Source organism: Acartia tonsa, chromosome 12 (genome assembly GCF_053477335.1).
Source record: "Acartia tonsa isolate MP-2025a chromosome 12, ASM5347733v1, whole genome shotgun sequence".
NCBI classification, from domain to species: Eukaryota; Metazoa; Arthropoda; class Copepoda; order Calanoida; family Acartiidae; genus Acartia; species Acartia tonsa.
In genome coordinates this window covers 1,763,127-1,907,305 of record NC_137271.1, presented here as the reverse complement: position 1 = coordinate 1,907,305, position 144,179 = coordinate 1,763,127, and the positions used below count along the sequence as shown (strand labels likewise).

The window sequence follows — 144,179 nt, the reverse complement described above, 5'->3', positions numbered from 1 at the left end:
TCTGTTATAATTTCAATTTTAAAATGAAAGTTTCGTGATTTTAAATATTTTCCATAAATTCTATTTCCAACAATTTAAAGCAGTAAGGTTTTTTTGTCCCGGGGTGGTTTAAGGCTATTTTATCTTTTAGATTTTCTGCAACTTCTTTCCCTCTGAATGAAACTCCCCTACAGGGCGCAACCACTAGGGCATTTTAAAAAGCTGCAAATCGTAGTAGTAATGCTGTTTGAGATAGAAAACATTAAAAGAGAGAGAGCCTCTGGGGGCACTGGCAGGAGGGAGAAAAGTCGATAGCATCCCATTTTAAATTTGAGTTTTAAAAGAGTTAAAAAACTATTTTTTGTGGGGGGGAAACTTAGAGGTGAAGACTTCCTCTCCAAAAATAGTTTAAAACCTTCCCAGGACCTATAAGAAGCTTCACTGTAATGGAGAACAATATCGGGTTAGCAGTTAGTGAGATCCTTCGCGACGGACAAAAAAGCTTACTACTTTATATAATAGGATATGCATATATTGAATATTGTCATCCTTGTTTAATGTATTTTTTCCAATTATTTGAAGAGCTTTTACAACAAAATCTTTGAAATAATTTGTATCTATTTGTGTTACAACATCCTAGTAATCTCCAGAGGGATTTATAGGAGCGAAGCAACTCTACAAGTTTTATGTGTTCTTCAGTTTTTTTTATATATGGAATGCTATACATGATTTTTCAGTATGACTGAGAACTGGCTCGGATATTAATTGGTTTCGGAGTCTTTCTGGAAAAAAATATTTTTAAGACATCCTTGAATATATTCATTCTTGATCCTAAAACAGCAAAAGTTTTGGATCAGAGGGGGGCTTATCTGCAGGGATCTAAAGGGATAAGACAATGGCCGATAAATTGATGTACATCCCTAATGATGTTACACAAAATTACTCCTTCTGTAATTTACAATTAGGAATAGAAATGTTTGGACGCTCAACTTCAAGAACCAACCAATCAGATCCAATAAAAATAAGAAAACATTATTATAAAACTTTGAGGACTAATATAATAACCAGCCCAATGTTCCCTCCCTCCCTGGGGGGCTTACACTAAATAAACTAAATAACAAAAGGGAATATCAAATTATAGGACAAAAAATTACATAGATATTCCCCAAGAATAGAAGCCTCTAGGGGCACTTTTAATTGAGGTGAAGTCGACCTACCCCAATTTAAACCAATTATTTATTTAAACCAACTGATCAATTATTAAAATTAAAAAATGAAACACTGTGTTTTGGACTTAATTATAAACAAATAAAAATGGCATGTTTGAATAAACTGTGTTGATCACTATATGTGAATTAGAATAGGTTTAATGGTATGAGGTATAAATTTTAGCATTAGAGTAAAACACTAGAGGTAGAAGGGATTATATAACTGTACCTCCCCATCGCAATCGCCTTGTGCTACCTTTCCCTTGGGTCATTGAAAATCAACCAATGGTGTCGCTTATATTAACACAGCCAAGTAGCAGAAAATAATTTAGAAGCAGACGAAAGAAGTCTTTGAAAAAGGAAGTGAGGTAGTTGACTGTATATATATCTATACTATAGATCTGTTGTATTAGGTATAAATTTTAGCACTAAAATATTCCAAATTGGTACATTTTCTATGGGTTTTGTACTGAATTACTTCAAATGACAAATTTTTCTATGGGATTTTGTCCAATACATTGAAGATAATATATTTAGTAAAGAGTAATGGTTTTCTAAGTGCAAAATAGAGGAGGGATACATGCAGAAGTTCCTAGAATACAGGGAGGGAGGGAGGGAGGGGACAATGGGCTCTTTATCACACTAGTCCCCAAAGATTTATCATTATTCGTTGGCTTAGCCACTTTGGTAACTTATTGATTGGTTGGTTTTTAAGTTGAGTGTCTAAATGTTTCAACCAATAATTTAATTTACAGATGGGGTAATTTTGTGTATCATTGGATAGAATCATCATTTAAAAATCAGTTTGTCTATCAAAATCTTGAAATCGGAATGCTCTTTAATGTCAATATAAAAGCCATAAAAAAGAAAATTATTTCCTAAACATCTTAAATTGAGTTTTAACCTGGAATCTTATGTAATAAATAGATAAATAAAATTATGTTTAACAAAATAAACCCTCAAGTAGATCAAAATTATTGGTTTAAAAGTTATGCAACTAAAAATACGCAAAGTTTTTTCCCAAAAATATAATATAATGTTTTTTTTTAAATTTTGGTACCATTTCATTTACAGTCCAATGTTCCCCCTCAATTCTTGTTTCACAGTCTACGTAATTCTATTTATAAGAATCAAGGGTCGAACAAGATTTGTGTAATTTTTGAAATAACAAGAGATAACATAAAAGATAGATAAAATAAAGAATATAATTATGTTAGGTAGGGAACATTGCACTTAAAATTATTCTGATACCAAATATTTTATAAACACGTACTCTCATTTGTTATCTTAAAAATTTTAGGAACGAACTTTTAATCTAAAATTTTAATCTAATAATAGTTAATTTTTTTGACCATTATTAGAGATTTAGATTTATTATAATATCAAAATTTTTAATCAATTTATATGAAATTAATGCATTTTTACTTAAATCTTGCATGTTTCACTGTATGTGGTCTTTAGAGGAGCGAAGATTTTATACATATAGGGTCTGTCTGTAACACGTACTAAGTTCTGTTTAGCATCAATTTTATGGATGTTGTCATCCTTGGTCATCTTAAATATTTCATGTAATAAACAATTTAGCTTGGGGGAGATTTGTTTTATAATGTATGAATCATACTAGCAAATTATCTTAAAACATTAAAACATGAATCTATAAACTGTTTTGTTGGGGAGGGGGGGGGGGGTAAATAAACCTATAAACAAGGATAAGAATAAAGGGGGAGGTAGGTTTGCTAAAATTCCGTAAAGGTGTGAGTTTTAATGCTTAAAACAGTAGTAGAACAATGCCAGGGATAAGGGATGGGAAACGTAAGAAAATATTATTCCAGGCCTATTTTCCAACTAGGCCTAAAAAACTAGTTTCGGGATGACGCAGTAGTTAGATTTGAAAACTATGAACAATGATGAAATAGCTATTATATGAATGCAAAGAAAAAAAGTATAGAATAGAATTCAGGTAGTTGATTTCACCAATCATAAAATATAATAAAAACTTTCCAAAGAACCAATATGTTAGTGGCTTTAAGTAGAATCCCGTTATTACTTCGCCAACCCCCCCCCCCCCCCCCTCCCATTTAAAAAAAGTTTTTTTGAGATGGTTACATCTGATATATTTTCAAACATTCTAAGGGGGTATCTACTTCACCCCAAAATTTGTATTTAGAAATAAACAACGCTTTAGCCCCCCAGCTTTAATAAATAAATTAAGTAGATTTGAATAAGTACATGGGTAACATTCTATCAACTAATTGTTCCATAGCATACATATAAATTAAGAATTAAAAAAAAATAATTTTACGTTAAATATTTACAGAAAAGTTCAATTAAGTGTGCAATAATTTTTACCAAAATTAATGAAAATTTTTTTTTAACAAAACACAGTACACTTTTATTTACATATTGAACTAGTTTTGTATTTGTAATCATTTAGGTGGGTTATCAATTCCACATGAAATGTAACTTTTAAATTGTCTAAAGACAATGAGTTTTTCACATTGTTCTAAAGTATAAAATGTTGAATCCTACTCAGTCTTCAAAAAACGATCTCTCAATTTATGTTTTGCTATATGGACATTTATTAATGTGTAGATTTAATAATAAGTTGATGTGATTGAACGTCATATATATTGTTGTCCTTCTGCTAGCAGAAACTTTCCATTGTTGTCTTTCTAATAGCAGAAATTTATGTTTGCTTGAATTAATTTAGCCAATAATGAACTGGGGGACGCGTTTGTTATTAATAATTGGTTAATGCTAAAAGCAAGTTTCAGGCTATTGGATATTAGCCTACAGCCAATAATGAACTGGCGAAAATGAGTTGATTTTATAGGCAAAAAAGAAAAGTTGCCCCATCACTTTTAAAAGGAGGCTGAGACCTAATTTTCGGCCAGGTTTCCCATCCCTTATCCCTGAACAATGCTAACTTAAAAAAAATTTGTATATAGTTCTTTTCAATAAGGAATACACATATTTAGTGAATATTATCGTTCTACTACTGTTTTTAAGCCTTACAACTCTCATCTTTACGGAATTTTAGCACAACCTACCTCCCCCATTGTTGTAAAAATGTGTAAATACAGGATACAGTAAAAGGATATACTTTCATTTTTGGGATTTTATTATAAAGTTGCCTTACTTATAATATAGTACCTTGTTGTCCTAGGAGTCATTATTATAAAACTTAGATGAATATGACAATTATAACTTACAAAAACTTATGTGTCAAAAAAGTTTTAAAAACAATATGCTTTGAAAAGACATACGGACTTTCCTGTAACGATTAAAGAGTTGCTACGCTTCTAAAATCGCAACTAATTATTATAAGAATCATCATGCAAATTTTGAAATTGATAGGACAAATCTAACATGTCTAAATTAACGTATAGAGTCAACCGTTGCATACCTACGGAGTGACCCTAATTAATAAATCTTCGCTTTTTAAAATCAAGGAAGGGCCTAGATCAGCCAATTAATTCCAATTGAAATTGCCTTAAAATTTATTATTTTGTTGGGTTAAAGTTGGCGTTTAACTTGTTTTTTTTATGTAATTAAAGGGGAGTGGGTAAGAAGGGGGATAAAAAAGGGAAGGGGGTTTTGGGGAAATTTTCCTTTATAATTGGTTGTCAGAATTACATTCCATTTTCCCTGATAAACTTTTTTATCATAAAGGTTTCGTGATTTTTTAAAAATATTATCTCATTTCTTGCTCTGTAAACCACTATGTCTGTTTGTCCTTCCATATCTTTTTGTGCTTCGCTACTTATGGATTTGTTTTCCTTTTTTTTTCTTCAACTTGCCATTTTTTTAAATGAAAGAATATGTTAGTGATAATATTTCAGAGAGGATTAAAAAGTCAATACATTTGAATTAACAAGGATGACAACATCCATAAAAGCGAAGCACTGAAACGGTAGGACAAATTAACACTTGTATAGTGTCAGGACTGATAAATCAGAATATAAATGTATAAGAGTCGAAGCAAAATTGTAAGTAAATTTGTTGAAAAACTGCTTAATACAGGATAATGTATATAGATACTTACATTTTTAGGACTTGATTACAGAGTTGCTTCGCTTATAACATTATACTTTGTTGTCCCAGGAATTAATATACCAAAAATCAGATCAATCGGATGATTAGATCACATAAAAACTTGTTGTTAAAAAAGTAAAAAAATCAACGTGTTTAAAATGGACGTACGGAAATGCTTGTATTGATTAAAGAGTTGCTACGCTTTATAAATCGTACCTAACTACTAAAGGAATCACCATGCAAAGTTTGAAATCCATAGAACAATTCTAACATGCCTAAATTGACGGGAAAAACTATCCGTTTGTGACGGACGGACGTACGGACCGACCCTAATTATAGAAAAGCTTTGCTTTTTAAAATGTAAATATGAATTGTTGTAATGTCAATTTTAAAAATAGAATATAATTAAATGTTCACCATTACAATGCCTATAAAATATATTTATGTATAAACTGTGTAAATATTATTGTTTAACTTAAGACTATATTGAAGTTAAAAATATGATATATATTAATATTATTAACAAGATGTATTTATGTTTTCTGTATGTTTGATAATAAATTTATCTAATGTTGTTCAAAATTGGGTATTTTTCAAGAAAGTTTATCTATTCTATAATTTTTTACGATTTCCCGTTAGCCTAGAATTTAGATGTCTTAATCCTTATATTAAAGTAACAGGATGTTTGTCTGTCTGTTTGTACCAAAGAATCTCGCTACCCGTTGAACTGGCCAGGTTCTCCTTCACAGGGTAGCTTATCATAGATCCTGGGAAGGTTTATAACTATTTTTGGGGAGGGTTCTCCCAGGAGAAATCGCCCATAGAAAAAAATACCCCTTAATTTTTTTTTTAATTTTATATTTTAACTAAAATCTAAGTGCCCCTAGTTTTACATATACAATTATAATCCTTCCCCTCTTTGGGATTGGGTCTAATCTATTTGGATATGTTAATAGTATGTCAGCCATGACTATTTTTGCAATGCTTTATAGTCCAAACAGATAATTGAAATCAATATAAACAAAGTTTTAAATCGATAGGAAAATTCTTAAGTTTGGACCGTTCCTAATTATAGAAAAGCTTCGCTGTTAAAAAGGGATGAGACATAAAAATTGACATATAGATAATAATTTTAGAGTTCCTACGTTTCCTCTCATTTGATGGGTTAAAAACTTTGCATACAATCGTAATTGGAGGTTAATGATAGCCTAAATGACATAAAGACAGGTTGAAATAAACTTTAAATAATGTGATACATGGACGGACTGATGGATGCACGGACATACATTAGCTTAAGAATAAGGTTGCTAGTTCGATTCCTAGATTATTAGGTTTTTGTGAATTTATCTATTCCTATTCAGAATTGGCGGCTGAAATTTTCAGGGATTGAATATGCTCATTACTCACATTCTACATATTTCCATCAAAATTTGTCTAATAATTGCGTTGATAGATTGAATCCTAGATCTTTAAGCTTTCGTAATTTAAAGGTTTTGTGATTTCTCTATTTTATCAAGTTTAATGATTTTTGTATAATACATTTTTACCGATATACATTCATACTTTATGAGCTTCGCTACTTATGTTTGTTGTCATCATTGTTTTTGTTTAAATAATTACGCTAACTCACTCTAATTAAGTTACGTAAAAAAATAAAGTTATTTAAAAAAAACACTTGTTTCCTCTTACATTTTAAATTTTGCTTTTTAAATTTAAATATTCTTTTTCAAAATATGTTATGAATGTGTTAAAATTATTTATCTGAATTCTTAAAAAGCTGCCAACCCTAACTATACCGACAAACTCGAGTCCCCCAAACTGCGGCAAACTGGAGACTTAATCTATAATACAAAGTGTAATGATGTCCGTCCGCCTGTCCCTTAAGATCTCGGTATCCACTCGTCGTCGGGAAGAGATAGGTTAGAATCTCGGCCTGACACCATGTTATAAATAAGTATGTTAAAAATGATTTCTACTGCTGCTATGTTAGGTGCGTGACATAAATAGTTAGAGTAGTGGATATGTCTTGGCCAACAAACAGACGCAACTCATTAACATGCAAAGTAAGGACTTCTCAGACAAAAGTCGTTCAATCAAAGGAATGATTGCCTGTTACTTAACTTAATATCCACCAGCGGGCGTTAGAGTATTGCATCCCATTACAAGTGGACGATGCCCTTGGATTATCTATATGATCACTTGAAATCAAAGAAGAATCCTGTCCTAATTAGGTAATGGGTAAAAATAATATTATCAGCATTGGTATATAATTTCTTATGATCTTTTTTCTTTATTACCACAATCTCCACTTTAAAAAATCGATGCTGAGCCATACTGAAAAAGCGTGTGTAGCATCGTATCACAGACAAGTTTCCACGAATATTAAAATAAAAATCATAGAATTAATACCAGTTTTGTTACCTGGGCCTTCTAATTGTTCATTTTAATATCTGCGGAAAGCTTTTCATAATTCGATAAAAAACTATTCTAGGCCATTTAGAGGTAGTACTAATAACAAACACCCTCTCAAACCTCCACAAATTAGCATTAAACCTGCCCTCGGTCCAATGCTAAGCTTCTTTTAAAGTTGTGGGCCATTCAGTTTAGCTGTTCATATGATCTTGTTGGACATATTTTAATAAAGATAATTCTTTAGAATACATGATTCATTTTTGTTTTTCAATTTCTTGTACAGTTTACAAGTGTAGAATAGTGAAAAAATTGCTTACGTAAATTGTTATATAATCATGTAAAAAGATAACAATAGACTTTTCTTTATAAATGCATTTCCAGTATGGCTCCGAAACCGATTGATATCCGCTGGATTAGAACCAGTTCTCAGTTTAACTTGCGTTGTACCGAAAGTACCATTTCCAGCCTATCAGAAGGCTGTATCAGCTTAAGAACCAATCACAGCTGAGCTTGCATTTTTCTCCGCTATGATTTTACGCTAAAAATCGCAAAGTAAACCGAATTTTTTTTTAGAGATTTTGACTCTTAACCCTTTACAGTCGGGCCCCTTGTAAGTCCCCTGTGTTATGATGAATTTCCGACCTTAAGTAAGTCAAGGTCAATTTTCGCTTCCTTCACCCTTTTATTTAACAACCTTTGTTTTTAGGTCCTTTTTTACTTAAAAATTTCAAACGGCTGTAATTTTTTTATTTTTGAAGCTAGAATAAAAATCTTTTTGCAGAAAATGTTAATCTTTATGTAAATTTTATATTTCAAATATCAAAATATAAATTTCAGCGGCCGCAGCTGTACTTGGCAGCTGCTAGCCGTCGCAGTCGGCGGTCGGCGGGAAAACGGCGGCGGATCTTTATGAAATTTTAATATGTTATGTAGACATGTAAGAAAAGCTTAAGTTTAAAATTTGAAGTCTCTAAGTCAAAAATTGCGGCCACAGGAGCCATTTAAAGATTTCGGAGACCTGGAGGATCAGGACCTGCAGGATCATACCTGGAACCTGAAATTGACTTGAACACCTGTATTTAATATGAGGATGTACTACTAGAGGATATTTTAGTATTTTGGTAAGATAATATGTTTTTTTTAAGTCAAAAAAATATTTTTGCTCTTTACCTGGATGACCCTGCCAGGTTTGCTGGCATCCTGTGCCCGCCAGGATGGAGATATTCAAAAAATTCCAACTCTCGGTTATGTGTCATACCCAATCTTAAAAAGTCACGCAGTTTGGGCCTTTTATCTTTCACACACAGAAAATGAGATAGAAAAAACCGGATGGGGGGCGTTCAACGCCCCCCCCCCCCCCCCCGACCGTTAAGGGTTAAATGTTGTGTTTTTATTGTAAAAATGTAATCAGTTACCGGCAAGTTTCTGATAAAGATAAGGTTATAATTTTGTTTCTAGGCGACATTGTTTAATATTCTAATTTCTATTATAAGTAATGGAATCTTTTAAAATTTTCATTTTACATAAAATGTCATTTTAAAATGCCTAGAACTGTTGTTTGGGGTATTGGGTCTACTTGTTGAAGTCTTTCAGCAGTTAAAGCGTTATATTTCCTTCCTAGTATATAAAGAAAAGAATTAAAATAAAATTTGTAATACTTTTTTTTTAAATATGACTCAAAATATAAAACAATGAACAGTTGGTTTTAAACATTAAACATTTTTTGTTATAATAAACATTTCATTTCATTTTACATTCTATTCATTTTACTATATTTTAGTATGCTTAATTACACTTCTGAGCACTTCTTACTTCCTTATACAAAAATATCAAGCATGAATGGAAAAAGCCTAAAAACTATCCTAAATTATAAAAAATACATTAAGAAATGATGGTCTGTTGAAATTTTTTTTCTTCCAACAATTGAAATAGATTTTTATATTTTTCGAATACACCTAGGTGAAGCCATGGCTGCCAACACAAGAATGTTAAAATCGTAATTTTGTTCTCATTTGAACAATTTCCAGAGTTAACATGAGTTTTATACCTTAAACTTTTCCTTTAAACTTGCTTGACAATCGTAAACCTTTAAATCAACAAATTTATTAATGTGTAGGAACACAGCTAGTCAGAAGTCATTTTTACCTGGAGGTTGATTGTGAAAAAACCCATGGCGTAATATAAATTTTTTTTTCATTTTAACAAATAGTCTTACATATATTAGGTAATATTAATAGAAAAGGATATCCAGGGAGGTTGGCTAAATCTTCCCTTATTACCTCTTGGCAGATAAACTATCCCATCCTGTTAAACCTACATAAATGGGAAACAAAAAGAAGTACATTCTACATGAAAACAACTCTGACGCACATTTTTAATTGAGTGTTTTTTTTAGTTTATTATGAGAAAATATATCAACATTAACAAAAAACTGTTGAGCTGCAAAATTGTTGTAATATTTATTAATAGCCACCGCCAGCGGCTGGTAGTTTGCAGCTTAACAGTTTTTTGTTACTGTTGATAAATTTTCTCATAATTGTACCCCCTTGATTAAAAGTCATTCTAAATGTTTTTAAATACAAATTTACTTATGAACACTGAATTTTGACGCTATTTAATAAGAAAATTTATTACATACTGTTAACAGTTAAAAAACAAGGTTCAAAACATCCATAAGTAGCGAAGCACAAAATCTACTGTAAAATAGAAAAACGGACAAAGTGAGTTATAGAGCTGATTATCTGTTATAAAAAGAAAGAAAAAAAAGAGCAGTCTGACCGCTACAGATGTTTTTTACTTAATTATGATCCATATTGATGGGAATGTTTACAATAAGTTTAGCCTTCTATCTTTTATATGAGTTGAAAAAAATCATGTTTCCCCCTGTGTTTCTAACAGACGGACGGACATTTTTAATTATGGAGTAGCTTTGCTACTAAAAAAAAATAATATACTGTTAAATTTTATTTAATAAGGATGAAAACATCCATTAAAGTGAAGCTCCTAAAGTTAAAAAGAAATTGATGTGAATTCATGGTTGCTGTTTAAGATTAGTATTATTTACTATACCTTATATTAAACATATAGAGCTGTGAAGCAAAATATTCATCACAATTATTGGATCTTCTTTTAAGAAGGCTTAAACAGCTATTTGTTAAATCATTTTATCATTTTGACAAGAAAAACAAGTACAAAGAAGTGCAAAGAAAGAAAGCTAGCTTTTTGGAAAAAGATTAATCAGTTATAGAACTAGTTAGAATAACGTCGCCTATCTAGAATTGATATCATATTTTACCCAGGTATAGACTATTTCATTTATGAAAAAAAATTATATTAGGCCATGGGTTTTTTCACAATCAACCTCCAGTTAAAAATTACTTTTGACCAGCTGTACTTCTACACATTAATAAATTTGTTGATTTAAAGGTTTTCGATTGTCAAGCAAGTTTAAAGGAAGAGATTAAGGTATTAATCATGTCTTAACTCTGAAAATTGCGCATTTTAGAACAAAATTAGTATATCATTTTGAATGTGTCAAAGTTGATGGCGTTGCTAAAGTCAAAATGAAAAAAAAATAATTTTGTATTATTTAAGGACTAAAAAAAAACTTTTCTTTGATACATTATCAATTGTTTATGTATGTTTAACAATTTAGGATGGGTTTTAGGCATAAAAAAATATTTCGTGAGTTTAACCATATTTCAGATAGTTTTGTCTCTTCTTTGTTAAATTCTTTTATCTGTGATACCTAAAAATGTAAATCACACAACTTTGCTAGTAACTAAGTTCCTTCAAAGAGCTTTCCAAAAAGCGCTCTAAAATTCATGTAGCTTAAATCACATGATCAATCATGTGTTTGTCCATCCGTCAGTCTGTAATGCTATTAGGCAATAAAATTTATTTGGCTCCTATTTGAGATAGATTGCGGATTTTTTTGTGAAGATATTCTTTTTTAAAAAGCATCCAATATACAATTTACTTTCTCTAATGGTACATAGGTCAGGCAAAAAATTCTAAAAACAATTTTTCTTTTTACTTCCTATATTTTTTAACTATTTTACATTTGCTATATAATTCACTTTTCTGTTTGTGAACTATGATTTTTTGTGCTTCGCTGATTTTGGTTGTTGTTAACCTTATTTTAAAACTAACTAAAAATTTCTATTAGTTTGATTTTCAACATTGTTCTTAAGTTACCCAGAAAAAGCAATAAAAGCCAACTTCCAAGTCATCAGTGGGGAAGGGTTTTTAATCACAATCCCCTCAAGGTATATGCTCTACAGGTCTTTTTTTCCTTACTAGTTAAAATACCAGAGAAAAAAATATGTATGTATAAAGACTCTTTCTGTCTCAGGGAGTAAGGGAGGGGACAATTGGCAATTAGTTCAAATTAAGAGTTTTGGCTGAAAGGCAATCAAAACCAGATTTATCAAGAAAATTTGAAGTAAATACTAAAGTGTTAATGGTAATCTAATAAGAAAATTTCAAAATGAGAAAAAGTTCTAAGAGAAAAAGCATTTACTAGAAAATTAGTTTACCAGTACATCACAATGTAGTAAATATTTTGTAATTAATCACTAAAAAAATTGCCCTTAGAACTTGTTCAACCCTTAAAATCCTTATAATAAAGTAACAGGATGTCTGTCTTTTTGTACCAAAGGTTTTCACTAATTGCAAAACTGATATGTTACTGGGAAGGTTTATAGCTATTTTTGGTGAGGGTACTACAACCCTCCTGATAGAAATTGAAAAAAACTAACCACATCTAGCACAAAAAAAATAAATTTTTGGTAAACAGCTGATCTTCACATAGATTGATAGATAGGGTATTAGATTGTTTATTACATAAGTATCACAGTAGAGCTTCTATCTATAAAAATATATTTTTCTGAAAACAAAATAATTGTTAAAACCAGCTGAAATAATTTTATTCCGTAAAAATGTTTTGTCTGTTAGAAATAGTGTTAATTATTTTGATTGATTTTATATGTTAGGATTATAACAAATTCAGCAACAAATTTACGCTACTACCCAAAGTCAGTCAGAACTTGCTAAATCCTTCACAAACACTGTAGACAGGTCCCCAAGGTTTGAGACCCCTAAAATATTGAATATTCTCTCCATTGTCTCCTCCCTTACTCCCTGGTTAATAGAATTTTATTTAAAACACTTGTTATTGCAATAAAACTGGAGTGAAATTTTGAAAAAGTGTCAGTTTTGTTGGTTACTTCTGAACAAAGGTAATAACTTAATATTCTATAACTTATACCATAGTTTTGCTAAATTACAAAATTTTTTGTGTAGCTACTCTATATCTAGAGTAGTCTTTTTGGCATTTCATATATAATTTCACTTACGATAATTTTTTTTTTATAAAAATAGGCATAATTTAGACTGCCTTTTAGCTTCTAAATTATACTTTCTCAGAATCTAGTGGCTATGCCTCTATCATATAAATTTTAAGCCCCCTACACTGATTTTTTGGAAATTAGAAGAACAATTTGTTTGGGGTTAAGGATTTGGATTCTAATGTCCAAATTAATCCTAATTTTATAGGACAGTAATCTTTTTATAAATTCTAAAAGGCATCAGTTTTTATAAAAAAATAATCTTGTGTAGATTTCATATTACGTCTGTTTTTGCTGTTTTGATTTTGAATTATAAAATCCAGATTATGTAATGTAACATCCAATTATTAAAAATTGAATCTGTTTTAGTTTTCATGTTCCATGGGGTTGTTTATTATTTCATTTAAAATTTCATATTTTTTTGTTCAAATTTTGCTGCTAGGTGATAAACTATTATTTTAACTTGCAATTGTATTGTAGTAAATGTAAGTGTGGGTGTTTCAAAATTTAAAATGTACTGTAAACTGCATATTTTTTGATTGCTTATTAGGTATTTTTAAAACATTTGAATTTGGGTAGTTATGATGATTTTACTAATGAGATTAGTATTCAATTTCTTTTATTCCCAGCCTTAAGAGGGCTAGTCACTATAAGGTGAAAAGGGATTCCTCTTGTCCTCTAAATTTTTTCATAAAAAAGAAATTTCTTGTAATAAAAACCCTTGCAATGCAACTTCCCTTCTATTTTTTTAAACAGTTTCAATTTGTTTCTGTTCTATCAGCTAATGTCATATCATTACCAAAAAAGCTTCATCAGAAAAATTTTGGTTCTAATAGGAAAAAATGTTTAGACCCAACAATATAAAAATTCTAATTCGAAAACTTTTTTGTTCCATTTTTAATGGACAGTCTTTATTTTATTTGTTTTTAATTTCAGTTAAACAATGAATCTAACATTATTCCTCTGTCTTATTGCCATTGGGTGTACACTTAGTGTGACTAATGCACAAGGTAAATATAATTTTGTTTTGGTTATTTTAACCTACAATAGTGAAATGCAGGGTTCAATGGGTATCAGTAGTAACATGATATACATGATTGAGAGAATTTGTGTTCAATTCAGAGTAAGATAATATGGATCTTCTAGTGTCTATGGAGAAGCTTTAGCTTATCTCCATAATCATATTCATTTACATTTTTGTAATCAAGTAACTTTTTTATGAAAATTACTATGAATAATTTTTTGCACCCATATTTCCATATTTATAGGAGATATATTTTTAATATTGCTTTTTTTACTTTGGTTATATATTTATGGCCCTGCATACATGCTTTGAAATAAAATTTTCTTACTACAGGGAAAAAAACTTCACCCAAACCTAATTAAACATGCAGACTTTAGTATTCCTTATTATAAAAAGTTTACCTTTTAAACTTTCATTAAAAAACTTTTAATATATATTTCGTTTGATGTATGATTATGTTAATTTTATATGCTAGAACAATCATCTTAGATAAAAATATTTTTTGCCTTTTAAAAGGTAAACTTAAAAAAAGTAAATAAAAGTACAATTATACAATTTTGTTTTAAACACAAGAAACAATAATGTATTTTTAACTGCATTGTTTTGAAATTTATAAACTGCCTGAAACATATTTGTTCATAAATTTTCATTCTTTGCATGTTATGTAAGTAATATTATTCTATTCTTATATCTATCTATAATACAAAGTAGAACGATGTCTGTCTGTTTGTGTGTGTTTGTTTGTCTGTCTGTTTGTTTGTAGCGAAGGATCTCGCTAACCGCTGAACCGATCGGGTTCTCCTTTACAGGGAAGCTTCTCTTAGGTCCCGGGAAGGTTTATAACTATTTTCTCGGGGGGTGGGACACCCCCAACCCCCCCAAAAATTAAAAATACCCCCCCCAAAAAAAAATTTTTTTTTCTTTTTAGCACTAAAATTAAATTAGTTGGGTCGACAAACCCCCCCCCCAAAAAAAAAAATTTTTTTTTCTTTTTTATTTTAAATCTAAAATACGAAAAATTGGTTTGACCAAACCTCTTGGGGCAAAGCCCCTAGAGGATAGGGGCGAAGCCGCTAGTTGAATATATTGTGTGAACAAAGAGATCTTAAATCAAATTTTCAGAATGCATTTTTATTTATCTTTTTTTCATTTTTTAAGTAAATTTCATAGAATAATGCAGGGTGCACTTTTACCACTGGCAAAAATACAGCCACTGTGATTTTGACAAAAAGTGGGTGTGTTTTTGTCAATTTCGTTTTTCGCTGCATTTTTGGCAATATTTTTTATCTTTTTTTCATTTTTTAAGTAATTTTCATAGAATAATGCAGGGTGCTGCCACTTTTACCACTGGCAAAAATACAGCCACTGTGATTTTGACAAAAAGTGGGTGTGTTTTTGTCAATTTCGTTTTTAGCTGCATTTTTAGCAATATTTTTTATCCACCGTCAAAATTTCACCTTAACTACTGTCATAAACACAAGTTCACACCCATGAAATTCAATTAGGCTGTCAAATTCAAATGCCTATAAAGTTTCACTAAGTTAGAAAAAAATTAGTTAAATGCCAAGATCAATTCCACACAAAGTTGATGTTAAAAACAAAAATATTCATACTGAACAAAAATTATTGTAATAAACATCTTTAAATATTTGTCTTCAAACTTTCTTTAAATGTAATGAAAAAATTGCATTTAATTTATAGAATGATTAACCAAATTTTGATTTGTTTATGCAGGTATAATGACAAAAGAAAATTGTTTAAATCTCTAGAAACAATAATATTTAAGAATTTAAATGTGCAAAATGAAAAAAAATATATTAGATTTGCTATACAAGTTCAGCAAAAAGTTGAGTCATTTTAGTATTTTCATAAACAAAAGAATTTTTGCCATTCAAAAGTAAAGCTTAAATATCACACATGCACACACACTCACTTACCTACATAGTCAAAACACACACACACACTCACTATCTAAGTATTGGACATGAATTTTAATTTGATTAATTGACTCTCTTTCTTTCTGCATTTTTACCATCAAATCTACAGCATGACCCTCGAAAAAGTATTTTTAAGCATCTGCAGCCCTTATTTCTCAATGAATTATTAAAAAATGCATATGTCCTTGTTCTCCATAGTATTCCACGTAAGTAGATATAAAAATATTTTTTTTACCTCCATTAACACCGGAGATTTTTAGAGCTAAAGTTTTGAAAAAGTGACTGAGAAAAAGAATTTTTTTTTGTTTCTCTTATTTTTTGGATGGTTATATTATGTTTTTCTATCAACTGAATAATGAGACACAAAGAAAAACAAGTTAACTAAATATTTCTTTTTTATTCCACCAAAAAATATAAATTTTTAATGGTAAAAAATACTACTGAATGAATTGATTATTTGCAAATTTTAGGTTATTTATTAACCCTTATTTATAGAAAAGGATTAATTATGACAGTTGCTCCGCCTACTTTTCTGACATCTCAATAATTTAATAGGGGGTAAATTAAGCTTTTTAGACTAAAAAATCATTATGTTTATTTTTATTTTCTTTATAACTTTTTTGTTATTAAAGTTAGGATTGTGAAACAAAAACAATTTTCCTGCTATATTCATAGAGATTTATTTGGTTTTTTAATCTTAAACAATTTTGCCTAATAAGTAAGTTTTTCAAATTATCATTAAACTAAAAAGACTCAAAAAATATGTGTAAAAAAATGCTTTTTACTCAAAAACTAAATTTTTTATTTCATTTTTGTATAAATTTCTGCTAGTAACAAAAATAAAAGGATTTCTAGCTTAATTTTGCTAAAAAAGTCGTTTCATGTTAAAAGTTACTTTTTCCTCAGTCACTTTTTCAAAACTTTAGCACTAAAAATCTCCAGTGTTAATGGAGGTAAAAAAAATATTTTTATATCTACTTACGTGGAATACTATAGAGAACAAGGATATATGCATTTTTTAATAATTCATTGAGAAATAAGGGCTGCAGATGCTTAAAAATACTTTTTCGAGGGTCATGCTGTATTTCAAGCGAGTTTCCATATATGCACCTGTCTAAATGGCAGCCAATTTTAAATGGGAGGGGTAAAATGAAGAATATTTTGGGGGGTGCCTATGGCACCCCCAAATTCGTTTGAGGGGGGGTAATGACCCCTTTACCCCCCCCCCCCCCTTTGACGTATATGATAATTATATAGACTTTTTTTACTTAATAACACCATTATTAAAACATGAATTTGCAAGTCATAAAATTATTCTAGAACAGTGCATAATTTGTTTCAACTATATATGACAAGTTGAATATCCCTAAAAACATTATAATAAACAAAAAAGTTTTTAATTCTTAAACCCATTAAAGGCTCTGGCTGTGGTCCAGGATGGTCAAAAAGTGGAGGTAAGATATAAATACAAACAAATTATATATTCTGTATATCAAAACAAAAATATGTCTAATGAAAGGAGACCTACTATATTTCAAATTTAAATTTCTGATATGATATTACAAAAAAGTATATTTCCCAGTATGGCCTAAAGACTGATTTATATCCACTAGATTAGATTCAGTTCCAAGAATAATTATAATTAGACAGCTTTCCACAAATAATAAAATAAAAACCATAAAATTTATACCATTTTGTTAGCCCAGGCCTTTAGCCCCTCATGGCAACTAAAACTGCATGGTTTAATCTTAAAGATATGCTTTAAATTTTTACAGACCCTCTATTTAAGCTTAAATGTATAATAGGATACTGTTATAAAATTTTGACTGAAAATATGAACTGGGCAACAGCTAAGAAGAAATGTTCTGATTTGGGAGTAGGTGCAGAACTTGCATCTATAAGATCAAGTAATGAAAATACTTTCATGAAAGGTAAATCTGTTTAAATTTTTGTTGCTTGAATCTGTTATTAATTATAAAAAAAATTGAAATTAATCATCTCCCAAAGCTGATATGGGGTCCTTCCAATTAAATTTTTAGTGTGCTAAAAATTTAAGCCTGAGAAGAAACTTTATTTTAAGTGTTGCTGCATCACACCACCACTTTCCTAATACCCTCTCTGCCTTGTAGCCTTAAACCTTTAATTAGCCATTTTTAGAAAAAGTTCTTCATTTGTTTATTTTGTTACACAACAATAATTTTTAATTACTGAATGTGTTTTATGTAGGTTTCTTAATGGAAAGTGGAAAAAATCAGTATTGGTTAGGGGCAAATGATATAGATCAGGAAGATTCCTGGAAGTGGGTAGATGGATCACCAGGTAATCTGGTTGAGATATACTAATATTTAGAGAAACAAAGATATTATGAATTCTAAATCAACTTTTGTCAGTGACTTTTTCTGATTGGAGTGGCAGTGGACCAAGTAACAGTGGAGGCAATGAACACTGTGCTTCTTGGGTAAAATATTGATATTAATATTCATTATTAGTAAAAATATGTTTGTTCTAGTTCTGAAAGTCCTAGACTACAAAATTGATTAATTTTATCAATTGGAAAAGGGGTTTTACATGAATTTCTTGAAAATGGGAAATATACCTATACTATTAATTAAAATAAAGTTTTTTAGCTCTTTTTTTTAGGGGGGGGGGGAAGGGCTTACTTTAGATTTAAAATATATAAATGGCATAAAAAGCAAGCATTTTATTTTTGATTTCATAACTTTACATGTTAAAGTGGAGGGAAAGTAGACAATGGAATGATATGAATTGTGAAAGTTGGTCTGTTCCAGCATTGTGCAAAAAACCAGGTAAAACGAAATTTAGATTTAAATCTTTCAAATAATTAAACGGCTTATGATTTAAATTTATAAGAACATGAACATAACAATATATGTTTGGGATCCAATATAACAATGGATGTTGTCATCCTTGTTTTTAAGTGATTACTTTTAAGGTATAATACAATGCTAGAAAAAGAATTTCTTACTTTTTTATATGTTCAAGTATAAAAATGTTAAACTTAACTGGCGAAAAATTGGGTTTATATTGGTTATGATTTTTTGTTTGTTCATGGTTGTTTTTCATCCTGTTATATAAAGTAGTAAGATTTCTTTGTTTGTAATGAAGGATCTTGAACACCGCTTTACCAATATGGTCCTCCTTTACAGTGAAGCTTTTTATAGGTTCCAGGTTTAATGCTATTTTTCAGCCCTTCCATATACATTCAATTGATGCTAGGATCGCATCTGCTTGTAAATTTTATAAAGTAGCATACTATAATTCAATACTAAGCTTCATAATTGCACCAAATGAGTAACTATTTTAAATGATATTTATTTAGTTAAACAATGTCCTAATGGGTGGACGGAGTACCAACAAACAGGCAAATTATTTTTTATAATGCTACATAAAATTTATTAATAGTATGTCAAACAGACACTATAAAATGAAACGTTTTGAGAAATACTTCTGATCAATGTATAGTTTACTGCTAAATTTGTCTTATTTGTTATTATTTTAAAATGTCTTGATTGCGTGTTTTGAGAATGTAAAACTGCATGGTTTTAATCTTAAAGATATGTTTTAAAATTTTTTACAGACCCTCTATTTAAGCTTAAATGTATAATAGGATACTGTTATACAATTTTGACTGAAAATATGAACTGGGCAACAGCTAAGAAGAAATGTTCTGATTTGGGAGTAGGTGCAGAACTTGCATCTATAAGATCAAGTAATGAAAATACTTTCATAAAAGGTAAATCTGTTTAAATTTTTGTTGCTTGAATCTGTTATTAATTATAAAAAAAATTGAAATTAATCATCTCCCAAAGCTGATATGGGGTCCTTCCAATTAAATTTTTAGTGTGCTAAAAATTTAAGCCAGAGAAGAAACTTTATTTTAAGTGTTGCTGCATCACACCACCACTTTCCTAATACCCTCTCTGCCTTGTAGCCTTAAACCTTTAATTAGCCATTTTTAGAAAAAGTTCTTCATTTGTTTATTTTGTTACACAACAATAATTTTTAATTACTGAATGTGTTTTATGTAGGTTTCTTAATGGAAAGTGGAAAAAATCAGTATTGGTTAGGGGCAAATGATATAGATCAGGAAGATTCCTGGAAGTGGGTAGATGGATCACCAGGTAATCTGGTTGAGATATACTAATATTTAGAGAAACAAAGATATTATGAATTCTAAATCAACTTTTGTCAGTGACTTTTTCTGATTGGAGTGGTAGTGGACCAAGTAACAGTGGAGGCAATGAACACTGTGCTTCTTGGGTAAAATATTGATATTAATATTCATTATTAGTAAAAATATGTTTGTTCTAGTTCTGAAAGTCCTAGACTACAAAATTGATTAATTTTATCAATTGGAAAAGAGGTTTTACATGAATTTCTTGAAAATGGGAAAATACCTATACTATTAATTAAAATAAAGTTTTTTAGCTCTTTTTTTTAGGGGGGGGAGAGGGCTTACTTTAGATTTAAAATATATAAATGGCATAAAAAAGCAAGCATTTTATTTTTGATTTCATAACTTTACATGTTAAAGTGGAGGGAAAGTAGACAATGGAATGATATGAATTGTGAAAGTTGGTCTGTTCCAGCATTGTGCAAAAAACCAGGTAAAACGAAATTTAGATTTAAATCTTTAAAATAATTAAACTGATTATGATTTAAACTTAAATTTTAAATTTATAAGAACATGAATATAACAATATATGTTTGGGATCCAATATAACTATGGATGTTGTCATCCTTGTTTTTAAGTGATTACTTTTAAGGTATAATACAATGCTAGAAAAAGAATTTCTTACTTTTTTATATGTTCAAGTATAAAAATGTTAAACTTAACTGGCGAAAAATTGGGTTTATATTGGTTATGATTTTTTGTTTGTTCATGGTTGTTTTTCATCCTGTTATATAAAGTAGTAAGATTTCTTTGTTTGTAATGAAGGATCTTGAACACCGCTTTACCAATATGGTCTTCCTTTACACTGAAGCTTTTTATAGGTTCCAGGTTTAATGCTATTTTTCAGCCCTTCCATATACATTCAATTGATGCTAGGATTGCATCTGCTTGTAAATTTTATAAAGTAGCATACTATAATTCAATACTAAGCTTCATAATTGCACCAAATGAGTAACTATTTTAAATGATATTTATTTAGTTAAACAATGTCCTAATGGGTGGACAGAGTACCAACAAACAGGCAAATTATTTTTTATAATGCTACATAAAATTTATTAATAGTATGTCAAACAGACACTATAAAATGAAAAGTTTTGAGAGATACTTCCGATCAATGTATAGTTTACTGCTAAATTTGTCTTATTTGTTATTATTTTAAAATGTCTTGATTGCGTGTTTTGAGAATGTGATTAGTTTTCAATACTTATCTAACTTATTACAGGAGCATGTTTCTTCATACAGACCTCATCTTATAACTGGTATGATGCAAAAAAATACTGTGAACGTGCAGCTGTAGGTTCACAACTTGCTTCTATTTGGTCATATGACGAAAATCAATTTGTCAGAGGTTTGTTCTAATAATATTTATAGAAAAACTATAGAAAAATGATTTAAATATTTATTGCAAGATATTTGATATATTTTTATATGTTTTATTTTTGTCATCTTTTATATTTTCATTTTAGAAACTGGTTAAAAAGTTATAAAAATTTTTTAATGTTATAATTTAGATTTGCTAAATTCAAGAGGAATTACCTCAAGTGTGTGGTTAGGAGGAAATGATATGGAAACAGAGGGTTACTGGGTGTGGTCTGATAATAGCAGGGGTAATTTTTATCTCTTTAATCCCTCCCAAACTCACTGACTGTCTAACTAAGATAAAAAAAGATAAAAAAAACAATCAGTTATTTTTTTTAAAAGAAACCCTACAGTTTTATTAAAAACCTATGAAAAAATAACACAACCCATGCTCTAGCAATAACAATAAGAAAACAATATTGAATTTCAAACCTACTCACCTCTCCAGAGTACTACAGCTCGAGACCTAGCCCTAGAGAATTTTTATAGATATATGGAGATAAAAAATGAAAAAAAACATCTTAAGTACATGAAATCTTGTAGATAGACCCCATAATGTTTGGAGTTTTCTATAGACACCTTAACCAGGCAATTCTAGCTAATTTGCATAAAAAAGAAAGACGACCTGTCAAACCTGTCTTAATTTGTAAAAGTAGTTTATTACTGCAATGAAGGTCATTTCAATGTAGTTATATAAAATCTGATTGTTTTTTTGTTCTATTACAGTGACTTTTTTTGATTGGGCTATTGGTGATCCAAACAATGCTGGTGGAACACAAGACTGTCTTTCGGTAATTATAATTAATTATAATCCATTTTAAGTTTTCAAGTAAAATGAACCTAGAAACAAAAATTGCTAGATAAAGGAACACAGTAAGCAAAATATTATAAAATTTATTAATTACAGCCCCCTCCCCTTTTCACCATAAAAGGTACAAATGTAAATGAAACTTTGGGAAAGATTAAAACAGACTTTTTCTCAAATTTCTGTACAAACGTTGAAATTCAAATGTATTTGTTAATGTATTATATTAACTTTGTTAATTTTAAGTGGAAGAGCTATGATGGTTGGAAGTGGGATGATAACTGGTGTACAACAAAACAACTTGCTGTATGTAAAATTCCAGGTAATCATATTGTCAAGTGGTGATGTAGAATGGTGTTGACACTTTGGGGGTTTAAGGGGACTGGAAATCATTCCTAAGATTTGTCTATCACAACCCAAAGTTCATTTTTAAATTCTTATTCTTCAAATGGGGGGGGGGGGTCAAAGGTGTGTTCCCCTCCATCTAAACAAATTTTGTGGTGCTGCAATTAATAAATTTTAAAAAAAATACTGTTGGTAAAGGATAAATCTTATGCAATCCTTATCTTATGGTTAAAAACCATTGTTCAGTTCTCACTAATAATAACTCATTTATTGTCAATTGGGAAATTTTAAGGTAGAGAAAAATCTCCAAATTGTAATTATTAATATATGAATGAGGGCCAAGACAAACTAATTTTTTTAAAACCTAAATTTACTGAATTTGATGACCTAACCCCATTTTCATATAAATAAAGTTTAAACCATATAACAAAAATGTTGTTCATTAAATACAAGTTCAAGTGCATTCACTCTTTTGCTTAGATTTATATTTCTCAAGTAGTTTATTCTATTTATTTATATCTTTCTAAACACATTTTACAAAAATGATGCTAATATGTAAGATATGTCTGTTTCAGCTGTTACTATTGGTAAAATTATATAGGAATATTGGTTTTCCTAAATGCATGTCATTGATTAAAGTGATCGCGAATTTAATTTTTCAAAATGCATTTTCGTTTACCTTTTTTTATATTTTAAGTAATTTTCAAAGAATTATGCCTTAAAAGTTCAGTTAAGTTAGAAAAAAATCAGTTTAAAATGCGGAGAGTGTTTCCACATGAAAATAATGTTAAAATCTGAGCATCAATTAAACTAAGAGAAAATAAGTTATTTCTTCGCTTGCAGATAAAAACAAAAAAATTGATACTTAGAAAATATTTTTGTAATATATCTCTATTAATATTTATCTTTGAACTTTCTCTAAAATGTAATGAAAAAGTTTGGTTTATTTTATAAAATCATTAACCAAATACCGCTTTGTTTATGCAGGTATAGTGACAAAAGAAAAATTGTTTAAATCTGTAGAAAGCATGATATTTAAGAATTAAAATGTTTAAATAGAATAAACAAATATCATTTGCTGCACATATTCAGCATAAAATATAGCAGTCTTTCTATAGTATTTACATAAAAAAAAGCATTTTATCATCGTAAAATAATCTCGTAATGTGTCGAATTTAATTAAATATCTGTCATTATACACACACACACACACACACTCATTCACTTACCTTGGGCATTCATGTTTCCCTTTTCCATTCTCCGTCCCCCTCCTTATCTTTTGTGGTACAAATGGTACCAACGGATTTTGTTAAGTTGAAGTATAGAAACCAAACATTACTAAATATTGTAAAAGTCGCAGTCCCTTCAGTGTATTTTAAGTTGTAAGTTTGGACCAGTACAGGAAAATTTCAATAGCTATAAAAAGTAAATAATTTTATTCCCATAACTGAAAAAACATGTTATTTTATTTCAATTTTTGTATAGGTTTATTGGTAACTGACTTGATTTATTACCTCAGGAACCATCTTTACATTGTGTTTAGGATTAAGATAAAAGCCTTGCTTTAATTAATGTACATCCATGAATAACAGATTAATATTAAAAGAATATAATTTGTGTTGTCTCCTTATCTTATTCCATGTTTTGAAGTATTAAACAATCAAGTTCTATGGAGTCCTATGTATGTTTGTGTGTGTGTGTATTTGATTTAACCTGGCTGTGCTGTACTCAGAAAACGCTTATAGCAAATTAATTCATGTTTCAAAGATTGTTTCTTTTAAATATCTTTTATAGATTTTAGTTAATTAATCAAATATAATCTAAGCAAGAATTTTACCCCAAAATAAAAAAAACATAATAGCTAAAAACTTTCTCAATCTATAGTAAAATCCCCCAATTATGTGGGGGCCTAATCGTATTTTTAGCTCTGCAGTATGTTGAAGCTTTTTTAGCAAGTAGTAAATATTGAGATAGGATGAGGGTGCTATGTTACACAATCGACAACTATAAATCAGCTGACCTTATACCCATATTTGGTAATATCTTTTCGATTTTCGGTAAAAATCATTTAATCTCCCCGTAAAAAGAAATTACAAACTTTTTTGGTTAGTTTAATATGTATGTAACAAAAGAATTTATTCTACTCTAAATTTGCAAGTAAACTTCAACAAAAAGATTGTTATTTGTCGATTTTGATAGGTTTTAAGATATGTATAATAAAACTCAAAATACAACGATGTTTTCAAGGGAATAAATTCGTTTTTTTAAAGTTTGATTTATTTATAAATGGGAAGTATTTAAGACTTAATTCTCAAAATAGTACTCTTAAAAAACATTAATCAGTGACATATATCAACTTTTTCCCAGCTTCTTGAACACTTTAATATTAAAGATTTTTAGTGGTTATTATAAGTCTAGATTTTATAGTTCAAGTCATATGATTTATTTGAGATATAAAAGTACCTAATAAGAAGTACCTTAGTAGATTAAAACCATTAATCATAATTTGGTGAAAAACAGCAATTGCTATTCAAACAGAAATATGGAATGTCAGCTGTATATAAGGTAAAGTAAATTAAAACCAATAATCACAAATTTGTGAAGAGCAGATATTTCATAACAAACTGAAATGTACAAAAGACAGAAAATTTGGGTTGTAATTTTGAAGATTTATTTATTTGTTTCACCAAAACTATGCCCTGAAGAATAGGTTTATTTTTCTAGAATCTTCAGTTTCTTCCAATTTTTATAATTTTATTTGGCAAAAAAACAGAAAAACCTCATGTTACTTTGCCCAGTCATTTAGGTCTTTGCATTTTATTTGCCAAAATTCCTAACACCATGTTTTGTTTGAATTTAGTTTCTTTATTTAGAACAAATCAAACTACCAACTTTTTGTTTCATTTTTTGTGTTAAAACTTAAAATGACCGATATTTTATCTTTAAAATTACAAATCTGTTTTTATTTTAAGGGGTATCAACAAGCATCACAACTTTAACTACAACTACTACTACAGCTACAACTACAACTACATCTACTATTACTACTACTACTACTACATTTACAACCACAACTACAACTGCAAGTAAGATATATTATATAGTTGAATTTTCATAACAAGTATCAATTGAAACAGCATAAACAACCATAGATTTTATTTGAGAGTAAAATGTACCTAAGAAGCTAAATACATGATAAAGATGAAAATTACCCTCAAAAGTATACAAAATATTTTTTGATGTGTTAAAAAATCCTTTTAAAATCTTGATTTTAAGAATGATGGCCTTAAAGATGGTGGTGGAAATGGTAAGCCAAATGTTATCAAAGTGCATGCACATGATGGCAACTTATATATTGAACTATGGTCCAATTTTTGTATTTATAGCAATCTCCAATAGAGACTCACATCAAGAAATATAAACATCTTCTAAAAACTACAGTAATTACCTTATGAATTGGAGTAATATTAATTGCAATTTTTTTTTCTTTTTTAATACTGCTTGGCTGGAGGCTGCTATGAATACAAAAATTGGACCATAGTTCAATATATAAGTTGTCATCATGGGCATGCACTTTGATAACATTTGGCTCACCATCACTACCTGTAGGAGCATCTTAAAGGCCATAATCCTTAAAATAAAGATTTTAAAATGGATTTTTTAACACATCAAAAACTATTTTGTATACTTTTGAGGGTAATTTTCATCTTTAACATGTATTCAGCTTCATCCATAAGACTGGAGGTCAGCAGCTCTCCTCTAAAGTGATCTGGGTTGAAGTTCTTTTTTCTAATATTTCTAATAAGGAAAAAATCATTAAATTCTACCTTTAAGTTTTAAGTTAAGAAGTTTTTAAGACTTAATTCTTGAAAAATACTCTTAAAAAACAATAATCTGTAACATATATCAGCATTTTTCCAGCTTCATGGTCACTTTAGAATCATATATATTTATAAAATTCTTATTGAATATTATTTTTATTATAAGCAGTGATACCCTGGGTAGCAATATTTCTAATAAAATATTAAAATCGCCTGTCCAACTAAATTTTGGACTAAAATTTTAATATATTTGATGTGTTTAAATATAAAATTTTTCAAACGGGAAGTGGTAATTAACACCTCTATATTTTAATTTGTCCAGCCGAGAAGGATTCAACTGTTTATATTAAATGTATTTATATTTTTGTCCACAAAATGGGTTTAATTAATAAATAATTATATGAATATATTCGTTTGTCCAACGTTTGTCTGTGGGGGGAAGAAGGGGTATTTACAACCTCAAGAGAATTTTATTACTTTCAATTTTCAAAGGATTTATAACATTTATTTTTAAAATATTCACCCAATATATACCAAATTTTCATTTTTCTAAGGATTATTTTATTCATTAATATTTATGGAAAAGTCCAAACTTTTTTGAATCCATGGAAAAATATCTATAATATGATGCGATAAATATCTATTTCAAACTATTGATGGAAAAATTCAAATATTATCATACCCCTGGAAAAATGTCTATAATACGATGTATGTGTGTGTGTGAAAGGGGGTGGGGGTTAAAATATAAACCTAAAATTTTCCACCTTCTTATAAATTTCTTTTCTTTGTTATTACATCTGAATATGCGCTTTATAACTTACTTTTTCTGTTTGTCACTACTAATAGATGTTATCCTTGTTTTTTTACTTACATATATTACATATTTTTAACTTACTAAGTATTGTCAATTTAATTTTTATATTATTTATTTCCTGCAAACAAATTGATTTTCATTTTATCTCATTGAATTGTTTAATTTCTTTAAAGACAATTTTATCTTTTTCATGTGAAAGCTAAACAATTTAAAAATTCACCCCATTTAGGGAATTGTCCACAAGGATGGGTTGTAAGTGAAAAGACAGGTAAAATATAACTATATTTATACTGAAATATACTGCATACTGTAATTATCTAAATAAAGTTTCCTTATTACTTCATTTGGCCCCTGAAGTTTTCTTTATATACAGTCTAAACAAAGCGTATCAAAATAGAATTTGATTAATTCAGAATCCTGCTATAAAATTATTGAAGAAAGAACTGACTGGAAGACAGCTAACAAGACATGTGAATCTTTGAATGCTGAACTTGCATCAATCCGAACTCAACAAGAGTTTGATTTTGTCAATGGTTAATAATTTTTATACTATTCTACTTTATTTTAAAATCTGGTAAAAAAATTCAACAGTTATTTTGTGAAATAACTCATGATCATATGCATTTAATTTTAATTGTGTGAAAGGTAAAACTACAAAATTTCCTATTTTTTCAATTGGCTTAAATATGTAACTTTTTAATAGTTTTGTTATTTAGAAGGGCAGAAACAAAAGTTTATGCTTTTTTCTTTGTTCCAAATTATAAATCTGTGTTTCATATAGGTTCTAAGACATTTATAAAAATGTCTGTTACATTTTTTACAATAGTTTACTAGTTAGTTTTTAATTATGCTTCATAATCAGATTTTCTAAGAAAAACTGGAGAAAATGAATTCTGGCTTGGTGGCAATGATCTGAAACAGGAGGGCACATTTAAATGGGCAGATGGTTCTGATGGTAATGTTTTATTTTCTTCATGTTAGATTAATTTAATTGAAAATGAAGTAATCTATAATACAAAGTAGAACAATGTACGTCTGTCTGTCTGTCGGTCTGTCTGTCTGTCCGTCCGTCTGTCCCTTCTGTAACTAATACCGATTGGATTTTACTCTTCAGAGAATATATCTACTGGTCATGTGGTGGTTTTAAGCTCTTTTCGTGGGGGTTGGGACACTTTTTTTTCTTTCTAAATGGAAGCTGGCACATCCAATTTTTTACTTATTTTCTTTTATATATTTTTAAAAATTACCTGTTGGGGTAAAGCCCCTTGAGGCAAGGGTGAAGCCGCTAGTTATCTAAATTTTAAAAACTTTCAGTAACTTTCAATGGATGGAATATAAATGAACCAAATGATTTCAATAACAATGAACACTGCATGGTGGTAATAATAATAAATTTAAGCTCTAAGAATAAAGACAGAATAGAAAACAAGAAATCTAAATGATTATTTTTTTAATTTTGTAGTGGTGGGGCTATGCTAATGGAAAATGGAACGATGCAGCATGCAAAGGATGGGCTAACCTAAAATCTTTGTGTAAAATTCAAGGTTATAGCTCTATTTAAATGCAAGTGATTGCTAGTTTTAAGTGTTAGAGATTAAGCCCCTCATGATCATATTTTGACATACAGGGATCTCAATAGATAAGACAATGGAGATAAATTGAGATAAATTTATTTACAGTGGTTGAAAGAAAGTTCAGGCTATAGATAGAATGATCAAAATTGTAATATACCCGGGGGGATGTCCTACCTATGGAAATCAATGTTGATATTCGATAAGTTGAGAAGAGTAGTAGGTTTTAGTTTATACTTCAAGACTATAAATTTTACTAAAGTCAATTTTATTTCTTTCAGCAAAATTATGTCCTGAAGGATGGTCTTATTATGCTCCAACAGGTGTAGTTCAACCTCGTATCACCAAAATCATAAAATTAAAATTATTTTGATTTAAATTTGAGCATATATTCTTATTATATTTTTACTCCAACAGGTTCTTGCTTCCAAACTTTGACTAAGAAGATGAGCTGGCAAGAAGCAAAAGTAGAATGTGCTTCTTTGGCCGGAGGGTCAAGCCTTGCCAAAATAACCACAGAAGATGAAAACAATTTTGTTTTAGGTTAGTTTTTTTAATACTAAAGCAACAAACCACAAACATATAAACAAATATCACAAAAGATGAATCAGAGGAATCACTTTTAATAATTTCAACAGCAAATTTGATTCAGAAAGAAGTCTAACTGCACCTTCATCCATATACTAGCCTGAAAAGGACAACCATAACAGTTCAGTGGTTAGCAAGATCCTTTAGTACATTCAGATAGACAGACATAGATACTTTTACTTTATTACAAGGATTTACAACCCTTAAAACAACTAAAAATATAATTATAATTTTAAAGACATTGCCACAAATATTTAAGAAATTAGACAAAAAATCTTTTTTTACTTAAAAATCTAAAACAGCTTTCATGCCTATTTTTTATTTTGTTTTGTACTACTAATGGGTAATTTAGTATTTTGGTTATAAATGCTGTGTTAAAGTAAAAAAAAATATTTTATGCTCTTTATATGTTTGCTGGCATCCTAACCTGTCAGGATGAAGATATTAAAATAGCCTAAACCCCTCCAATTATTAAGGGTTCAATATGAAAATGTGTATATTGACTTTAACTGTGTATCTTGAATAGGAGCCAAGAAAATCACATTTCCTCTAGACAGACATTAATTCATATTTAGATCTTATGAAAAAAGTTGATGAGAATGAGGCAACGGGATTTTGGATGGGAGCCAACGACATAGAAAGAGAGGGAGTATATGTTTGGCTTGATGGATCTGAAGGTAAATTTACCAATAAATATAAATAAATATGTGTATACTCATTGTTTTGGTTTTAAGCTATTCTAGTTAAGTAGTTTAAACCAAGGACGTCCAAGGGGGGGGGGGGATAAATGGGTGATTAACCCCCCCCCCTAAACAAATTTTTTCATTCCCATCCCCCCTGTATAAAATGTACCCTCAACCTTTTAGAGGGGGGATTTAACCCCCCCACCACAACACTTTTAGGGGATAAATACCCCCCCCCCCCTCTTTTAATTAAACAATGCACTGCACTGGATGTGTCTAAACGATTTCTATTCAAAGAGGTAGTGGTACCCTCCCCAAATCTAGTTAAAAACCTTACCAGGACCTATTTGAAGTTACACTTTAAAGGAGAATCATATTGGTTCATCAGTTAGCAAGAATTGTGAGATTGATTATTGTATTTTCATTTATAGGAATGATATACTACTAAATATTTATTAGTAATTCATTATTAGGTAGGTACTTTTCTCATTATTCAATTGCCAACAAATTTTACCCTGGGGGTAAATTTTTTAGGGGGGGGTAATTACTCCTCCCAACAGATTTCAGGGGGGGATAATTCCCCCTTCCAAGCAAATTTTACCCCCGGGTAAAAATTTTAGGGGGGGTTTAAAATAAATTTCATGGTATTTTGATATCTTGATTGAAATAAGGATGACATAAAAATCCATAAAAGCAAAGCTCTGATCCACAAGGACATAAAAAACATTAACACTTGTAGAGTGTCAGAACTGAAAAAGAGGAATATTAAAGGAAGCCTGCAAGGAATACCACGCTTTAACTGCTGAAAGACTGCCACAAGTAGACCCAATACCCCAAATTTGAAGCCTTCAGCTTCTATAACAAAAAAGTTCTGGGCATTTTAAAATGACATTTTATATATAATGAAAATTTTAAAAGAATTTGAATGCTAATGTTAGAAATTTTGAAATTAAACTACGTGGCCTAGAAACAAAATTATAAGCTTATTTTTGTCATAAATTTAGATTGCCAGTAACTAATTATATATTTACAATAAAAATACCCATTTTTATAGTCAAAATCATTAAAAAAAATTAAGTTTAACTTGCGTTGTACCGAGTGTAATGTAGCCAATCAGAAGGCACTAAGCAACCAATCACAGCAAAGCTTGCAGAAGTTTCCCCCTTTGTTTCCGCTATGATTTTGAGTATGAAATGTGGTGTTTTTATTGTAAAAATGTAATCAGTTACCGGCAATCTAAATTTCTGACAAAGATAAGGTTATAATTTTGTGTCTAGGCGACGTAATTTAATATTGTTTTTTCTTTTATGAGCATCGGAAATCTTTCAAAATTTCCATTGTATATAAAAGATTTTTTTGAAATGCCTAGAACTTTTTTGTTATTGAAGCTGAAGGCTTTAAATTTGGGGTATTTGGTCTACTTGTGGCAATAATTCAGCAGTTAAAGCATGGTGTTTCTTGCAGGCGTCCTTTAATGCATAAGCCTACATAAAATTTTAAGCTAATTTGTTGCAAAACTGTTTAAGGATTTACTTACAAAAATCAAAGTAAAAAATCAACATGTTTTAAATGGACGTATGGACTTCCTGGAAATGATTATAGAGTTGCTGATTCCTAAATTTTACCTCATTGTAATAGGAATCAGCATGCAATAGTTGAATTGAATTTTTTTTCAGTTACATTTACAGCTTGGCTTAATGGTCAACCAGATAATAGGAATGAAGACTGTATCCACGTAAGACTCTTCTTTTTTAAAAATTCTTGAATATTGCTTTGAAACCAGTTCTCATCCATACTAAAAAAAATCATTGAAATACGGACAATTTTCTACCAATATTAAAATAAAAATCATAAAATGAATCCCAGTTTATGGTTTCAATCTTAATTTTTCATTTTAATTTCAATGGAATGCTGTCTATTATGCAATGCAAAAAAACTACAACATTTTATTTACTTTTATATAATTTTTGTATTATCTACATTAACATATCTAAAATTTAAAAACAAAATTGAAAATTGAAAAAGTAATACTTTCAATAATACCCAAAATTTCTTTTTAAATTTACAGTGGTGGAAAAAAGCGGACTATAGATGGAATGATGTACCTTGTAACTGGAAAGGGATGTCAGCTGTATGTGAGATGCCAGGTATTTTACTATGCTGTAGTTTCTAGAAAAATGTATCTATTGATTTTGATAGATAAAAATTCTAGACTAGCAGCCCCAGCCTAAATACATTAGCCTAAAATTTTATTATTTCAGAGGGTTTTTTCTTCAATTTTCAAAATTTTATTTGGCAAAAATAAATAGAATGATGATCCTCATGTTACTTTGCCTAGTCATTTGGACTTTGCATCTTTTTTAATTTAATTACAGATTTCTTTTTTTAAAAACTAAATAAAATGGACAAGCAATTCATTCACATGATTTGTTTCTTCTGATTTTAGAGTACCTCATGCTTTTTTTCCATACTGAAGCTTTAAAATATATTTAGACTATATTTTATTGTTTTACAATACCACTATTAAAAAATTTTAATTGGATATCTATGTTATTATTTATTAAATGATACACCCACCACCAGTTTCTTCCTGTTCTAAGGATCATTTTATTAAGGCACTTTGACACAACTTGATAACAAAAATTATACTGAATTTAACTGTGCGATACTAATACTACATCTCTCTAAAACCATTTAAGAGCCCCTTAAATTGTGTTTCCATAATACATTATTCTACACTAGTTCTGATTGCCTGATATGTTAGTTGCACTAAAATAAGCTGAAAAATATCTTTTTAGTCATTTGGTCAAACATTTTGAAATTGCAACTTTTTCACTTATCAATAAGCAAAATTGATAACATTAGTATAAAAAGCAGAAATTTGTCTCTATTTTGTAAGTATGTATTTTATTAACTCCATACTTATTAAGAGAAATGCCAACAAATCTAAAAGTTTGTTTAGCACACAATTGTGTCAATGAATTTTTGTGGTACTGTAGCAAATTTCAAAATAAAGTTTTCAGGCACTTTCAATATCAAATATAGCAAATTTTTTGTCATAATTCTAAATAACTAAGTAATTCCAAATATATATCAAATTTTATAAAATTTTTATAACTTGCTTCGTGATCACTTTAATTTTATTTTGCGGAAACATACAAACAGACACACGTCATGACACTTTGTCCAGTCTTTTGGTACGTTTGATTTGACAAAAATTTTTAAGTATCTGTGTGAATATTTAGTTCTATATTTCAAATTTGAAGCATTATACAGCTATTCTTGCAAAGAGTAGAAGGTTTGTGCAGAAGCAAAATCACTAAAACCATTTTTAAATGATGACAACACAGTTTTGAATTTTAAATTTTACTGTACTTTTAAAATGAACTTAAAAAGCGAAGAAAATAAGCCATTAATCATTAAATTCTGTAAGTGGGGTAAAATTGCTTTTAAAAAATTCTCAAAAAAAACATACTGTATAACCCAATATATCCAAAAATTACTCTTTTATCTGTGGTATTGAGGAGCTTTACGAAAGTATCAATCAAGTCATATACCTCCCTTACTTTTTTCCAGTTTAATCTTGAATGTGGCTTGATATTTCTTATAATTTACAAGAATGGATGGTGGGTGTTTTAAGCCCCCCACTGAATAGAGATTATTTGGAGCCTCCAGGAATGGGGTTAAAAACTTAAAGTGATAAACATTTATATTGAGAAATTGTAAATCTCAATCATTTTAAGGTGTATCAACAAACAGCACAACTACAACAACTACTACTACAACAACAACAACTACTACTACAACCATAACCACTACTACTAAAACAACTACAATCACAACCACAACTTTAACTACAGCAACTACTCCTACAACAACAACACCACTAACATATTGTCCAAGTAAGTGATATTTATTTTTCTAAATCTTTTTCTTAACAAATTATTGTCCTTTATATTATAAACTTAGGGAATCAAACAGTTCTCTAGATAATTTAATAAAAGCAATAATAACAAAATTTTTTTTAGGTGGTTGGATAAGAAATCCAGATGCAGGTAATAATATTTGAATCTCAGTCAGACACTGCATCATAACTAAAGATGTTAAAAATGGATTCAACTGCTGTGAATCAGCTATGTCAGGAAGGTGACATAGAGAGTTAGATAAGGGGGAATCCCTTGGCCTAAAAACATGCACAACTTACTACACAGTTGAGACTTCTCAGACAAACGTTGTGCCTTTAAAAGGTTGGTTGTCTGTTGGATGCTACTTAACATAATATCCATTGGTTGGCATTAGAGTATTGCATCATATTACAAGAAGTTGATGCCCTTAGGTTCTCTAGATGGTTTTAATCAAAGAAGCATCCCACCCCAATTAGAAAATAGGTAAATCTGACCAAAATCTTTTTTAGGTGATCCAATAAATAGCCCCAAATGATAGAATATTCTTTGTAGGACTTTGTTATGCAATAATTGAGCAAGACTTAACATGGGATGAAGCTAGGAGTGCTTGCAGGTTATTCTTTTTTTTCTGTATTTACAGCAGCTTATACCAATAACGAAATTAATTCAAAAAAAAATCACGAAACGTATACGTAGTTTTCCACTGTCATTGGGGGGGGGGGGGGGGGAACATATTGTAAAAATATTGACGACCTCTTCATTTGCCCCCCAAATATTATTTATGATATATTTTACTTGTTGGTTATACCTTAAAACTGATTTTACATGTCTCTATAAAGTTTTTAAATTTTTCATGCTCAAAATCCCTAAAGATATAGAAGCTTCGATTATTACATTGATTGTTTTCTTTTCATATTCTTAAAAATTCAACATTAGCATCAGTAAAAGCTAATGATAAAACCCATGATTGTTGCATAACATGGGGCCCATTTGCTTGTCATCATGTTTAAAACTTTGGAAAAACTGTGACTCATAGATATGGGTCAATGTTTTTATTAACTTTAGCATTAGAGTTTGAGCTTTGTAGTTTTATTACAATTTACAATTATTTTGTTAAAACAATTTTCTTGTACTTAAGCTTCTCATTATATTACATGAAGAAATAAGGAGGAGGGAGCTGATTTGGCTTACGTCACAAACCAACAAGAACAAGAATTCATCGTAACAAGTAAGTATAATTTGATACACAACGATATACTTGTTTTAATACCTCAAAACTTCAGTGTTTGCCCTATAACAACATATTCAAATCATATTATCCTTATACCAAAGTAACAGGATGTTTGTGTATCTGTGTGTCTGTACTGAAGGATCTCGCTAACCATGTGCACTGGACCGACCGGGTTCTCCTTAACAGGGTAGCTTCTCATAGGTCCCGGGAAGGTTTATAACTATTTTCTGGGGGGATGGGACACCCCCAACCCCCCCCCCCAAAAAAAAGTACCCCTCCAAAAAATTTTTTTTTAAAATTTGTTAACTATAAGTAAAAATGATGGGGGGGGCACCCTAGATATACCACACTTTTCTGGCATCTTGCTGTGTCAAGTATCAACTGTTGGGAATATCAAAGGATGACTCCATGCAAAATTTGAGCCAGATCCGGCCAAAACCGGCCGTGAATTTTATGAAAAACCGTTTTTTTCCGGTTTTTAGGGGGTATCTGTAAATCAATTCAGCTGGAGAAAAACCGGTTAGAGGTACAAAAAATTTTACTTCACATGAAATTTAGCCAATGCAATTGCCTACAAATGTACTTCATCATCAACTTGATTGGACAACTCTATTTCCTCCTAAATGTCCATTAAAACCTCGGAAACGGCAAAAATCGCCAAAAATCAAGCCTTCGGCGGCAAATAACGGCTAAACGACGAGACCTCACAAATAACCAGACTTAGGTTGGGCAAAAGGTCCCGTGAGATTATCTCAAACCGTTTGGGCGTGACAGCCCAAAAACCGCAAAAAATGGCCTAAAAATTGACAGGCCTGTCATTTCATCAAAGAAATCCTTAAAAAAATCACAATTTGAAATTTTAATTAATTAATAACTTTTTTCTCATAAGAGATAATGACACAAAACTTTCACTTGGTGAAAATTCAGCATTGTGGGTCGCCTAGACTTTATATTTGGTGACCCTTGGGTGACGGGTTCAGTGCCCCCCACACCCACGAAGTGAGCATACTTTTGAAAATCACATTTTTTCAGCTTTTCCCCTTAAAGGAGGGGAAGGAGTCGTTTTAGAGACTTCAAGCATCTCGTTGATGTTGAACAACTTGTTAAGGCGGACATTTCTTTATTTATGTTTTATTTGCCTCCGGCTGACCGTTTAGCCGTTATTTGCCGCCGAAGGCGTGATTTTTGGCGATTTTTGCCGTTTCCGAGGTTTTAATGGACATTTAGGAGGGGAAAGAGTTGTCCAATCAAGTTGATGATGAAGTACATTTTAGTAGGCAATTGCATTGGCTAAATTTCATGTGAAGTAAAATTTTTTGTACCTCCAACCGGTTTTGCTCCAGCTGAATCGATTTACAGATACCTCCTAAAAACCGAAAAAAATTCATAAAATTCACGGCCGGTTTTGGCCGGATCCGGCTCAAATTTGGCATGGAGTCATCCTTTGATATTCCCAACAGTTGATACTTGACACAGCAAGATCCCAGAAAAGTGTGGTATATCTAGGGCACCCGTCCCCCCCCCCCCAAAAAAAAAAAAAATTCCACCTTTCAAAATTTTTTTTTTACTTTTTCTTATAAAATTTATAGTAAGAAATTGGGTTATCAAATTCGACTCCCCCCTCCTCAAGTGCTCCTAGGGGGCGTAGCCGCTAGTTGTTTATATAAAGTAGTAAGTTACACTATAATTTACTATGATATTTACTAAGCTACTATTAAAACTATGTGTCTTATTTTTTTTGTCCCTATTCCTATTATGTTGCAGAGTAAAGAATATATTATCTTTTAAGTCTTCTTTTCAGCAGATTTTTTTTCTGCTATTGTCTATTTGTCTAATTTCACATATTTTTGTGCTTTTGGTACTATTTTCAAATTTAGTGTGGGTAATAGTAACGTAATTAACAAGATGTTTTGGATTTCTATGCTTCTATTTAAGATATATTGCGTTTTTCTTTGGGTGAACATTGGACATACCTTTTTCAAGAGAGCACTCATTATACAATTATCAGTCAGTTCATCGGTCATTGATATGAAAATATATGTTTATAATGGTTTCGTAATTTTCTATTTTCATTCTTACATCTCCTTCTTTTTCTTCCTCTCCTTGATTGATATTTGATTTTGTCTGTTTGTCAATTCGATGGATGTTGTCAACCTAATTTTCCTTTAAGATTGTGCTAACCACTTAAATGATTGTGTTCTTTGGAAAGATTACTATGGGTCCTAAATAGTAATAGGCTATCCTAACTTTAAATTTACGCCTTTAAGACTATTCATATGCTCTTACAAGTTCTTATATGCTAGAGGTGTGGCCGCCAGTTATATTATCTATTTGTTTTTTTTTAGATTTTCTGCAGTCCAGATCTTGTCCTGGTTTGTTCTGGCATAATGGTTGTGGGATTTGGATTGGACTAATAGATACTGTGGGAGATAATCAAAATTATGAATGGTCTGCTAAGTTTCCAGGTAAAATAATGAACAACAAGAAAGAAGATTAATAATCTTCAAAATTTAAACCAGGTGTATTTGAAATTTTATTTCATATTGTTAAATTTTTTTGTCAATTTCAAGTTCAAGGTTTGATTATCTTGCAAATAGCACAGCTACTTAAAAGGACTCTCCACAGAAAAATCAACTTTAGATTTTTGAAAATCTAACCTGAAATTATTATTCTCTGTTCAATTTTAGGCATTTTTTGTTTTTGTGGCATCGCGATCGAAGCCCTTTGAAATTTTTTACCTCCTTTAAGTGAATCCTCCCGCCATTTAATTTGTGCTGCTTTAGTGATTTTTAGCTTCTATTTTTGCCGCCGTTGCCGCATTCATCGCCCTTCTCCGCCGCTACTCCGCTGTACGTCGCTTTTTAATACATGCTCCCCTCTCCCTTGTTCAGAAATTAAATGGAGGCTGGGGGTGTTGTGTATAGCTACGTACGCAATGTATAGCGGAGTAGCGGCGGAGAAGGGCGATGAATGCGGCAACTGCGGCAAAAGATGGTTATATTTGGCGGAGGCGAACACAAAATGGAGGCGGCAGGATTGTCCAGTCAGGGAAGAGGATAAATCGTAGAGCGGCCGGTTGCAATGGAGCAAATGTTCTTTAGCGGCGAACACATATTGAGTGGAGGAAAGTGTAGTATATATTGTTATAGCGGCAGTACAAATAGGCGGCGGACAAAATTTTCAAAGGGCTTCGATCGCGATGCCACAAAAACAAAAAATGCCCAAAATTGAACAGAGAATAATAGTTTCAGGTTAGATTTTCAAAAATCCAAAGTTGATTTTTCTGTGGAGAGTCCTTTTAATGTAAATGTTTGTCAACAAGACATAATAACATATTATTCTATATAAGTTACCTATACAAATTGGTTGCCTGGACAACCTAGTCAAGATGTGGAAAGATGTGGAGCCCAACAAGTAAGAAATTTTATTTATGTTTGTTGATAAACCATCAGTCATTTTGTCTGTCTCATATCTGTTTTTCTCTAAGAAACCTATTTAGAGTTGAATCTTCCTTTTATGCCTTATATATTGCAGACATTGCTAGTTATGCCAAGTTAATTGTTTAAACCTACTTGTTAAGAATAATTCAAATACAAACTCTACTGTCTGTAAATCTTAGCTAAATTTATTATTGCATTGTACACCAATTTTACATGGTTATCAATCAAATACAAATAGAGCTTGTTTTATGTTGCATTATTTGACTATTTCTATTTGAAATAACAATTTTAGAGATGAAAAATTTATATACCTCCCAAAAAAATTACCACTTCTGTAGATTGAATTTATTTGTTTTAAACAATCAAAATTCAATAAAATGAGAGAATGTTATTATTTAATTTTGGATATCAATATAATCTATAGTCTATTGTCCCATTCCTCCCTGAAAAATAATGCATAATTTAGATTATGAAAAAGAAACAAGGTAGCAGGTTTCGTCATAGCTTTTCACAGTAGCTTTTCTCCTATTCCTATCTCATTAGGGGGCTCTAACCCTGCAGGGCAATCATTAACATTTACCTAACCGAAAATAACCTATCAGAAGGTAATGTGAAAATATAACAAAACCCACTACTTTGTTTGCTTTCCACGATTCGTTTTTATTTTAGACTTTAAGCCCTTATAAATGGTGGGATGCCCCATGTTCTGCTATCAGACCAGCACTGTGTATTAAAAATGGTAATATATGATCAAGAATGCCAACATCTACAAGTAATAAAGTACAATAAACCAAACTATCCTGAAACACAGCAAGAATATCGTTTTTTCACCTTAGCTTCACAAAATTATAGACAAACAGACAAAGATAACTATAAAGTTTATGATAAAAATAGGTTCACCATTCAACAAATTATTGCTAGCATAAGTTACAAGAATATAGTTCAAGATATAGAATTTTTATTATTATAAGTAACACACAGTTGGGCATCACTTAAATATTGTCACAATAATGTTTTTTTTTTTTTAAGATAAGCCAGACTTATAAGTTGCATATATAACAAGAGTATGATTTTCAAGTCTTGATATTTTTAAAATTACTTGGTAGAAAATTTAAATATTTCATATAAATAAAGTTTAATCTATTGAACAAATATGTTGTTCATTAATTACAAGTTCAAGTGCATTTACTTTTTTTCTTAGATTTAGATTTCTCATCTTTATTTTTCTCAAGTAGTTTATTCTATTTATTTATATCTTTCTAAACACATTTTACAAAAATGATGCTAATATGTAAGATATGCCTGTTTCAGCTATTACTATTGGTTAAATTATATAGGAATACTGGTTTTCCTAAATGCGTGTCATTGATTAATATTAAAGATTTTAGTGGTTATTATAAGTCTAGATTTTATAGTTCAAGTCATATAATTAAATTTGAGATATAAAAGTACCTAATAAGAAGTTCCTTAGTAGATTAAAACCATTAATCATAATTTGGTGAACAACAGTAATTGCTATTCAAACTGCAGTGTACACAAGACAGATAATTGGGGTTTAAAATCCTTAAAATCTATTTTATATTTTTCAGAAAATTCCTGTCTTGAAGGATGGTCTTATTATCCTGCAACAGGTATAGTTAGTTATACCTCCTACCATAAAGTCATAATTGAAACTATTTAATTTGAATTGAAATACATGTTCTTAATATTCATTACCCCCTTAGGTTCCTGCTTCAAAACTCTAAATGGGAATATGCTTTGGGAAGAAGCAAAAACAGCATGTGCTTCTTTGGCCATAGGTTCTAGCCTTGCCAAAATAACCACAAGTGAAGAAAACAATTTTGTAATAGGTTAGTGTTTTAAAAATACTGTAGCAAAGCACAAAAATAAAAATAAAATATCACTAAGAAACATAAAGATGAATTAGAGTAATCACTTTAAATAATTTCAACTGCAAATTTGATTCAGAAATAAGTCTAACTGCACATTTAGAACAACTAGAAATATAATTATATTGTTAAACTTGCCACAAATATTTATTAAATAAGACAAAAATCTGTTAAGATTTGTAAGAAAAGAATCTTCTTGTCCTTATCTTTAATATGATTTGAAAATTGGATCAAAAATACTGAAGAAATATAAAAATAAAACATGAGTTTGCAAATAACATTATAAATATAGGTAGATAACTGACAATTGAAGATAAATCTTTAAAAGTATTGCCTTAAAAAATGACAAATATTTAATTAGATGAAAAAGAATTTTCAAATTTTCTGAACAATTAAATACTGTGCCAATCCTTTTTATCAAAACTGAATAATAAATGCATTAAATACGAACAATTGCAGTGTTTTATAGAGAATTGCATTCAAAATATATAGATAAAACATTGTGTGTTTTTTTAAAATGTTATAAAACATACATGTCAATCATTTTAATGATAAAAAATGAAAAAAATAAAAATAGCCAATAGTTCAAATTTTAAAATCTATTTTACTGTCAAGGGATTTCATTACCTCTCTCTCCCTCTCTCTCTCTCTCTCTCTCTCTCTCTCTCTCTCTCTCTCTCTCTCTCTCTCTCTCTCTCTCTCTCTCTCTCTCTCTCTCTCTCTCTCTCTCTCTCTCTCTTTCATATGGTTTCATGATAAATATATCATCCCCACATAAAAAAAATATTATAGATAACAGACTTTCCAAAATGGCTTTGAAACCGATTAATATCTGCTAGATAAAAACCGGTTCTCGGCCTTACTGAAAAAAATGTATAGCATCAAATTACAGACAATTTTGTTTGAATATTATAATAAAATTATAAAATTAATACCTGTTTTGTTAGCTCGATCCTACGACCTCTCAGGGCTATCAAAACTGCCTTTAATCTTAAATTTGTCTACTTTAATATCTTCAGAAAGCTGTCTATCATACTAGCTATAATTGGTTTTGGTTGAGAATATAATTTTTATCTTATATTAACTTATCCCTTATGATTGGAATAGATAGATATTAAAACATTTTAATCTCTCTATCTATCTATCTATCCATCTCTCCTCTCTCTCTCTCTCTCTCTCTCTCTCTCTCTCTCTCTCTCTCTCTCTCTCTCTCTCTCTCTCTCTCTCTCTCTCTCTCTCTCTCTCTCTCTCTCTCTTCTCTCTCTCTCTCTCCTCAATTGCTCTCTCCATAACTCTACCTACCTTGGTAGCTTAGTGAGTGTGTGAGTAGTGTGTATTAGTGTGACTACGTGGTGTGTGTGTGCGTATAATGGGAGGTATTTAACAAAACTTATTTCAGATGATTTGTAAAAAAATAAAATGAATATTTTTATGTAAATATTATGGACTGCTAAATTTTTTGCTGGATATGTCCAGCAAATAATATTTATTCTATTTAAACAATTTAATTCTTAAATATCATTCTTTCTAGGGATTTAAACAATTTTTCTATTGTCTTTATACCGACTCAAACATACCAAAATTTGGTTAGTGATTTTATAAAATAAACCAAACTTTTTCATAACATTTTAAAGAAAGTTCAAAGACAAATATTAATAGAGATGTATTACAAAAATATTTCCTAAGTATTGATTTTTTTATTTTTATCTGTGAGTGAAGAAATGGCTTATTTTCTCATAGTTTAATTGTTGCTCAAATTTTAATGTTTAATATGTGGAAATAATCTCGGCATTTTAAACTGATTTTTTTCTAATTTTGTTGAACTATTAAGGCATTTTTCTATGAAAATTACTTAAAAAATAAGAAAAGGTAAACGAAAATGCATTTTGAAAAAATAAATTCACAATCACTTTAACCCATAACAGTCAAGTGCATATCGTATGTTTGAAAAAGAATTTTCAACTATAAGTAAGTCAGAGTAAAATTTAGCTTACTTCACCCTTTTCTCTAACATCTTTAGTTTTTAGTAGCGAAGCTACTCTATAATTCACTTTGTCCGTCCGTCAGTCCGTCCGTCAGTCCGTAACGCTATGGGGGAAATGGGATTTACTCAGCTCCTATAAAAGATAGAAAGCTGAAATTTTTTGACAACATTCCCATCATTAAGGAGCACAATTAACTATAAAACATCAATGGCGGTCGGACGGCTTTTTAGCAGGTTTTAGGCTATTTTTTTATTTTCCACATTTTTCCTCATATCTTTGGTGTTTATGGTCCGATTTTCAAAATTTTTTCAGTTAGATATATCAAAATTAAATTTTTCGTCGTTTGAAGAAAACAACAATGACTGTCAGACTGCCTTTTTGCAGGTTTTTGGCTATTTTTATATCTTTTACATTTTCCCCCATATCTTTGGTGTTTATGGTCCGATTTTCAAACTTTTTTCAGTTAAAGATATCAAAATTAAATTTCTTTTTGTTTGAAGAAAACAACAATGACGGTCAGACTGCCTTTTTGCAGGTTTTTGGCTATTTTTATATTTTTTTACATTTTCCCCCATATCTTTGGTGTTTATGGACCGATTTTCAAAATTTTTTCAGTTAAAGATATCAAAATTAAATTTCCGCTTATTTGAAGAAATCAACAATGACGGTCAGACTGCCTTTTTGCAGGTTTTTGGCTATTTTTTTATTTTTTACATTTTCCCCCATATCTTTGGTGTTTATTAATCGATTTTCAAATTTTTTTCAGTTAAAGATATCAAAATTAAATTTCCCGTCGTTTGAAGAAAACAACAATGACCGTCAGTCCCATCCACGAAATTTGTGCTTCGCTACTTATGGATGTTGTCATACTTGTTAGGTCTTTTTTTAATTAAAAATCTAAAACAGCTTTAATGCCTATTTTTATTTTGTTTTTTACTACTATAGGATATTTTAGTACTTTGGCCTAAAAAATTCTGTGTTAAGGTAAAAAAATATTTTATGCTCTTTATCTGTATAACCCTGTCAGGTTTGCTGGCATCCTTACCTGTCAGGATGAACATATTAAAATAGCCTAAACCCCTCCAATTATTAAGGGTTCAATATAAAAATGTGTATGTTGACTTCAGCTGTGTATCTTGAATAGGAGCCAAGAAAATCACATTTCCTCTAGACAGACATTAATTCATATTTAGATCTCATAAAAAAAGTTGATGAGAATGAGGAAACGGGATTTTGGATGGGAGCGAACGACGTAGAAAGAGAGGATTTCTTTGTTTGGCTTGATGGATCTGAAGGTAAATTTACCAATAAATATAAATAAATATGTGTATACTATTTGTTTGGGTTTTAAGCTATTCTACTAGCAGTTAAAACCAAGGACGTCCAAGGGGGGGGATAAATGGGTTATTAACCCCCCTCCCCAAACGATTTTTTTTATTTCTCCCCCCCTATATAAAATTTACCCTTCCCCTACCTTTAACCCTTCCCCCACAACTTTTTTTGGGGTAAAATTAAAAAAAAAAATTTCATGGCATTTTGAGATCTGGATTAAAATAAGGATGACATAAAAATCCAAAAAGCAAAGCTCTGAAACGCAAGGACAAAAAAAACATTATCACTTGTAGACTGTCAGAACTGAATAAGCAGGATAATAATGCATAAGTCTGAACAAAATTTTAAGCTAATTTGTTGCAAAACTAATTGTTATAGGAATCAGCATGCAATAGTTAAATTGAATTTCTTTTCAGTTACATTTACAGCTTGGCTTAATGGTCAACCAGATAATTACAATGGGAATGAAGACTGTATCCACGTAAGACTCTTCTTTTGTAAAAATTTTTGAATATTGCTTTGAAACTGAAACATTATTGTAATACAGACAATTTTCTACCAATATGAAAATAAAAATCATAAAATTAATCCCAGTTTCTGGTTTCAATCTTATAATTTTTCATTTTGATTTCCATGGAATGTTGTCTATTATGCAATGCAGAAAAAACTACAAAATTTTATTTACTTTTATATGATTTTTATATCAACATATCTAAAATTTGAAATTTTTTTAAAATTGAAAAATTAATACTTTCAATATTACCCAAAATTTCATTTTAAATTTACAGTGGTGGAAAAAAACGGGCTATAGATGGAATGATGCACCTTGTAACTGGAAACCAGGGATGTCAGCTGTATGTGAGATGCCAGGTATTTTACTATGCTGTAGTTTCTAGAAAAATGTATCTATTGATTTTGGATAAAAGATAAAAATTCTAGACTAGCAGCTCCAGCCTAAATACATTAGCCTAAGATTTTTATTATTTTAGAGGGTTTTTTCTCGTTTCTAAAATTTTATTTGGCAAAAATAAATAGACTGATGATCCTCATGTTACTTTGCCTAGTCATTTGGGACTTTGCATCTGCTTTAATTTAATTACAGATTTCTTTATTAAAAGACTAAATAAAAGGAACAAGGAAGCAAAAACCATTTGTTTCATTTCAATAATACATTAAATGAATTAATTTTTAGAAAATTAAAATTTCTGCTCAGTACTTTTGCTTTCTCTTACTTTCTTGTTGGTGTTATCCTCTCACAATTACAAACCTGTTTTTATTTTAAGGTGTATCAACAAGCATGACAACTTTGATTACAACTACAACTACAACAACTACAACTACAACTGCGAGTAAGATATATTATATATAATATCAGTTGAATTTTAATATCTTGTATCAATTAAAACAGCATACACAACTGTTTCTGTAATTTTTAATTGTCATAATCTGGTTAAAAACAGTAATTGCAATTTAAACCAAAGTGTACACAAGACATAAAATTGAGGTTAAGATTCTTTTTTTTTCATTTGTTTTGGAAATTCATTTCTTGAAGGATGGTCTAATTATGATGCAACAGGTATACAGAGCTCGCTACCAAAATATTGTCCAAATCTCACACCTTTGGGATCATATCGCAAATATTAATTCTAATTCAACTAGCGATATGACTGATTAAAAATTTGTTTACACATAATCATATCTATCCAATGCCTAATATATTCTACTAAGACATATTAAAGTTCACTACTTAAAGTACCTTAACTCTTTAAATGCACTTCGTGCAACTATCCCTTTAAAATTAAAAAATGATTTGTTGTTAAAAACTATATAAGATTGATTTAGCTTTTCAACATATTAAAAATATTAATTACAAGTGTTTTTTTAGATTCTAATTGTGAGGTTTATGGTTATATTAAACCAAAAATTATAAAGCAGAAATTAGCCAAAAATTGTTCTGAAGCCTGCGAAGCAGAGACACAGTGTTTACTGTGGCAATACAATGATAAATCTCAGAAATGCACACTAATTGTCTTCAAAAAAGGTAAATTTTTCAATGTGAAAAATACTAGACATATGTGCAAATTTTTTATTATAATTTAACCAATGAAACTAAAAAAACTTCCTTTTTTATAGCAAACGGACGTAAGCATTCAAGATTTGGTATAAAAAACTGTAATTCACCGACAATGATGACTCCAACCACATGTCCTCCACCAGTAACATGTCCACCTCCTTCTACAGTAACACCTCCCACTACAGATACTACAGTAACAACTCCTACTACAGATACTACAGTAACAACTCCTACTACAGATACTACAGTAACAACTCCTACTACAGATACTACAGTAACAACTCCTACTACAGATACTACAGTAACAACTCCTACTACAGATACTACAGTAACAACTCCTACTACAGATACTACAGTAACAACTCCTACTACAGATACTACAGTAACAACTCCTACTACAGATACTACAGTAACAACTCCTACTACAGATACTACAGTAACAACTCCTACTACAGATACTACAGTAACAACTCCTACTACAGATACTACAGTAACAACTCCTACTACAGATACTACAGTAACAACTCCTACTACAGATACTACAGTAACAACTACAGTACCAGTTTGTCCTAACATAGTTTGTCCAGCAATTAGTTGCTCAAACTGCAAAGGTAATATATTTTCTTATACTTTTGATTATTTTTTTATTCTAATTTTAGAAGTATTTTGAAACATTTTTGCTTTTTCTTTAACTCTTCAAAATAATTTTGAATCAAGATTTCATTAATTACAATATCTTTATAATTTAATTTTAACCTGTGATTTTTCTTGTTTTAGCTTGTAAAATTGGATGGTCTAGTTACAATGGTAAAGTAATATGTTAATTTTGTTCCTAATAATATTTTCTTATGTAGCTATGTTAAGTATTTGCTAAAAACCAGGGAAAAGGGAATGATATTCTGACAAACAATTCTAAAGGAAAATTTCCCCACAACCCCCTTCCCCTTTTCCTCCCCTTTTTACCCACCCCTCTTCAGTTACATGAGAGAAAAAAATATACCCCCACCATACTTTCAAAGGTTTCGTGATTTTTTGTAGAATTGATTGTTAGAATAGCTAGGCCTGACTAAAAACTTTAATGCTTTCACCTACTTTATGCGTTTATGATGCAAAATAACTTCAAATAAAAATTTTAAATAACACTAATATGCTTTAAGATTAACTCTAAACATACTAAATCAACTACATTTATTTAGGAAATTGCTTCTAGGTGTTAACAGAGTCATTCAAAGACTGGTTTCATGACTAAATTTATTTAGGGTTTTGCTACAAAGTATTTACAGATTCATTCAAAGACCAGTTTCATGCCAAGGCAACATGTGAATCTGAAGGAGCTGAATTGGCCATAATACATACAAGCCAAGAAATGAATTTTGTCAAAGGTATAAAAATCTAGCCATGTATAAAATAATTAGTCTGTTTAAATTCGAACCTAAGAAGTTAGTTTAGATATTTCTAAGAATGTTGGGGGCTCAGCAAGGAAGTAGTTTTAATCTTTATTATTTGATTAATTTTTTAAATAGAATCCAAGAACAATCTATCTTTCATCAAATTCTTTATTACATTATTTCTAAAGATTAAAATGTGCTTCTGCTAGATAATAAAGATATATATATAATCCTTATATTAAGTAACACGATGTGTGTTTGTCTTTGTGTATGTTTGTACCAAAGGATCTCACTAACCGCTGAACCAATCAGGTTCTCCTTAACAGGGTTGCTTCTCATAGGTCCCAGGAAGGTTTATAACTATTTTGGGGGAGGGTACCACCACCCTCCCAAGAGAAATCACAATAAATCGAAATAGAGACTCCTACGTAACATTGCAAAGTATCGTAGAAATTTGATAGAGACTCTTTCGCAACATTGCAAGGTATCATATTTTTTGTTTTAAAACACCAAACATTTAAAGTGCCACTAGAGGCCTCTAGGGGTGTAGCCGCTAGTACATTACATAAAAGAGAACAAACAGCTTCTATTCTATACTATTATTAGATCTGCTAGATAGAAGTAGAGTTCACCATTTTTAAGATTGAAATGTATTTCTGATTAATATTAAAGTCCTTTTATAATACTTTATCAAAGGCAAACAAAACTTTAACTATATTCTAAACTATTATTAGATCTGCTTACTAAAAGTAGTGTTCAATGGGAAGCATGGATTGCTGGAACTGATGCTGATTCTGAAGGGAGTTGGAAATGGTCAAATGGATGTCCTGGTATATTTTCTATGAGTTCTTGTTGGGTCTTTTTTGCAAAATAACAGAAAACCAGCATTGAAACTAGCAATCTTTAGCAGTTCACGGTAAAATGTTACTGGGATTGAATATTTCCAACAGTAAAAATTTTCATCACATTTGTAACCTACAAGAAAAAGGCCTACAAATCAACAGGAATAGCCAATATTCAATAATCTAGTTTGCATTGTTTATGTTAAAAGAATATATATATATACTAGCGGCTTCGCCCCTAGCCTCAAGGGGCTTTGCCCCAAGAGGAAATTCATAAAAGAATCTTCAGCAAAAAAAAGGACCTAGGAAATCTCCAGTAAAAAAAAGAAAAAAAAATGGGGGTTGGGGGGTTGGGGGTGTCCCATCCCCCAAGAAAATAGCTTAAAACCCTGAAGAGTAAAATCCAATCGGTTCCGTGGTTACCAATATCTTAAGGGCCGGACAGACAGACGGCCGGACAGACAGACAGATGGATGACCTAACCTATTACTAAAAATCAAAAATGAAAACCTGATTAATAAGGAATTACTTTATAAAAAGTGTTAACCTTTAAATTAATAGGCTGCAAAATAAAAAACAGATTTAATAATCATTAAACATAATAAACATTCAAATACAAAATATATAAAAGAAATAGTTTATGAAATTTCAACTTTATAAAGACGCTTTGCTCTTTTCGTGTATTTAAAAAGCACGGCATTGCTATAAGTGTATGTGTTTGCAACAACATAAATAAATAAATTTTAATTGTCACTATGATCCAAAATACTAATTCAACAAAAATATATAAGATTAAACAAGTAAGCTCAGGTTCAAAACAGACTACGATTTTATTTGCAATAATATTTATAACTTTACATATACCACAAATAATTCCATAAGAGATTTTAAACAAAGCCCTTTTGCTTGTCAATACATTTTCACTTCAATTTTATTTATCTTTAACTTAAAGTTTCATGCTTTCACAATCTTCAGAAACATACTAATGATTTTTATAACAAAATTAGGCGATTTTTTCAAAAAAAAATTTAGGAGATTTTTCAACATTTAATTTGGTTTAGAAAAAATACTAATTTTGAACAGCTACTTTATTTATTTTCTTAAGAAGGTGATATTTTCTGTGGATATATAATATGTACATAGTTTTTTTTTCAGTAACCTATTTCAATTGGTGTCCTGGTGAAGCAAATAATCACGATGATGAACACTGCTTGGTGGTAAGAATTGTTCTATTAGAAAATTTATTTTGTTGTAATATAAAAAACTAGCGGCTTCGCCCCTAGCCTCTAGGGGCTTCGCCCTATGAAGTAATGGGAAGTCAACCCTCCTAAATAGAAATATTAAAAAAAAATTATTTTTTGTTTAATTACTCTGTGTTAAAATTAAACCCAGCTTGTGCGTTTTATGCACAAAAATTTTAATTTGTACAAATTAAACCCAGGTTGTTTACCGTGATTACAAAAATTTCAATTCGTAAAAATTAAACCTAGGTTATTCGCATACACAAAAATTAAAATTTAAAAAAAATATTTAAATTTTTTTTTGGGGGGGGGGGGATTCGTGGGGCTTCGCCCCATGTTGCAGTGGGGTTCCCCCACCCCAATTACTGGTTTTTGTTTACAAAAATTTTAAAAAACTAAAAATTTTGGAAGTGGGGATTTTTTATTTTTTGGGGGGTTGGGGTGTCCCACCTCCCAAGAAAATAGCTAAAAACCACCAGAGGACCAGTAGGTATATTCCCAGAAGGGTTGAGCCCAATTTGATCAACAGTTACTGAGATTTTACAAAAAGTGTAAAAAAAATCTTTGGTGGGTGGTTTTTTTTTTTGGGGGGGGGGGGGGGTTGGGGGTGTCCCACCCCCCAAGAAAATAGCCTAAAACCACCACAGGACCAGTAGGTATATTCCCTGAAAAGTAGAATCTGATCGGTTCAGTGGTTACCGAGATCTTAAGGGACGGACGGACAGACAGACGGACAGACGGTCAGACGGACAGACATCAAGCTACTTTGTATTATAGATAAGGAAAATTGCAATTCATACATTTTTGCTTAAAATAAAACAAAATTATGTATTAATTTTTTGTAATACTGCACTGCGGGAATATGTTTCCAAATAAAGAATATTTGAAATACCAATTCCAACATGATCAATATTTAAGAAAAAAAACGAAAAAAACTATTCCTAACAAAACTAAAAAGGTTTTATGTGATTTTCATTGTACTTTTTTGTTTTAGTTATGGAAAGAATGTGGATGGAAAATGAATGATATTGACTGTTTGAAGAAAGGTGTTAATACAGCTGTTTGTAAGACTACAAGTAACAACATAAGTAAATTTTTTTATGGTAGTAATTAACCCCCCACAATCAAATTTTATCCCTGGGGTAATAATTTGGGGGGATAACAAAATCAAGCAATCTTCGCGCGCTATTTTACCCCCCCCCCCCCCCACCATTGCAAATTTAAACTCCCCTAAATATAAAAGCTTGGACGCCCTTTGCCTTATATTGATACCAGGTAAAAGGTATAAAAAAAGGTGAAATAAATCTTAAATAATATTTGGGGGGGGGGGGGGGCAAATGGAATAAGACAATGGCCGATAAATTGATGTACATCCCCAATGATGATAAAAAAAGACTCCTCCATTAGATTAAAGTTATTGGTTGAAACTTTTGGATACACAACCTAATGATCTAACCAATCAAAATTCACTATAGTCCCCAAAGTTGAAAAGCCAACTAATAAGAAAACGTTAATATAAAACATTAGGGACTAGTGTAATAAACAGCCCATTGTCCCCTCTCTCTCTCTTTGATTTTAACCATCTAATATATCTACTGGCTAAGCAGCACCAGGCCTCCAAGAAATAAAAAAACGGTACAAGAAGTTCTAACTTATATAGTTATACCTGCTACCCTAAAGTCATTAGTAAAACTATTTTGATTTGAATTAAAATACATGTTAATATCCCCACCCCCCCTTTTGTTATTGCATCAAAACTCTAAATCTACAGATGTAATGGGAGTTGCTACAAAAAACAATTCGCTTGCAGACAAAAAAAAAAAAAGGTCCCAACCACTTGGCCAAATAGTTGTCTGGTTTATACATCTATACTTATACATTTAATAAGTTGCCCATTAAATCTCTGTAACAGTTACCTGTAGCTATAATATCATGGTTGTCACTTAAATCCAGAATCTTTCATTTGAAAATCCGACCAAACATTTCGTCAAAACTCGATCATTTATGTCACAATAGTGCCACTTCTTACCTGTAGCTGTAATATCATGGTTGCCACTTCTTACCTTAGCTGTAATAACATGGTTGCCACTTATTACCTGTTGCTGTTATATCATGGTTGTCACATCTTACCTGTAGCTGTAATATCATGGTTGCCACTTCTTACCTGAAGCTGTAATATCATAATTGCCACTTCTTACCTGAAGCTGTAATATCATGGTTGCAACTCAAATCCAGAATCTTAACATTTGAAAATCCGACCAAACATTTCATCAAAACTCGATCATTTATGTTACAGTCCTACAAACTAAAAAGGGAGGAGTAGGTTTCGCTAAAAATCTGTAAAGGTTGTGAGTTTTAAGTTAAAAACAGTAGTAGAACGATAAAAAATTTAAGTCACTTTTTAAAAAAAAAATTTTGTCTTTTGTTCTTTTCAATAAGAAATACACATATTTAGTGAATATTACCGTTCTACTACTATTTTTAAGCCTTAAAACTCACACCTTAATGAAATTTCAACACAACCTACTCCTCCCTTTAAACAAGATTAGTTATCTGGAAACCTTTGCCTTTGGAAATGAAATAAGATTACTGTCTTAAAATTGTTTTCCATTATGGCTCCTAAACCGATTAATATCCGCTGGATTAGATCCAGTTCTCAGCCACATGGAAAAATCATGCATGGTATTGAATTAAAGACAATTTGCCACAAATATCAAAATAAAAACCATTAACCTAGTATTGGTTTTGTTAGCCTTTGCTTTCAATCCCTCAGGGCTAAGACAAACTGGGTTTTATCTTATAGTTTTTCATTTAATATCCATGGAAACTGTACAAGATAGGAGCTATTAATAAATATTCTGGCATATGAAAGCTAAGATAGTTAATTGAAAATCCGAAGAAAAAAGGTCCAAATATGATAAGTTTAATTTAGACAACCAAACACAAGGACTTCCTAACACTTTAGGTAGATGTTTAATAAATTCTTTCTCGTCTGCAGAATTTTAGGTCCTTGAAAAAGTTATATTTATATTTCTATACTATAAAACTATTCTGCTAACCAATGAGTGGACTTGATTTAAATCTCTGATCATAGATAACTTTTATAAAATGTTCTTAGCACTCCTTAAATTTAACCTTCAACTAAACAACAGTTGCAAGAATGATAAATATTATTTCAAACAAACAAAAAATATTGTATATAGTATTTCTTAATATATACCTTCGCCCCTTTGTCCACCTGTATATGTTGCAGCTTGCCCAACCTGCCCAAACTGTCCAAGTCTGACTTGTCCAACTTGCCCAGTTAAATGCCCAAGAACAGAGCTTGATCTTTAAATCGTTTTTATGGTGCGCTGAATCGGGGCGATTCAGAGGTGAACCGTAGGTGCGCTGATGGTGAGCCACAGCGCACCTATAAAACATTGATTTTTAAAAGATTTTTGGCACGGTGTTTTTAGATCGCTTGCGCACTCACTAAAATATCGATCCGCAACAGTAAGGTATTTTATATAAAATGCCGTGTCAGTATGGTATTTTATATAAAACATTAATATATAATTTATTTTAAAAATAACTATAATAAGTTTAAATCACCTATAAACGATTTAAAGATCAAGCTCTGGTGAATAATATTAAACTTTTTTAATAATATAAATTTTTTGTTAACTTTTGAGCAATAAGGATCTCAGAAAATTACAAATTATTCACCTTAGTAATTATATCATGATGCTTCACAACATATTAGAAAGTATTCGCAGATAATTAAAGATAATTAAATTTTATAGTACGTCGGTCTGTTGTTGGGCACTAGTAAGTCATCAAAATTTTATGGAAAATATGTTTTTTTTAGCTGTTTTCAAAGTTAGACGCCAGAAATTTTCTTCTCATTTTGACTAAAGTTGAAATTAAAGGTGGTAAGGTAAGGGGGGATTATATTATTATCCCATATTACGAAGAAACCATTAGAGGGCGAGGCTAGGAGCATAGTAAAATAGGGGCTCATTTAATTTTCTAAATTTTAGATATTTTTTCTTGAATATAACTATAAATGCTAGAGAGGGAAATAGTTAATAGCAACTTTGGAACAGAGAGAGAGAGAGAGAGAGAGAGAGAGAGAGAGAGAGAGAGAGAGAGAGAGAGAGAGAGAGAGAGAGAAACAGAGAGAGAGAGAGAGAGATAGAGAGAGAGAGAGAGAGAGAAAGAGAGAGAGAAAGAAAGATACCAAAACTTGGGATAATTAGTGACACAACCAAAAAGATTTTACCCAATTATCTCTAAAACTAAGGGAATAGCACCCAAAATAAAATTGCTGGTATGTCGTGAAAATGCTGGTATGTCATGGCACGAGTCACCACATTTACCACCCCCCCCCCCCCTTTAACTAATATTCCTTAGTAATGTAATAGTAACTGCAACAAAATTTATCCTATTTAGAAGTTAGAGATGAATGTTTAAACTACAGTATTTTGGATGAGAGCGCCAGAAGTGTCAGTAATGCAGGAGGTCAAAAATTCTGTGATAACATTGATGTTTTAAATAGAACAAGTCCAGACTGGAGAATGGCGGGTTGGTACAGGTTCAAACAACCAGCAGGAACTAGGCTAGCACCTTTAGCCCCTGGTCAAGATCATTGTGGAGCGTATCGTGCTGGTTGGTCAAATTCTGAATTGCCAGATAGAAATGGTGAAAGTGCAGATATCAAGATCTGTTTTGATATGGATTATGGTAGTGCTAATGATTGTGCTGTATCAAATCAAGGAAAGGTGACCAATTGTGGCACATACTTTGTGTATTATCTTGAGAACACACCAACGTGTACTGCAAGGTATTGTGGCAGCAACTGATAATCAAAATTATTAATTACTAATAACTTCATATTGATAATCGTTACTTGTTTATTATCATTTAATGTGTACTAAATAGAGCATGATTATCACATTTGGGATTTTCTTTTATTAGCATTATCATTTAAGTTTGACAAAATAGACATACACTGTTACCAGGGTGTTGGAATCTTTATCTTGACTTACAGTCTTGACTAGCTATATAGTATTAATTTAAATTTAATGATTTGTTAATATTATGTTTTCTGTAATTGTTTTCATTTTCAACTAAAATTAATCTAAATAATAAACTTAAGTATTACATTTTGTGTTTATCTGAAAAAAATAATATTTTAACATAGGTATAAAGTATAAGGTATTATTAAAAAATACAAGGCAAACTTTGTATCAAATGTAAGTTACACAAAATGTATTTGTAAAAAATTGTAGTTATAAAATCAGACTCAATTATAATAAAGATTAATAAGATTTATAATAATGGCCTAAAGACCAAGAAGTTGCTTTTATAACGTGGTAAAAATTTAAAAAAAAAAACATTATAACAAAAATTTACAAGAATAGATATTACAGTTTATAATACTTAATTAATGAACAAAATAGAAATATTTACAGGCATATTAAAATATATTAGGAACTATACATCAGGATCTTCAAGTTTAAACTCTTCAATGTCAATTTTATCAATATGGTCACTATCATAGAGATAATCACCAGTTTCTTCTTTTACATTAACATCTGCATAAGCTTTGTCAATGAAAGCAGGCTCCTCTTTAATAGAGAGAGAATCATTAGCAAGAGTTTCTTCTTCCTTAGTTTGAGGTAAATCTGAGGTAAATTCTTCACAATATTTTTTAACCAAATCTTCTTCTTCAACTTCTATCTTAGCATTTTCAGTTTTTGCTTGAGAAATATTATTTGTGTCCTCTTCCTTTAGCTCAGTATTATCAATATTATTGTCACTAATATTGATAGCATTATCACTTATATTATTTCCATTGTTTTTAATGCATTTCTCACTCAGTTGTTTTATTTCTGATGGTGATAATTTTTTTATCATCACACAAACAGGTTTCATTGTTGATTGTAAGTGAATATATTTGGCATTGTGTGCTTTCTCATGTTTATCTCTATACTTTGATGAAGTGAACGATTTACGACATATTTCACATGAATATGGTTTCTCTCCAATGTGTGTTCTCATATGGTAATCTTTACTTTGAGCAGTGGTGAATGATTTAGCGCATATTTGGCATGAATATGGTTTCTCCCCTGTATGTGTTCTCAAATGTTTACTTTTATCGCCAGAGTGTGAGAATGATTTACCACATATTTGACATGAATATGGTTTCTCTCCTGTATGAGTTCTCATATGAACATCTTTATTTTGCGCTGTGGTGAATGATTTATAACATATATCACATGAATATGGTTTTTCTTTTGTATGTGTTCTCATATGTCTAGTTTTATGACTTGACTGTGAGAACGATTTACCACATATATCACATGAATATGGTTTTTCTTTTGTATGTGATCTCATATGAGTATATTTATGACTTGACTGTGAGAACGATTTACCACATATTTCACATGAATGAGGTTTCTCTCCTGCATGTATTCTCATATGAATATCTCTATAATAAGTTGTACTAAATGTTTTGCCACAAATCTGACAAGAGTTCTTTTCTTTTTCACTATCCATTATTCTATGCTGTTATATAATTATAGATATTTGATATTCCTACAGTGGCATCAGTCACAAATCTGAAATTTAAAAAGTAATCAGCTGAAGATTAAATAAATAGTGTCAAATAGAATACAGTAGTAAATCTAAAAGTAGGGTAAGAGGGATTAAGTCAAGTATTTTGTGATTCTACAGGATCATGGTCAAAAATGACATTTTCCAAGGTCTGGTTCAATATTACCAGATTAAATAGCCCTGCCTTACCCTAATAAGTTGGACTGGGATTCACTGAAAAATGAGGTTATGGTGCTTTTACTAAATAACATAAGTATCACCAATTTCCATTCAGTTAATTCTCCCATATTTTAAGGATCATTTTAGAATGTTACAAATTTTTAGTGTCTGAGTTTTAAAAGTTATTTCATTTTTAATTAACTGTCTATTAGACAATTACAAGATTAAAAGAACAAATCTACTATTCCTACTTTAATCAAAGACTTACTTAGACAGACGAATGGACATAAGAATAGCAGGATAATGATGTCCATAATGAGACCCGACTGCCCATATTGATTAGGCTCAATTAGACAATTTTAAAACTGTAAAACTAGCTATACTAGAGCTATAGTTAGAGTTAGTCTGAAAAAGTGTATTTTAACATTAAGCAAGGTGTTATAGACGACAGAGTATGAATGTCGTTACGCACATACAAACAAACATTTAAGAGAACATAGTTTTAGGGATATGCAAGTGATATGAGCTAGAGCCAGTGTCGCGGAGCTGGAGCTGGAGCCAAGAGCCGAAGAGCCGCCATATTTTGCCGGAGCCGGAGCTAGAGCCGTAATTTTCGTTAAAAAACGGCTCTGGCTCCGGACTAGATAAATAAAGAGATTTTTTGGAATATTTAATTAGTAACTCTGTTTTATCATTTGCAAATGCCCCTATTATGTTTTTCAAGTCCATTTTTATCAAAAATTGAACTTTTAAAACCTTCAAAAGTCAAAATAGGAAAAAAAAATATGTTGAGTTTTTCTTGATTTTTGGTCTGAGCCAGAGCCAAATCCGGAGCCGGATCCGGAGCGGCACCAAAATCAAACAGCATCGCAACGCTGCTATAATCCTTTTTTTTCAAAAAGACATAAAAAAATCCTTTTTATGTATATTAAAACATCCTTGAAAAAAATCTAAAATACAAGGTCTTGTTTTACATGAGCAACATTTAAATTTGTTGTCTAGCACACCCTTGTATTACCTTTATATATATTAGTGATCGTATCTCTCCTATTATTATATCAGAACAAAAATCTTGATACTCACACAGTCACCTTCTAAACAATAGATAATATAATATGGATAAATATAGATATTTTTGTATTGCTCATAAAGTTTTTATTCGTATTTAACTACATAGATTTTATTTAGTTAAATGATTATGATAATTGATTATCAGAAGAATGTCTGGAAAGAAATATATTCAATTTTAGTTTTGTTTTAGTTTTTTTTTCGCTTCCTCGAAATCTAAACTTCTTACAAAATAAGTTTTAATAATAATTGTTTATATAATTGTATATCCCTTGTATGAACAAAATTTACTCACCTAAAGTATAATTTTCCTCCTACAGCTACAGTTCTTTCCTTAATTCATTTCATTCTTTATATCTGAAAACATAAGATTGTTGCATACAAATTCGAACAATATAATTATGCAATCCAATATATACATAATACATATATAAATTTGGATTGCAAAATACATTATTATTGACTTTAAAATACTCTAATTAGGAATTCAAGGAGTAATATTGCAAAGTATGAAAATAAAGAAAATAGAACACTTAATCATTGTTTTATTAGTACTTAAGTAAAAACTTTAAAACTTTTTTTAATGAAAATTAATACATTTAGAAAAAGTTACCTATTTAAAAAAAGAAAAAAGGAATGCACTGAATATCTTTCAATATTTTGAACTAAAATAAATGATTTTCAATTTTTACAAGAACATATAGTTTTATATTAAGAGGTTGATAAAATAATGAAACTAAATATCAGGTTCTTCAAGTTTGAATTCTTCAATATCAATTTTATCAATATTGTCATAAGATTCTTCATAAATATTTTCATTATCAGATAGATAATCACCAGATGTTTCTTCTTTTATATAAATATCAACATCTTCCTCTTTAACAGAGATACAATTCTCTTTGCAAGTTTCTTCAATATTCTTACTCTTCTCTTTCACTAAAGGATGAACATATTTATGAATATTTAGAAGATCAATACTAGAAAATATTTTGCTGCAAATAATACAGCTAAAAGATTTCAATGCATTAGTTTCTTCTACAAAATTTGTATTTTCACAAATGATGGTTTTGGAATCATTATTTTTTTCATAATTCCATGGATAATAAGTCTTTTCACTTTCCTCAACAACATTTGTAGCTTTACCATCTATCTGAATTGTGAGAGGATCTTTATCAAGAGTTTCTTCAAGACTGTGTTTATTATTTATTTCAGACAATGATTTTATTTCTAAAAGTGAAAGTTTCCTTAGCTTGACACAAACAGGTTTCATTGTTGATAGTAGACCATTGTAGGTGTTCTTATGTACAGTCTTATGTTTATTAACATCCAGGAATGATTTACTGCACTTGTCAGATGTATCTAGTTTTTTTTCATTAATATGTGTCCTTATATGCGTGTCTTTATTTCCTTTTAGTGAAAATGATTTACCACATACATCACATGAATATGGTTTCTCTCCTGTATGTGTTTTCATATGTCTGTTTTTATTACTAGATGTAGTAAATGATTCACTACAAACATCACATGAATATGGTTTCTCTCCTGTATGTATCTTCATATGAGTATCTTTACTATCTAATCGTGAGAATGATTTCTCGCATATATTACATGAATATACTTTTTCACCCGTATGTATTCTCATATGTCTATCTCTATCACTAGAGTATGAGAATGATTTTTCACATATATCACATGAATATGGTTTCTCACCAGTATGTATTCTCATATGTCTATCTCTATCACGAGAGTACGAGAATGATTTTTTACATATATCACATGAATATGGTTTCTCACCAGTATGTGTTCTCATATGAGTGTCTTTACTTTGAGCTGTGGTGAATAATTTTAAGCATATACCACATGAATATGGTTTCATACGAGTATGGGTTCTTATATGTCTATTTTTATTGCTTAAGACTGAGAATGTTTTTTTACATATTTCACATGAATATGGTTTCTCACCAGTATGTGTTTTAATATGTGTATCTCTACTATTTGCCTGTGAAAATGATTTACTACAAACATTACATGAATATGGTTTTTCACCTTTATGTGTTCTCAAATGAGTATCTTTACTTTGAGCTGTAGTGTATGATTTTCCACATAAATCACATGAATATGGTTTCTCACCAGTATGGATTCTCATATGAATATCTCTACTATCTAATCGTGAGAATGTTTTACCGCAAATATCACATGAATATGGTTTCTCACCAGTATGTTTCCTCATATGACTGTCTTTATTTCCTTTCTGTGCGAATGATTTACCACATATATCACACGAAAATGGTTTCTCCCCAGTATGAGTTCTCATATGAATGTCTCTATTACTAGCTGTACTAAATGTTTTGCCACAAATCTGACAAGAGTTCTTCTCTTTTTCACTATCCATTATTCTATGCTGTTATATAATTATAGATATTTGATATTCCTACAGTGGCATCAGGCACAAACCTGAAATTTAAAATGTAATCAGCTAAATATTATATTAATACAGTAAAGTAGAATATAGGAGAAAAACAAAAGAAATAAATATGGCAGGGGTTTACCATAAATAAGTTGAGGTTGCTTTTACTCATTATTAGTATCAGCAATTTCCATTATTTCATTCTCCCATATTTTTCAGGATTAATTTAAAAATGTTACAAATTTGTGGTGTCTTTAGGCTTTAGAAGGATTCCAAAGTTCTAAGTATAAAGAATGCAAAAACAGACAAGTAGGAGTAAGGGAAGCTGTTCACTCAAGAGAAAATATTCAGAAATTTGAAACATTTCCAAACCTGTTTTGGTTATCATTTGAAACTATTTGACAAATGTCCATCCTCATTCTGTACATGTAAGAGAGCAAAAAAATCCATCTTTGGCTCTAAAAGAAGTGGGAAGCTGTTACTTAGAATAAATATATTCAGAACTTTGAAATAATTCCACACCTGTTGAGTTAAATATTTATAAAAACTATTTAACAATTGTCTGTCCTTCCATCTAATAGAGCAAAAATAACTCTAACTTTTGCTCTAGTGTAGCTAGAAGAATTGTTTTAAGAAAATCATCTAACCAAGCAATCAATCTAGAACACCACGGACGTCCACATCCTGTCATTCGTATGTCTGTCTAAGTAAGTTAGAAAAGAAACTCTAACTTTAGCCATAGCAAGGCAAGCAGAATGTCTTTAAACAGTTTTTGAATCATCTATCCAAACCTACTTATCCAGAACACTAAAGACCTCCGCCCCCCGCCCGTTTTGTGACTGTTGTAACTAGGACTAATGGACTAGGGTTCTTATATTTTTATATTAACTGTTGGTTAGACGATTTTAAAACTTAAATAACCATTCCTCTGAACATCTGAATTTGTTGTCTATTAAAGCTTACCTTATATAAGTGATTTACTCTCCTATTATTATATTAGAACAAAAATCTTAATACTCACCTCCTAAATTAAAGAAATAATATACAATAAGATCCACAGTACAGAGACTGCAGCCCATATTTCAAATGAATTATAAAAAGATGCACTTCTCCTCGTTCTCTATACATTTCCACACCAAAAGGAAGTAAAAAAATCTACATGGATTAACAGCAGAGATTTTTAAAGCCAAAGTTTGGAAAAAGTGCTCGAGAAACTTGATATTGCTAAATGTTTTAGTTTTTTTTATTAGTATATTTTCAAACAATTAAAAAATAAATAAGAAAGAAAAGCAAGTTTACAATAAAAAATGATATCTTTACATATAAAAATTTACTTTTCAAAATTTTATGAAATGCATTTTTCTCCCAATACCCATATGTTATGATTTATAATAACTTGATCTTGAATGAAACCCTCCCTAATATATACTTAACAGATTAGCTTAATGTTGACCGAATAAATGCACAACCACTTTTACATATTACTTAATTTTTCAAATGTTAGCTGTTATTTGATGTCACAAATATTTTTATATTCACTGATGTGGAAATGTATAGAGAACAAGGATATATGCATCTTTAACTAATTCATTGAGAAATATGGGCTGCAGACACTCAAAAATTCTTTTTTGTGGGTCCTACAGTATATTATACTTAGGTAGTTTATGTATGCTTTAATTTAAATTTTTTTCATGTACAAAATAAGTTTTGTTCTGATTATAATTGTCTTTTATAATTGTATATCCCTTGTATTGATGAACAAAACTTACTCACCTAAAGTTTTATTTTCCTCTCACAGTTCTTAATTCATTTCTTCTAATTATAATTGTCTTGTTTAATTGTATATCCCTTGTATTGATGAACAAAACTTACTCACCTAAAGTATTATTTTCCTCTCACAGTTCTTCTAATTATAATTGTCTTGTTTAATTGTATATCCCTTGTATTGATAAACAAAACTTTCTCACCTAAAGTATTATTTCCCTCTCACAGTTCTTCTAATTATAATTGTCTTGTTTAATTGTATATCCCTTGTATTGATGAACAAAACTTACTCACCTAAAGTTTTATTTTCCTCTCACAGTTCTTACTTTCCTTAATTCGTTCCATTCTTTATATCTGAAAATAAAAATAAAATGGTGGCATACAATTTAAAAAAATAATTTAATATAAATATACAATATATACAAGTATAGATTTTGATTGCAAAATTTATTATTATTGACTTTTAAAATACTCTAATTCGGAATTCAAGAGTTTTTGTCTCATATACAAATGTGATATAAAATAAGATTATTCAAACTTATTTTTTAAAATGATTTTAAAAAGTATGTATCTTTTATGTGTATGGTTTTCATTCTTTTCATTTTAATTAAATAAAAATTATTTAACTACATTGGAAATAAGTCACTTTGTGAAAACACTCTTTTTTTGAATTGTAAAGAATTGAAATAAAACAATACTTCTTATTGGTTAGACTTTAGAATTATTTGTTTTATTGTAAATGTTAGATTTTTCAATGAAATTAATTGTTTTGGAAAAAAAAAATATTTCCAATGAACAGAGTAATGTTTTTTTTATTGTATCAATATAAAGTGAATTATATAAAAATGTTCTGTAAGCCACAATATTACCCTAAGTAAAAAAAAAGCTTTTGGTCCGGCCAAAATGACTACAGCAACACTAAAAATTGATTTTTAAATCCCCCAAAAAAAGTTTATTGGGGACTTAATTCAAATTTGGGCTCTGCAGTCTGATTCTAAAGCTTTTGCCAATCACTAATAGTTTTTTGTTTATTTATGGATATTTGCTAATTAATGTATATCCCCTAATCTATAAACTCATTATAAATAAGAATTAAAACAAATATTACTCACCCCTATTTCCTTACTTTAAACTATTATCTACAGTTCCTATTCTTACTCCTTATTTATTTCATTCATTTATTGTTTCTATCTGAAAAAATAATATTTTAACATATAAAGTATATTCTGTGCATTATTAAAAAATACAATTTGTGTTTTGTCAAAATAAAGCAAAATAAAGGCATTGTTAATGGGGTTTTCCATAAAATGCATTTTGAACTTCAAACTATTCTAAAATTGTAAGAAATTCAATTTTATATCATGATTATTTTTTTTGTGATTTATATTATACACAACATCTAATTGTATTACATTTACTAAATTAGTAAGATAACAGAAGTACCTAGTATTTATAGAATCCCCTGCTAAGGTGAGGAGAAAAATGAAAAATATGTAGGGGGAGGAAAAAAGATAAATAATAAATCACGACATATGTGTAATGTATAAAATCAAATAAAGAAGAAAACTTAAATTAACTGAGTGCCTTTAGGGGAGGGAAGCAGAGGTCTTAGCTGATTAAATTTTTTTGTTTTCTCCCTTCTTGGGGAAAAAAGGGAGGGGAGGGGATTAATGAAATGTGTTTAGTAGTAAAAAAATCATGAGGTTGTTATGAAGTATGTATGTACTGAAATTTAAATCATTAAAATATACAAATATTTGGTACCTATACATATTTAAAAGGCTTTAAGAAAATCATGTGAATAAGAAAATATGGTGTAATAATGCAGTACATTAAATTAAACTATGAAAAATGTTAAATCTCTCAAGGAAATAAGATTGTTAACTAAACAGCTTTCTTTTGAAATAAAAATTAATAAGATTTAAATCAAATAACGGCTTAAAGGACAAAAAGTTGCTTTGAATTGCTAAAAATAATCTAATGTTTAAAACAAAATATAAGAAGAATTTACAAGAATATTAATGTTTAAAAAAAAATATAAGAAGAATTTACAAGAATATTACAGCTTATGATATTTAATAAATGAAACTAGAAAATATAAATATTTACAGGCATATTAAAATAGATTAGGAACTAAAAATCAGGTTCTTCACGTTTAAAGTCTTCAATATCAATTTTATCAATAGTACCACTATCATAGAGATAATCACCAGTTTCTTCTTCTTTTAAATCAACATCTGCATGAGCTTTGTCAATGAAAGCAGGCTCCTCTTTAATAGAGAGAGAATCATTAGTAAGAATTTCTTCTTCCTTAGATTGAGGTAAATCTGAGGTAAATTCTTCCCAATATTTTTTAACCAAATCTTCTTCTTCAACTTCTTTTTCAGCATTTTCTGTTTTTAATTTAGAAATATTTGTTATGTCTTCTTCCTTTAACTCGGGATTATCAATATTGTTATCCCTAATATCAATAATCTTGTCACTTATATTTGTACAATTGTCATTATTTTTACATTTTTCACTTAGTTCTTTAATTTCTGATGGTGAAAGTTTCTTTATTACCACAGAAACAGGTTTCATTGTTGATTGTAAGTGAATATATTTGTCATTGTGTGCTGCTTCATGTTTATCTCTATACTGTGATATAGTGAATGATTTACTACAAATATCACATGAATATAGTTTCTCTTCAATGTGTGTTCTGATATGTCTACTTTTATTACTTGAACTGGAGAATGACCTACCACATATACTACAAGAATATAACTTCTCTCCTGTATGTGTTTTCATATGTGTTTTTCTATGAGAATGAGTAAATGTTTTACCGCACATTTCACATGAATATGGTTTCTCACCTGTATGTGTTCTCATATGCCTATCTTTACTGTCAGGTCGAGAGAATGATTCATTACATATTTCACATGAATATGGTTTCTCACCAATATGTGTTCTCATATGTTTATTTTTACTACCAGACTGTGAGAACGACTCTCCACATATCCCACATGAATATGGTTTCTCACCTGTATGTGTTCTCATATGATTATCTCTAGTACCTAATTGGTTAAATGATTTCTGACATATTTCACATGAATATGGTTTATCACCAGTATGAGTTCTCATATGAGTATCTTAACTTTGAACTGTGGTGAAAGATTTATCGCATATATCACATGAATATTGTTTCTCACCTGCATGTATTCTCATATGTCTGCCTTTATTTTGAGCTGTGGTGAAAGATTTACTGCATATATCACATGAATATGGTTTCTTACCAATGTGTGTTTTCATATGATAATCTTTACCATGAGATGAAGTAAATGATTTACCGCATATTTCACATGAATATGGTTTCTCACCAGTATGTATTCTTATATGATAATCTCTACTATTTGAATGTGAAAACGTTTTTGCACATATTTTACATGAATAAGGTTTCTCTCCCGTATGTGTTCTCATATGTCTAACTCTATCACCAGACTGAGAGAATGATTTAGAACAAATTTCACATGAATATGGTTTCTCACCAGTATGTGTTCTTATATGAATGTCTCTATAACTAGCTGTACTAAATGTTTTGCCACAAATCTGACAAGAGTTCTTCTCTTTTTCACTGTCCATTATTCTATGCTGTTATATAATTATAGATATTTGATATTCCTACAGTGGCATCAGTTACAAATCTGTAATAATAACTTCTACATATATGTTGAATAGAATTATCTACTTATATTAATTCTTTCGATTTTTTACCATCATAATGTTTATTTGAATGGTATTAAAGAGGACACCTGTTATACTAAATAATGGTAAATTATATATTGCAGTACTATAAGTGAGTCTTCTGCTAGATATTAAATGATTTAATAATAACAAATCAATAGTTATAATATAATGGTTGTATTTCATTGCTTTACAGGGTTCTAGGGCTTTTTATAGACTTTTTATACAGACTGAAGTATATGAAACATTAGCATAATTTATTTTTCAATTCATTTTAATTTCTGAGGGCCATACAAATGAAATTTGAAGCATTGAACAAAATTTTGAATTGGTGGAAAAGGTGAATACTAAATACCTTTTTTCCAATATGTATAAAGAATTTTCACCAACTAATCACCTAAAATTCTAAGTGAACCAGGGATTCAGTTCTTTATATTCTAACTAATTTCTTTCATTTCATTTTATAAATCTGAAAAAAAATAAATAAGTAAATTATATGGGAAATCAAAATATTAAAAAAAATAAAATTTACAGGTAATTATAATGTGTAGATAAAAATAGAAAATATTTATACAAAATCCACAAAACTTCAACAAAACTATGACTCTGGACTTTGGGCAACTACCAATCAAAAAACAATCAAGAACAAGTCTTGTGGAAATTTTGCTAATTTCAAACTTGTTCAAAATATGGTTCAATAGATTATTTAATTAAACTTAAAAAGAATCATTTCAAATTACTTTATTAAAATTAAGATGAAACGAAGCAAAAAAATATTTCTACAGTATTAAGATATGAATCTAAAATATTTACACATTCAAATATATACATTTCTAGTGGCTATGCCCCTGAAGGTCTCTAGGGGCTCTTGAGGAGGAAGGTTTTGAATCCCAAAACCCTATTTCCTATATTTTAGATTTTTAAAAAAGTTTTTTGTTCTTCTTTTTTTGGGGGGGGGGGAGGAATATTTTTTTTTCTAGGGTTAATTTCTCTTGAGAGGGTGGTTGTACCCTCCCAAAAATAGTTAAAAACGATTCTTGGATCTACGAAAAGCTAACCTGTGAAGGGAACCCAATTGGTTCAGCAATTAGCGAGATCCTTTGGTACAAACAAACAGACAGATATCTTGTTAATTTATTAAACAGGTTTTTATTTTAACTAGAAAATTTAGGTTCTTTTAAAGCATTAAATCTAGTAAAGTTAGAATAGGGCTAAAATAGAATATTTATACTAAAATTTACAGTATTATCACTGTTGAATTATAACAATGTCTATAGTAGTAGCTAGGTACTAAGGCAAATCTGAAGTAAAGTCTTCCCAATATTTTTTCACCAAATCTTCTTCTTCAACTTCTATTTTAACATTTTCTGTTTTTACTTGAGAAATATTAGTTTTGTCCTCTTCCTTTATAAATACTTGTTCAAATTCAGGACTATCAATATTGTTGTCACTAATATCAATATTGTTGGCTCTAATATCAATATTGTTGTCAAAAACTGGAATATTATTCTCACTAGTATGTACTTCATGAGTCTTAAAATGTGTATTTCTGCTGCTTGAAGCAGTAAATGATTTTCCACAAACACTACAGGAATATGGTTTCTCTCCTGTATGTGTTATCATGTGACTATCTTTATTATCCTTCCTTGAGAATGATTTTCCACATATATCACATGAATATGGTTTCTCCCCAGTATGAGTTCTTATATGTGTATCTTTATGCTGAGCTGTGGTGAATGATTTCTCACATATATTACAAGAATATGGTCTCTCACCAGTATGTGTTTTCATATGATAATCTTTACCATGAGCTGAGATAAATGATTTACTACATATTGGACATGAATATGGTTTCTCCCAACTATGTCTACTCATATGAGTGTCTTTATTTCCTTTCTGTGAGAATGATTTACCACATATTTCACATGAATATGGTTTCTCTTTTGTATGCGTTCTTATATGTCTATCTTTATGCTGAGATTGAGTAAATGTTTTACCACATATTTCACATGGAAATGGTTTTTCACCAGTATGTGTTAGCATATGTCTATTTTTATCACCAGACTGTGAGAATGACTTATTACATATATCACATGAATAAGGTTTCTCACCTGTATGTGTTCTCATATGTGTCTTTTTATCACTGGACTGTGAGAATGATCTACCACATATTTCACATGAATATGGTTTCTCTTGGGTATGTGTTCTCATATGAATGTTTCTATTACTAGCTGTACTGAATGTTTTGCCACAAATCTGACAAGAGTTCTTCTCTTTTTCACTATCCATTATTCTATGCTGTTATATAATTATAGATATTTGATATTCCTACAGTGGCATCAGTTACAAATCTGAAATAGTAATTTTAAATAAAATCATGTTTTTACTAATTAATTCATTCTATTCTTTTTATTTATAATGTATATTAATTTCATTGTTATCAAAATATGACACCTGCCATACTTAATAATAATTAATATACTACAATATCATAAGTGAGTTTAATGTCCAATGTCAAATAATTCAATGTTGAATTAGAATATTTTTTTTACCTATATATTTATCTAATAGCTATTTTTGAATTTTTTTAAAATCATTAAAAAGGGTACATTAATAAAGTCCTAGAAAATGTAGAGACTGCAGTTCTGACTGGTACAACCAACAATATTTCCTCAGCAGGCTGAAATAATTAAATTAACATAAAAAAGAGGATTGCTGCTGTTTCCGAGTTTGTTTAAATAATTTCAAAATGATGATGGACCACAGAAGTTTAGCTGAAGGAGTGGAAACTATGTATTATCATACAAGAAAAAAAATCATTGCTAAATTTGTAGGAAGAAAAATCCATTTCAATTTTAAAATTTTAAATAGTAATTAGTTGAAGTCATTCTATCAAAGGGTTGGTAGCCTGTAATATTATAGAACTAATTAAAACTGAGAATACACAAAGAACATATATTACAAATACATAGGTATGTCTGGCATAGAGTAAATATTATCAATAAATACATAGATATGTCTGGCATAGAGTAAATATTATCAATAAATACATAGGTATGTCTAGCCTAGAGTAAATATTATCAATAAATACATAGGTATGTCTGGCATAGAGTAAATATTATCAATAAATACATAGGTATGTCTGGCATAGAGTAAATATTATCAATAAATACATAGGTATGTCTGGCCTATAGTAAATATTATCATTAAATATTAAAATATGCCCCAAGATGATGGGAATGTTCATAAGAAAATTATAAAGTAGCTTTGCTTCTAGAAATTCATATTACTTTTTTTTGTAAATTTATTGAAAACAATAAAAATATTTTGCTCACCACTATTTTCTATTTTTCATCTGCAGTTCTTATTACAGTTCTTTTTTATTCTCCACATTTATTCCATTTCATTTTGTATTTATCTGAAAAAAAATAATTTTTAATGTATGAAGTATATTATGTACATATATAAAAGAAACAAGGGAAGTTTGCAATAAATAAGTTTTTGACAAAGTGAATTTAAATATCATCCCATGAAAAATTTCTGAACTTCCTAAACAGTTTTAATTTTATCCTATGTAGTTTTTGAAAATAACTTTATTAATGATATTCTACAGAAACTTAAGAAAAAAGCAAGCTTGGCAATAAGTTTTTAAGAGCAAAACAAATTTATTGTCAAAGGGGTTCAACAAAATTAATTCAAAGGGATAGTTTCACGAAGTGCATTTAAACTGTTTTTAACCTATTTTTTAATCATATATCAAAAATATACTATGACACCAGTAGAATCAGACTGCAGAGCCCAAATTTGAATTAAGTCCCCATTAAACTTTTTTGGGGGGATTTAAAAATTAATTTTATATGTTGCTGTGATCATTTTGACGGAAGCAAAAGCAACTTTTAGTTTGGGGTTAAATTGTTTCTTACAGAACAATTTTATATGATTCAGTTTATATCAATACAATAATAAAAAACTCTACTCTGTTCGATGGAAATAATTTTTTTTCTAAAACAATCAATTTCAGTAAAAAATTTAACATAATACAATAAAACACATAATGCTAAAGTTAAACCAATAAGATATCTTGTTTCATTTCAATTATTTATAATTTCCGAAAGAGTGTTTTCACAAAGTGACTTATTTACAATGTAGTTAAATAATTTTTATTTAATTAAAATGAAAAGAATGAAAACTATACACGTAAAAGATACATACTTTTCAAAAATATTTTTAAAAAATAAGTTTGAATAATCTTATTTTATATCATATTTGTATATGTGTCAAAAATAATTTTGTTGTATTGCATAAACATTTGTTGACATCATGTCATCTTGTCATCAAATTTAACCCTTTACAGCCAATTTTTATGTGTTTAAAATAGGTGAACGAACACAAACATGTTAATGTTAATTCATTGGTATATTGTAAAGATTTAACTTTTTAGTGAATTTTTATAGTAAAATCATAAGGCCTAATTTTACTCTATACCAGAATACAATATTTATGAAGCAAAACACTCTAATAGCTACGAATTTTACCCAAATAAATAAAGACCTTTTGCTTTGGTCAAAATGACCACGGCAACAGTAAAAATTAATTTTTAATTCCCCCTCAAAAAGTTTATTGGGGACTTAATTCAAATTTAGGCTCTGCAGTCTGATTTTACTGGTGTCACAGTATATTTTTTATATACGTTTTAAAAATAGGTTAAAACAGTTTTATTAAAAAATAGTGAACTGTAAGTTTTTTCTATTTTAAATAACGTAGTAGTGCATAATATAAAGTTATTGATTAAAATTAAAAGATTTGACCAGGGATTTTCCTTAAAAAATGAGTTTTTCATTTTTATTTTCAACTTCGTTGCATGTTATAGATGGCAAAAACTTTTTTGGCATAAATACAACTTTAGATAGCATTTACTAGTTAATAGAACTTCAAACTTTTTATACAACAAAATACACATAACAACAAAGAATGACCAATAAAATATTTAGTATAGTACTGATCTTTAGTAGTGATCTTTTTATATGTCTTAGTAGAATATATTAGGCATTGGATAGATATGATTGCGATAAAGAATTTTAACATTGACCTGACCGAACTTTTTTATTTGACAATATCTCAAAAAGTTAGTGATTTGCAACATAAATTACATGAGAATGGTCTTTTTATATATATATATACTAGCGGCTTCGCCCCTAGCCTCTAGGGGCTTTGCCCCAAGAGGTATAATTACATCTTCTATTACTTACCCAGCAGAACGGATCGCAAATTTTCGCACCTACCCAGCAGGAAAACATTTTCTAGATTAAATAACGAATTCGCAAAATTCGTAAAAAAAATAGTCTAATGTGTTTTCAAGAAATTTTTTTTTTTTGGGGGGGGGTAAATTTTCATTTTTGGGGGGGTTGGGGATGTCCCACCCCCCAAGAAAATAGCTTAAAACTACCACAGGACCAATAGGTAGATACCCTGAAGAGTAGAATCCGATCGGTTCAGTGGTTACCGAGATCTTAAGGGACAGACAGACAGACAAACAGACAGACATCGTTCTACTTTGTATTATAAATATATATATGTTGTATGGTTAGTTGGTATTTCCGCGTGAGATTATGTGTATATTGTAAGTAAACCGGATGGTTTTCTTTATTTTAAAAAAAAGAATCTATAGAAAACCTGTCCTATTATGAACCGGACGTTATTTTTTATGTTTTTTAAGTATCTTGTCCCAAGGGGAACCCCTGTGCCATTTTTTTATAACTCTTGTGAAATATGTGGAAAAAGATTCTCTGATATTGGTGTTTTGGCTATACATATTTGGAAAATAATAGACCATTCTTATGTAATTTATGTGGCAAATTACTTTAACTTTTTTAGATATTGTCAAATAAAAAAAGTTTGGTCTGGTCAATGCTAAAAATTCTTTAACATATAATCATATCTATCCAATGCCTAATATATTCTACTAAGACATATAAAAGCTCACACCTCTAAGTACCTTAACTCTTTAAATACACTTCGTAGAACTATCCCTTTAAATTAGTGAAAATTTCTGCATTTTTAAAATAGTTTTAATTTTATACTATGTAGTTATTAATGCTACTAACAGAAACACATATAGGATCACTAAACTAGATTCCTTAAATTGTTAAATGTCATTCACAGACACAGAAATAACTCTTTTAAAAATGTGTTAATGATATTATACTAAACATAAAATAAATTTTGAGGCTTAAAATCATTGATTATAAAGTATAAAAAGATTTCTATTATAATAAAACTTTTAAAACTCAAATAAAATGAAATAAAGAAAGAGCCTTTAGAGCTAAAATCATTCAGTGCTGGATAAAAAAAATACAATTTCATAATAATATATTTTACAGCTTTGATATTTAAATTAAAATATACATTTATGAGAGACTGTCTTGAATGGTTAGCATTAAACAAAATTATTACTACAAATATCAATCTTAATAATAGCATTACTGGCGGACTTTAAAAATAATACACTAAATGGTCATAGGGAAAAGGGTATAGGGAATCTTTTCAAATAATTCTAACAGTTTATCTTTAATAAGAGTCAAGAAGTCCTAATACATTTACTATTTCTACAGATAGACAGATTGATGTACAGAATTATTCAATTATTGATAACAATATAATACATTATAACAAGAATTTACAAGAATAGATATTACTGCCTATAAAACATACAAAACAAAATAGGTTGGTTATTAGATTAGGAACTAAACATCAGGTTCTTCAAGTTTAAACTCTTTAATATCAATTTCATTAATATTTTCATAAACCTCTGAATGATCAATATTGTCAGTATCATAGAGATAATCCCCAGTTTCTTCTTCTTTTACATTTACATCTACATCAGCTTTGTCAATGAAAGCAGGCTCATCTTTAATAGAGAGAGAATCATCAGCAAGAGTTTCTTCTTCCTTAACTTCTTCTTTTACATTCATAATAATATCATTATTATGAACAGGTTCATCTTTAGTAGTAAGAGGTTCAATAAACACATTTTCTATAAATTCTTCATTTTTAATTTCACATCTTGTATTTATAAGATCAAGATCTTTCTCTTTAGTTTCCTCTACAACAGTTGTAATTGTTCCATCTATCTGAATTGTGAGATGATCTTTATTTAGAGTTTCTTCTTCACTGATAGAATCAAGACTGTGTTCATTATCTATTTCAGACAACGATTTTATTTCTAATGTTGAAAGTTTTCTTAGCTTGACACAAACAGGTTTTATTGTTGATTGTAGTTGTACTTATGTACAGTCTTATGTTTATTAACATCCAGGATTAATTTACTGCACTTTTCAGATGTAACTAGTTTCTTTCCAGTAATATGTTTTCTAATATGTCTGTCTCTACTACCTTTCCTTGAGAATGATTTTCTACATATGTCACATGAATATGGTTTTTCTCCATTATGAGTTCTCATATGTAAAACTTTATTTTGAGCTGTGATAAATGATTTCTCACATACATCACATGAATATGGTTTCTCACCAGTGTGTGTTCTCATATGAATATCTTTACTTTGAGCTGTGGTGAATGATTTGTAACATAGTTTACATGAATATGGTTTTTCACTAGTATGAGCTCTCATATGTTTATTTCTATTGCTTTGATTCGAGAATGATTTGCCACAAATTTCACATGAATATGGTTTCTCTCCAGTGTGAGTTCTCATATGTAAATCTTTATTTTGAACTGTGATAAATGATTTCTCACATATATTACATGAATAAGGTTTCTCACAAGAATGTGTTCTTATATGTCTGTTTTTATCACTAGAGTATGAGAATGATTTTTCACATAAATTACATGAATATGGTTTTTCACCAGTATGTGTTCTAATATGTCCAGCTTTATGACTAAACTGTGAAAATGATTTTCCACATATTTCACATAAAAAAGGTTTTTCTCCAGTATGGGTTCTCATATGAATATCTTTACTTTGAGCTGTGGTGAATGATTTAGCGCATATATCACATGAATATGGTTTTTCACCAGTATGTGATCTCATATGGGAATCTTTACTTTGAGCTAAGGTGAATGATTTATAACATATATTACAAGAATATATATTATAAAGGTTTCTCTCCCGTATGTGTTCTTATATGTCTATCTTTATTTTGAACTGTGGTGAAACATTTACCACATATTTCACATGAATATGGTTTCTCACCAGTATGTGTTATCATGTGTCTATCTTTAACATTAGATGAAGTAAATGATTTCTCACATATTTGACATGAATATGGTTTCTCACCAGTATGAGTTCTCATATGAATATCTCTGTTATAAGCTGTACTGAATGTTTTATAACAAATTTGACAAGAGTTCTTCTCTTTTTCACTATCCATTATTATATGCTGTTTTATATAATTATAGATATTCCTACAGTCGCATCAGTCACAAATCTAAAATAGTAAACTCACATAAATTTGAATAGAAAAAAGTATTTACTTTTTAATTCTTCTTATAATTTATGTCATGTACATGTACAAAATAGGACACCTACAATTTCTAATGGTAAGTAATATTCTGCAAAAGTATTAGTGGTTTTGATACCTGTTATTAAATAATCTAATGAAAAATCAAGGGGGGCGTCGGATCTGACACTTTTGCGTAAACAGGGTGCATAGGCTTTGTGTTAGGAGTTAGAGGATAGGTTATTTGGGAAAAAAGTTTACATTTGGGGTATATTTTTCTTATATTTAAAAAAAAATTTGATAGGTATCCAGGTTCAGGTGCTGCAGGCTGGAAGGTCGTTTCTGGACAGGTATAAATGAAAAAAAAATTTTGTTTGAAGAGTTAGAGATCAACTTATTGATCCAAATATGCATCTTTAGGGATGTTATGAGCATATATGAAGAGAAAATAAAAATCAGCCTCCAGGTTCAGGTACTGCAGGCCTCCAGGTGAATTCTGGACAGGTAAAAACTGAAAATTTTTACTTTTGAAGTTAGAACAAACCTTGTTTAACAAAAGTTGCTACTTTATGGATGGTATGAACTAATTTAAAGAAAAATTTGAAATCGGGCTCCAGATTCAGGTACTGCAGGCATCCAGGTGGATCCTGGACAGGTAAAAACTAAAAATTTTCATTTTTAAAGTTAGAGCAAAACTTATTTAACAAAAGTTGCTACTTTATGAATAGTATTAACTTATTTGAAGAAAAAATTGAATTAGGCTCCAGGTTCAGGTACTGCAGGCCTCCAGGTGGATTCTTGACAGGTAAAAACTAAAAAATTTCACTTTTAAAGTTAGAGCAAAACTTATTTAACAAAAGTTGCTACTTTATGGATAGTATTAACTTATTTGAAGAAAAATTTGAAATCAGGCTCAAGGTTCAGGTACTGCAGGCCTCCAGGTGAATGATGGACAGGTAAAAACTGAAAATTTTTATTTTGAAGTTAGAACAAAACTTATTTTACAAAGTTTGCTACTTTATGGATGGTATTAACCAATTTGAAGATAAATTTGAAATCGGGCTCCAGGTTCAGGTACTGCAGGCCTCCAGGTGGATTCTTGACAGGTAAAAACTAAAAAATTTCACTTTTAAAGTTAGAGCAAAACTTATTTAACAAAAGTTGCTACTTTATGGATAGTATTAACTTATTTGAAGAAAAATTTGAAATCAGGCTCAAGGTTCAGGTACTGCAGGCCTCCAGGTGAATGATGGACAGGTAAAAACTGAAAATTTTTATTTTTGAAGTTAGAACAAAACTTATTTTACAAAGTTTGCTACTTTATGGATGGTATTAACCAATTTGAAGATAAATTTGAAATCGGGCTCCAGGTTCAGGTACTGCAGGCCTCCAGGTGGATTCTGGACAGGTAAAAACTAAAGATATAATTCAAAATGTAACAAAATGGTTGGATTTAACTTAAACCTTGAGCCCGATTTTAAATTTCTCTTTGAATTAGTTAAATAGATATAGTTCTAACTCTTAAGTTAAATATTTTAATTTTTACATTTAAATTTAATGTCCAGAATCCACCTGCAGGCATACAGTATATGAAATTTGAGCTCGATTTCAAATTTTTCTTCAAATGAGTTAATACTATCCATAAAGTAGCAACTTTTGTTAAGTAAGTTTTGTTCTAACTTCAAAAGTAAAAATTTTCAGTTTTTACCTGTCCAGAATTCAAATGGAGACCTGCAGTACCTGAACCTGGAGCCCGATTTCAAATTTATCTTCAAATTGGTTAATACCATCCATAAAGTAGCAAACTTTGTAAAATAAGTTTTGTTCTAACTTCAAAAATAAAAATTTTCAGTTTTTACCTGTCCAACATTCACCTGGAGGCCTGCAGTACCTGAACCTTAAGCCCGATTTCATATTTTTCTTCAATTGAGTTAATACTATCCATAAAGTAGCAACTGAATAAGTATTTTTTATATGATTCCTCATTTCAAAATTTCATAAATCATAGCTTTATATTAGGGGGATATTTTAAAGATCTTTTAATTTTGCCTCTTAGATTTTCTTGCACCAATTAAGCAGAAAATGACTGATAAATATTTTAAATGATTAAAAAACTTAAATACGTTTTAGTTGAGTTAAGAGCATGCTAAAAAAACTTTACCTTCAATAATCATGCAAAGTACTCACCTTAAATTATTCATTCTATTAATAGACAAAAAAAATATATGAAAAAAAACTGTATAAAAGCATCTCAAATATCTAAAAAATTTATATTTGAGATGAAATTGAAAAAAAAATGTATATTACCATCATAGACGTCCCAGCTTTTTTTTTGGGGGGGGGGGGGGGGTAAAGCAAATTTTTTTTACCCCCCACCAAAATTTTTAATCCGGGGGTAATTTAAATTTTATTAAATATTTAGAATTAAAAATGCGCATTCACGCAAAAAAAATTTTTGTTAGAGATTTTTATTTTGGGGGGAGGGGTATTTACCCCCCCAAAATTGTTTGGGGGGGGGGTAATCGCCACTTTACCCCCCCTCCCCTTTTGGACGTCTATGATTACCATAAAAAAAGCAAAATTAATAAGTTATAGGGTAATTTAAAGGAAAGTAAAGTGAGGCGCGAAGCGCCAAAAAAAATCTGACATGAACTACTTGAGAAAACTTCTTATTTATGCAAAAAAATTTGGAATTTAAGAAATAATGAAAATACTGAATCATGAAAATTTCCAAAAACTGAAAAATACCGAATAAAATTCTCAAATACTGAATATTCAGTATTTACTGAAAATACTGAACCCCCAATTTCCAAATACTGAAGAATACTGAATATTTTCAGTATACTGAAAAATGTGGCCACGCTGAACTTCTGTTAAATAAGTTATGCTCTAACTTTAAAAGTGAAAATTTTTAGTTTTTACCTGTCCAGGATCCAACTGGAGTCATGCAGTACCTGAACCTGGAGCCCGATTTCAAATTTTTCTTCAATTAAGGTAATACTATCCATAAAGTAGCAACTTTTGTTAAATAAGTTATGCTCTAACTTTAAAAGTGAAATTTTTTTGTTTTTACCTGTCCAGGAACCACCTGGAGGCCTGCAGTACCTGAACCTGGAGCCCAATTTCAAATTTTTCTTCAATTGAGTTAATACTATCCATAAAGTAGCAACTTTTGTTAAATAAGTTTTGCTCTAACTTTAAAAGTGAAATTTTTTAGTTTTTACCTGTCCAGAATCCACCTGGAGGCCTGCAGTACCTGAACCTGGAGCCTGATTTCAAATTTTTCTTCAAATAAGTTAATACTATCCATAAAGTAGCAACTTTTGATAAATAAGTTTTGCTCTAACTTTAAAAGTGAAAATTTTTAGTTTTTACCTGTCCAGAATCCACCTGGATGCCTGCAGTACCTGAACCTGGAGCCCGATTTCAAATTTTTCTTTAAATTAGTTCATATTATCCATAAAGTATTAACTTTTGTTAAACAAGGTTTGTTCTAACTTCAAAAGTAAAAATTTTCAGTTTTTACCTGTCCAGAATTCACCTGGAGGCCTGCAGTACCTGAACCTGGAGGCTGATTTTTATTATCTCATCGTATATGCTCATAACATCCCTAAAGATGCATATTTGGATTAATAAGTTGATCTCTAACTCTTCAAACAAAATTTTTTTTTCATTTATACCTGTCCAGAAACGACCTTCCAGCCTGCAGCACCTGAACCTGGATACCTATCAAATTTTTTTTTAAATATAAGAAAAATATACCCCAAATGTAAACTTTTTTCCCAAATAACCTATTCTCTAACTCCTAACACAAAGCCTATGCACCCTGTTTACGCAAAAGTGTCAGATCCGACGCCCCCCTTGTTATCATCTGATGGTTGTATCTCATTGCTACACATAATAACACAATTATAATTTTCTATTCAATGTTAGAGAAACTATATTAATATAGATCCTGTACAAATAAATCATAGAAATACCATGGTACTAAAAATACTTACCTAAATAATATTTTTTAATATGAAACTCTTTAGATATCCAATTTCTGTCTGGTACAACAATATTTCCTCTTCTGAAAAATTAAAGTAATAAATAAAAAAAGATGTAAAGGGCGTATCGATTACTTATTATTTAGTCGATCCTCTGCCTATTATCTTAAGATAAATCGAATTAACAAAAACTATAAAATGATATTAAGTAAGTTTTAAATATGACTAACAACAGTTTGATAGAAAAACCCTATTCGAAGCATAGTCCAAAAAATCATTAATTCTTGAAATTAATTATAGATTTACAATTAATGTAGGCACTTAAAATACTTACCTATAAGTTAGGATATTTTTTTAAAAAAACTTTATAGACTCAAGTACTGACTTGTGCAACACTATTTCCTCACCTGAAAAAATTAGAGTATTACATAAAAAGATTTAATAAGGAAATGAAAAGGATTTTAGTATTCTGCTGATTGTAAATTTAAGTTGATAAATAGACTAGCCTTCATGCCTGTACAGTGCTCTAGGGCTTTTTATACAAAGGGGAATGGAGAGGTCAACTAACCACCTCGAAAATTAGTAAAAAAAGAAAAAAGTTGTTTATAGGGGGGAGTATTTTTTTCTGGTTGTAATTTATCTTAATAGATTGCCCTTCCCAATATAGATAAAAATCTCCTTATGAATTATATATACTCATGTAATACATTTAATTTCATCCAGAAGGGGAAATATTTACAGGAGCTCCCCTTCCACACACTACTGTATCTAATTATGGGACACCTGTCAAAAGTAGGAGGGATATATAAGTAGGGGCGTAGTTGCTGAGCTACAGTGGTTCAATTCTCAATGCTCTAAGTGGATACAATTTTGACTCAAGCACCAATAACAAACTCCCCCACCCCACCCGGCCACTCCTCTCCCTTGCTTAAAAAGGATTATTTAACACTTACATGATTTAAAAATTGATATCTTGTAATTATTCTTAATAAACAAATAGAAGGATTTAAAAATTTTTAAAAAGTATACTTAAGTAAAAAAAAGTAAAAAAGTCTGTCTAAAGGAATTAATCAATTGCAGAGAGACATTACATAACTGAAGAAAATTCGGAATAAGATACAATTATAATACTTAGATTTTACTTAATAAGCACATTAACTCATATAATCTTATTTAGAATTTACCTTACACTTACTATTTAAAACTAGAAATCCTTAGCATAATTTAATTTTTGATGGTCATACAAATGAAATTTAAAGCATTGAACCAAAATTTTTAATTTGTGGAAGAAGTTTATACTATATACCTTTTTTTTCAAAAAGGCATAAAAATTTCCTCTAACTAATCACCTGAAGTTTTTAGTCAACCTGGGATTCAGTTCTTTATACTTTAGCTCATTTCTTTCATTTTATTTTATTAATCTGAAAAATATTTAATTAAGTTACATGGGAAATCCAAATATCAATATCATTATGAATAAAATAATATTTACACTAGGTAGGTAATACTTTTCTTAATAATTATAAATGTGTGTAGATGAAAATAGGAACTATTTATACAAAAATTTTAAAAGTTTAACATAAGTTTCCTTGCAATTAATAATTTCCAACTTGTTTATGGAGTTTAGGTATATGGTTCTCTGGAATATTATTCAATTCAAACTCGAGAAGCATTTCAAATTACATCATCTTTATTCTTTAACTAGCAGCCTCTAGTGGCCTTAAGTTAGGGAGAGAAGGGGGAGAAGTCACTCAGTCTCTCTTTTTAAATTTCAGTTTTGAAAAAAATCTTTGTATAATTCTTAGAGAAGGGGGGGGGGGTATTTTTCGGGAGGATGAAGATACCCTCCCTCAAAATAGTTAAACCCTTCCCTGAACCTATAAAAAGCTTCACTGTTAAGAAGAACCATATCTGTTCTTTGGTTAGCGAAATATCATGACCTACAGACAAATAAAGCTTACTACTTTATCTAATAGGATATCAAACAAGAGGAAGGAAGGTTGAAATATAAGATGTATTAGGTATTTAGATTTAAAAATTAAACATCATAAAAAGAAGAATACACATGAAACAAAGTGAAAATATTTCTGAAGTATTAGTATATGAATCTAAAGTATTATTTTCACATTCTTTTTCAAATATTTATATTATTTTAATTTTAACTATAGTACCTGGGTACTTTTATAGCATTAACTCTAGTAAAATAAGAATATGGCAAAAATAGAATATTAATATTAACAACACACTAAAATTTACAGTATTTATTGATTACAATGTCTGTCTATGGTAGTAGCTAGGTACTAAGGCAAATCTGAGGTAAATTCTTCCCAATATTTTTTCACCAAATCTTCTTCGTCAACTTTCATTTCAGTATTTTCTGTTTTTACTTGAGAAATATTAGTTTTGTCCTCTTCCTTTATAAATACTTGTTCAAATTCAGGATTATCAATATTGTTGTCACTAATATTAATATTGTTGTCACTAATATCAATATTGTTGTCACTAATATCAATATTGTTATCACTATTATCAGTATTGTTGTCACTAATATCAATATTGTTGTCACTAATATCAATATTGTTGTTAACAACTGGAATATCATTCTTACTAGTACGTGCTTCATGAGTCTTAGCATGTCTATTTCTGTGGCTTGATCGAGTAAATGATTTTTCACATATATCACATGAATATGGTTTCTCACCTGTATGTGTTCTCATATGTTTATCTTTATTACCAGACTGTGAAAATAATTTCTCACAAATATTACATGAATATGGCTTCTCACCAGTATGTGTTCTCATGTGTTTATTTTTAGCACTTGTATCTGAGAATGATTTTTCACAAATATTACATAAATATGGTTTCTCACCAGTATGTGTTCTCAAATGTTTATTTTTAGCACTAATATCTGAAAACGATTTACCACAAGTTTGGCATGAATATGGCTTCTCTCCTGTATGTGTTATCATATGTTTTTTTTTATCATAAGACTGTGAGAATGATTTACCGCATATATCACATGAATATGGTTTCTTACCAGTATGTGTTCTCATGTGTCTAACTTTCTCACTTGATGTACTGAAGTATTTACTACATGCACCACAAGCAAATGGTTTCTCACCAGTATGAGTTCTCATATGAGTATCTTTATTTTGAGATTGGGTAAATGATTTTCCACATATTTTACATGAATATGGTTTTTCTTTAGAATGAGTTCTCATATGTCTATCTTTAACACCGGACTGTGAGAATGACTTACCACATATTTCACATGAATATGGTTTCTCCCCTGTGTGTATCCTCACATGGATATCTCTACTTTGAGCTGTACTAAAAGTTTTACCACAAATCTGACAAGAGTTCTTCTCTTTTTCACTATCCATTATTCCATGCTGTTATATAATTATAGATTTTTGATATTCCTACAGTGGCATCAGTTACAAACCTGAAATTTAAATAAGTAATCAGCTGAAGATTATATTAATACTGTAAAGTAGAAAATAGGAGAAAATCCAAAAGAAATAAGTTTTGCAACAGTTTAACATAAAGGAGTTGAGGTTGCTTTTAGAAGCATCAGCAATTTCCATTCAGTTAATTCTCCATCCCATTTTTTTCATAGACAACATTAAAGTTTCTAATGAATAGGACCGTTCTAACATACCCTAACACACCATCCTTATGTAAATCATTGAGAAGCTACACTTTTAATGAGCAATTACCAAAAAAAATATTGGTTTGTTATTATCCCGAAGGTACGCATTTCACCTTAACAAGTTTTGCCGATGATTGTCTTTGTTCAAAGCCATTCATTTTTATTTTACAAATTAGATGTAAAAGTACTCTTCTAATAAAGACACTTACCTTGAAAAAAGTTTTGATTATTACAACCAACAATATTTCCTCAGCAGTCTGAAATAATTAAAATAACATAAAAAAGAATTACTAATAATATAAAAGTATATTTTTCTTATGATAAATACTTTGTCCCAAAATTTACCCCAAATATAAATATGTTTTTATTTTTCATTGTTATTGTGGGTGATTACTTTTATGTTTATTATAATTAGGTATATTTAAACCGTGAAATAAACACCTGTAGTTAGAAATAAACCTGAGTTACAGTTCTTATTCTTATGTTTTATATCATTTCAATTCTTCTTTGAATCTAAAAAAAAAAATTATACAGTAACATATGAGAAAAGGAGAGATAGGTTTCTGGTAAAATCCGTAAAGGTTATGTGTTATAAGTTAAAAAACAGTAGTAGAACGATAAAAATTTATGTTAACTTTAAAAAAAAAACAATTTGTCTATAGTTCTTTTCAATAAGAAATACACATATTTGGTGAATATTATCGCTCTACTACTATTTTTAAGCCTTAAAACACACACCTTTACGGATTTTACCAGAAACCTACCTCTCCCTTTTACAATTTGGAAATATGAAACAAAATAATCATAATCAAAAATATGACAATTTACAAAATATAAACTTATCAAATTCTACTTTTATTCAAATATTAACATGCAAAGTAAATATTTTCTAGTTTTGAAGATCATATTTAAATCTTTTAAAATCAATGTGGATTTTAAGTTTTTCTAAAATAAGGATACAAAATTGAATATAAACAGCTCAATACTATGTTTGTTAATAAATACATCAATATAGCTTTCTTTGTTGTAATAGTTAGAAAGAAATCTAAGAATATAAATAAAGAAGCTTACTAGAAACAATGTCTAATTGAAGTAAGCATCTGATCTGAATAAAAATTAAAATTTGTATTAAATTATTAAATGCGCTGCAGAGAAAAAATCTCACATTTTGTGTTAATTTTATTATTTATCAAATAAACTCCCAGCTTTCTTTTATGTAATCAAAATTAATTTTTTTTGTACATTTGAAATATAAAAAATTTAAAGAAATTATATATAAGAACCTTTGCTATTCTCATTTTGTAAGATATATATAAAATATAATATGTTTAAAATATATTAGAAGATAAAAATGAATAAACATATTTGTTTAAGTAAAGAACTATGATAAAGAAGGGAAAACCATATTCATAATAATACATTTAACTTTTTCTTTTTATTTCCGAGCACTTTTTCATTATTTATTTGTTTCTTTACTTTAAAATAACCTATATTTTTTTTAAAATAGGTATCTGATTTTATTATAAATATATGAAATATGGTTAATTTTGTGCAGGTTGACATAGATTAGATGTGATTTAATCGAAATATATTCCTGCAATTGAGCTGTGTGTTTTTCCTTGGATAGTCTCTTTTCAACAACAGTGCCGTGTTTATTCCATTTAAGTTTATTCTTCCTTATTATTATGACTCTATAATTAGAAACATAAAGCTATTTATAATTATATTCATACTAATAATATTAACAACATACTAAAATTTAGAGAATTATCATTATTGATAACAATGTCTTTTGTAGTAGCTAGGTACTAAGGCAAATCTGAAGTAAATACTGCTCCTGTTTCTCAGCAAAGGCAAATAATGGCTAAATACATATTTTACGAAAGATGGATGTAATACACAAATTAATTGATTTCCCCCAGAGGGTCTTAATACATTTAAAAATTATCCAAAAATATTACAAAAATCTTCCAATTAAGACCCTCATAAATTACATTAGAACTCTAAATCTGTCAAAGAGCGAAATGGTCACTAGGTGAAAGGCAAAAACACTAAAAATCTATTTTAAGATAAAGAAGGAGTGATATAAAGTCACATATTACATAAATAATGTTTTGGTCTGAAGCTAAAGATCTCAGAAAATACTGATCCAACTGGGTTGTACTTTTAAGTGAAGCTTTATGAATGTCTTTGGTTGGTTTTAGGCTATTTACTGACATCCCCCGCCCTCTCTAGAGTCTGGGAACAAAGCAACAAGTTTATTATAAAAAAAAGTGTAGGCCAATGTTATAAAAGTGATTAAAACAATAATTTGCACTATCTATAGAAGTTTTATAAGTAGGTACCTATAAAATTCATATTTTAAAAAGATTAATTATTACAACTGTATTACAAGGGACAGAAGAAAAAGCATGAAACTGTTTTGCCTATTAAAAATATATTTTTTTATTTCATTGTTGTTTTCATGGAAAATTTGCTTATTAATTTGATTAAATTCTTAATCAGACAAAAATATTGAAGAAAAATCATATTTACAATTCTGGAAAATTATAAACACATTTTACTCACCTCTATTTTCCCTATTATAAACTCCAATCTACAGTTCCTATTCTTTCTTCTCATTTCTTTCAATACATGTTATTTATCTGAAAAAATAATATTTAAACATATGAACTATGTTCTGTACATTATTAAAAAATGCAAGGCTAGATTTGTCATAATTTAACGTTTTTAAAGCAAAACAGAATTATAATAGTTCCACATTTTGCATTTGAAAAGTTAAAAAAAATTAATCATAAATATTGTGTTTTCATATAAAAGATGATTGGCCTGCCTAGCCACGGGCGCTCGGCCCCCTTAACCTAAATCATTGTTCTCGGCCAGAATAAATAATCACTTTTTAATAATCAAAATTAATACCCACACATAAATAAACTCAAATTTACAATGATAAGAAAGTGTCTTTGAATGCCAAAAAAAAAATTGGTACTTGCTTACATGTGGTAGACTGGAGCACCGAAACCCCCCCCCCCCCCCGCTTAGTTTTGACAAAAATCAAAAATAAGGGGGGGGTAGTTTTTTAATGTCTGGAAAACGGCAAGGAGGAAAAGTGAGTGAGGTAAATCAAGAAAATCCAGTATACCAGAGGGGAAACCTTATTAAAGGGATATTCATGTTTTGGGGCATAATTTCCTTATTTATTGACTTTGGCCAGTAAAAGGTTTTATCACATTTAATGAAAGAATGTTGCTATTATCATATTCAAAATAAATGCTGTAATAAGCTTTAAAATATTTAAACACTAGTCTCTCATTGGACACAACATGACGTCCAATAAGAAAAGGAATAAAAATATTGGAAAGAAAATTATTTTATTTCAAAATTAATTCTTGGCATTTTGGAATAAAAAATATAGGGGAAAGAAAATTATTTATTTCAAATTTATTTCTGGTCTTGAAATAATATTCATTATTTTATTTTAATTCGAGTGTCAACCAATAAGAAATAGGCATGCTGTTTTAAAAGTTTGGAATAAAAATTATTATTTTTTGTCAATTCCTTTTTTTAGAGTATAAAATGAGAATAAATTTTCATACAGTGGGTAATATTTATTTCAACATTTTTTGTCATTCAAAATCAAGTGTCACAAAAATAATAATATTTAACATAAAAAAGAAATTTTTAAAATAATTTTGTTTTCTTTATTTGTTGAAGATTTAAGCCCAAGCTTTTTCTGAGGGGGGAGACCCCCCTCAACCCCCCCCCTCTCCTGAGGGGGGAAACCCCCCTCGACCCCCCCCCTGACGCTCTCTTCTTTAAAACTTTCATTATTTCTGTAATTTATTCTAACTATCTTATAAATTTCAAAACATGAGATAAAAAGGAAATAATTTGCTGTACATTATTAAAAAATTGAAAAATTGAAAAAAAAATTCCACATGATTTTTAATTTTAAATACAAGAATATTTTTTCCTATATGATATGTTAAATTTAAATACAGGAATAATTTTGTACTGTGGAATTGAAGAAATAAATGCTGTACATTAGAGTGGCTTGATTTTCAATGATTTTCTAATTTTAAATGTGCTACATACACTTTCTGTCTGAACATCATATAAGAGACCAAAAATTGAAAAGAAAATATTTTGGATAATGGGGAGGCTCGCTGATGCATGTAAACTTTTAGAAAGACACTTGTGGGGAGAAGTTTTTTTTTTTTTTTTGGGCGGGGGGGCAATTATTTTTCTTTCAAAGTATAGCTTTATGCACCTTCCCAATTTTGTCTTGAAGAGTAGAATAAGAATAAAAAATCTATTTTTAAAACTATTGATCCTAGCAAGAAAAATCCATAAATAAATTTAAAAACCAAGAGATTTTACATTTAATTTAGGATTTTTCATGCTTGGATGAATATTTTTTAAAACCAATTTGATATTCTTATATTAATCAACAAGACAAATTCAAAAAGATGCATAAAGCAATACTTTGAAAGAAAAAAAGTTGCACCTCCAGAATAAACTTCTAAAATTTTTAATGCATGGAAACACCTTCCCCCCATTTCCCTTCAAGGACAAAATCAATTTTTTATATTTAGGTTTCTTATATGATGTTTAAACTGTAGATGTTGATTACAAATTCAATGTCCAAAATTGATCCACTCTACTGTACATTGTTATAATTTAATATTTGATGTGGGTATAAACATTAGACATAGATGGTCAATCTGACCCCATTTTTTTCTTAAAAAGAAACCTTTGTTCACTTTTTGTTGTATATGAAATACAGCCCTATAGGCAACATTATTTGCAACTAAATTTTGCAATGATATAATTTTTAGAAAGCTAACTTTATTATAAGAAATTAAATTATTTATAACTAACTTATTATATGTTGTGTCATACGCTTCACATTATATGATGGAAGAAATATTTTCTTCAAATATTTCACCCAAGGAAAGCTTTCACCTAAGATATTCAACAATTTATAGCTGATACATAATGTAAACAAAATTCCCTTGTGCTGTCTCTAGGTTATCTCTATTGTATAAATGAACGTACAAAAGAGGAGGAGAGAGAGAAGGAAATAGACAGAAAAGTGAGGGAGGGGGGAGGGGGAAGAAATATAGAGAAAAATAGACAGAGATATTTATTGTTCACCCTTAGATGATGTAAATTATTTGATAGACTTTTTTGAATTTAAGAAAAAGATAGAGAATGAGACAAAACCAAGTATCATATTTTATTAATATTGCTTATACAAGAAAGGTCATTCAAAATTATTTCACCAATATTAAGGTCAAGTGACAAAAATTTAAATTTCCACCTACTTCGCCCCCAGAGGGGGCAATAGTAGAAGGAAAATTCAAATTTTGATCACATGACCAAAATTGTTGAAATTATTTTAATATCCTTTCTAGCATTCACAATATTACGAAAATATGATAAATAACTATTAATTTTGCGCAAAATTAAAAACATTAAAAACAAAATTTATAAAAGAATTAGATAAGAAACTAAACATCAGGTTCTTCAAGTTTAAAACTTTCTTTTAAAATAAAAATTAATAAGATTTAAATTAAATAATATAGAAAAGACCAAGAAGTTGCCTTAATTACATGCTAAAAAAATAATCTTTAAAAAAATACATTATAACAAGAATAGATATTAAAGCTTATAATATTCAATTGGTGAAACAAGCAGTTTGAAATAGATTATGAACTAAACATCAGTTTCTTCAAGTTTAAACTCTTCAATGTCAATTTTATCAATAGTATCACTGTCATAGAGATAATCACCAGTTTCTTCTTCTTTTACATTAACATCTGCATCAGCTTTGTCAATGAAAGCAGGCTCCTCTTTAATAGAGAGAGAATCATTAGTAAGAGTTTCTTCTTCATTAGTTTGAGGTAAATCTGAGGTAAATTCTTCCCAATATTTTTTCACCAAATCTTCTTCTTCAACTACAATTTCAACATTTGCTAGTTTTGCGTCATCTTCCTGTAACTTTGGATTAGTTTTGTCAATGAAAGCAGGCTCCTCTTTAATAAAGAGAGAATCAGTTGTAATTGATCCATCTATCTGAATTGTGAGAGGATCTTTATCAAGAGTTTCTTCACTAATAGAATCAAAATATTGTTCATTATTTATTTCAGACAATGATTTTATTTCTAAAGATGATAGTTTCCTTAGCTTGACACAAACAGGTTTCATTGTTGATAGTAGACCATTGTTGTTGTCCTTATGTATAATCTTATGTTTATTAACATCCAGGAATGATTTACTGCACTTGTTAGATGTATCTAGTTTTTTTCCTGTATTATGTAGTTTCTTCATATGAGTGTCTCTATTACCTTTCTGAGAGAATGAATTACCACAAATTTCACATGAATATGGTTTTTCACCAGAATGTGTTCTCATATGTTTACTTTTATCACTAGACTGTGAGAATGATTTACCACATATTTGACAGGAATAAGGTTTTTCACCCCTATGTGTCCTCATATGATAATCTTTACCATGAGATGTGGTAAATGATTTCTCACATATATCACATGAATATGGTTTATCACCTGTATGTATTCTCATATGTCTGTCTCTACTATTTGAATGTGAAAACGTTTTCGCACAAATTTCACATGAATATGGTTTCTTACCAGTATGTATTCTCATATGAATGTCTCTATAGCTAGCTGTACTGAATGTTTTACAACAAATTTGACAAGAGATCTTCTCTTTTTCACTATCCATTATTCTACGCTGTTATATAATTATATATATTTGATATTCTTACAGTGGCATCAGTTACAAATCTGAAATAGTAAACTTTTATAATTTCAAATAAACTAAAGTATCTACTTGTCAATTCTTTCTTTACTTTATTATAAATACTATTGGAAGGACATGAAAAAGGACACCTGCTGGATTTAATGGTAAGTAATGTATTGCTGTATTATAAGTGAGTCTGATACCAATATTAAATAATTAAATAATAACAAATTAATTGTTATCATCTGATAGTTGTATCTCATTGCTTTAGACAAGAATACAATTAATTCTTTATTATTATAATCTACATGTATTTGAAGGGTATAAGAATAGGACACCTGCCACACCTAATGTCCGATACTTAATAATACTTGAAATATCAAAATTATTGATATACATAAGAACACAATTGAATGTAGAATTAGAATTTTTTATTTATACATTTAGCTAATAGCTACCTAATTACTTTTAAATTAAACAATCTTCATTTTCTGTAAAGTCATTATTTAACTTTAAAATTATAAAAAATCTTGATTTTTTGTAAAGTCATTATCAAAAAGAGAAATACTATCAATTTTAAGAATTATGAATTTAAATTAGTAATGCGTGCATATAAAATATAAAAACTTACCAAGTGTATAAAAAACTTATGTTGATACCTCAGCTCTGACTTCTACAATCATCAATATTTCCTCATCAGGCTAAAATAATTAATTTGATATAAGAAAGGGAATGCTGCTGTTTCTTAGCAGAGGCAAATAGATATTTTAGAAAAGATGGATGTAGTACAGAAATTGATTTCTTTTCCCGAGGATCTTAATAAATTTTAAAAATTCTCCAAAAATAATTTTAAAAATTTTCTAATTAAGACCCTCAAGGATTTTATTTGAACTCTAAATCTGTCAGATAGCAAAATGGTCACTAGAGGAAAAAAAATACTTTAAACTATTTCACCATAAAAAAACAATTTTTTTTACTAATTCTAATCACTATCATGACAAGGAATAAATATTTTTTTTGTTCCAGGGAATAAAGGATAGATTATAAAGTGACTGAAACAGAATCTACACACACGAAGATATAGATAGAAGTTATAATCTTATATCTCTATATATAGCTTTATTGCTATCTATATAAGTTTTTATAAGTAGGTACCTATATGAGGAGTATTAAAAAAAAACTAAACATGTATACACACACATATTACATAGTTCATTATTTAGAGTTTTGTTACAAAGAGCAAGTATATAATTACATGGGGAAAGAATAAGAATCCTGCGACTGTGGCTCAACACATAGCGTACTCGCTCGTCGTCAGGGAGGTGATAGGCTTAACACCATGTCATAACTAAAGACGTTTAGAATGGTTCCTACTGCTACTATATCAGGTGTGAGACATTAATGTTTAGAGTAGGGGAAAACTCTTGGCCCAAAACATTCGCAACTCATTACCATGCACAGTTAGAACTTCTCAGACAAAGGTTGCGCAATCAAAAAATTTGTTGTCTGATGGGTGTTACTTGACCTAATACCCCGGGTGTTAAGACAGAAAAGGCTCCCCTTGGTTATCGTGGGTTGTTGGACCATGGCCTTTGAATGTCATGGACAGCATCTCTGCCCGTATGAGGTAAGCCTAAGATAGAGTTTTGAAACTTTATTGGGAAAAAATCCAACATTCTGTAAAATGTTTAATAAGCACATTCTACTAACCTTTACAGTGATATAAAGTTCCTATTCCTCATTCATTTCATTACATTTTGTATTTTTCTGAAAAAAAGAATAATATTTTGACATATGAAGTGCATGTTCTGTACATTAATTTTCATATCCAACACATGTATTGAACACAATTAAAAAATACAAATAATACAAAAATCATTTTAAAAATTGATTCAAGCAGAAAATATGGTAAAATGTTATCCATAAAAAAACTATGAAAAATGTTAAATCTCTCAAGGAACTAAAATTGTTAACAAAAAAAGCTTTCATTTATAAACTAAATAAGAAATAAATCAAATCAATAGCTTAAAGACCAAGAAATTGCTTTTATTGCGTGGAAATGTTTAAAACAAAAATAAATTTACAAGAATAGATATTACAGCTTATAATATTCAATTGGTGAAACAAAATATTTACATTCATATAAAAATATATTATGAACTAAACATCAGGTTCTTCAAGTTTAAACTCTTCAATGTCAATTTCACCAATATTGCCACTATCATAGACATAATCACCAGTTTCTTCTTCTTTTACATTAACATCTGAATCAGCATTGTCAATGAATGCAGGCTCCTCTTTAATAGAGAGAGAATCATTAGCAAGAGTTTCTTCTTCCTTAGTTTGAGGTAAATCTGAGGTAAATTCTTCCCAATATTTTTTTAATAAATCTTCTTCTTCAACTTCTATTTCACCTTTTTCTGTTTTTACTTGAGAAATATTATTTGCGTCATCTTTTATTAACTTCAGACCAGCTTTGTCAATGAAAGCATATTCCTCTTTAATAGAGAAAGAATCATTTGCAACAGTTTCTCCTTCCTTGGTTACTTCTTTAACATTCATGGCATTGGGAGCCTTATCATTATTAACATGCTCATCTTTAGTAGTAATGACATTTTCTTCAATTATATCTTTACCTATCATGTTTATAGGATCTTTCTCTTTAGTTTCCTCTTCAACAGTTGTAATTGTTCCATCTATCTGAATTGTGACAGGATCTTTATTAAGAGTTTCTTCTTCACTAATAGAATTAGGTCTCTGTTCATTAGATAATGCCTTTATTTCTAAAGGTGAAAGTTTCCTTCGCTTGACACAAACAGGTTTCATTGTTGATAGTAGACCATTGTAGCTGTTCTTATGTACAGTTTTATGTTTATTAACATCCAGGAATGATTTACTGCACTTGTCAGATTTTTCTAGTTTCTTTTCACTAGTATGTTTCCTTATATGTATGTCTCTATTTCCTTTCTGTGAGAATGATTTACAACAAATGGCACATGAATATGGTTTCTCACCAATATGTGTTTTCATATGTCTATTTTTATCACTAGATGTAGTAAAATATTTCTCACATATTTGACATAAATGAGGTTTCTCACCTGTATGTGTTCTCATATGTCTCTTTTTATGACAAGATTGTGAGAATGATTTCTCACATACAGTACATGAATATGGTTTCTCTCTTGTGTGTGTTCTCATATGTGAATCTTTATGCTGAGATTGAGTAAATGATTTCTCACATATTTCACATGAATATGGTTTCTCACCAGTATGAGTTCTCATATGCACAATTTTATTACTAGACACAGAAAATGTTTTATTGCATATTTCACATGAATATGGTTTTTCTCTAGTATGTAATCTCATATGAATGTCTCTATATTGAGAAGTAGAAAATGTTTTGCCACAAATCTGACAAGAGTTCTTTTCTTTTTCACTATCCATTATTTTATTCTGTTTTATAATTATAGATATTTGATATTTCTACAGTAGCATCAGTCACAAATCTGAAATAGTAAACTTATGTAATCTCAAATAAAATAAAGAAGGTATATACTAAATAATGCTTTCTATTCTTGAATATCATAATGTTTATTTGAATGGTATTAAAGAGGACACCTGTTATACTAATTAATGGTAAATCATATATTGCTGTACTATAAGTGATTTTAAGCCCGATATCAATAATTTAATAATAACAAATTAATAATTATCATGTGAGGCGCAGGGTTGTATCTCATTATTATACATAAGAATACAAGGGGGGCAGCGGATCTGACACTTTTGCGTAAACAGGGAGTATAGGCTTTGTCATAGGAGTGAGAGGATAGGTTATTAGAGAAAAGAGTTTAGTTTAGGGGTGTATTTTCCTTATATTTAAAAATTTTTTGATAGGTCTCCAGGTTCAGGTGCTTTAGGCTGGAAGGTCACTTCTGGACAGGTATAAATGAAAAAAAAAAATTGTTTGAAGTGTTAGAGATCAACTTATTAAACCAAATATGCATCTTTTGGATGTTATGAGCATATATGAAAAAAAAAATAAAAAATCAGCGTCCAGGTTCAGGTCCTGCAGGCCTCTAGGTTAATTCTGGACAGGTAAAAAGTGATTTTTTAAAATTTTATAGTTTTAAATTTACCGCAGTTAGAGCAGTGTATTTTCTGCAGGCTTACTTTAGTGACTGACCTGTTCACAATATGTTTTTTTTATTCTAGTCGATTGTTAATAATTTTTTTTGCAGATATAATTCAAAATGTAACAAAATGGTTGGATTTAACTTGAACCTTGAGCCCGATTTCAAATTTCTCTTTGAATTAGTTGAATAGATATAGTTCTAACTCTTAAGTTAAATATTTTAAATTTTACATGTCCAGAATCCAACTTAAGGCATACAGTACATGAACTTTGAGTTCGATATCAAATTATTCTTCAAACGAGTTAATACTATCCATAAAGTAGCAACTTTTGTTAAGTAAGTTTTGTTCTAACTTCAAAAGTAAAAATTTTTAGTTTTTACCTGTCCAGAATTCACCTGGAGACTTGCAGTACCTGAACCTGGAGCCCGATTTCATATTTATCTCTAAATTGGTTAATACTATCCATTAAGTAGCAACTTTTGTTAGATAAATTATGCTCTAGCTTTAAAAGGGAAAATTTTTAGTTTTTACCTATCCAGGATCCAACTGGAGGCCTGCAGTACCTAAACCTGGAGCCCAATTTCAAATTTTTCTTCAAATAAGTTAATACTATCAATAAAGTACCTAGCAACTTTTGCTAAAGAAGTTATGCTCTAACTTTAAAAGTGAAAATTTTTAGTTTTTACCTGTCCAGGATCCACCTGGAGGCATGCAGTACCTGAACCTGGAGCCCGATTTTAAATTTTTCTTCAAATGAGTTAATACTATCCATAAAGTAGGAACTTTTGTTAGAGAAGTTATGCTCTAACTATAAAAGTGGAAATTTTTTAGTTTTTACCTGTCCAGGATCCACCTGGAGGCCGTCAGTACCTGAACCTGGAGCCTGATTTCAATGTTTTAACTTATTTATGTAAAAAAGGTTCCACTAAAAAAATCAGCTCAGTATCTTTAGAAATAAGCTCAAAAGTTATAATTTATTGATTGAGAGACTGTTTTACCCCACTAGCCCGTAGAAGTAAAGTGCCAAAATTCAATTTTCAAAGTTTTATAAGTAGATCCAATCATATAAGAGATTTGCTAAAAGAATTGGATTGGTAACCCCTTGTTATCTTCTGATGGTTGTATCTCAATGCTATACATAAGAACAAAATTATTTGTGATACAATTATCAAGTAGATACTCCTAATATTTTGATAATAAGAATTATAATTTTCTATTCTATGTTAGAGAGGCTATATTAACCCATTAGTGACGAACCGGCTTTTAACGCCCGGTTCCAGAAAATGCCGAAAAAAAACGGTTCTCAGTTTTAGGATTGCATCATTCTCAGTATGAATCCCCCCTCTACTACCCTGGTTTTCATTTCCCCCTGGAGCAGGCAGATTTGCTTACTTCCGTTTGCCGGTATAGCTCAACAAAATTTGAAAACCAAGAAAAACAAGGTGATTTTAAAATACCCCTCCTAACTTTTTTGTTTATGAAGTAAAGTTAGTGATTTTTTTCGTGAAATTTAAAGTTTATTGGCATTTACATTCATTTGTGAATTCGTTTTATTCAAATTATTATTTTTTATATGATTTTTTTATAGTTTTTTTACGTTCTATATAGACCCGGCTCGGCATATGGGGGGAAAGTCTGAAATTTTCATTACCCGGTTTTACTAATAGATCTTTTTTACAACAACAACAAAAACCGGGTTTATTAACCAAAAAGGGGTGGTACCTATAGCCAAAATCTTAAATGTGATATAAATCGCTTCGTATGTTAGTTGTAGCTCTATCAATTACATGAGGTTGTGTAGTTTTCAATTATGGATCGTATCAAAGTTCTAAAAAGTGTTCATCTCACTTTGGGCGTTCAAAAATTACATTTTTAACTTTTCGCGCCAAAAAACCGGGTATTTAGGTCGCAAACGGGCTTTAATGCCGGGGGAAAGCACCAAAAAGGGCCAAAAACGGTTATTAATGCTGCAAGGTTTTTTTACTCATGCCGAACCGGGTTTTATTGCAACTTTCCTGTGCATGCCACTAGAGCAAAACAAAAAAATACGAATTCCGTTTTGACCATTATAAAGCTTCCCTGAAACTTTCAGCTCGATCGGCCCATAAAAGTGGCGCTCGGCACTAATGGGTTAATATAGATCCTGCACAAATGAATTAAAGATTTACAATGGTACTAACAATACTTACCTATATATTTTTCTGATAAATTTAGGTACCCAAGTTCATACTCAGTTCATACTATATATTATGAAACTCTTTAGAGATCCAAGTTCTCTCTGATAGAACACTATTTCCTCAGCAGACGAAAATAATTAAATATATTCAAAAGTATTTTAAAATGCCTAATCTTGTCAACCTTCTGTGGTCGTATATTCAAAGGTTGTTTGAAATCATTTATTGTCACCTGGATTAAAAAAGCAGTATATATTGCTTAATTATGGCATGTGTCCAACACTACTATCATATACTATAAAAATACTTTCAATATAGTAAAAATACAAAAAAATAAAAGTTAATTTTTATATTATTTACTTCTTTAATAGTATATTGTAGTTATGTAGGACACCTATCATACTTAAACAATATACTGCTGAATCATATGTTTAATGTTTAAAACTATATGTTTACACAAAAGCATAGAATTTAAAGCTATACTGAGGGTACTTACTTTTGTGATATAATTATTGAGTAACTTCTCTTAATGATTTGAGAATCTGATGTGGAATTAAATTTTGCAATCTTCAGAAAGAAAGGTACCTACTGATCTTTTCATATTCCTATTACAGATTAAAATCTTCTTATGACCTATAGGAATCTTAACTGTTGAGGAATCTCTTATCAGTTCAGAATTTAGCAAGATCTCTTGGTACAATTACATGAATAATATCATATTTCTTTTTGAAGAATTACTTATTTAATTTATTACCTTTTCTTGAATGTGAAAAATGAAGCCTTAAAAGAAACTGATTTAATCCTTGCCAACACAAAAATTAACTTATTTAAGTAAATAAGCATCACTTACAAGTTATTTCAGTTTTAAGAGTGATTGTGCAACGATCTAGTATCAATAAAGTAAAAAGTTCAGAATTCTTAGATGATTTTAAGTGAGGGGAGAGAAGGTAAGGGATATCATAAAAAAATTGTAATGCTTTATAAAATTCATGGATATATGGGAGACATTGATGATAGTTATACATAATTTTGTAAGATTATTGTCAAAACTAAACACATTTGAGCATTTTCTAACACAATGGATTACCTGCCCTAAGAGGGTACAAAATGTTCCTAATGCGTCTACAAATTAAAGAAATTTAAGAAAAATACCTAGTTGAGAGAGTAAAAACATCTCTCTAAACAATTTATTTAGTGCAGAGGCCGGTCCATTTCATAGCTAAAGAAAATTCTGAAAGAAATACATTTTTGAAAATTATTACCTATACTTAGATCTAACTTTTAAGCACATTTTCTAAGAATTTATTAATCAGAAAATACATAAAACTTTCTATTTTACACTGTGCAAATTTATTATACGATATTTTCCTACTGTTTTTAATTTTTTTTAACAAATATAAAACTAGTTGTTTAAAAATGTTGTGATTACAAACTTTTAAAGTATTTTTAAACAAAGATCAAATGCTGCAAAATTGTTAAAAATATAAATGTCGTCTTTGATGAATCATTATTTTCTCCACATAATTTTCCCTTTTTTGATAATATTTTTGCCTATTTGTTTGCAAACCTTCCGTAAAAATTTAACAAAATAAACATCTTTATAAATTTTTTATTAAAAGTTGATTACTTCTTCTATTTTATTACTTCATTTTTAATAAACTTTACCTATTTATAATCGGGGGGAAATAATCCAAGTAGAAAATGTTGTCATAACGAAGACGACATTAATATCTATACAAAAATCGCGGCATTTGCTTGTTGTTGTTAAATGTAAACAAGTTAAATTTGTTGTCTTTTATGGATGCGGCTTATTGTTTGTTTATCATATAAAGATTCAAAATCAAGGTGATACCAATTAATTAAAAATAACCAAAATTATCTTTTATTTGATTTATAACATTATAGTTTAAAGTGACATTTTTTATTATATTACTTTTAAAATAATTAAAATTATCAACTTTATTTCTTAGGAAATTTAAACATAAACAATTTGGAATAAATAGTTGACATTTAATTAAGATAAAATATTTGAGTAGGTATTTTTCTAAAAAGGGTGCTTTTTATTAAATTAAAAGTAAGGTGTTAATTTAACCAACTTAAGACTGTTAGGATAAAATAATAACTTAGTTTCTGACCTATTTCTTAAAATTTATTTTTCACTTTCTTGAATATTTCTAAAATTATTTTACATGTTATTTTTACTTGAATCTCATTATTTTTTTCAGATTGATAAGATGATTATTTAAAAAATAAGAGAGTAAGAACTTTAATCTGTGTTAAAATAAAAATTCAGGTGGTTTAATGTAAAAATCAATTGTGTATATGATTGAAAAATGGTCTTGTACTTGACTTTTTAAATCAAGGAAGTAGTGGCATGAAAGTATTTAAGCTTAAATAATAGGATAACCTCATTTCATTGCGTGCGGACACACACACAACACAAAGTCTACTACCCATCTTCTTAGGTTCTGAGATTCACATGCAAAAGCTGCCACAGAAGTAAATAATCAACACCTCAGGACTTCTCTAAAATTGCAGACATTAAACATATTAAATGCAATATGGCAGGTGTTACACAAAATCAGGATAAAAGGAGTTAATGTGATAATCTTGTAATGCCCTGAACACATCTCCACCTCAATATTGTTCCGAGATCATAACATAACATTGACTTATAATTTTACATTCTGCTCATATGTTATAAGCTGTAGAAAGTATGTTTGTTGTTATGTATTTTTTCTTATCAAGAATTAAATAATATTTCTGGCATTTAAAGGCAACTTCTAGTTTTGATTTATTTTTAAAATGTTATAATTTCACCTTTATCAATGTTTTTTAACAATAACTTTCAAATTCATTTTGAAAACTTAAATAGCTTAGGTAGTTTTGTTATTTACTTGTATTTTTAAAATAATATATAGAACATACCTACCTACTTTATATGTTAAAATTATTCTTTCTTCAGAAAATAAAAAATGTTATGAAATTAATGAGAAGAAAGAATAGAAACTGTAGATTATAGTTTATAATAAGGAAATAAAGGTGAGTCAAAGGTGTTTATCATTATAGAAGATGAGAGCAAAATATTTGTAATTTTTTTAGTCTGTGAGTTATTTAAAAGCAGTAAAAACATAACTTTTGTACCAGGGTTAAAAAATGTCAAAATCTCGATTCCATGCAATATATCAACAACAAAGGATGCTTTTATATCCTATTACAACAAATATGGTTCTCCCTTACAGTGCAGCTTTTTATAGGCCCAAGGAAAAGGCTTAACTATTGTTGGGGGGGGGGGAGGGGGGGTATAATTTCCCCCTCCAAAAATACCTTCGCTCCTTTAAAGACCTCTGGTGGCATAGCTGATAGTATAATTCATTGTAAAACTATTTTTTTAGTTTAATTTTTTTCAATTTAGGTTTTTAGAATGTTCTAGCTATAAGCTCTGGTGTTAGAAATTAATAAATGCTTATTTAAGATGAATATAAACTTTTGTTCTTGTATATATTACTTTAATTATTTTAGACTGCTGAGGAAATATTGTTGTACCAGTCAGAACTTGGGTCTTTAAAGAGTTTCAGATTAAAATCATAACATATAGGTAAGTAGTTTTAGTACCATTGTAAATCTATAATTCATTTGTGCAGGATCTATATTAATATAGCTTCTCCAACATCAAATAGAAAATTATAATTCTTATTCTCAAAAATTTGGAGTATCTACTTGCTAATTGTATTACAAATAATTGTGTTCTTATGTATAGCAATAAGATACAAACATCATATAATAACAATTGATTTTAATATTTTAAATTATTTAGTATCAGACATAAGACTCGCAATACTGCAGTATATTACTTATTATCAAGTATGGCAGGTGTCCTATATTAATACCATGAAATTAATATACATTATAATAGTAAACAATTACTGAGTAGATACTTTTTATTGTTTTAAATTATATGAGTTTACAATTTCAGAATTGTGACTGTTGCCACTGTAGCAATATCAAATATATTCTATAATTATATAACAGCATAGAATAATGGATAGTGAAAAAGAGAAAAATTCTTGTCAGATTTGTGGCAAAACATTTTCTACAGCTTATAATAGAGATATTCACATGAAATATCATACTGGTGAGAAACTATATTCATGTGAGATTTGTGGTAAATCATTTAGTCGCTCTCACAATAGAGATGTACATATGAGAACACATACAAGAGAGAAACCTTATTTGTGTGAGATATGTAATAAAACATTTACTCAATCTCATCATAGAGATTCTCATATGAGAACACACACTGGTGAGAAACCATATTCATGTAAAATATGTGATAAATCATTCTCACAATCAAAAAGTAGAGACATTCATATGAGAACACATACTGGTGAGAAAACATATTCATGTAATATATGTGAGAAATCATTTATCACAGCTAAAAATAAAGATTTACATATGAGAACACACACGAGAGAGAAACCATATTCATGTAAAATATGTGATAAATCATTCTCACAATCAAATAATAGAGACATTCATATGAGAACACATACTGGTGAGAAAACATATTCATGTAACATATGTTACAAATCATTCACCACATCTCAAAGTAAAGATATTCATATGAGAACACACACTGGTGAGAAACCATATTCATGCAATATATGTGAGAAATCATTCACCACAGCTCAAAGTAAAAATGCACATATGAGAACTCATACTGGTGAGAAACCATATTCATGTCAAATATGTGGTAAAGCATTTTCTTTACCTCATCATAAAAAAACTCATGTAAGAACCCATAATGGAGAGAAACCATATTCATGTAAAGTATGTGGAAAATCATTCTCACAAAAAGGATATAGAGACATTCATGTTAGGAAACATACTACAGGAAAGAAACTAGATACATCTGACAAGTGCAGTAAATCATTCCTTGAAGTTAATAAACATAAGACTGTACATAAGGACAACTACAATGGTCTACTATCAACAATGAAACCTGTTTTTGTCAAGCTAAGGAAACTTTCACCTTTAGAAATAAAATCATTGTCTGAAATAGACAATGAACACAGTCTTGATTCTATTAGTGAAGAAGAAACTCTAAATAAAGATCCTTTCACAATTCAGATAGATGAAACAATTACAACTGTTGTAGAGGAAACTAAAGAGAAAGATCTTGATCTTATAAATACAAGATGTGAAATTAAAAATGAAGAATTTATAGAAAATGTGTTTATTGAACCTCTTACTACTAAAGATGAACCTGTTCATAATAATGATGTTATTATTATGAATGTAAAAGAAGAAGTTAAGGAAGAAGAAACTCTTGCTGATGATTCTCTCTCTATTAAAGATGAGCCTGCTTTCATTGACAAAGCTGATGTAGATGTTAATGTAAAAGAAGAAGAAACTGGTGATTATCTCTATGATAGTGACAATATTGATCATTCAGAGGTTTATGAAAATATTAATGAAATTGATATTAAAGAGTTTAAACTTGAAGAACCTGATGTTTAGTTCCTAATCTAATAACCAACCTATTTTGTTTTGTATGTTTTATAGGCAGTAATATCTATTCTTGTAAATTCTTGTTATAATGTATTATATTGTTATCAATAATTGAATGATTCTGTACATCAATCTGTCTGTCTGTAGAAATAGTAAATGTATTAGGACTTCTTGACTCTTATTAAAGATAAACTGTTAGAATTATTTGAAAAGATTCCTTACACCCTATTCCCTATGACCATTTAGTGTATTATTTTTTAAGTCCGCCAGTAATGCTATTAGTGATATTTGTAGTAATAATTTTGTTAAATGCTAACCATTCAAGACAGTCTCTCATAAATGTATATTTTAATTTAAATATCAAAGCTGTAAAATATATTATTATGAAATTGTATTTTTTTTATCCAGCACTGAATGATTTTTATCTTCAAAGGCACCTTCTTTATTTCGTTTTATTTGAGTTTTACAAATTTTATTATGATAGAAATCTTTTTTTATGCTTTTTTTAAACAATGATTTTAAGCCTCGAAAATTTATTTTATGTTTGGTAAAATACCATTAACATATTTTTTTAAAAAGTTCTGTGAATGACATTTAACAATTTAAGGTATCTAGTTTAGTGGTCCTATATAAGTTTCTGTTAGTAGTATAAATAACTACAGGGTATAAAATTAAAATTGTTTAAGAAATGCAGAAATTTTCACTATTTTAAATTTGAATTAATTTTGTTGAACCCCTTTAACAATAAATTTGTTTTGCTCTTACAAACTTATATTTTTTGCTAACTTTCTATGTATTTTTTTTATATACAGAATATACTTTATAAATTAAAATTATTTTTTTTCAGATAAATCCAAAATGAAATGGAATAAATGTGGAGAATATATAAGAACTGCAGATGAAAATTAGGAAATAGAGGTGAGCAAAATATTTTTATTGTTTTCAATAAATTTACAAAAAAAGGAATATGAATTTCTAGTAGCAAAGCTACTCTATAATTTTCTTGTCAACATTCCCATCATCTTGGGGCATATTTTAATATTTATTGATACTCTAGGCCAGACATACCTAGTAGTTTTGTATTCTCAGATTTCATTAGTTCCATATTATTGCAGGCTACTAACCCTTTGAAAGAAAGACTACTCAAAATGTAAATGTTATGTATATGGACCAAGATTTAAGCTTTCACTGAAAAAAGAATTATATTTAAAAAGAGAGTTTTAATAGTCAAAACTGTTTTTTCTTCTTTCCATTGTAATAGAGTGGTAATAATTGTACTTTTATAAAAAATGTTAAACTCTAAATTATGAAATTTTAATTTTGTACTGTGTTAATATATGTCTATTTTTTTTAAAAATACCACTCATATAGGTACCTACTTAGTTTCTATAGATATACATAGATAGAGATAAAGATATATATAGATATAAGATTATAACTTCTATCTATATCTTCTTGTGTGTAGAATCAGTTTTTAATAACTTTATAATCCATTCTTTATTCCCTGGAACAAAAAAATATGTATTCCTTGTCATGGTAGTGATTACAATTAATAAAATAATTCTATTTTATGTTAAAATAATTTAAAGTATTTTTTTCTTTCCTCTAGTGACTATTTTGCTCTCTGACAGATTTAGAGTTCTAATATAATGCACGAGGGTCTTAATTAGAAGATTTTTTAATTATTTTTGAAGAATTTTTAAAATTTATTAAGATCCTCGGAAAAAGAAAGCAATTTCTGTACTACATCCATCTTTTCTAAAATATCTATGTAGTCATTATTTGTTTCTGCTAAGAAACAGCAGCATTCCCTTTCTTAAATTAAATAAATTTTTTTAGCCTGATGAGGAAATATTGATGATTGTAGAAGTCATAGCTGAGGTATCAACATAAGTTTTTTATACACTTGGTAAGTTTTTATATTAGTGTAGCATTACTAATTTAAATTTATAATTCTTAAATTTGATAGTATTTCTCTTTTTGATAATGACTTTACAAAAAATCAAGATTTTTTGTAATTTTAAAGTTTAATAATGACTTTACAGAAAATGAAGATTGTTTAATTTAAAAGTAATTAGGTAGCTATTAGCTAAATGTATAAATAAAAAATTATAATTCTACATTCAATTGTGTTCTTATGTATATCAATAATTTTGATATTTCAAGTATTATTAAGTATCGGACATTAGGTGTGGCAGGTGTCCTATTCTTATACCCTTCAAATACATGTAGATTATAATAATAAAAAAATAATTGTATTCTTGTCTAAAGCAATGAGATACAACTATCAGTTGATAACAATAAATTTGTTATTATTTAATTATTTATATCGGGTATCAGACTCACTTATAATACTGCAATACATTACTTACCATTAAATCCAGCAGGTGTCCTTTTTCTTGTCCATCCAATAATATTTATAATAAAGTAAAGAAAGAATTGATAAGTTGATACTTTAGTTTATTTGAAATTATAAAAGTTTACTATTTCAGATTTGTTACTGATGCCGCTGTAGGAATATCAAATATCTATAATTATATAACAGCATAGAATAATGGATAGTGAAAAAGAGAAGAAGTCTTGTCAGATTTGTGGCAAAACATTTAGTACAGCTAGTAATAGAGACATTCATATGAGAATACATACTCTAGAGAAACCATATTCATGTGAAATATGTGGAAAATCATTCTCACGAGCAGATAGTGAGATAGACATATGAGGACACACACTGGAGAGAAACCATATTCTTGCCAAATATGTGCTAAATCATTCACCACGGCTCATGGTAAAGATTATCATATGAGAACACATACGGGTGAGAAACCATATTCATGTGAAATATGTTCTAAATCATTCTCTCAGTCTGGTGATAGAGATAGACATATGAGAACACATACAGGGGAGAAACCTTATTCATGTAAAATATGTGGTAAATCATTCTCTCTTTCTCATCATAAAGATACTCATATGAGAACACATACAGGAGAGAAACCCTATTCATGTGAAATATGTGGTAAATCTTTCCCCACAGCCCATAATAAAGACACTCATATTAGAACACACACTAAAGAGAAACCATATTCATGTGAAATATGTGGAAAAACATTTACTTCATCCCAGCATAAAGATAAACATATGAGAACAAGAGAGAAACCATATTCATGTATTATATGTAGTAAATGTGATATATACAGGGTGAGTCAGAAAAAACTGAGTTTTTCGATTTTCAGAAACAACCAGAAGGAATACAGAAAAAATAATTATATGTTCTTGTTCTCTGTACAAAAGCACATCAAACTTGTAAAAGGTGTTCTTCATTATCTCTAAAAATGCGGCCTCTATGATAGGTGTATGGTGTCAAAAAATGCCTTGTGTGAAAAATGTTGATCAAGAAAAATTTTAAAAACTCATCTATTTTGTATAAAAAAAATCTTAAAATTTCAATATTTATTTAGAAAAAGTTCTAAGAAAAGTACTTTAATGAGTTTTAAAGGTGTAATGCTTTTTGGCTCCTCACAAAAGCATTTTTAGAATACTGCAATTTGTCATTTTTTCATATTTCTTGATTGTGATGCATGTGGTTTAAAAGAATCTTCTATAATAACGTAGCTTATGGTAAAAAGAAAAAAAACCTTTTTATTTGAAAAAAAAATCTCTTAGGATAAAAAAGTTATCAAGGTTTGAATTTTTAAAATAAAAATGCCTTTTAGAAACCCTACCCCAATTAAATGAAGTTATTATGATGGATTATAACACACAAGTATAATTTGTCAAAAGGGGGTGGAGATTTTGGAGATTAAATCCAGTCTTGCACCAAATATAGAGGAAATTCAGGGGGAAGGGGGAGGAATTTAGGTAACAAGATGAAATATTTCCGGTCATGAGCTGGTTTTCCGGTCATTGAGTATTAAATCTTAACAATAAATTACAACAAAACGTTTGATTTATAATGTGATAATTTAATTTTAATAAATTGTATTTTAAGATGTTAAATATTTACAATCTGTTGAATAAAAATTTTAGTAATAAAAAAATATGTTTGTTTATTTTTTTGGAATGGTAGACATTTTTTATTATAAATAAATCTACATAAAAAGTACAAAATAATGGCCAAAAAAGTCATCACAAACACTTTTTGAAATCTTTATGTTCTAAAAAGCAACGTTGTTTTCAGAGATATTCAAAAACACCTTTTCTAAGTTTAATGTACATTTTTATAGAGAACAAGAACCTATAATTGTTTTTTCCATATTCCTACTGATTGTATCAGAAAATCGGAAAACTCAGTTTTTTCTGACTCACCCTGTATACATGTGATATATGTGCTAAATCATTTTCACACATGAAAACACATACTAGTGAGAAACCATATTCATGTGAAAATGAATTCATTTCAGCTCATGGTAAAGATTATCATATGAAAACACATACTAGTGAGAGACCATATTCATGTAATATATGTGAGAAATCATTCACCACAGCTTAGCATAAAGATACACATATGAGAACTCACACTGGGGAAAAACCATATTCATGTGATATATGTTGTAAATCATTCTCAAGGAAGGGACTTAAAGATACTGACATGAGAACACATACAGGTGAGAAACCATATTCATGTGAAATTTGTGGTAAATCTTTTACTCAATCAAGCATCAGAAACAAACATGCTAAGACTCATGAAGTACATACTACAATTTGTCCACATCAACAATGAAAAGTCTGATATGAAATTTATTAACAAAGGTGTACCTCAAGGATCTATTTTAGGACCCTTACTATTTTTAATTTATATCAATGACTTAGCTAAATGTACTACTCTATTTACATTACTTTTTGCTGATGATACCAGTTTCTTAATTTCAGGTAAAAACCTTCATGACATTATTAATATTCTTAATATTGAATTAAGAAAAATAACTTATTGGTTTAGAACTAATGAGTTAAGCCTACATCCATTGAAAACTAAATTTATGATATTTACAAAAGATGAATCAACAATTGACTTTGATAGCATTAGTATTAATCTTGATCACAATAATGATAACCAAAATGATCCAAATTTGATACACAAACTTTCATATGTCAACTCAAGGAGTGAAACACCTGCAATTAAATTTCTAGGTGTTTATCTTGATCCTAAATTAAACTTTAAATATCATATTGATATGATAAATAAAAAGATTTCACGCTCATTATTCGCTATAAATGCTGCAAAACATGTTATTGGTGGAAAAGCATTGCTAACACTATACAATTCACTTGTCCATAGTCATCTTACATATTGTGCTCCAATTTGGGGAAGTGCAACAGCATCAACGCTTGATAAACTTGTAAAACAGCAAAAAAAAGCACTGAGAATAATTACAAACTCAAAATATAATGCACATACTACAATTTTATATAAAAATTTAGAAATTCTTCCTGTAACTCAACAAATTGTCTATTCTAAATTACAATTTATGTTTGATTACGTTCATCATAGGCTTCCATGTTCTTTTGATAACTTATGGATAAGAAATAGCACAAGAACAACAAGAGTTCTTAGAAATAATCAACAGTACAATGTTCCATTTGTTAGACTTGAGACATTTAAAAAATTTCCTTACTCTGATCTACCAAAGCTATGGAATGAAATCATTATTCCTAATACTAATCCTAATCCTGAAAATGAAAATAATAATGATGAGGTTATATATACTTTTAGCACAGTTATGTCAAGAAAACAATTTTGTATGAAACTTAAAGATTTTTTGTTGGAAAAACTTAATTTTATTTGTAATAGAGAAAACTGTACTGAGTGCATAAACAGATCTTAAAAAATGATTTCATAAAATACCTAGTGATTTTTTTTTTATTAAGGGGGGGGGGGTTGTCCTTTGGCGGGGAGGGTAGGGCAGGGTTGAATATAGGGCAAAGATCAAAGTGGCATTCTATAAAAAGATATTATTTTGAAATGAGAAACATCTATTATTTTTTTTTAAAATAACATAATGACAATTACTAGAATTATTGCTTTTTTATCCTTTTCATGTTTTTTTTTCTTTCTCCTTTCTTTTTTAAATAAAAACTTTACTTATTAATCTTCAATGATATTTTAAAATTTAAAATATGGTATTAAAATTATATACAACAATGATCTATCTTAATATTTTTCCTTTTTTATTCTCTTTGCTTTTATACTTGATTTATTTTGTTTTGTTTTTCTCTAAGTTCCTTTATCTATTTTTTTTCATCTTTCTTATTATTTACTGATTTCTCTTACATAATATAAATGTTTATTTGTGTTTTTTTTCTCTTTTTTTACCATCCTTACAACTCAATTTAACTAAATTAAAGTTTCAATTTTCCCTTTCACATTTAATATGTTTCATATTCTTTTTATTTCTTTTCGTATTTCCTAAAAAGGGGCTTCAGGAATCAAATACACTATCCCCATTTTGGTCAAGATAGTACTCCTGTAGCTCCTGGTGCATATCCTGAAAATTTTCCTTCTTTTCCACCAATTTATACTACGTTAATAATTAAACTCTTAGTCAATATTATTTTATTTTTTTGTATGAGATTAAACATCATAATGTAAACTCTAAATTGTCGATAGATAGCAGCAATTTAGAGTATTGTATGTGCTATCTCCTAAGCTGGGGGGTACCTGGCAGCACCAAATAAACATTATTATTATTATTACTGAGAATAATATACATGTTAGTGACAACAATATTGATATTATTGACAACACTATTGAAAATCTCGAATTTGAACAAGTATTTATAAATGAAGAGGACAAAACTAATATTTCTTAAATAAAAACAGAAAACGCTGAAATAGAAGTTGAAGAAGAAGATTTGGTGAAAAAATATTGGGAAGAATTTACTTCAGATTTGCCCTAGTACCCATCTTGTATGAATATAATTATAAATAGCTTTATGTTTCTAATTATAGAATAAGGAAAATAAGGAAGAATAAACTTAAATGGAATAAACACGGCACTGTTGTTGAAAAGAGACTATCCAAGGAAAAACACACAGCTCAATTGCAGGAATATATTTCGATTAAATCACATCTAATCTTTGTCAACCTGCACAAAATTAACCATATTTCATATATTTATAATAAAATCAGATACCTATTTTAAAAAAATATAGGTTATTTTAAAGTAAAGAAACAAAAAAATAATGAAAAAGTGCTCGGAAATAAAAAGAATAAGTTAAATGTATTATTATGAATATGGTTTTCCCTTCTTTATCATAGTTCTTTACTTAAACAAATATATTTATTCATTTTTATCTTCTAATATATTTTAAACATTTTATATTTTATTTTTATATCTTACAAAATCAGAATAGCAAAGGTTCTTATATTTAATTTCTTTAAATTTTTTATATTTCAAATGTATAAAAAAAAATTAATTTTAATTACATAAAAGAAGCTGGGAGTTTATTTGATAAATAATAAAATTAACACTAAATGTGAGATTTTTTCTCTGCAGCGCATTTAATAATTTTAATTTTTATTCAGATCAGATGCTTACTTCAATTAGACATTGTTTCTAGAAAGCTTCTTTATTTATATTCTTAGATTTGAATTATATTTCTTTCTAACTATTACAACAAACCATTCTAAAGCTATATTGATGTATTTATGAACAAACATAGTATTGAGTTGTTTATATTAAATTTTGTATCCTTATTTTAGAAAAACTTAAAATCCACATTGACTTTAAAAGATTTAAATATGATCTTCAAAACTAGAAAATATTTACTTTGCATGTTAATATTTAAATAAAAGTACAATTTAATAAGTTTGTATTTTGTAAATTGTCATATTTTTGATTATGATTATTTTGTTTCATATTTCCACATTGTATAGTTTCTCATATGTATAATATTTTTTTTCAGATTTAAAGAAGAAATTGAAATGATATGAAACATAAGAAAAAGAACTCTAACCAAAGATTATTTATAAATACAGGTGTTTATTTTTACTGTTTAAATAAACCTAATTATAATAAAAATTAAAGTAATTACCCACAATAACATGAAAAATAAAAGCTTATTTTTACTGGAAAGAAATTTTAAACAAACTATGAATTACTTTGATCTAATATAAGAAAAATATTCATTAACCAACCAAAATTTTTGTAATTGCTCATTAATAGTGTAGCTCCTCCACGATTTATGTAAGGATGGTATGTTAGGGTATGTTAGAATGACCCTATTCATCAGGAACTTTTTATAATGTCCATGAAATTGTATAATTAAGGAAATGTTCTTGTTATCCTACTATTTTTTTAATGTTTATTGTCTGTCTGATTTGTAGAGCTTTGATTTTGTGGATTTGTTTTCTATGTAGTTCAGTTTCATGTTTATTAAACTTGAATCTTTTAACTAAAATTATAATCTATTATTATTAATTAAACATTATTAACATTCTATTGGACTACACTTGTACCTTTACAATTAACTAGTTGACTTGTCCCTATTCTCCCGGGAAAGGCGGGGGATGTCAGTAAAACCACCCTAAGAAATATATAAAGCTCCCCTTAAAGTATAAACCAGTATTTTCTGAGATCTTTAGCATTCAGACAAAAAGCTTAACTATGAACTTTTTATATTGTAATAAGTAAATGTATGTTTAGTTTTATATTTTAAAATACCACTTATGTAGATACCTACTTATAAAGCTTATATACATAAAAAAAAACTGGTACATAAGCCTAGTTCAATGGAATAAAAATCAAGAATATATATTTTTATGCTTTTTTTAGCCTTTTTGGCATATTTTGATATAAAAACTTTATTTTAAGTATTTCATTTGTCTATTTATAAGAAAGTTTATTAAATGATTAAGCTTGTCGGGCTAGGCAGGTGTCAAGCAGGGTTTAAGGTCATTTTTTACATTTATTGTACTAAATTTTTGATTTTTAAGGCAAAGAATTTAAAATTCATAGCTAAAATAAGCATAAGACTCACCTGAGGCTAAGCCCTGTTTCATAAATTAACATTATTAATTGTCAAAGATGATATTTTATTTTTGCCGCTATGTTATGAAGTGATTGCATCATGCTATTGGAAATCAGCTGCTCATTTAACTGGCAGATTTAGTTGTGAAAGGTTTGTTTTAATTATTGTGACTTAAGTTCAATCAGTTTTATTACATTTTTTATTCCAACTTTTTGTTCAAATTAGGAAAAATAGACCTACCAAGGATTACTCATGCCAAGTTTCATAACAAAATCCAAATTGATTACAAGATGGTTGCAATACCCCCCCCCCCTTTATTAAGAAGTAAAAAATTTAAAAGGAAACTTTATTAATAACTTACAAAAGAATATTTGATATACTTTGCATATTATTAACCTTATTTTTGTATTAATTTTATTATTTGATTTTAGTCTGAGGAAATATTGTTGGTTGTACCAGGGAGAACTGAGGTCTCTAAATAGTTTATGATACATCATATTTTGAAAGGTAAGTGTCTTAATTAGAAAATCAATTCTTCAATAATTTCCTCTAGATCTAGTGTCATAGTAATACATCTCACTTAATAAGTTAATAATCATTTAACTATACCCTAAATATGGCAGGTGTCCTATTTTATTATCATTCTATTAACCAAGTTACAATAATGAAAGAATAGCAACTTACCATAAAATGTTTAACAAAATAATGTAGATTTTAAACACTATTTTTTTTTAATTTGCGATTCCTAAAACGTTTTAGCACCATGCCTTACTCTAAAAACCTTAAAGCTTCTAATATAAACATTGTGTAGTAGCATCTAGGGGCTCAATACTCAATGTAGGAGGGGTGTAGAAGAATATAGCATAAAATGTTCACTTTTTCATCTGATTTGTAGAGCTCTATTATTGTTGATGTTGTCCTCCACTTTTTTTTTTTATAAATTTTAGCTTTATTTTTATAAAATAATTGTTAACGTCTTAAACTTGAATCTTTCAACTAAATATTGTAATTAATTGCTAATTAGAATTTAATTTTTAGGATTGAGACTTGAATTAATGAAGGAATAATAACAACAGATAATTATGGAAACTCAAGAGAAGAAGAAGCATGAGTGTAAGATTTGTAGTATAGCATTTAGTACAGCTCAAAATAGAGACAGGCATATGAGAACCCATACTGGTGAGAAACCATATTCCTGTGAGATTTGTTTTAAATCATTCACCACAGCTCAAAATAAAGATAATCATATGAAAACACATACAGGTGAGAAACCATATTCTTGTGAAATATGTGGTAAGTCATTCTCACAGTTAGGAAATAAAGATATCCATATGAGAACACATACTGGTGAAAAACCATATTCATGTCAAATATGTGGTAAATCATTCTCTCTATCTCATCATAAATATTTTCATATGAGAACACATACAGGAGAGAAAGCATATTCGTGTGAGATATGTAATAAAACATTTACTCAATCTTATCATAAAGATTCTCATATGAAAACACATACTCGAGAGAAACCCTATTCTTGTGAAATATGTAATAAAACATTTACTCAATCAAACCATAAAGAATGTCATATGAGAACACATACAAGAGTGAAACCATATTCATGTCAATTATGTGAGAAATCATTTACTACATCTAAGAAAATACATATGAGAATACATACAGGGGAGAAACCATATTCTTGTAGTATATGTGATAAGTCATTCTCACAGCGTGGTCATAAGGATTTTCATATGAAAACACACATTGGAGAGAAACCATATTCATGTGACATATGTGGTAAATCATTCACTACATCACAGTACAGAGATAAACATGAGAAAGCACACAATGACAAATATATTTTTTTACAATCAACAATGAAACCTGTTTGTGTGATGATAAAAAAATTATCATTATTAGAAATTAAAGAACTGAGTGAAAAATGCATTGAAAATAATGGAAATGCTATTATTAAAAGTGATAATGTTATCGATATTAGTGACAATACTATTGATAATACTGAGCTAAAGGAAGGTGACACAACTAATATTTCTCAAGCAAAAACTGAAAATGCTAAGATAGAAGTTGATGAAGAAGATTTGGTGAAAAAGTATTGGGAAGAATTTACATCAGATTTACCTGAAATTAAGGAAGAAGAAACTCTAAATAAAGATCCTCTCACAGTTCAGATAGATAAGGATGGTAAAACTACAAATGCTGTAGAAGAAACTAACGCATTGAAATCTTTTAGCTGTGTTATTTGCAGTAAAATATTTTCTAGTCATGATCTTCTAAATATTCATAAATATGTTCATCCTTTAGTGAAAGAGAAGAGTATGAATATTGAAGAAACTTGCAAAGAGAATTGTATCTCTGTTAAAAAGGAAGATGTTGATATTTATATAAAAGAAGAAACATCTGGTGATTATCTATCTGATAATGAAAATATTTATGATAAAGACTCATATGACAATATTGATAAAATTGATATTGAAGAATTCAAACTTGAAGAACCTTATGTATAGTTTTACCTTTTTATCAACCTATTATATGAATATATATTTTGTTAAAATGATATCATGTATTATAGTTAAAGATATTCATGGCATCCTTTTTTCAAATTAACTTCTATTGATATGTATTAATTTTCATTTTCTAAAAAAATGGTTTTCTTGTGCCATGATTTGAAATAAATTTCAATTTTTACATATTCTTTATCTTATGCCTTGCAATGTTGACACTTAAATTCGATATTAGGTTATTTTCTTATCAATATTGATTTATTTTGCGATCAAAAGGGGGCGGATGTGCCACTTTTTGAAATAAAAAGGTAAACGCGCATGATACCAGCCCATAAAAGAGTTACAGCTCTAAAATTCGGCACAGCAGTTGCTTTTGTGGAAAAAAATATGGAACTGTGAAGAAACGGCGGCGGAACCTTTTTTTTTGCCTTTTTTCGCCATAATAGACAATTTTCAATCATCTCAAATAAACTTTTTTTTCATAAAAATTTCTCTTATATTTTAACTTGACTCTTGTATTTTAGAACTCTTTTATGAGCTGAGATCATGCGTGTTTTACTTTTGGTTTCAAAAAGTGGCACATCCGCCCCCCCCCCCCTTTATATATTGGATTGCATAATTTTATTATATATATTGTTTAAATTTGTATGCTACCACTTTATTTTTTCAGATATAAAGAATGAAATGAATTTTAAAAAGTAAGAACTTTGGTATGGGAGGGAAATAATACTTTAGGTGAGTAAGTTTTGTTTATCACTACAAGGGATAAACAATTAAACAAAACAATTATAATTAGAAGAAATCTTAATTTGGAAGAAATTTAAATTACATACCTATGTATTTATTGATAATATTTTCTCTATGCCAGACATACCTATGTATTTATTGATAATATTTACTCTAGGCCAGACATACCTATGTATTTATTGATAATATTTACTCTATTCCAGACATACCTATGTATTTATTGATAATATTTACTCTAGGCCAGACATACCTATGTATTTATTGATAATATTTACTCTATTCCAGACATACTTATGTATTTATTGATAATATTTTCTCTATGCCAGACATACCTATGTATTTATTGATAATATTTACTCTAGGCCAGACATACCTATGTATTTATTGATAATATTTACTCTATTCCAGACATACTTATGTATTTATTGATAATATTTACTCTAAGCCAGACATACTTATGTATTTATTGATAATATTTACTCTATGCCAGACATACCTATGTATTTATTGATAATATTTACTCTATTCCAGACAAACCTATGTATTTATTGATAATATTTACTCTATGCCAGACATATCTATGTATTTATTGATAATATTTACTCTATGCCAGACATACCTATGTATTTATTGATAATATTTACACTATGCCAGACATACCTATGTATTTATTAATAATATTTACTCTATGCCAGACATACCTATGTATTTATTAATAATATTTACTCTGTGCCAGACATATTTATTGATAATTATTAATGGGTTTTATACTGTATTAATATAATCTTCAGCTGATTACTTTTTAAATTTCAGGTTTGTGACTGATGCCACTGTAGGAATATCAAATATCTATGATTATATAACAGCATAAAATAATGGATAGTGAAAAAGAGAAGAACTCTTGTCATATTTGTGGCAAAATACTTAGTACAGCTCAAAGTAGAGACAGACATATGAGAACTCACACAGGTGAGAAACCATATTCATGTGATATATGCAGTAAATCTTTCACCACAGCTCAAAGTAAAGACACTCATATGAAAACACATACAAGAGAGAAACCATATTCATGTGAAATATGTAATAAAACATTTTCTGTGTCTAGTAATAAAATTGTGCATATGAGAACTCATACTGGTGAGAAACCATATTCATGTGAAATATGTGGTAAATCATTTAGTCGTTCTCACCATAAAGATGCACATATGAGAACACATACAAGAGAGAAACCTTATATGTGTGAGATATGTAATAAAACATTTACTCAATCTCATCATAAAGATTCTCATATGAGAACACATACTGGTGAAAAACCATATTCATGTGAAATATGTAATAAAACATTTACTCAATCTCAGAATAAAGATAAACATATGAGAATACATACCCAAGAGAAACCATACTCCTGTGAAATATGTATTAGATCATTCTTGGATAAAGGCAATAGAGATAAACATATGAAAATACATACAAGTGAGAAACCATATTCATGTCATATTTGTTCTAAATCATTCACCAGATCAAGTTATAAAAATAAACATATGAGAACTCACACTGGTGAGAAACCTTATTTATGTAGTATATGTTGTAAATCATTCGCCACAACTCATGGTAAAAATTACCATATGAGAACACACATTGGAGAAAAACCATATTCATGTGATGTATGTGGTAAGTCATTCTGTAGCTCAAGTAGTAAAAATAAACATATTAGAACACATACTGGTGAGAAACCATATTCATGTGATGTATGTGGTAAATCGTTCTCAGACATAGGCAATAAGAATAAACATATGAGAACTCATATTGAGGAGAAATCATATGCATGTAATATATGTTCTAAATCATTCTCGCAGTCTGGTGCTAAAGATTGTCATATGAGATCACATACAGGTGAGAAACCATATTCATGTGAAATATGTGGTAAATCATTCACTACATCACAGTATAGGGATAAACATGAGATAGCACACAATGACAAATATGTTCACTTACAGTCAACAATGAAACCTGTTAGTGTGATGATAAAGAAACTTTCACCATTAGAAATTAAAGAAGTGAGTGAAAAATGTATTAAAAATAATGACAATTATTCTAATATAAGTGACAACAATGCTAATTTTAGTGACAACAATATTGATAATCCGGAGTTAAAGGAAAAGGACTTGACTATTATTTCTCAAGAAAATGCTGAAATAGAAGAAGAAGATTTGTTGAAAAAATATTGGGAAGAATTTACCTCAGATTTACCTCAAACTAATGAAGAAGAAACTCTTGCTAATGATTCTCTCTCTATTAAAGAGGAGTCTGTTTTCATTGACAAAGCTGATGCAGATGTTAATGTAAAAGAAGAAGAAACTGGTGATTATTTCTATGATTGTGACAATATTGATAAAATTGATATTGAAGAGTTTAAACTTGAAGAACCTGATGTTTAGTTCCTAATATATTTAATCTGCCTGTAAATATTTCTATTTTGTTTCAACAATTAAATATTAAAAGCTGTAATATCTATTCTTGTAAATTCTTCTTATAATGTATTTTTTGATCATTAATTAAATATTATAAGCTGTTTTATCTATCAATTTTGCTTCAAACATTACCATGCAATAAAAGCAATATCTTGGTCTTTAAACCATTGATTTGATTTAAATCTTATTTAGTTTATAAATAAAAGCTTTTTTTTCAAAACAATCTTATTTCCTAACATAACAATTTTCATACCTAGTTTTTTATGTACTGCAATTTACTATATTTTCTGCTTAAATGAATTTTCTTAATGATAGCTTTAATTTTATGTATTATTTTTATCTATTAATTATGTTCAATACATGTGTTGGATATGAAAATTAAATTAGGCAAGTTTAAAGTTCAAATTCATTTGTATTTTATTAATGCACAGAACATACTTCATATGTTAAAATATATTTTTTTCAGAAAAATACAAAATGTAATGAAATGAATGAGGAATAGGAACTGTAGATTTACTGTAAAGGTTAGTAAAATGTGCTTATTAAACATTTTACAGAATGTTGGATTTTTTTCTCAATAGAGTTTCAAAACTCTGTCTTAGGCTTACCTCATACAGGCGGAGATGCTGTCCATGACATTCAAAGGCCATGGTCCAACAACCCAGGATAACCAAGCGGAGCCTTTTCTGGCTTTTTGATTGCACAACCTTTGTCTGAGAAGTCCTAACTGTGCATGGTAATTAGTTGCGCCTGTTTTGGGCAAAGGCATTCCCCCTACTCTTACTATTAATGTCGCGCACCTGACATAGTAGCAGTAAAAACCATATTGAATCTTTAGTTATGACGCGGTGTTAAGCCAAGATTCGAACCTATCACCTCCATGACGACAAGCAAGTGCGCTATGTGTTGAGCCACGGTCGCAGGATTATTCCTCTGTCCCTTGTAATTGTATACTTGCTCTTTTATAATAAAACTCTAAATAATTAACTATTAATTTTGTAATATGTGTAATGTGTATACATGTTTAGTTTTTTTTAATTACTACTTATATAGGTACCTAGTTGTGAAGCTTCTATATATATACATATATAAATATATTAGGGTTGGGCCGGGTATCCGGTGAGGCCGGATATCCGGCAATATAATATTTTATATTTTACAACAAAAATTTCTGCTTTTTTAATTATAAATGGCAGTAATTTTCTTATTATTGAAGCTATAAGAACATTTTTTTCTGAATATGTTTATCTTTTTGTAAATTTTATATTAGAAATCTCAAAACATAAATTTTGGCGGGGGCAGCAGTACTTGGCAGCTGCCAGCCTCAAACTGGCGGTCGGCAGGTAAACAGCAACGGATTTTATGAAATTGTAATATTTCATGAAGACATATAAAAAGCCTAAATTTAAAATTTGAAGTCTCTAATTCAAAAATTGCTGTCACAGGGACCGTTTAAAGATTTCTGGAGACCTGGAGGTTCAGGACTTGCAGGACTATACCTGGAACCTGAAATCGACTTGAACGCCTATATTTCATATGAGGATGTTTGACTATAGAATATTTAAGTATTTGATAACATGAAATGCTTTGTTTAAGTTAAAAAAAAATGTTTTTACTTTTTACCTGAATGACCTTGCCAGGTTTGCTGGCATCCTGTGCCCGCCAGGAAGAAGCATTAAAAAAATTCCAACTCTCAGTAATGTGTTTTTTTGAAAGTCATTTAGTTATAGCCCTCTACCTTTTATACAGAGAAAATGTACAGGGGGGGAAGGGGGCATGCATTCAATGCCACCTCCCCGCCCATCCTCCAACAGGGGTTAACATTACAGATTGAGGGTAGTAATAGTTTATTAGTTTAATTGCTTAGAAGAAAGATCATTTAATAGTTACACAATTTTAAGTTTTAACTTACCATTATATCCAGCAGGTGTCCTTTTTCTTGTCCATCCAATAATATTTATAATAAAGTAAAGAAAGAATTGATAAGTAGATACTTTATTTTATTTGAAATTATAAAAGTTTACTATTTCAGATTTGTAACTGATGCCACTGTAGGAATATCAAATATCTATAATTATTTAACAGCATAGAATAATGGATAGTGAAAAAGAGAAGAACTCTTGTCAGATTTGTGGCAAAACATTTAGTACAGCTAGTAATAGAGACATTCATATGAGAATACATACCGGAAAGAAACCTTTTTCATGTGAAATATGTGGTAATTCATTCACACAATTAGGTAGTAGAGACACTCATATGAGAACACATACTCGTGAGAAACCATATTCATGTGAAATATGTGAGAAATCATTCTCCACGTCAAGTATTAAAGACAGACATATGAGAACACATACAGGAGAGAAACCTTATTCATGTAATCTATGTGGGAAATCATTTACTCAAGCTCAAAGTAAAGATATTCATATGAGAATTCATACTGGTGAGAAACCATTTTCATGTCAAATATGTGAGAAATCATTTACTACATCCAGTAGTAAGTCTAAACATATGAGAATACATACAGGTGAAAAACCATATTCATGTGAAATATGTGGTAAGTCATTCTCTCGATCTCATTATAAAGATTTACATATGAAAACACATACTGGAGAGAAACCATATTCTTGCCAAATATGCTCCAAATCATTCACCACAGCTCAAAACAAAGATATTCATATGAGAACACACACTGGTGAGAAACCATATTCATGTGACATATGTGGAAAATCATTCTCACAATTAGGTAATAAAGATATACATATGAGAACTCATACTGGAGTAAAACCATACTCATGTAAAATATGTGAAAATACATTCTCCAGTTCAAGTCATAAAGAAAGACATATGAGAACCCATACTGGTGAGAAACCATATTCTTGTAGTATATGTGGTAGGTCATTCTCACGGTCTGGTGATAAAGATAAACATATGAGAACACATACAGGAGAAAAACCATATTCCTGTAGTGTTTGTGGAAAAGCATTGTCAAGCAGCCGAAAGAAACATGTTAAGACTCATGAAGTACATACTAGTGAGAATAATATATCTGTTAGTGACAACAATATTGATATTAGTGACAACAATATTGATATTAGTGACAACAATATTGAAAATCCTGAATTTGAACAAGTATTTATAAAGGAAGAGGACAAAACTAATATTTCTCAAGTAAAAACAGAAAATGCTGAAATGCAAGTTGAAGAAGAAGATTTGGTGAAAAAATATTGGGAAGAATTTACTTCAGATTTTCCTTAGTACCTAGCTACTACAAAAGACATTGTTATCAATAATGATAATTCTGTAAATTTTAGTATGTTGTTAATATTAAAATTCTATGTTTGCCATATATATTCTTATTTTACTAGAGTTAATGCTTTATAAGTACCTAGATACTATAGTTAAAATTAAAATAATGTGAATATTTGAATAAGAATGTGTAAAAAATATTTAAGGTTTATATCCTAAATTACTTCAGAAATATTTTCACTTTGATTTACCTTGTTTCATGTGTAATATTCTTTTTATGATGTTTTTTATTAAATATTTTTTTTAATCTAAAAACCTAATACATCTCATCTGATATTGTATCGTTTCAAACAGTTTATTTACAATTTTTATATAATTTTTCTTTCTTTGAATGGGAAAACTAATTCTTCTTTTGTTATTTTCTGGTTTATTTTAAGAATTAAATTTGACAAAAATCCTTTTTTTCAAATAGCAAATCTATTATAATACAACCTTTCTTCCTCTTGTTTGATATCCTATTATTTAAATTAGTAGGCTTTATTTGTCTGTAGCGAATGATCTTGCTAACCAAAGAACAGATATGGTTCTTAACATGTCCAGGGAAGGATTTTACCTATTTTGAGGGAGGGTATCTTCATCCTCCCAAAAAATACCTCCTCCCCTAAGAATTAAACAAAGATTTTTTTTTAAAACTTAAATTAAAAAGAGATAGTGGACTTCCCCCTCCCTTTAACCTAAGGCCCCTAGAGGCCAATAGTTCGGTAGCCACTAGTTAAAGAATAAAAATAAAGTGATTTGAAATGCTTCTTCAGGTTGAATAAGATAATATTCTAAGAGAACCATATACAAAGTTAAAACTCCATAAACAAGTTAGAAATTATTAATTGCAATGTAATGTCCCACAAGAAAATTATGTTAAACTTAATTTTGTATAAATACTTCCTATTTAATTTACACATATCTATAATTATTAACAAAAATATTACCTACCTAGTGTAAATATTATTTTATTCATAATGATATTGATAATTAAAAACAAAAATATTACCTACCTGCTGTAGTTTTAATATTTTATATATCAATTTCCCATATAACCTAATTATATATTTTTTCCAGATTAATGAAATGAAATGAAAGAAATGAGATAAAAAATATAAAGAACTGAATCCCTGGTTAAAATTTCAGGTGATAATTTTTTGCCAAAATTATCCCCAAAAAATAGGTTAGAGTCATCTGATAATCAAATATACCCTAAGAAAATACTAATAAATGCTTTAAGGAAGGTTACTTTTAAGAAGAAAATTTAAATCCACAAAATATAATGCTGTTATATTATCAAGTTAGAACAAAATAAGGAAAAACTTTGTATGAAAGAATCTAGCCCTATGTTTCATTTTAAATCATGTATTTCTCAAGAATTCTTTAAAAGTTCCTGGATTCATTAATTCATCTGGTACTAGAAATGTATAAATATTTATTTAGCATGAATATTAAATCTTTTTTTGTTGTACATATTCATTGAATCGTTTTAGGCCGTTGAGTAAGAACTTGGGTCACTAAAGAGTATCAGAAAAATATATAGGTAAGTATTTTTAGTTCCACTGTAAATCTATAATTTATTTGTACAGGATTTATAGTAAAATAGATTCTCTAACAATGAATTTAAAATTTAAAATCTTATTCTCAAAAAATTAGGAGTATCTCCTTGATAATTGTATTACAAATAATTGTGTTCTTATGTATAGCATTGAGATACAACCATCAGACAATAACAAGGTGAGGGGGGGGGGAGAGTTTGTACACTTCTATGAAATTTTAGTATAAAATTTTACCCTGGACGTTTTGGCTTGTTTTTATATTTATCAATCCAATTCTTTTTGCGAAATCTCTCATATGATTGGATGATTGAAACTTTGAAAATTGATTTTTGGCACTTCTCTTCTAGGGGCTAGTGGGGTAATGGAACTTTTTTACATAAATGAGTAAATTAGCCACCAAATATTTCATTTTGGCACTTCTAGGGGCTTCTAAGCTCAAATCTTATAAATTTTGTATTTGGAGGGTTGTTTTATCCCAAAAGTCCCTAGATGGATAGATACTAATTCTTATATTTATGTGAAAATAGTTTCCAAAAAATATTTTATAATGAGGCATAAGACTCACTATATTACTTCTCATTAAGTATGACAGGTTTCCTATTTTAATACCATTGAAATGAATATACATTATAATAATAAAGAATTAATAAGTAAATAATTTATTTTATTAAAAATTATATAAGTTTACTATTTCAGATTTGTGACTGATGCCACTGTAGGAATATTAAATATTTATAATTATATAACAGCTTAAAATAATGGATTGTGAAAAAGAGAAGAACTCTTGTCAGATTTGTGGCAAAACATTTAGTACAGTTCAAAGTAGAGACATTCATATTAGAACACATACAGGAGAGAAACCATATTCATGTGAAATATGTGGTAAATCATTTACTCAATATCAGCACAAAAATGCACATATGAGAACACACACAGGAAAGAAACCATACTCATGTGAAATATGTGGTAAATCATTCACCACAGCTCAAAGTAAAGATACTCATATGAAAATACATACTCGTGAGAAACCATATTCTTGTGAAATATGTGGTAAGTCATTCTCACAGTATGGTCATAAAGATAGACATATGAGAACACATACTGGTGAGAAACCATATTCATGTGAAATATGTAGAAAATCCTTCTCTCTATCTCATCATAAATATTCACATATGAGAACACATACAGTAGAGAAACCATATTCATGTGAAATATGTGGAAAATCATTTACAACAGCTCAAAGTAAAGATACTCATATGATAACACATACAGAAGATAAACCATATTCCTGTAATATATGTCGTAAAGTATTCTCCACAGCTCAAAGTAAAGGGAGGCATATGAGAATACATACTGGTGAGAAACCATTTTCATGTCAAATATGTGAGAAATCATTTACTACATCTGGTGATAAGAATAAACACATGAGAATACATACTGGTGAGAAACCTTATTCATGTGACATATGTGAGAAATCATTTTCTGTGTGTAGTAATAAAATTGCGCATGTGAAAACTCATACAGGTGAGAAACCATATTCATGTAATATATGTGGAAAATCATTCTCAGAGAAAAGAAATAGAGACAGACATGTTAGGAAACATTTTACTGGAAAGAAACTAGTTACATCTGACAAGTGCAGTAAATTATTTCTGGATGGTAATAAACAGAATACTGTACATACGTACAACTACAATGGTCTACTATCAACAATGAAACCTGTTTGTGTCAAGCTAAGGAAACTTTCAACATTAGAAATAAAATCATTGTCTGAAATAAATAATAAACACAGACTTGATTCTATTAGTAAAGAAGAAACTCCTAATAAAGATCATCTCACAATTCAGATAGATGGAACATTTACAACTGTTGTAGAGGAAACTAAAGAGCTTGATCATATAAACATGATAGGTGAATACATAAATGAAGAAGATGTCATTACTACTAAAGATGAACATGTGAATAATGATGAAGCTCCAAATATCATGAATGTAAAAAAAGAAATAAAGAACCAAGAAACTCTTGCTAAAGACCCTCTCTCTATTAAAGAAGAGCCTGCTTTCATTGACAAAGCAGATCCAGATGTTAATATAAAAGAAGAAGAAACTGGTGATTATCTCTATATTGACAATATTGATCATTCAGAGGTTTATGAAAATATTAATGAAGAAGAAACTCTTAATAAAGATCCTCTCAAAGTTCAGATAGATAAGGATGGTAAAACTACAAATGTTGTAGAAGAAACTAATGCACTGAAATCTTTTAGCTGTATTTTTTGCAGTAAAATATTTTCAAGTCATGAGCTTCTAAATATTCATAAATATGTTCATAAAGAGGAAGATGTTGATATTTATATAAAAGAAGAAACATCTGGTGATTATCTATCTGATAATGAAAATATTTATGATAAAGAATCTTATGACAATATTGATAAAATTGATATTGAAGAATTTAAACTTGAAGAACCTGATGTTTAATTTTATGTAAAAATGTTATCATGAATTTTAGTTCAAAATATTGAAATTTTTGCATGGCATTCCAATTCCTATCTTTTTAAAAATTAACTATCATTTTTGAAAAACTTTTTCTCATTTCATAATTTTAAATATTTTGAGAAATGTATATTTATGAGAAATTAATAGATTTTTTTCTATATTATTTATTTTCATGCTGTACAATCAATGATATTTGCAATCAAAACTAAATATAATATTATAATGTTGTATAATGCATTGCATAAATATATTGTCTTTTTATTGTATGCTACTATCTTATTTTTTTCAGATATAAAGAATGAATTTAAAGGATAGGTAAATTAAGAACTGTAGCTGTGGGAGGAAAATATACTTTAGGTGAGTAATTTTCGTTCCTTATTACAAGGGATATCTAATTATATAAGACAATTATTATCAGTACAAAACTTATTTTTTTCAAGTATATAGATTAAAAGGCAAAAAAACTAATGCAAAACTAAAATTGAATATATTTCTTTCCAGCCATTTTTCTGATAATATATCTATATATTAACAAAAAGCAATACAAATACAAACTTTATAAGCAATACAAAAATATCTAATATTATTATCTATATTATTTAGAAGGTGACTGTGTAAGAATCAAGATTTATGTTCTATATTTTTATAGAGAATATTGACAAATTTGGAAAACGCAGTTTTTTTTAAACGCCCTGCATATGATATTCCTTTTCTCTATTTTTTTTTTAAATAACTTTTTTCTTTTTTAAAAAAGATTTTTTTATTTAATGATTTGAAATAATTATTTTTTATAAGTAGGTACCTATGAGAAATCAATCATTTTTTACTATTTTTTATTTTCATTCTGTACAATGCAATGTTAAAATGTTGCATAATGCATTTTTATATTATCATTACAGTTCCAATTAAAGTTGTATTCTTCAATTTTATTTTTTACAGATATAAAGAAGGAAATAAATTAAGAACTGTGAGTGGGAAATAAAACTTTAGGTGATTAAGTTTTGTTCAATAATACAAGGGATATATATAAGACAATATTATTATCAGTACATATCTTATTTTGGAGAAATTTAAATTGCAAAAAGATTTTAAGCAAAACTGAAATTGGATATATTTCTATTTTACAGCCAATCTTGTGATAATCAATTATGATATTCATTAAATTGATCTTTATAAGCAATACAAAAATATCTATATTATTATCTCTATTATTTAGGAGGTGACTGTGTGAGTATCAAGATTTATGTTCTAATCTAATAATAGGAGAGTTACTACAATATTACACTAATATTGAAGGTAATATTTACTAGACAAAAACTTCTTCATGTAGAAGAATGGTTTTTTAGTTTTAAAATCGTCTAATAAACATTTTAATTAAAATATAGGAACCATATAGTTACAACAGTCACAAATCGGCGGAAGTCTGTAGTGTAAAATAACATTTTAATTTAATCCTGAAAAATATGGGAGAATGAACTGAATGAAAATTGCTGATATTTAAAATATTGAATGAAAGCACCCCTTTTTGTAGTGAATCCCTGCCAAATTCTAACTTATTAGGGTAAGGCAGGGCTATTTCGGTATAAAGTTACTTTTTGAACCCGACTTTGTAAAATTTCATTTTTGGCCATGATCCTAGTGAATCACAAAAAACTTGATTAACCCCCTTACCTTACTTTTAGATCTACTTCTGTATTCTACTTGACTGTATTAATATTATCTTCAGCTGATTACTTATTCAAATTTCAGGTTTGTATGAATATCAAAATATATAATTATATAACAACATAGAATAATGCATAGTGAAAAAGAGAAGAACTCTTGTCAGATTTGTGGCAAAACATTTAGTACAGCTAGTAATAGAGACATTCATATGAGAACACATACAGGCGAGAGACCATATTCATGTGAAAAATGTGGTAAATCATTTAGTCAATCTCAAAGTAAAGACAGGCATATGAGAACACATACGGGAGAGAAACCATATACTTGTAATATATGTGAAAAATCATTTTCACAGTCTGGTGATAAAGACAAACATATGAGAACTCATACTGGTGTGAAACCATATTCATGTAAAATATGTGGGAAATCTTTCTCGGATAAAGGCAATAGAGATAAACATATGAAAACACATACAGGTGAAAAACCATATTCATGTAATATATGTTGTAAATCATTCAACACAGCTCATGGTAAAGATTATTATATGAAAACACACATTGGTGAGAAACCATATTCATGTAATGTATGTGGTAAATCATTCACTACATCAGAGTATAGAGATAAACATGAGAAAGCACACAATGACAAATATATTCACTTGCAATCAACAATGAAACCTGTTTGTGTGAAGATAAAAAAATTATCATCATCAGAAATTGATATACGTGACAATAATTTTGATAATCCCGAGTTAAAGAAAGATGACACAACTAATATTTCTCAAGAAAAACTAGAAAATGCTAAAATAGAAGTTGAAGAAGAAGATTTGGTGAAAAACTATTGGGAAGAATTTACCTCAGATTTACCTCAAACTAATGAAGAAGAAACTCTAGCTAATGATCCTCTCTCTATTAAAGAGGAGCCTGCTTTCTTTGTCAACGCTAATGCAGATGTTAATGTAAAAGAAGAAGAAACTGGTGATTATCTCTATGATAGTGACAATATTCATCATTCAGAGGTTTATGAAAATATTAAAAAATTTGACATTGAAGACTTTAAACTTGAGAAACCTGAATTTTAGTTCATAATCTAATGCAACCTACCTATATCTTTCAAGTTGTTTTAAATTCTTATATAGTCTTTTTATAGTGTTTATAACAATCATTTAATGATTTTGTAAAGCAACTTGGTAAATCGTATGGGGTTATCTTGGCTGTTATCAAAGATAGACTGCTTGACTATTATTAGTAAATGTATTTTTTGTTATCAAGCACTAAATATAAATATAAAAATAAAGGCACCTTCTTTAATTGATTATTTTTTAATCTTAAAAATTTTATTATAATAGAAAGCTTTTTATGCTTTACAATCAATAATTTTGTAATTTAAATATTTATTTTATGCATGTATATACCATTATCTTCTTTACTGATTTGAGTTATTTTAAAGAAATAGTACCATGAATGTTATTTAACAATTTATGGTAGGTATCTAGTTAGGTGATCCTTATTTTCTTAAGTTTCTGTAGAATATCATTAAAAAAGTTATTTTCAAAAACTACATAGGATAACATTATAACTGTTTAAGAAGTTCATAGATTTTCATATAATGAAATTTCAATTCACTTTGTAAAAATTCACCTTGGTTTTGCTGTCAACAACTTATATTTTTTGCTAAATTCCCTTGTATTTTTTTTATACAGAATATACTTTATAAATTAAAATTATTTATTTTTCAGATAAATACAAAATGAAATGGAATAAATGTGGAGAATACATAAGAACTGTAGATGAAAAGGAAAAATAAAGGTGAGCAGAATATTTCTATTGTTTTCAATAACTTGTCAACATTCCCATCATCTTGAGACATATTTTAGTATTTATTGTTAATATTTACTCTATGCCAGAGATACCAATGTATTTGTAATGTATGCTCTTTTATTTGTTCCATAATATTACAGGCTACTAACCCTTTGATAGAATAACTACTCCAAATGTAAATGTTATGTATATGGACCAAGAATGAAGCTTCCACTGCCGATATGTCAATTTTTAAATTATATTTAAAATCAAGGGAGAATCGACTGAAATTGCTGATACTTCAGATATTGAGTAAAAGCACCCTAACCCCATTTTGTAGTAACTTATTAGGTTAAGGCTATTTTAGGTATGGGATTAATTTGGTAATTTTGAACCCGACTTTGGAAAATGTCATTTACTTTGATCTTGTTAAATCACAAAAACTTGACTTACTCCCCTAATCTTACTTATAAATCTTCTACTGTATTCTACTTGACTGTATTATTATAATCTTCATCTGATTACTTATTTAAATTTCAGATTTGTGACTGATGTCATTGTAGGAATATCAAATATCTATAATTATATAACAGCAAAGAATAATGGATAGTGAAAAAGATAAGATCTCTTGTCAGATTTGTGGCGAAACATTTAGTACATCTCATAGTAGAGACAGACATATGAGAACTCATACAGGAGAGAAACCATATTCATGTGAAATATGTTGTAAATCATTCACCACAGCTCAAAATAAAGATAGACATATGAGAACACACACTGGAGATAAACCATATTCATGTGTAATATGTAAGAAATCATTCACCACAGCTCAACATAAAGATACACACATAAGAACGCATACAGGTGAGAAACCATTTTCATGTGAATTATGTGGAAAATCATTCTCAAATTCAAGTCATAAAGCAACACATATGAGAAAACACACCAGGGAGAAACCTTATTCATGTGAAATATGTGGAAAATCATTTACTCAATCAAGCAGTAGAAATAAACATGCTAAGACTCATGAAGAACATACTAGTGAGGATAATATATCTATAAGTGACATCAATATTGATATTAGTGACAACAATATTGATATTAGTGACAACAATATTGATATTAGTGACAACAATATTGATATTAGTGACAACAATATTGATATTAGTGACAACAATATTGATATTAGTGACAACAATATTGATATTAGTGACAACAATATTGAAACTCCTGAATTTGAACAAGTATTTATAAAGGAAGAGGATAAAACTAATATTTCTCAAGTAAAAACAGAAAATGCTGAAAAAGAAGTTGAAGAAGAAGATTTGGTGAAAAAATATTGGGAAGAATTTACCTCAGATTCACCTTAGTACCTACCTAGTATATATTCTTATTATTCTTATTTGTACTCAGCTTCTATAAACACTGTTATCAATAATCATAATACAACAAATTTTAGTGTGATTTAATGCTTTAAAAGTACCTGGATTCTGTAGTTAAAATAAAAATCTTTATAATAAAGTAACAATATGACTGTCTGTTTGTTTGTACCAAAGGATCTTGCTAACCGCTGAACTGATTGGGTCCTCCTTAACAGGGTAACTTTTTGTACGTCTAGGGATAGTTTATAACTATTTTTGGGGAGGCTACAACCACCCTCCTAAGAGAAATCACCCCTAGAAAAAAAATATTTCTCACCCCCCCCCTAAAAAAATTTAATAAAAATAAAATATGGGTTAAGGGGAAGGGAGTTGAGCTTCACCCTTTCCCCACCCCCCTAAAAAAATGTTAAGATATTTTTAAAAATCTAAAATAAATAAAATAGGGTTTTGGGATTCAAATCCTTCCCCCTAAAGACCTTCAGGAGCGTAGCCGCTAGTAATGTAAATATTTGATTAAGAATGTGTAAATAATATTTTAGATTTATATTCTGATAATGCAGAAATATTTTAAACTTTGTTTCATCTTAATTATAATAAAGTTGGTTGAGATGTTTCTTTTTAATTTGAATTAAATAATATTGTAAGTAACCATATTTGAAGTTCATAAAACTCCATAAACAAGTTGGAAATTAGCAAAATGACCCACAAGACTTTTGTTATTGATTCTTTTTGATTGGTGTTATCCTCTTAGAATTTTTTTCAAGTTTGAAAATTTAGAAAAATATCCTGGCCGAGAATTATTATTTTTTTTACGATTAGGTTATGTTAGGTTATTGGTTATAATGGTGACGAGCGCCTGCGGCTAAGTAGGCTATTGGGCTTAACGCTGTGGCCAGAGTCTTAGTTTTGTCGAGAGGGGATGGGGGTACCAAATTTTTAAAATTGAAAAAAAATTCTAAGATTATAGGACTAATCAAATAAGAATCAATATTTTTTTTTTATTTTGTAAAAATGCTTAGTATTTTTATGCACAAATATCTCTAATTAAAAACAAAAATATTACCTACCTAATGTAAATTTAATTTTTTTATATATCGATTTCCCATGTAACCTAAACCTATATTTTTTTCAGATCAATTAAATGAAATGAAAGAAATGAGTTAAAATATAAAGAACTGAATCCCTGGTTTACTTAGAATTTCAGGTGATCATTCTTGCAAAAATTATTCCAAAAATAGGTTAGAGTCATCTGATAATCAAAGGTACCCTAAAAGAATACTAATAAATGCTCTTAGGAAGGTTACTTAAAGATAGACATATAAATCCACAAAATAAAATGCAGTTATATTATCAAGTTAGGATGAAATAAGGAAAAACTTTGTATTAAACAATCTAGCCCTATGTTTCATTTAAAATCTTATGATACATTTCTTGAGAATTCTTTTAAAAGTACCTAGATTCATTAATTCATCTGGTACTAGAAATGTATAAATGTTTATTTAAAATTAATATTAAATCATATTTATGTACCTATTCATTTAATCGTTTCAGGCCGCTGAGTAAGAACTGGGGTCACTAAAGAGTTGCAGAAAAATATTAAGGTAAGTATTTTTAGTACCATTGTAAATCTATAATTTATTTGTGCAGGATCAGTATCAATATAGCTTCTCCAACATCGAATAGAAAATTATAATTCTTATTCTTAAAATATCAGGAGTATCTACTTGATAATTGTATCACAAATAATTGTGTTCTTATGTATAGCACTTATAATAATGCAGTATATTACTTACCATTAAGTATGGCAGAGAGCCTATTTGATATCCATTGAAATTAATTTCCATTATAATAGTACCTAAAGAATAGAAAGAACTAATAAGTAGAAAACTTTTTTTATTTGAATTTATATAAGTTTACTATTTCAGATTTGTGACTGATGCCACTGTAGAAATATCAAATATCTATAATTATATAACAGCATAGAATAATGGATAGTGAAAAAGAGAAGAACTCTTGTCAGATTTGTGGCAAAACATTTAGTACAGCTGGTAATAGAAACACTCATATGAGAACCCATACAGGTAAGAAACCATACTCATGTGATATATGTAGAAGATCATTCTCACGAGTAGATAGTAGAGATTCACATATGAGAACTCATACTGGTGAGAAACCATATTCATGTGAAATATGTGGTAAATCATTCTTACAGAAAGGATATAGAGACACACATGTGAGAACACATACTGGTGAGAAACCATATTCATGTGATATATGTGGTAAATCATTCTTACAGAAAGGACATAGAGACACACATGTGAGAACACATACTGGTGAGAAACCATATTCATGTGATATATGTGGTAACTCATTCTCACGAGCAAATAGTAGAGATTTACATATGAGAACTCATACTGGTGAGAAACCATATTCATGTGAAATATGTAGTAAAACATTCTCACAGTATGGTCATAAAGTTATTCATATGAGAATACATACTGGTGAGAAACCTTTTGTTTGTGGTGTATGTGGTAAATACTTCAGTACATCAAGTGACAAAATTAGACACATGAGAACACATACTAGTGAGAAACCATATTCCTGTGAAATATGTGGTAAATCATTCAGTACGTCAAGTAGTAAGGATATTCATATGAGAACACATACAAGAGAGAAACCATATTCATGTGTAATATGTGGCAAATTATTCTCACGTGCAGAGAAAAGAGATATACATGTGAGAACACATACTGGTGAGAAACCATATTCATGTGAAATATGTGAGAAATTATTCACACAATTAGGTCATAAAGAATCTCATATGAGAACACACACTGGAGATAAACCATATTCATGTGATATATGTGGTAAATCATTCTCAGACTTAAGCAATAAAAGTAGACATACTAGAACACATACTGGTGAAAAACCTTATTCCTGTGAAATATGTGAAAAGTCATTCACCACAGCGCAAAGTAAAGATGTTCATATGAGAATACATACAGGAGAGAAATCATATTCTTGCCAAATATGTGGTAAATCATTCTCACAGAAAAGTAGTAGAGACAGACATATGAGGAAACATATTACTGGAAAGAAACTAGATAAATCAGACAAGTGCAGTAAATTATTCCTGGATGTTAATAAACATAAGACTGTACATAAGTACAACTGCAATGGTCTACTATCAACAATGAAACCTGTTTGTGTCAAGCTAAGGAAACTTTCACCTTTAGAATTAAAATCTTTGTCTGAAATAAATAATGAACACAGTCTTGATTCTATTAGTGAAGAAGAAACTCTTAATAAAGATCCTCTCACAATTCAGATAGATAGAACAAATGCAACTGTTGTAGAGGAAACTAAAGAGAAAGATCTTGATCCTATAAATACAAGATGTGAAATTAGTGACAACAATATTAATATTAGTGACAATGATATTGATAATCGTGAGTTAAAGGAAGAGAACGCGACTTATATTTCTCAAGTGAAAACAGAAAATATTGAAATAGAAGTTGAAGAAGAAGATTTGGTGAAAAAAAAATGGGAAGAATTTACCTCAGATTTACCCCAAACTAAGGAAGAAGAAACTCCTGCTAATGATTCTCTCTCTATTAAAGATGAGCCTGCTTTCATTGACAAAGCCCATGCAGATGTTAATATAAAAGAAGAAGAAACTGGTGATTATCTCTATGGTAGTGACAATATTGATAAAATTGACATTGAAGAATTTAAACTTGAAGAACCTGATGTTTAATTTATTATCTATTTTAATCTGCCTGTAAATATTTATATTTTGTTCCATTATTTGAATATTATATTCTTGTAAATTCTTGTTATAATGTATTTTTCAAACATTTTTTTTACCATGTTACAAAAGCAACTTCTTGGTCAAATTTCCTTGAGAGATTTGACATTTTTCATAATTTTTCTTATCTAATGCATTTTACCATATTTTAAATCAATTTTTGTTTAAATTATGTTCAATACATATGTTGGATATGAAAATTAAATTAAGCAAGTTTAGAGTAAGTTCAAAGTTCAAACAGTATTTATTTTACCAAGTTATTAAGGCAACTTATGGTCTATAAGCCATTATTTGATTTAAATCTTATTAATTTTTATTTTAGAACCTGATGTTTAGTTTCTTATATAATTAGGTGTCAACATCTAAAAATGCTTTTAGCGCATTTTTCTTATGTTCAAATCTTCTACCCTTTGCAAGAAAAAAATTGGATTTTCAGTTGTCGACTTAGGGGGGCCAGTACTCCCTCCCTGATTGAGATATGACCTGCAAACTTTGATACATTCTAGTACATGTCCCCAATAGTATTTGTATACATTTTTAGCTCTAGATCTCAACTTTGAAGCATTTTGCAGCCTTTCTTGCAAAAGGTAGAAGATTTGAACATAAGAAAAATGCGCTAAAACCATTTTTAGATGTTGACACCTAAGTTTTGAATTTTACATTTTACTTTACTTTTTTAACAAAAACTGTAATATTTTTTTAATGTTCTATAAATTGCCTTAAAAAATAGAGAAAATAAGCTATTAATCATTAAATTCTAGGATTCATATAATTTTATTGGTAAGAACTTTATTAATGATTTTCTTATGATTTTACAAAATTCAAAAATAGCTAATTGATAAATATATAAAAAATATTCTAATTTAACATTGAATTACATATGTATAGCATTGAGAAACAAACATTATGTAATAATTTGACATTGGACATCAGCCTATAATATTGCATTATATTACTTATTACTAAATGTGGCAGGTGTCATATTTTGATAACATTAAAATAAACATGAATTAGAAAAATAAAGAATAGAAAGAACTGATAGGTAAATACTTTAGTTTATTTGAAATCATATGAGTTTGTTATTTCAGATTTGTGATTGATGCCACAGTAGGAATATCAAATATCTATAATTATATAACAGCATAGAATAATGGATAGTGAAAAAGAGAAGAACTCTTGTCAGATTTGTGGCAAAACATTTTCTACTTCTCAATATAGAGACATTCATATGAGAACTCATACTGGGGAGAAACCATATTCATGTGAAATATGTGGTAAATCATTCTCACAGTCAAGTAGTAAAGATTTACATATAAGAACACACACCAGAGAAAAACCATTTTCATGTGAATTATGTGAAGAATCATTCTCACAAAAGGTAAATAGAGACACTCATATGAGAACTCATACTAGTGAGAAACCATATTCCTGTGAAATATGTGGTAAATCTTTCACCACAGCTTATAATAAAGACACTCATATGAAAGCACATACTCGTGAGAAACCATATTCATGTGAAATATGTGAGAAATCATTTTCCAGGTTAAGTAGTAAAGTCAGGCATATGAGAACACATACGGGGGAGAAACCGTATTCATGTGATATATGTGGTAAAACATTTTCCTTGTCTCATTATAAAGCTATACATATGAGAACACACACTGGGGAGAAACCATATTCATGTGAAATATGTGGTAAATCATTCTCACAATCAAGTCATAAAGACACTCATATAAGGAAACATACAGGAGAGAAACCATATTCTTGTCAAATATGTGAGAAATCTTTTACTACATCTAGTGATAAAGTTAGACATTTGAGAATACATACTGGTGAAAAACCATGTTCATGTGACATATGTGGAAAATCATTCTCACATAAAATTAGTAGAGACACTCATATGAAGAATCTACATACTACTGGAAAGAAACTAGATACATCTGACAAGTGCAGTAAATCATTCCTGGATGTTGATAAACATAAGACTGTACATAAGGATAACTACAATGGTCTACTATCAACAATGAAACCTGTTTGTGTCAAGTTAAGGAAACTTTCACCCTTAGAAATAAAATCATTGTCTGAAATAAATAATGAGCACAGTCTTGATTCTATTAGTGAAGAAGAAACTCTTAATAAAGATTCTCTCTCAATTCAGATAGATGGAACAATTACAACTGTTGTAGAGAAAACTAAAGAGAAAGATCTTGATCTTATAAATACAAGATGTGAAATTAAAAATGAAGAATTTATAGAAAATGTGTTTATTGATCCTCTCACTACTAAAGATGAACCTTTGAATAATGTTGAAGCTCCTAATATCATGAATGTAAAAGAAGAAATTAAGGAAGAAGAAACTCTTGCTAATGATCCTCTATCTATTAAAGAGGAGCCTACTTTCATTGACAAAGCTGATACAGATGTTAATGTAAAAGAAGAAGAAACTGGTGATTATCTCTATGAAATTAAGGATGAAGAAACTCTTGCTAATGATCCTCTCTCTTTCAAAGAGGAGCCTGCTTTCATTGTCAAAGCTGATGCAGATGTAAATGTAAAAGAAGAAGAAACTGGTGATTATCTCAATGAAATTAAGGAAGAAGAAACTGACGAATATGAGGGAGAAGAAACTCTTGCTAATGATCCTATTACTATTAAAGAAGATCCTGCTTTCATTGTCAAAGTTCATGCAGATGTTGATGTAAAAGAAGAGGAAACCGGTGATTATCTCTATGTTAGTGACAACATTGGTGATTCAGAGATTTAGGAAAATATAAATGCAATAAAAATTGAAGACATTTTTGTTTTCATTGTATTAAACCCTATAATATCTACCTATTCTTATAAATTCTTGTTTTAATGAATATAATAATATTATTAACCATTAAAAAATTCTGTAAATCATTCCATCTCTGTGTAGAAAATTGTAAATGGTACAGGGACTGTGAAAGAGTGATTATTTGTGAAGATTTCCTGTACCCATGCAAATAAAGTATATAAATTGCCTGGTTTGTCAGTAATGCAATAGTGGAGTTTAGCTCTAAGGTCTGAGAATAATATTTTATAAAAAAAGCTATTCCTTCATATATAATTTTTTTCTTTTAAGATGAAACATTTTAAATTTTTTTTTTTATGTATTGCATTATGCCATTTTTTTTAACTATAACTTCTTTTTCAAATGTATTTTATGGAATTATAAACATTTGGATTTGCTTTCAATACTTACAGCTGATGCCAAGCTTGTCTTGTATTTTTTAATAATGTACAATACCTACATAATTCATATACTTGATTATTATTTGTATAATGTACAGAATATGTTCATTATTTTTTCAGATAAATACAAAATGTATTGAAAGAAATAAGGAGAGATAATAGGAACTGTAGCTTGAAGTTTATAAGAGGGAAAATAGAGGTGAGTTAAATGTGTACATAATTTTCCAGAATAGTAAATATGATTTTTCTTCAATATTTACGTCTGATTAAGAATTTAAGCAAATTTTCCATGAACACAACAATGAAATAAAAAAAAACATAGTTTAATAGGCAAAACAGTTTCATGCTTTTTTTATCTGTCCCTTGTAATACAGTTGTAATAATATTTTTTTAAATATCAATATTATAGGTACCTACTTATAAAACTTCTATAGATAGTGCAAATTATTGATTTAATCACTTTTATAACATTGGCCTACACTTTTTTTATAATAAACTTGTTGCTTTGTCCCCAGACTCTAGAGAGGGCAAGGGATTTCAGTAAATAGCCTAAAACCAACCAAAGACATTAATAAAGCTTCACTTAAAAGTACAACCAAGTCGGATCAGTGTTTTCTGAGATCTTAAGCTTCAGACCAAAACCTTAATTATGTAATATATAAATTTATATTTAGTTTTTACAAATACCACTTATTGTATGTATTTATTTTTGATTAAATGAATTATTTCTAATAATTACCTTAGCTATTGCTCCATTCTTTATTTCCTGGAACAATAAATATTTATTCCTTGCCATGGTAGTGATAAGAAGAGACATTCCTATGTAAAAAAAACAGGTTTTACGTGTTTTTTTTTCCTTCCTTAGTGACCTTATCACTCACTGACAGGTTTAGAGTTCTAATATAATCTATGAGGGTCTGGATTGGAAGATTTTTTAATTATTTTTGGAGGATTTAAAAATTTATTAAGAACCTCGGGAAAAGGAATTGATTGTTTTAACTACAAATTTAGGATGGGAATTATTTTTCTTCTTCTATAAGCCCAACCTGTACATGATAATATAATATAGTTTACTGCTTAAGCTACATCATAATTTCTGTGCTACATCCACCAGTAAGAAATTATTTAAACAAACCCTTTTTTTGCTGAAGATGTCTTCTCATAAACAGCAGCATTCTCTTTTTTATGTTAATTTAATTATTTCAGCCTGCTGAGAAAATATTGATGTTTATACCAGTCAGAGCTTAGGTCTCAACAAAAGTTTTTGATTCATCTCTTTTATTGGTAAGTATTGTTATTAGTGTTCAATTTATAATAATAAATTTATTCTTTAATTTAATAGTATTTCTCTTTTCAATAATAACTCTACAGAAAATCTAGAGTTTTTAAAGTAACTAGGTAGCTGTTAGCTAAATGTATGAAAAATATTCTAATTCTACATTGAATTTTGTTCTTATGTATATCAATGAGATACAACAATCAAACAATAACAATTAATTTGTTATTATTAAATTTTTTATTATTATCAGCTATAAGAATTTGTTGAAATTATACTCAAAGTTAGAGTTTTTGCTAACTTACCTATACAGACATACAAATGAAAGGATGCGGACGTCCATAGTGTAATAGGTAGATTGATTGGTTAGACGATTGATTGGGCTTAGTTAGGCAATTTTGTTAAAACAATTAAAACAATTCTTCTACCTACACTAATGCAAAATATAGAGTTATTTTTGCTCTATTAGATGGAAGGAAAAACAATTCTTCTAATTCGCTGTTTAGTATTCTTTAAACTTTCACTTCTGAAACCTAAAGACACTACAACTCCCTTTATGGTGAACCCCTGCCAAACTTATTACTTTTGGGTTTAATACTTTATTAATATAACCTTCAGCTTATTTAAATTTCAGGTTTGTGACTGATGCCACTGTAGGAATATCAAATATCTATAATTATATAACAGTATAGAATAATGGATAGTGAAAAAGAGAAGAACTCTTGTCAGATTTGTGGCAAAACATTTAGTACAGCTAGCAATAGAGACATTCATATGAGAATTCATACTGGTGAGAAACCATATTCATGTGAAATATGTGCTAAATCATTTACTCAGTTAGGAAATAAAGATATGCATATGAGAACACATACAAGAGAGAAACCATATCCATGTGAAATATGTTATAAATCATTTCCACGTATAGATAATAAAATTAATCATATGAGAACACATTCTGGTGAAAAACCATATTCATGTAAAATTTGTGGAAAATCATTCTCACAGAAAGGAAATAGAGACACTCATATGAGGAAACATACTACTAGAAAGAAACTAGATAAATCTGACAAGTGCAGTATGTCATTCAATTATGGAAATAAACATAAGACTGTAGATAAGTACAACTACAATGGTCTACATTCAACAATGAAACCTGTTTGTGTCAAGCTAAGGAAACTTTCACCTTTAGAAATAAAATCATTGTCTGAAATAAATAATGAACACAGTCTTGATTCTATTAGTGAAGAAGAAACTCTTAATAAAGATCCTCTCACAATTCAGATAGATGGAACAATTACAACTGTTGTAGAGGAAACTAAAGAGAAAGATCTTGATCCTCTAACCACTAAAGATGAACCTATTAATAATGATGAAGCTCCTAATATCATAAATATAAAAGAAGAAATTGGGGAAGAAGAAACTCTTGCTAATGATCCTCTCTCTATAAAAGAGGAGCCTGCTTTCATTAACAAAGCTGGTCCGAAGTTAAAGAAATATGATGCAAAGCTAGAAAATGCTGAAATAGAAGTTGAAGAAGAAGATTTGGTGAAAAAATATTGGGAAGAATTTACCTCAGATTTACCTCAAATTAAGGAAGAAGAAACTCTTGCTGATGATTCTCTCTCTATTAAAGAGGAGTCTGCTTTTATTGACAAAGATTATGCAGATGTTAATGTAAAAGAAGAAGAAACTGGTGATTATCTCTATGATAGTGACAATATTGACAAAATTTACATTGAAGACTTTAAACTTGAAGAACCTGATGTTTAGTTCATAATCTATTTAAATCTGCCTGTAAATATTTTTTTTCACAATTAAACATAGAACATATTAATTAAATATTATAAGCTGTAATATCTATTCTTGTAAATTCTTGTTATATTGTATTTTGTTATAAACATAAGATTATTTTTAGCAATTCAAAGCAACTTCTTTGTCTTTAAGCCATTATTTAATTTAAATCTTATTAATTTTTATTTCAAAAGGAAGCTTTTTAGTTAACAATCTTATTTCCTTGAGTGATTTAACATTTTTCATAATTTATTTAATGTAATACACTTTATTTTCTTATTAATATGATTTACTGAATGTTAGCATTGTTTTGTGTAAATTAATTGCAAAGTATTATTTTTTAATTATAACTTTTCTATAATTTTTTTTATAGATGCACTTTTTTACTTTTTTTACTTTATAAACTTACAATTATTGCAAAGCTTGCCTTGTAAATTTAATAATGTTCATAACATACTTCAAAGTATTGTGTTAAATAATTCAGAGTTCATAAAACTCCATAAAAAACAAGTTGGAAATTTGGAAAAGTTTGATACCTCCCCCCCCCCCTGGTTTAGAATAATTATTTTTTTACGATTAGTTTGGTTAGGATATAGGTTATATATAGGGGCTGAGCGTCTGCAGCTAGACAGGATAGTGGGCTGAGAGCCGCGGCTAAATCAAAATTTTTAGATTGAATAAAAATGCTAAAAGGATAATACATTTTGATTTTGTATAAATGCTTCCTATTTTTATTCACAAATATCTCTAATTAAAAACAAAAATATTGCCTACCTAGTGTAGAACTAATTTTTGTAATATTTCGATTTCCCATATAAACTAATTATATATTTTTTTCAGATTAATAAAATGAAATGAAAGAAATGAGTTAAAATATAAAGATGTGAATCCCTGGATTACTTGGAATTTCAGGTGATCATTCTTGCAAAAATTATTCCAAAAATAGGTTAGAGTCATCTGATAATCAAAGGTATCCTATAAAAATACTAATAAATGCTTTAAGAAAGGTTACTTTAAAGATAGACATTTAAATCCACAAAATATTATGTTGTTATATTATCAAGTTAGGACGAAAAACTTTGTATTAAAGAATCTAGCCCCATGTTTCATATAAAATCATGTATTTAAGTTCATTATTTCATAAAAGTACCTGGATTCATTAATTCATCTGGTACTAGAAATGTATAAATATTTATTTAACATGAATATTAAAACTTTTTATGTACCTATTTAATTGTTTCAGGCCGCTGAATAAAAACTTGGGTCACTAAAGAGTAGCAGAAAAAATATTAAGGTAAGTATTTTTAGTACCATTGTAAATCTATAATTTATTTGTGCAGGATCTATATTTCTATAGCTTCTCTAACATTGAATAGAAAATTATAATTCTTATTCTCAAAATATCAGGAGTATCTACTTGATAATTGTGTTCTTATGTATAGCAATGAGGTTCAATTTGTTATTTGATACCAGGCCTGAGGCTTACTTATGATAATGCATTAAGTATGGTAGGTGTCCTATTTTAATACCATGAAATGAATAGGTATACATTGAAATAGTAAAGAACACTAAGAATTAATAAGTATAAACTTTATTTTATTTAAAATTATATAAGTTTACTATTTCAGATTTGTGACTGATGCCACTGTAGGAATATCAAATATCTATAATTATATAATAGCATAGAATAATGGATAGTGAAAAAGAAAAGAAATCTTGTCAGATTTGTGGCAAAACATTTTCTACTTCTCAATATAGAGACATTCATATGAGAACTCTTACTGGGGAGAAACCATATTCATGTGAAATATGTGGTAAATCATTCTCACAGTCAAGTAGTAAAGATTTACATATGAGAACACATACAGGAAAGAAACCATATTCATGTGAAATATGTAGTAAAACATTTACTCAATCTCAAAGTAAAGATAATCATATGAGATCACATACTGGAGAAAAACCATATTCCTGTGAAATATGTGGTAAATCATTCTTACTGAAAGGAAATAAAGACACTCATATGAGGAAACTTTCTGGTGAGAAACCATATTCATGTCCAATATGTTGTAAATCATTCACCACAGCTCATGGTAAAGATTCTCATGTGAGAACACATACAGGAGAGAAACCATATTGTTGCAAAATATGTGGTAAATCATTTACCCAATTAGGTACTAGAGATAATCATATGAGGACACACACAGTAGAGAAACCATATTCATGGGATATATGTGGTAAATCATTCTCTAGATTAGAGAATAAAAATACTCATATGAGGATACATACAGGAGAGAAACCATATTCATGTCAAATATGTGGTAAATCATTCTGTGATTCAAGTAATACACTTAAACATATGAGAACTCATATAGGAGAGAAACTATATTCATGTGAACTATGTGGTAAATCATTCTCACAGAGAGGAAATAGAGACACTCATATAAGGAAACATACTACTGGAAAGAAACTAGATACATTTGACAAGTGCAGTAAATCATTTCTGGATGTTAATAAACATAAGACTGTACATAAGTACAACTACAATGGTCTACTATCAACAATGAAACCTGTTTGTGTCAAGCTAAGGAAACTTTCACCTTTAGAAATAAAATCATTGTCTGAAATAAATAATGAACACAGTTTTGATTCTAATATTGAAGAAGAAACTCTTAATAAAGATCCTCTCACAATTCAGATAGATGGAACAATTACAACTGTTGTAGAGGAAACTAAAGAGAAAGATCTTGATCCTATAAATACAAGATTTGAAATTAAAACTGAACAATTAGTAGAAAATGTGTTTGTTGTTCTTACAACTAAAGATAAACCTTTGAATAATGATGAAGCTCCTAATATTATGAATGTAAAAGAAGAAATTAAGGAAGGTGAAACCCCTACTAATGATCCTCTCTCTATCAAAGAGGAGCTTGCTTTCATTGACATAGCTGATGCAGATGTTAATATAAAAGAAGAAGAAACTGGTGATTATCTCTATGATAGTGACAATATTGATCATTCAGAGGTTTATGAAAATATTAATGAAATTGATATTGAAGACTTTGGGGGGCCAGTACTCCCTCCCTGGTTGAGATATGACCTTCAAACTTTGATATGTTCTAGTACATGTCCCTAATAGTATCTGTGTACATTTTTAGCTCTATATCTCAACTTTGAAGTGTTTAGCAGCCATTCTTGCAAAATGTTGATTATTTGAGCATAAGAAAAATGCGCTAAAACCATTTTTATATGTTGACACCTAAGTTTTGAAATTTAGATTTTACTGTACTTTTTAAATAAAAACTGAAATATTTTTTTGTTGTTCTATTAATTGCCCTAAAAAACGAAGAAAATAAGCCATTAATCATTAAATTCTGATAACTATAAGTGGGGTAAAATTGCTTTCAAAAAAGTTCTCATAAAAAAAACACACTGTATTTGTTTTAAATGTTATAATCTGTAATATATATTCTTGTAAATTCTTGTCATAATGTTTATTCTTATCAATCATTGAATGATATTTTTGGCATTCAAAGGCAAATACTTTTCATTATCAAAGAATATTTTTTCTTCATTAATAATTATTTTCTTGTGAGATTTAACATTATTAGATTTTTATAATACAATACAACAAAAGGTTTTTTTTGTTAAATTTTAACCCTTTTAACTGCATTTTGTTTAACTGTAATATCTTTGTTTTGCTTTAGAACTTACATTTGATGCAAAGCTTGCCTTATATTTTTTAGTAATGTACAGATAAATGTACAGTAATTTTTTTTCTTCAGATAAATACAAATTGTATTGAAAGAAATGAGAAGTAGGAATAGAAGCTTATAGAGGTGAGTAAAATGTGTTTACTGTAATTAATAATTTGACAAAATTTTTCGATTGTTCCCCCCAATATTTTCGCCTGGTTAAGAGTATTAGCAAAGGGATAGTTGCATTAAGTGTATTTCATGATTTCAAGCATAAGTTACAAATACAACATCAATCATATATAATTTTGTATTGCCATAAATAACAAACAATTAGAGCACCTGAACCTGAAGGCCAAATCCAAATTTTTTTTTAAATAGGAAAATTACACCCCAAAAGGAAACTTTTTTGTAAAATAATCTATCCTCTCACTCCAAAGACAAAGCTTATAATCACTGTTTACGCAAAAGTGTCAGAACATTATATTGGCCAACACTTGTTCCTTTATAAAAAAAATTAAACTCTAAATTATGAACTTTTAATTTTGTAATATATAAATGTAAGTCTACTTCTTTTTTCTAAATTTCACACTTATTAGGTACCTACTTATAATGCCTTTACTGCTTTGATTATGTATTATGTGTCTTCTTTTGAGTAGATTCTATTTTTACCACTTGCATAATATTACTAGCAATGCAACTTATCCTTTGATTAAATGATTTTTTCTTCTGTAATACCTACCTACCTACCTCTGCATGGTAATATAAAGTTTACTCCCTAAGCCAAATCCTAATTTCTGTGCTACATCTATAATTTCCAAATTATTTAAACAAAATCTTTTTTTTGCTGAATCATTATTTGCCCCTGCTAAAGATATTTTATCAGGAGCAATCCCATTATTATGTTAATTTAATTATTTCAGCTTGCTGAGGAAATATTGTTGGTTGTTCCAGTCAGAACTGAGCTCTCAACAAAATTTTTTGATTCACATCCTTTATTTGTAAGTATTTAATGAATTTATAATTCTATAACTTTATACCTAGTATTTCCCTTTTCAATAATGACTGTACAGAAAATCTAGATTATTGAAATTTAAAAGTAACTATGCAGCTATTAGCTAAATGTATAAGAAAAGATTCTAATGTAATATTTAATTGTTTAATTATGTATAGCATTGAAATAAAACCATCGGATGATAACAAATAATTTGGTATAAAGGATTTTATATTGGGCATTCGACCAACTTATAACAATGCAGTATATTACTTACCATTAAGTATGGCAGGTGTTCCATTTTAATGCCATTTAAAAAAATGTACATTATAATAGTAAAGAATAGACAGAAATAATAACTAAATAATTCATTTTATTCAAAATTATATAAGTTTACTATTTCAGATTTGTGACTGATGCCACTGTAGGAATATCAAATATCTATAATTATATAACAGCTTAGAATAATGGATAGTGAAAAAGAGAAGAACTCTTGTCAGATTTGTGGAAAAACATTTAGTACAGCTAGTAGTAGAGACATTCATATGAGAATACATACCGGAGAGAAACCTTATTCATGTGAAATATGTTTTAAAACATTTTCTGTGTCTAGTAATAAAATTGCCCATATGATAATACACACTGGGGAGAAACCATATTCATGTGAAATATGTGAGAAATCATTCTCTCGGTTAAGTGATAAAAATAAACATACAAAAACACATACTAGTGAGAAGCCATATTCATGTAAAATATGTGCTAAATCATTCTCACGAGCAGATAGTAAAATAAGTCATATGAGAACCCATTCTGGTGAGAAACCCCATTCATGTCAAATATGTGGTAAATCATTCACCAAATCAAGTAATAAAGCTAGACACATGAGAGTACATATAGGAGATAAACCATATTCATGTGACATATGTGGAAAATCATTCTCAAGGAAAGGATATAGAGACACTCATGCAAGGAAACATATTACTGGAAAGAAACTACATACATCTGACAAGTGCAGTAAATCATTCCTGGATGTTAATAAACATAAGACTGTACATAAGTACAACTACAATGGTCTACTATCAACAATGAAACCTGTTTATGTCAAGCTAAGGAAACTTTCACCTTTAGAAGTAAAATCATTGTCTGAAATAAGTAATGAACTCTGTCTTGATTCTATTAGTGAATAAGAAACTTCTAATAATGTTCCTCTCCCAGTTCAGATAGATAATGTTTGTATGGTTATAAATGTTGAAGAGGAGACTGAAGATATTGCTTCTCCTCATTATCTATCAAATACAGAAAATGTGAACATTAAAGCAGTTAATAATAGGGAAGGATTTGATCCTTCCACTGAGAATATTGACAAAGGTTGTAATGATAATGTTATCAATGTGGAAAAAGAAATTATAGAAGATGAAACTTGTAACGAAAGTGAAACTTGTGATTCTGAACTTGTAAAAGATAATATGGAAATACAAAGTGAAATATTTGAGATGGCCAAACTTGATTTTAAAACATTATGGACGGAGTATATAAATGATTATTTCTAGATGATAAAAACTTATCAATATTGTTTGAATTTGTATGCTAATATTTTTTTTTTCAGATATAAAGAATGAAATGAATTAAGAAAAGTAAGAACTGTAGTTGTGGAAGTAAAACAAACTTTATGTGAGTAAGTTTTGTTCATTAATACAAGAAATTTCCAGTTATAAAAGACAATTATAATCAGTACAAATTTTATTTTAGAGAAATTCAAATTCAAAAATGTATAGAATGCAAAAGAAGTTTAAGCAAAACTAAGATTATTCATATTTTACAGCCAATTTTGTGATAATCAATTATGATATTCATTAAATTAAAGGAAAATTATGTAGTAACAAATAGCAATACAAATAAAAACTTTATGAGCAATACAAAAATATCTATATTATTATCTCTATTATTTAGAAGGCTACTGTGTGTGTGTGTATCAAGATTTATGTTCTAATCTAATAATAGGAGAGATACAATCACTTATATAAAGGTAATATTTACTAGACAACAACTTCAGATGTTCAGAAGAATTTTGTATTGTTGGAAGAATGGTTATTTCAGGGTAAAAATTGTCTAACCGACAGATAATTAAAAAATATATAAGAACTATGCTTCTAGCTCTACTATAGCATAAGTTACAACAGTTTTTGTTAGCCCACTCAAATGGACTGATAACATACAAACGGGCTGGAGGCAGAAGTCTGTAGTGTCCTAGATTAATTAGATTTGGTTAGATGATTATAAAACTTAAAGAACCATCTGCTGGCCCTACTATAGACAAAGTTAGAGTTTTTGCTAACTTACCTAAACAGACATATGGACATAAGAATGACTGGATGTGTACGTCCATAGTGTAATAGGTAGATTGATTGTGCTTGGTTAGACGATTTTAAAAATGTAAAAACCAATCTTCTAGCTATACTAGGGCCAAAGTTATTTTTGCTCTCTTAGACGGAAGGACAGAATTGCTAAATAGTTTTTAAACAGAAATTGTTTTAAAGTTGTTTAAAAAAAATTTATTTTAAGTGAAGATCTTCCCTTACTTCTAATTGGCTGTTTTAGTATTCTTTAATTTTTCACTTTATAATCCTTCTGAAACCTAAATACACTACAACTCCCTTTATAGTGAACCCC

The 144,179-nt window shown here is 29.1% G+C and overlaps 12 protein-coding genes and 2 long non-coding RNA genes across 19 annotated transcripts; 9 read left to right on the top strand and 5 right to left on the bottom strand.

The window, feature by feature from the left end:
* The first annotated feature begins 12,831 nt into the window (after positions 1-12,831).
* LOC145332999 (macrophage mannose receptor 1-like) lies at positions 12,832-54,582 on the top strand. 6 transcript variants are annotated; one of them, XM_080178122.1, is made up of 49 exons: positions 12,832-12,874; positions 13,919-13,992; positions 17,362-17,397; positions 17,749-17,874; positions 18,170-18,262; positions 18,334-18,401; positions 18,678-18,750; positions 19,284-19,325; positions 19,572-19,697; positions 19,993-20,085; positions 20,157-20,224; positions 20,499-20,571; positions 21,118-21,159; positions 21,361-21,486; positions 21,650-21,745; positions 22,224-22,288; positions 22,549-22,624; positions 25,620-25,733; positions 27,512-27,550; positions 27,696-27,815; positions 28,145-28,237; positions 28,597-28,661; positions 28,745-28,826; positions 29,135-29,176; positions 29,271-29,396; positions 30,017-30,118; positions 31,801-31,859; positions 32,193-32,271; positions 33,868-34,026; positions 34,153-34,179; positions 34,582-34,643; positions 35,197-35,257; positions 37,606-37,725; positions 38,610-38,674; positions 39,370-39,439; positions 40,290-40,331; positions 40,425-40,550; positions 43,768-43,869; positions 44,323-44,387; positions 44,695-44,776; positions 45,190-45,255; positions 45,792-45,947; positions 46,040-46,591; positions 46,758-46,787; positions 47,240-47,362; positions 48,103-48,198; positions 49,366-49,427; positions 50,446-50,539; positions 53,886-54,582. In XM_080178122.1, the coding sequence occupies exons 2-49, from the start codon at positions 13,926-13,928 to the stop codon at positions 54,293-54,295; spliced, it is 4,761 nt and encodes a 1,586-aa protein (XP_080034248.1). In that variant the 5' UTR covers positions 12,832-12,874; positions 13,919-13,925; the 3' UTR covers positions 54,296-54,582. The 6 variants fall into 6 exon arrangements, with proteins under 6 accessions (XP_080034248.1, XP_080034249.1, XP_080034247.1 ...); XM_080178123.1 differs by having other exon boundaries at positions 34,582-34,642; positions 35,190-35,257; positions 50,446-50,527; positions 53,886-54,581; XM_080178121.1 differs by having other exon boundaries at positions 34,582-34,642; positions 35,190-35,257; positions 53,886-54,581.
* Positions 54,583-58,014: 3,432 nt separating this feature from the next.
* LOC145334448 (uncharacterized) lies at positions 58,015-59,728 on the bottom strand. Its single transcript, XM_080179911.1, has one exon. It carries the CDS (start codon positions 59,668-59,670, stop codon positions 58,015-58,017), a length of 1,656 nt encoding a protein of 551 aa, XP_080036037.1. The 5' UTR covers positions 59,671-59,728.
* Positions 59,729-65,640: 5,912 nt separating this feature from the next.
* LOC145334689 (uncharacterized) lies at positions 65,641-68,592 on the bottom strand. The gene is made up of 2 exons (XM_080180259.1): positions 68,508-68,592; positions 65,641-67,523 (listed from the first exon to the last, which is right to left on the bottom strand). The coding sequence occupies exon 2, from the start codon at positions 67,459-67,461 to the stop codon at positions 66,463-66,465; it is 999 nt and encodes a 332-aa protein (XP_080036385.1). The 5' UTR covers positions 67,462-67,523; positions 68,508-68,592; the 3' UTR covers positions 65,641-66,462.
* An 11,325-nt stretch (positions 68,593-79,917) lies between these two features.
* LOC145334447 (uncharacterized) lies at positions 79,918-81,058 on the bottom strand. The gene has a single exon (XM_080179910.1). The coding sequence runs from the start codon at positions 80,998-81,000 to the stop codon at positions 79,918-79,920; it is 1,083 nt and encodes a 360-aa protein (XP_080036036.1). The 5' UTR covers positions 81,001-81,058.
* A 5,929-nt stretch (positions 81,059-86,987) lies between these two features.
* On the bottom strand, positions 86,988-88,073 carry LOC145334446 (uncharacterized). The gene has a single exon (XM_080179909.1). It carries the CDS (start codon positions 88,014-88,016, stop codon positions 86,988-86,990), a length of 1,029 nt encoding a protein of 342 aa, XP_080036035.1. The 5' UTR covers positions 88,017-88,073.
* Positions 88,074-90,194: 2,121 nt separating this feature from the next.
* On the bottom strand, positions 90,195-91,493 carry LOC145334445 (uncharacterized). The gene has a single exon (XM_080179908.1). It carries the CDS (start codon positions 91,476-91,478, stop codon positions 90,195-90,197), a length of 1,284 nt encoding a protein of 427 aa, XP_080036034.1. The 5' UTR covers positions 91,479-91,493.
* A 5,812-nt stretch (positions 91,494-97,305) lies between these two features.
* LOC145334205 (uncharacterized) lies at positions 97,306-100,082 on the top strand. The gene is made up of 3 exons (XM_080179578.1): positions 97,306-97,384; positions 97,865-97,940; positions 98,319-100,082. The coding sequence occupies exon 3, from the start codon at positions 98,384-98,386 to the stop codon at positions 99,860-99,862; it is 1,479 nt and encodes a 492-aa protein (XP_080035704.1). The 5' UTR covers positions 97,306-97,384; positions 97,865-97,940; positions 98,319-98,383; the 3' UTR covers positions 99,863-100,082.
* A 12,820-nt stretch (positions 100,083-112,902) lies between these two features.
* On the top strand, positions 112,903-114,525 carry LOC145334537 (uncharacterized). Its single transcript, XM_080179998.1, has one exon. The coding sequence runs from the start codon at positions 112,955-112,957 to the stop codon at positions 114,515-114,517; it is 1,563 nt and encodes a 520-aa protein (XP_080036124.1). The 5' UTR covers positions 112,903-112,954; the 3' UTR covers positions 114,518-114,525.
* Positions 114,526-120,105: 5,580 nt separating this feature from the next.
* Positions 120,106-121,917, top strand: LOC145333903 (uncharacterized). The gene has a single exon (XM_080179167.1). It carries the CDS (start codon positions 120,153-120,155, stop codon positions 121,869-121,871), a length of 1,719 nt encoding a protein of 572 aa, XP_080035293.1. The 5' UTR covers positions 120,106-120,152; the 3' UTR covers positions 121,872-121,917.
* Positions 121,918-123,100: 1,183 nt separating this feature from the next.
* LOC145334441 (uncharacterized) lies at positions 123,101-133,328 on the top strand. The gene is made up of 4 exons (XM_080179901.1): positions 123,101-123,185; positions 123,639-124,634; positions 130,024-130,486; positions 131,685-133,328. The coding sequence occupies exons 2-4, from the start codon at positions 123,685-123,687 to the stop codon at positions 133,305-133,307; spliced, it is 3,036 nt and encodes a 1,011-aa protein (XP_080036027.1). The 5' UTR covers positions 123,101-123,185; positions 123,639-123,684; the 3' UTR covers positions 133,308-133,328.
* Positions 125,291-127,050, top strand: LOC145333904 (uncharacterized). The gene is made up of 2 exons (XM_080179168.1): positions 125,291-125,362; positions 125,894-127,050. Exon 2 carries the CDS (start codon positions 125,956-125,958, stop codon positions 126,721-126,723), a length of 768 nt encoding a protein of 255 aa, XP_080035294.1. The 5' UTR covers positions 125,291-125,362; positions 125,894-125,955; the 3' UTR covers positions 126,724-127,050.
* LOC145333905 (uncharacterized) lies at positions 127,866-128,776 on the top strand. The gene is made up of 3 exons (XR_013884641.1): positions 127,866-127,939; positions 128,287-128,336; positions 128,661-128,776. It is a non-coding gene; the product is annotated as an uncharacterized LOC145333905 (long non-coding RNA).
* Positions 133,329-134,960: 1,632 nt separating the features above from the next.
* On the top strand, positions 134,961-136,857 carry LOC145333921 (uncharacterized). Its single transcript, XM_080179179.1, has 2 exons — positions 134,961-135,040; positions 135,667-136,857. The coding sequence occupies exon 2, from the start codon at positions 135,729-135,731 to the stop codon at positions 136,800-136,802; it is 1,074 nt and encodes a 357-aa protein (XP_080035305.1). The 5' UTR covers positions 134,961-135,040; positions 135,667-135,728; the 3' UTR covers positions 136,803-136,857.
* Positions 136,858-140,589: 3,732 nt separating this feature from the next.
* On the top strand, positions 140,590-143,092 carry LOC145333920 (uncharacterized). Its single transcript, XR_013884649.1, has 3 exons — positions 140,590-140,659; positions 141,439-141,516; positions 141,915-143,092. It is a non-coding gene; the product is annotated as an uncharacterized LOC145333920 (long non-coding RNA).
* The last annotated feature ends 1,087 nt before the right edge of the window (positions 143,093-144,179 follow it).

Excerpts from the sequence above, each read along its gene's own strand:
- LOC145332999 (XM_080178121.1), top strand. The coding sequence starts at position 13,926 with ATGAATCTAACATTATTCCTCTGTCTTATTGCCATTGGGTGTACACTT. Across the intron at positions 18,263-18,333 it reads GTGGGTAGATGGATCACCAG|TGACTTTTTCTGATTGGAGT; the intron begins GTAATCTGGTTG and ends AACTTTTGTCAG. Across the intron at positions 20,572-21,117 it reads AGCATTGTGCAAAAAACCAG|TTAAACAATGTCCTAATGGG; the intron begins GTAAAACGAAAT and ends ATATTTATTTAG.
- LOC145334448 (XM_080179911.1), bottom strand. The coding sequence starts at position 59,670 with ATGGATAGTGAAAAAGAGAAGAACTCTTGTCAGATTTGTGGCAAAACA.
- LOC145334689 (XM_080180259.1), bottom strand. The coding sequence starts at position 67,461 with ATGGATAGTGAAAAAGAGAAGAACTCTTGTCAGATTTGTGGCAAAACA.
- LOC145334447 (XM_080179910.1), bottom strand. The coding sequence starts at position 81,000 with ATGGATAGTGAAAAAGAGAAGAACTCTTGTCAGATTTGTGGTAAAACT.
- LOC145334446 (XM_080179909.1), bottom strand. The coding sequence starts at position 88,016 with ATGGATAGTGAAAAAGAGAAGATCTCTTGTCAAATTTGTTGTAAAACA.
- LOC145334445 (XM_080179908.1), bottom strand. The coding sequence starts at position 91,478 with ATGGATAGTGAAAAAGAAAAGAACTCTTGTCAGATTTGTGGCAAAACA.
- LOC145334205 (XM_080179578.1), top strand. The coding sequence starts at position 98,384 with ATGGATAGTGAAAAAGAGAAAAATTCTTGTCAGATTTGTGGCAAAACA.
- LOC145334537 (XM_080179998.1), top strand. The coding sequence starts at position 112,955 with ATGGATAGTGAAAAAGAGAAGAACTCTTGTCATATTTGTGGCAAAATA.
- LOC145333903 (XM_080179167.1), top strand. The coding sequence starts at position 120,153 with ATGGATTGTGAAAAAGAGAAGAACTCTTGTCAGATTTGTGGCAAAACA.
- LOC145334441 (XM_080179901.1), top strand. The coding sequence starts at position 123,685 with ATGCATAGTGAAAAAGAGAAGAACTCTTGTCAGATTTGTGGCAAAACA. Across the intron at positions 124,635-130,023 it reads CTTGAGAAACCTGAATTTTA|TGAAGAAGAAACTCTTAATA; the intron begins GTTCATAATCTA and ends TGATTCTATTAG. Across the intron at positions 130,487-131,684 it reads TTAAACTTGAAGAACCTGAT|CATAGAATAATGGATAGTGA; the intron begins GTTTAATTTATT and ends ATTATATAACAG.
- LOC145333904 (XM_080179168.1), top strand. The coding sequence starts at position 125,956 with ATGGATAGTGAAAAAGATAAGATCTCTTGTCAGATTTGTGGCGAAACA.
- LOC145333921 (XM_080179179.1), top strand. The coding sequence starts at position 135,729 with ATGGATAGTGAAAAAGAGAAGAACTCTTGTCAGATTTGTGGCAAAACA.